General features: G+C 61.8%; 2 protein-coding genes and 1 long non-coding RNA gene across 8 annotated transcripts; 1 reads left to right on the forward strand and 2 right to left on the reverse strand.

Moving 5' to 3' along the window:
- Positions 1-3,265: 3,265 nt before the first annotated feature.
- On the forward strand, positions 3,266-43,834 carry LOC119871918. 2 transcript variants are annotated; one of them, XR_005359922.1, is made up of 3 exons: positions 3,266-3,382; positions 43,271-43,399; positions 43,671-43,834. It is a non-coding gene; the product is annotated as an uncharacterized LOC119871918 (long non-coding RNA). The 2 variants fall into 2 exon arrangements; XR_005359924.1 differs by lacking the exon at positions 3,266-3,382 and adding an exon at positions 32,672-32,783.
- Positions 31,033-100,393, reverse strand: ZFPM1 (zinc finger protein, FOG family member 1). Of its 5 annotated transcripts, none has more exons than XM_038538077.1 (10): positions 100,269-100,393; positions 73,195-73,323; positions 70,611-70,739; positions 48,853-48,986; positions 40,017-40,119; positions 37,992-38,204; positions 34,889-35,122; positions 34,508-34,603; positions 34,286-34,432; positions 31,033-34,081 (listed from the first exon to the last, which is right to left on the reverse strand). In XM_038538077.1, the coding sequence occupies exons 2-10, from the start codon at positions 73,280-73,282 to the stop codon at positions 32,229-32,231; spliced, it is 2,997 nt and encodes a 998-aa protein (XP_038394005.1). In that variant the 5' UTR covers positions 73,283-73,323; positions 100,269-100,393; the 3' UTR covers positions 31,033-32,228. The 5 variants fall into 5 exon arrangements, with proteins under 5 accessions (XP_038394005.1, XP_038394002.1, XP_038394004.1 ...); XM_038538074.1 differs by lacking the exon at positions 100,269-100,393 and adding an exon at positions 99,583-99,683; XM_038538076.1 differs by lacking the exon at positions 100,269-100,393 and adding an exon at positions 93,450-93,632.
- A 6,973-nt stretch (positions 100,394-107,366) lies between these two features.
- Positions 107,367-120,122, reverse strand: ZNF469 (zinc finger protein 469). The gene has a single exon (XM_038538072.1). The coding sequence runs from the start codon at positions 120,047-120,049 to the stop codon at positions 108,737-108,739; it is 11,313 nt and encodes a 3,770-aa protein (XP_038394000.1). The 5' UTR covers positions 120,050-120,122; the 3' UTR covers positions 107,367-108,736.
- Between the last annotated feature and the right edge of the window lie 18,131 nt (positions 120,123-138,253).

A 138,253-nucleotide genomic window follows, 5' to 3' on the forward strand; every position in this document is an offset into this window, starting at 1 on the left:
CAATTTGCAGCCTTTACCTGGGGCCAGGACTTCTTCCCACAGTGACAGAGTGGGCACAGCATCCTTGTTCCACGCTGCAATGCAGTCAGTGGCTTACCCATCCCAGCTGTCAGTGAAGCCCTTTCTGGAGACAAGGGGACTGTGGTAGGCAGTCTCCAAGATGGCCCCGGGGAGCCCTGGCTACTGGGACTCATGCTCTGGACCAGGCCCTTGATCTGTGCTGGCCCATGATGGCTTGAGCTGGCAGGGGCGGGGAAAGTCACTGTGTGCCCTTGGGGCCCTGGGCTGCTGTAGGACATCCAGCTTCTCTGCTGGCATGGCCACATGGAGAGGCGAGGCCCCCTGACTGCACAGAGGGTGGGGCTTGCCACCCTTGTCAACCCCAGCCTGCCAGTCTCCCTGTGAGGCATTCCTTGCCTTCCTGAGACTCTGCTTTCTCTCCTGAAAAACAGTGGTGTTAACAGTTGCCAGGATGCAGGGATGGTTGAGATAGCCACATAAAATACTGTGGGCCATGCCTCGCACCTGGCACCTGGCATGCTCCTGACGGTGGTTGCAAGTAGAGATGAACACATTCTCGCCTATTCCTTATGGATGCCTTTCCTCTCACTCTGTTGTGAACTCCTTTCCATGACAGTCAGTACACCGGTTTTCACAGCCAGATGTTCTGTTGTGGGGACAGAGCATCTTACTGCTCTTACCACTCTGAATGGACATTTAAGTTGTCAGTAAGGGGTCTTATTATAAACAAAAGCTGTGTAACTGCTACATAACCCTAGGAGATCCACTGGGGTTTTCTTGAGAGGCTGTTGGCTGCAGGGCCCCTGGAGAACAGACAGTGTAGTGTTCTCTGTGAAGTGTGGTCTGTTTACTGATGAGCTAGTGGCTGGGAGAACCCACTCTGTGCCCAGGTTCTAGGCAGTGGTGCCGTCTCTTTCTGATCCCCCAAGACTAAGGCCAAGGGGGGTGGAATGGGGAGGAGCCCCAAGTGAGGCTGAGGTAGGTTCTCGCCCCAGCCCTGCTGCTTCTCCTCTGTTGAGGGCATCCTGCCCTTCAGGATGGGCCAAGGTGTGGTGCACACACAGCACAGCATGTGGGGTAGTGATTGTTTCCAGAATCATACTTGTTGCCACCGCCTATCGCATTTGCTGTTGTTAACTGCACAATCAGGCGAGCCACTTCCCTCTCTGTACCTGTTTTCACTTCCACGGGCCTTGGTGGTGATGGGCTTTTAGGCCCTTCTGTGTCACCTGATTCGGTTCTCTCCCGAGGTTACCATGCCTGAGGCTCCTGGAAGGCTGCAGATAAGGCAGTAGGTGGCTTCAGCACTAGTGAGGGAGGACAGCGCCCGGAGCTGTCCATGGGCTGAATTCACGGGTGGGGGTGCCCACTGGAAGTGGGCCCCAGACGTGGGGTCCGCAGGGCCATTGCCGCAGGGATGGTGGGACACAGATACATGCCCTGCACCTGGGAGCAGGGACCCTGCTGTATGATGGTGGCTGGCAGGATCACAGCCTTCCCAGGGGTGCAGAACTGGAGTGCCACGCTCAGGGGCAGGAGGGACTGAGCCTGAGTACAGGTGTCTTCTGCACCCGTCAACACTCTCCCCTGATCTCTGTAGTCTTGAGCTCAGCCAGGTGCTGGAAATCGCAGTTTTGGGAAAAAGCTGGTGAAAATGCCACTCAGCCTGAGCTTGCGTGCAGGGAAGTTCTCACTGTGTGGTCTGTGATTCCCCCATACTGGGAACCACCCAGAAGTCCATCAACAGTCCATTGTACATGGACACATCACAGTGGGTCCTACAGCAGAGTATCACACAGCCATAGGCACGGATAAGTGACAGTCACACTCAGCAACGATGAATCTCTCAAAGTGAGGCTGAGAATAAGCAGGACACAAATCATGATGTGTGGTTCTGGTTACAGAAAGCTCCCTGGCAGGCAAGATAAAGGCTAGCATTTGGGCCTGCAGGCCAGGGAAATGGTGACCATCTGCAGAGGGTGGGCAGGGACTAGGAGACCAGGCTCAGCTTATTCATTCAACCATTAACTAATGTTTGGTGTACCTTTCTGTATGTTTGTTATACTTCAAAGTGAAAAAATAAAAGAGAGAAAGTCACTAGGGGTCATCAGACTTTATGAGGTAGAAGGTGTTAAAGCACGTATGCAAGGGCACTGTTGCTGGTCATTCGTGGTCAGGAATTCACCACTAACTGGGTCCTTTCTTGGTTCTGAGGTGCTTGCCTGTGACTCCTCGAACTCATTGATCCTGGACCCCTGAGATCAAGAGTTGCATGCTCTACCAACAGAGCCAGCCAGGTGCTCCTGAAATCTGCATTTGAAATGCCTTGGAAGAGCCAGGCCCTGGCCTTGTGGGGGAAACAGTCTGGGACTTCTGCTTCCCAGGCCATTTCAGGGGCTCTTTTGTGGTCTCTACCTAAGGGCTAGGCAAGAGAAGGTGTGCCAACCATGACCCTTTGTGGGGCACACGGCAGCGAGGGTCTGGGGGCACCGCTGCTTCTCAGAGTCCTCAGACTCGGGCTGTAGTCCTTCCTCTCAGCCTGAGCCAGTGCTACCCCCGCCAGGCCTGTGTCCCCGCTGGCTCACACTGGTGCATAGGGAGGGCATCATTCCTTCCTCCCCACAGCACTGCAAAGGGTCCTCGGTGGGTGGACTCCTCGCCAGAGTCACCTGCAGATTGTAGACACTGGAGCGCTTCCCAGTGACTCCCAGCCTGGCCTCTCAGGGTAAGAGGGCCTGTCCATGCCCTCCCCATCTCCTCCCTGGATTTCTTTTTTTTTTTTTTTTAATTTTTTAAAAATTTATTTATGATAGTCACACACAGAGAGAGAGAGAGAGAGAGAGAGAGAGAGAGAGAGAGAGAGGCAGAGGGAGAAGCAGGCTCCATGCACCGGGAGCCCGACGTGGGATTCGATCCCGGGTCTCCAGGATCGCGCCCTGGGCCAAAGGCAGGCGCTAAACCACTGTGCCACCCAGGGATCCCTCTGGGTTTCTGCCTTCTCCTGTTAGACTGCCAATGGCTCAGCTGGCTAACGGGGTCCTCCTCAGCCTGATGAACTCCCGGGGAGCCCGTCCCCTGGCCTGGGAGGGGAGGCAAGGGTGGCAGAAGGGGTCTCCTGCTGGGGAAGCCACAGCAGCAGCCTCAGGGTTGGCAGTCAGTGCTGCAGGGGGCGGGCGAGGGGTGTGGGGGAGCAGAGAGAAATTGGCAGGGCCGTGTGCATGAGTGTACACCGTGCGTTTGCGCACAGCACTGCAGCCTGCTGGATGAACAGCCTCCATCCGCGGAAAGCCTGAGGTGTCGGGGCTTATTCCCCCTCTGCCAGTCTCTGGAGGAGGAGGAAGGCGATTAGGCTCCTCATAGAGTAAGTTCTCTGAACTTCCAAGTTTCTCCTGGGGGCTGGGCTGGGAGCCAGCACTGGTGGCCTCGCACCTGCCTGAATGTTTTATGCAGAAAGGCTAGCACGCAGGTGGGGCTGGGTGATGGAGCTGGGAGGATGGGGTCCTCTGAGATGCTGGGGAGGCAGGGATGGGGCAAGCCCCAAGCTGCAGGGGGGCTGTTGTGAGGACTGTGGGTTCAGTCCTGGGGCTGCTGGCCTCCGCGGCAGGAGGCAAGTGAGGCCCTTGGGGGGTACCCACAGTTGCTGTGCTGGGATCCGGGGCTGATTGTCATTTTGGCTAAACCGAAAGGGAGGCTCATTTTCAGGATAGCAAGGGGCCTGGGGGCCTCATGTGGGTCTGGGTGTGCAGGTATCTATGAGTCCAGGTGTGGGGGTGTATTCTAGGTATTTCTGCAAGAGAGTGCATGGTGTAGCTGTAGTTAAGGTATGCACACCTGTGTGATGGGGATGTGAGTGAGCATATGTTGTGATTTACACACACGTGTGCATTTGGGTCTGTGTGTTTTAGGTATGGGGGGGGATGCTTCAAGTTTGTGTCCATGAAGAAGTGTGTGTGGCGTGTGTGTGTGTCAGGGTCTGTGTGTCTGTGTGTGCGGCCACCTGTGCTAGGTCTGCTGTGGAGGGGAGTTTGGTTCATGAATGTTTGTATGTGTATGTGTGCTTGTATGTCTGCATGTCTGCGTCTTGGTGTATGTGTGGGGGAGCCACGGGCTGCCTCTTTGTGTGAATGCCTGGAAACGTGTCTGTATGTTGTGTATGTAGGCAGGTGTGTGCCTCCTGTGTGCGCAGGTGCACTTACAGGTGTGTGTATGGCTGCATGTACAGGTGTGTGCTGCCTGTATTGTGTGTGTGCAGGTGTGTGGGCACCATCCTAGGGCCCACCACTTCTCTCCCAGCCCTGCCCTAATTCTGTGCCCTGGCCTCTGCCCCATGGGGGCTACAGTGGGGGCTTCTAACCTCTCAGGCCAGGTGGCTGTGGGCCAGGAACCTGGCCTGGCCACCGTCTCTGGGTGTGGTCTGCCTCAACCTCACCTGCTTCTCACCTGCCCCTGTTTCAGGTCCTAGCGTGGGTGGGCCTGGCTGGTGGGGAGGCAGGGTGGGGCTGCCAGTGGAGAGGAGGGATGATCCTGGGCCGTTTCCAGAAAGGGTCTGCCGTGGCCATGGCCTGGGGCTTGTGGGCAAGAGCCAGTCACTGGCTTCTGGCTCTGTTCCTGGGAGACCCAGACGGGGCATTCCGTGACCCCTAGGTGTGTTGCTCTAGCTCGCTCCCTGCAGCACCCAAGGAGGGAGCTGCTGTTGTCATCTCTGCTGACAGACAGGGATGCTGAGGCTCAGAGAGGTTGGAGCTGTAATAGTAACCAGACGCCAGGTCCACAGCTTTCTGGGCCTTGTGTTTCTTAAGAAACTCACTAAGTTCCTGCAAAGCAGGGAAATCTGGTCTCCCCATCTCACAGATGAGCTTGTTGAGACTGAGATGATGGGCGGCTTCCTCCCAGCACAGGGGAGCTGACTTCTGAGTACTCTGGGTTTGCAAGGCTGAGGGCCTGACATGCACTTCCCCGGATTACTCCCGCCCTCCGTCTTCTGTGTGAGGTATGGTTGTCACCTATATTGACACTCTGGGAAACAGGCTTGCAGAGTGGCTAACTGATGTTGCTCAGAGGAGCCATTCTGTCCCCTGGCTGGGCAAGCACCTGGTCCCTGTGTGTTCCTGGAGGCCTGGCTTGTAGGGCTCTGCAGGTGCAAAAGGCCTGACCCCACCACTGTGAGCCCCTCCTGGAGCTCCTTCTTCCTGCCCCCTCCAGCAGCTGGTCAGCCAGCATGGACAGCGGGAGCAAGCTGGACAGCAACATGTCACTGGCATGCAGAGAGGCTTTCCTAGGCCTGGCCAGGTACAAGATGGTCTCAGCTTCCCTGGTGCTCCTGTTGTGCGTGATGGGCATCTTGGCCAATGCACACCCCCACCAACTGCTACCTGGTCAGCCTGGCCCTGGCTGACCTCACTGTGTTAGTGGCCACGGGGCTGTCCAATGTCTCTGACAGCTTGCCTGGGTAGTGGGCCTATGGGCATGCCGGCTGCCTGGGCATCACCTACTTGCAGTACCTGGGCATCAACATCTTCTCCTGCTCCATCCTGGCATTCACTGTGGAGAAATGGGTGCTCCCTGGCCCTGCCCTGCCCTGCATGAATCTCCCTCAACACAAAGCAATGCAGCCAGGACTTCCTGGCTGGGATCCATAGAAAAAGCCTCAGCTGAGCTGAGGTTCTAGTCCCCCTCTCCAGAGAGGGGAGCTGGGGTGGGACCCTGGAAGACCAGGCCCAGATAGCAGGGGTCGGAAGGGCTCGTCTCTCAACTGTGCTGCTAACTTGCCTTGAGATGCCAAGGCAATCTTACATTTTCCAGCCTGGGAAGTGGACATTTGGATTGGATATTCTCTGGGGTTTCCTGCGTGCTCTGATCTTAGCCCCAAGAGGCAGTGTAGCCCAGGGTTAGGCATGTGGACTCTGAAGCCTGCTGGCTGGATTCAAAGCCACCTCTGCCCCTTCCTAGCTGTATGGTCTTGGGGAGGCTGGCCCATGGGCTAGGCAGCTTGTCCAGAGCCACACAGAATTGAGATACAATTGAGGCTTTCTGACATCCAAATACTGGCCCGTCCTGGTTCTTGTGGGCTGTGGCTCTCTGGGCTCCAGTGGCTGCCATCTCCTGCCCATGCTGGGTGACCCCATGGCCATGGCTGTGTGGGGACATAGGTCTAAGCCTGGCCATTAGGGTCATGTGATGTCACTGGCTGCCTCATTTGATGACCTTCGGAAGTGGGTAATTAAAAAACCTCTGGGGTTCTCACAGAGGCCAAAAGTCTTTGAAAGGGCCCTGGGGTCCCTGGCCCTGCAGCAGATATGGGTGAGCCTGGGGGCCTCCAGGGATGGAGTCCCCTAGTGGCAGCACATTCCATGCCCTCAACACGGCCACCCGGCCCCCTGAACCTTCACGGCCATTGAGTCCTTCCATGAAAGGACCACATGGGGAACCTGATAGGCCAAGTGGGGCCATGAGCTGGTAGCCATAGTCCTCTACAGGCTCATTGGGAGAATCTTGTTCCAGAGTGTGCTGCCCCACTTACCCCACTTGGGGCCAGCGTGGCGAGGCCTGGTAGGAGTCAGGAACCCCAGAGAGGCAGCTGTGGGGGCCAGTGGAGGCCCCACATCTTCCAAGAAGCAGGTGGGTGAGGTCTCAGGTGGAGATAGGTTGGGGTGGCTGGAGGGGAGCTGGAGGGCAGGAGAGGAGGGGCTGGTGGGAAGAGAGGCCCAGAGATGTGGCTTGGAGGAGCAGGGTAGAGAGGGGATGCAGGCGCTCGTCCCTACCTGGTTCTGGGTGTTGGGACTGAGGGCCATGGTGCAGGCTCACACATGGCCTTTGAGGGGTTGGGGGACCAGAGGATGCGGGACAGGGCTTAGGGAGAGGTAGAGAGGCCTCGTGGAGGTGACAGTTGAATACAGGTCTGAGGCTGGCCAGGAGGCAGCCAAGCATGTGCCTGGAAGCCCAGGGGGAGGGGGAGCAGTGCCAGGCCTGGAGACAGACACAGGCCTTGTGCACTGGGCTGGAAACAGCATGAATGGCCGGGGGCTTGTGGCTTTGACCTCAGGGAAGCAGGGGCAGCCACGGGGCTCTGAAAGTGGGAGCCCCACACGTGGGGAGCCTGAGACAAGTGCACACATGGAGGGAAGGAGACACCTGTGACTGAGCCACGGATGGATGAGAGGAGAGAGTGACACTCAGATATATAGAGATAGAGATAGAGACAGAGACAGAAACAGAGATGGAGACAGAGAAAAAAACAGATGGAGATAGAGACAGAGATGAAGAGACAGAGAAAGAGAGACAGAGATGGAGATACAGAGAGAGCCAGAGATACAGAGATGGAGAGAGAGAGATAGAGGCAGAGACAGAAACACAGAGAGAGACAGAGCTAGAGACAGAGACAGAGAGAGGCAGAGTCAGGCGCACAGAGTGTCAAAGGCTTCAAGGTGTGACCTTACGACCTCCTACCCGTCATCACTGTGTTAAGCATCTTTTCCAGGGGAAAGCCCTGAGGGCATTAAAGCACCAAGCTTCAAGTCCTTGTCAACATTATCCTCAGCTGTGTGTGGAGCCTGCCTGGGGAAGGCGTATTCCAATGCAGATTGACACTACCTGGGGCCACGTTGAAAGGATACCCAGCTTCCACCGCTGACACCCAGCGATACATCATAGGGCAGGGGAGCCCTGAACCCAGGTCACCCTGATGCCCTGGTGCCCCAGCTTGAAAAACATTTCCCCTCGAGGGGTCAGCAGGGTGGCCCCTTCCCTGCTCCACTGCCATGCCACTGTCACTGTCAATGTGCTAAGCAGGAGCTGGGGAGACCGGGGTGAGCAGGGAGCCATGGAGGAGGCAGGACCACCTCCCTCTGGTGGTACTTGATGATGGGAGGCTCTGGGTACTAGGCCCAGCCTGCTGCTCTCACCCCAGCAACAGCCTGAGTGGGACTCCCATTGTCCCTGACGTGTGCATGAGGCCTGGATGCCTCCAGGCAGGCAGCCCCTGGCCTCCTGTGGGTGAGCCGCTGCACCCCCCACCCTATCCCTACTCCTTTCGAGATTGCTTTCCTCCTGGCCTCTGTGGTGTCCATTAAAAGCAGCTTTTCCATGGAGTTGATTGTGAGGAGATGTGTCTCTAGCTGGACTAAACCCAGAGGTCGGAAGGGGAGGAGGGGATAGGATGGTGAGGCCTTGACAGACAACAGGCACCCATACCTGTGACCTTGTGACCCAACTCAGAGGGCAAAGGCATCTGGATGTTAGCACCTCCTCCAGCTTGTCAAGGTTGAGGAACGTCCTAAATGCTCTGAGGCCAGTCCTGAGTCAGTTTTTTCCATGGGAACATCTTACTGATAGGGAGGCTGTGCCAGTGTCCCTTACCCAGGACATAGGAAATAATTCATGCAGCCCGCCTACCACCCCTCTGCCAACGAAAAGTGATGCCCAGGAGTGAGTCCCCTGCTCCTGCCTTTATTTTGCACACAGCTCTCAGGGGTCTCTGGAGCTCATGCGCACCAGCCCCTCCTCGTTCCTGTTGCTACTTCTCTCAAGTGGAGGCCCTCACTCATCCCGGCTTCTGTTTGCTGGTTCTCATGCGTGGACCAGGACAGCAATCGCCAGGGGTCTCCTGGGGACTGTGTCGGAAACAGAGTGTAGCCGGGGCTTCCAGTCCTGGGTGTCTGTGACAGATGGATGAGGAGCTGCTCCGTGGCAGCTGTGATAAGCCACAGCTTCCATGAAGCAGAAAACTGGGACAACCAACTCTGCGTTAAGAAGCACGCAGGAAGGGGGTGATGGGGTGGGCTGGCGGCTGGGCCCCCCACCCCTGAAGCTGTGCCAGCACCCACTAATAGACAAGGCCCCATTCGAGCAACTGGACTGTTGTGCAACCGGACTGTGTGCGATGCCCGGGGTCAGTTCCCCACCCCAAGTGGCTAAAACAGTGGAAAAGCTTTGATGTGTGAAGGCGTGACCAGTGGTCACAGCTGGCTGCGAAATCCGCAGATGTGTATGGAGTTCTGATTTCTGCATGAAATTCATTCTGCTGCAGCTCGGATGCACACTGTCCTGGTGACGACCGCCAGAGGAGGGTGAGCGCAGCAGTCAGCTCCCCCCTCAGAGGGTGAGCGTGTGTTGGGAACAGGCCCAGAGGCCCACTCTGCACCCAGAGGGTCCGTGATGAGGAGTCACAGGGCGGGGGGTGAAGCCAGGGGAGGCCTGGGGCACGGTGCTTCTGCTCTCTGGTGGGTGTGGCCTGTGTGGGGAGGGGACAGGGCCCGGGGCATGCAGGCAGACCACATGACCACATGACCCTGGCAGAGGCTGCATTGGCCTCCTCCCCCCCCCCCCGCCCCCCGCTCTAAGAACAGAGGGTGTGCGAGGGGCTGTGTGGTCTCTGGCACAGTGTAGGCCTTGGGCAGCAGTGGGCTTCCCTCGCGGAAATGGCTGGCCCAGCTGGGCCCCCTCTGTGCCTTCCTAGGATGATGGGGAGCTTCGCCTGTGCTGGAGCATCCAGAAAACAGGGACGGTCAAGCCTTCACCAACCTCTTGTTTTCCAAAGTACCCCAGGGGCTAGTTTACTGCAGAGAACTTCTTCCCCTGGTGACTTACAGGACACTCCAGTCTGCTCTTCCTTGTGGCTCTGTGAGGCCCACAGGTGAACCCCTGGGTCACCTGGCACCAGGCCAGGCGAGACCCAGCTTCCCTCCCTAGACGAGGAGACCATTTCCTGGTTAGCTGACCCAGATTCCCCTGACTGCAAGACAAGCCCAGCTGTAGACTAACCCCCTCACCTGTACACCACCCCTGTCATCTGTGCACCACCCTTGTCACCTGTATACCACCCATCTGTCACCTGTACATCACCCCATCACCTGTACACCACCCATCTATCACCAACATACCATCCCATCACCTGTACACCACCCCATCACCTGTACACCACCCATCTGTCACCAATATACCACCCCATTACCTTTACACTACCCTATCACCTGTACACCACCCATATGTCACCTGCATACCACCCCATCACCTGTACACCACCCTCATCGACTATACACCACTCACCTGTCACCTGTACACCACCCCCATCACCTGTACATCACCCCCGTCACCTGTACACCACCCATCTGTCACCAACATAACACCCTATCACCTGTACACCACCCCATTACCTGTACACCACCCCTGTCACCTGTACATCACCCCCTGTCACCTGTACTCTCCCCCCACATTACCTGTCTGCTCCTCCCCACATGAGCCCCAGGCAAAACCACCTGCCAGGACGGGAGGTCTTCAGCCCCACGGAGCCTTCCCTATTGTAATGGCCTGAGTGGAATCAAGGTTCTTCTGGTTCTGTGTCTGGCATCATCTAGCTGAAGACGTTCTTGGCCTGTCTCACCTTTGCAACCAGCCTCTACCCCGTCTGCACCGCAGCCTCTGTTGGAGGCAGGCGGCATTCAGGGGGTCAGTGCGGGGGGACCCATGTGGCCCTTTCTCTCACCCCTCCTCCTGGTCAGTGGGGCTGGCAGGTGGGCCTCATGTGTCCACTCAGTAGCCCAGGCCCCCAGCAGGCACCGCAGCCCTTTCCTCTCAAGCTCCATTGTCCGCCTGCCCCCGCATCTTGGGCGTTTTCAGGACAGTGTTTGGTGGTCCTGGGATGTGCGGAGCCGTTGGCGTTTAGAGCAGCCTGAAGTCCCCGAGGAGCACAGTGGGGCCCTAGTGGAGGTAAGACGCCAGTCTGCCATTCCATGTCCCTTGTGCAGATGCTCAGCGCTTTTCGCAGGAGGTCTAGGAGAGCAGGCACTGTGTGGTGGTGGTGGGGGCTGACCATCCTCTGCTTTGAGGAATCACAAGCAGCCCTTGGAGGAGGGGGTTGCTCCACAGGGTGGTGCCTGTGCCGCCTTTGCCAGGAACCTCCTCTAGGAAGGCCTGGGGGCAGCTCCCAGCCTAATGTGGCGTCTCCTCCCAGCCCTTCTGAGGCCCCGGGACTTTTCACCTGTGCTCGGTTGTGGGCTTTTGTGGCGGCTCTCTCGTTGGAGACTGAAACTGCCCGGGGGTAGTGACCAGTTTGCTCGTGCCTTTGAATCCTTGTCTCTAGTGCTGGTGGCACGGATGTCCCCTAACGCTGGGTCTGGGTCTCACCCTGGGCAGCGTGTGTGGTTGGGTGAGCACGGGGAGGCCCCTTTCCTTGGGGGCTCTGGTGAGGGGTGGAGACAGGCTCACTGCTCCAGGTGGGGTCGGGTCAGCGGCCTGGGTCAGAGCCCTCAAGGTGGGGCCCTGCCCTCAGCAAGGCCTTGGGGTCTTTGCACTGCCCTGCATTGTGAACAGAGCTGGTCCTGGAGGGCCTGAGATTCCACGAATTAAATCACAGAGGAGAACACAGCATAGAACCTTCCTCCAGGAGACTGATTAATGACATGCAAACACATGTACATAGCACCTGATTTGCTTCTAAATCTGCTCACCTGTAGATCCCCCCATGCTGTCCTAGAAGCCAGGTAACCACCGCAGGGGTGGGCTGGGAGTAGGCAGGACACAGGCTTCCCCGCTGGGTTCTGGAATATTGTCAGGCCAACTGCACCTGCCCACAGCACCCTCCCCACCTCCCACGGGGGAACACATTGACTCTGTCTCCTGCCGAGCCCAAATAGCTTCAGAATACTCTGCTACCCAGTGTGCCCTGGTGCGTGCCGCTGCTCATTGGAGGCGGTGCATTTTCTGAAGGCTCCTGTCACCCTGTACCCACTGTCTGCTTTGTTATGAGCGGAGGTGACCTTTCCTTCCTCCTCCCTGCAAGTACTAGGTGCTGACTCTGGTCCAGACCACACCAGTGGGCTGCGGGAGCGGCTGGGCAGGGATGAGTGATGGAGCGCTAGGAGGAGGGGTTGGCTCTAGGCAGGTGCACTCCACCCAGCCTGGGCATGGAGTTCCCTGTGCTTTATCAGAAGAGCAAGGTTGCCTCCATGAGGCCTCTGACTCCGTCTGGCTTACACAGAGAGATTTGGTGAGTCCACAGGAATTGTCTGGGGGGTGGGAAGTTGCCTTAGTCGTCTGTGGAGGAGGGCCTGGGGACTTGGCCAGACTTCAACTTGTCCTGTGGTTGAGCAGCACGTGCTGCTAAGGGACTCTGGAGCCTGGGGTTGATGTGCCACTCTTAGCCCAAGAAGGACTGGTGCCTGTGGTGATGTGAACCCCCAGCCCTCTTTTGATCCCTCCCACTGGTGGCTCCCCAAAGTAGAGCCTGGGGGGACAGAGGCTGGGGAGAAGTGGGGGAAGTGGGGTTAGAGTCACTCTAGGGGCTGGAGTGGCTGGGTAGCCAGAGCACCTATCTGAGCCCCATCCCTCATTTTCTACTTGGACGGCCCTCTTGGCAGTCTGAGGATGAGAGAAGGCAGTCCAGGACTCACATTGGTGGGGAGGGGGTCATTGGGACCTGGCTCAGTGGCCTGGGCCAGTGGAGGCCACTTCCTACATGGGGGACCCCAGCCCTAAAGAGGTGACCTGGAAGGGAGGCCCTAGTAGAGGTGTGGGTCAGGATGAAGGACTGGACTCGTGTGACTGGGGGCTGCAGAGATGCCCCTTGCCTGGCCCTGTGCAAGGTGGGTAGTCTTCCCAGATTCCTGTCGCAGAGACGGGAAGGGCAGGACTCCAGGATCCCCTGGGCATGTGAGACATGAGGCTCAGGCTCTGCACATACCGCATTAACATCACTCAGCGTCCAGTTCCTTTTTTGGTAGAACAGGGCTCATCCTATGACCTGGGGGTCAGGGGTGGGGGCCAGGAAGTGTTTAATCTAGCAGTTCTCAAAGTGTGGCCCACAGAACCCTCAAGGTCTGTGACATTGGGAACAGCCGCCTTGTCTTTTCCACAAGCTGACCTTTGTCCTGTGGGGGCAAAGTGGCTGCAACCCAGGCTGCGTTCAGGGCTCCGAGTGCACGGGGAAGGAAACGCGGCTTCCCCTGAGACCGGCCTACACGGGGCAGTGACAAATACCAGTGGTTTCCAGTCTTAAGTTCTTTTTGTTGTTGTTGTTTTTAAGATTTTATCTATGCATTTGAGAGAGAGAGAGAGAGAGAGAGAGCACAGCAAGTATGAGCGACAATAGGGGCAGAGGGAAGTAGAGAAGCGGATGCCCCACGGAGCAGAGCCCGATGTGGGTTGGATCCCAGGACCCCGGAATCATGACCTGAGCTGAAGGCAGATGCTCCACCCTGGTGCCCCTCGAATTTTTAAAAAATGTTTTTGTAGTGACAAAATGGGAAGTCACCCAGAGTGTACAGCATTTACCATTGGTTGCAAAGCAGGAGGACGAGGTGCTGAGTGTCATGCCTGGGGCCGCCCCAGGAGTGACCCTGCGACTTCCTCGTCTCCTTTCCTGTGAGCCGTGCGCTTGTTTGCTTGAGTGAAACGTGCAGTACAAGTGAGTACAGACTTCCTGGGAAAGTGAAACAGAACTGCCCCGTGACCCCGCCACTCCCCTCCTGGCTGGCCCCCCCAGAGACCCGAAAGCCAGTATCACAAAGAGGTGCTTGTGCCCAGGTGTTCATGTGCACCGTCCGTAGGCGTCAGAATGGGACTCAGCCCCAGCGTCCGTCCGCAGACAGTAGATGCAGAACGCGGAGCGAGCTCTGCCACACGGCGGAATGCTGCAGAGCTGAAAAGAGGAACGAAGCACGGACACACGTGATCACACGGGGCGAATGACATGCTGGCGAATGACATGTGAAGCCATCAAGAAGGGCCACGTGGCACATGATGCCATCTATAGGAAATGTCCAGAAAAGACACCCAGAGACGCCAAGCAGGCTGGCAGTTGTGGGAAGGGAACGGGAGTGAGGGTTAATGGGCATAGGGTCTCCTTGTGGGGAGCTGAGAATGTTCTGGACTCACTAGAGGTGGCGGTTGCACGGCACCGTTCACTTTGTGATAGGCAATCTTGTATGAGTTTCAGTCTGAAAGAGGAAGAGCAGAGGGCCATTATGCATGAAGTCCTGCTGTGGCAGCCCCTCCCGTACTAGGTGTGGTCACCTACGGCTCCGAGCCCTGCAGAAGTCAGCTTGGTGGGTCCTTCTGACCTCAGCTCTGGGTGCACAGCACTACCTCATCAGGGGGTTAGTGTCTCCCAGCATAAACCCGGTCCAGCCAATGAGCTTGTGTGTCCCTCCCAGTGACCTGGAGGCAGGGAGGCCGCTGCTTTGCCGATGGCAGGAGTAGAAGGTCACAGAGCAACATGGCCAAATCAACTTCCCCAGCAGGGCCTGCAGCTCTGAATTCTCCAACCTCCTGGGTCCTCCGCACATCCTAGCTTTCCTGGCCTTCTCCACTCTTCAGATTCTGAATCTTTGAAAGGTCAACTGTGAGTACCTCCCCACATGGTTGCTGAACAAGAATGTCCGTGAGGCATAAGGAGAGCTGCCCTGGGCTCGAAATACTCATCAGGTGTCTCTTGAACACAGCCCAGCTGCATCTGCGGCCACCACGCCAGTAGGACTCACGGCCAGCAGCCCAGGGCCCTCGTCCCTGCCTGCCGGCTAAGAAGAACAGAGCTCTCGTCTCACAGCTGGGAAGCTGGGGTCCCAGGCGAGGAGGGGACTGGCCCAGGTTGTACACAGGTCATGGTCCAGGCCTGGCTGTCCTGATGCTCATGGATGGCATTCTTCACAGCAAGGCCGCACTGAGTCCAGGATGCTTCCCAGGGGTCCCCCTCGGCTTGCTGGCAGTGTTGTGTGTCCACAGCAATGGGGAGGCATCCGCTGTGGGTTCTGTAACCCTGGACGGTAGACAGGGTTCCTGGTCCTGCTGGAGCCCATAAAGGGCAGCCACCCCTGCCTGCCTCTCAGCTGCCTGGCCCTGAAGTGTCCCTGAAGCTGGACTCTGAGGCCAGGGCAGGGAGGGGATGGGGGCTCAGCTACAGCCCCGTCCACAGCAGGGCAGCTCCAATTCTAAGTGTTAACATAGCCAGAGTCCAAACTGGCCCTGTGAGCTGCTCGTCCTTTCTGCCGACTTGATGCGATATGTGTGGAGTCTCCTCTGCCCTCCCTCCTATGACATGGAATGGAGTTGGGCCGTCCCAGAGTCCAGGATAATCGCCTTGTCTCAAGACCTCTTTTGTAGTCACATCTGCAGAGACCCCTTTTCCAAATAAGATCACATTTGTAGATTCTGGGGATGAGGCTCTGTTTTAGGGGCCACTACTACACTGACCACAGCATGTGTGAACATTAAGACCAGCATCTGATCGGGGCCACCCCATGGTCTATGTGGTTAGCAGGAGGAATAAGAACAGCGGCCCCTTAGTGGGTGCTCATGTGGCTCTGGGTGTGTCTGTGCCTTGCTTTCTCTCCCTGCAGTGCCGTGGTTAGCTCAGGCTGGGGCCGACATGTGAATCACCCCCTGTCCTGGCTCTCCACTAATGAGCCAGGTGACAAGTTACCTGAGCCACGTGAGTTTTGCTGCTTTTCCTGTAAATAGGGCTATAGGCAGAGCCTCACCAATGTGCCCTGGAACAAGATGCTGCAGGCAGAGAGCTTGGTAGCAGCCTGGTGGCTATGAGCTCCAAAAAATGGGGAGCTTAGGCATAAAACAGGGATGAGAATGAAGGCCTGGCCTCCTTGTGAGGTCAGAGGAGCAGATTTCGGTGGAAGTGCTTTGTCAACCACGGTGCGTGTGTTGGTAGGGCTGGGGGCCTTGAGGTGGGGTCTGATGGCACACTTTGGTAGCCACCTCATGTCCAGGAGGCCTGCTTGTCCGAGCGAGCCCCTTGGTCTGCCTATGCTCAGATGCCTGGTGGGCCCAGCAGGTGTGTCTGCTCAGGTCCAGGGGGAGCTGTCCAGGATGTGGTCCGCAGAAAGGGAGAAAACCACGGGGGGCTAATTGGAGATCAACACCCAGAATACAGACAAAACCCAATAGCAAAACTGGATATCCGACACAGATATGGGCGAAGGCCTTGAGTAAACGGTTCTCTGAAGATGATGTCCAAGTGGCCAGTGAGCACACAAGATGTTCTATGTTGCCCATCGTTGGGGCATCACAACCATTAGCACAGCCACTGTCCAAAACACCAGTGTGGTGAGGGTGTGGAGAAACTGAGAATTCCTTGCCCTGCCATGGAAAACAGTGTGGCATTTCCTAAAAAACATAAATACGGAAAACCAGAATTACCACATGACCTGGCAGTTCCGCGGCTGCGTGCATGCCCATGAGACTTGGAAGCAGAGTCCTGGAGAACTCTTTGCACCCCTTGTTCACAGCAGTATTACAACAGTCATAGTGGAAGCAACCCCAGCACCCATGTTTGGATGAACCCAAAAGCAAAGCATGGCCCATCCACACATTGGAATATGACTCAACCTTGAGAAGGAAGGACACCATGATGCCTGCCACAGCATGCCATGGGTGGGCCTGGGGGGAACCATGCTTTATGAGGTCAACCCGTCACGGGGGACTGACCCTGCAGGATCCCATGTACATGGGTTCCCTGGGGAGTCAGACCCACGGAGCCAGGAATAGATGGGGGATCTGGGGCTGGGGAGTCAGTGTTTCATGGGATGGAGTTTGGGAAGATGGAAAGGTTTTATGGATGGACAGACGGACAGACGGACGGACGGAGGTGACAGGCACAGGAGAAGGAGCTGGAGACAGAGCAGAGGGGAGAGGCCCAGCCGAGAGTGGGAGTCCTTCACTCACTCACTGACTCCCACACGTGAACCCTGCCATGAGGGGAAACACACACACCTGTCCTAGTGGAGCCTGTCTGGTGGCAGGAGAGGGATGCTGGGTACCGTGTCAGTCAGGCCAAGGCCTGACCTGGATGGGGTGGGGCGGGGGCGAGGCCACAGGAAACTCCCACAGGGACATCGTCTGGTCTAGCCAGGGGCCCCCGGTGACCCACTTGGATCCTGGTTCATCTCCTTGCTGGAGGGTTGTCAACATTGTATCTGTGCTGAGGCCGCCAGCAAGGGATGGAGAACTTTGTCCCTCAGCGGGCGAGTGTCCAGACCATCCTGAGCAGAGGCCCCTGGAGACAGCTTCTCATTGAGCAGAACTGCCTGTCACCTCTTCAGATGGGCCCAAGAAGCCCTCCCAGCCCATCCACCCCAGGGAGGGACAGGGGGAGAGAGCGCTCTGAGTGCAGTGGAGGTCTGCCCCTTTCCGGATGGGCTTCCCATCCCGGTGGCTCTGGCTCCACATGGCAAGTGTCCATCCAGACGGGCTCCAGACTCTGCCCGTCTGACCCAACCCGGAGCCTCCTTCCTCCCTGGGTCCCCCAGACACAGGGATGGGTCCTCTACCCTGCACAACCTTTCCTTCCACGTAAATTATCCTTTAGCTGGAAGCGTGCAAGCTCCTGACTCTTGCGAACTGCGGCTGGCACGATGTCTGTGCATGTGGCTTTCTTGGATGGCGAAGGCCGCGGCCTCCATGTGCCTGTTTGGCCAGCGTTCTGTAGCAGCATTGAGGGCAAAAGTGTCTCTTCACTAGTAGTGCTGAAAAAGCGTGGCTTTGAGGACAGGTGTAGGAGAACCATAACTTTTGGGACTGTGAGCCTCCTAGCGTCGGTCCTTGGGTGTGGTGCTAGATCCGTGGAGTGAGCCGCCCCCACCGCCCTGCAGCTGTGCACTGTGCCAGTTGCCCGTGTAATGATTGGAAATGCAGGTTTTGTCTTCGAGGAGCCTGTGTCTGTTGTAGGAGGTAAAATCTGCACATAAAGAGCAGTCACTCCTGGTACGAGGTGATGGGCCCCCCGAGTGTTTCCTGCAGCTGCCGTAAGAAAGGGACACACAGTCAGGCAGAGAGATGCCACAGGACCATGTTTTCTCCTCTCCTGGGTTGTGGTGGCGGCTGCAAGGCCGCGAGCCAGGTGTGGGCAGGCTGCTGTCAGGGAGGCCGCGGCTTTCCTTTCCTGGTGCCCGTGGGGAGGGCTGTCCTCAGCATCCCTTGGCTCAAGGCCGCTGGCCCTGCCTCTGTTGTCCCACGGAGTGCAGTGTGTCTGTCCTTTTCTGAGGACACCTCTACTCCAGCATGACCTCCTCTTGACCTGATCATCTCTGGAAAGATCCTCTTTGCAGATTGAGTTACAGTCAATGGGTACTGGGGGTTAGGATGTGGACATACCAACCACCTTGGCCCCCAAACGAGGCTTCAGAGGAATGGGTGGGAGTTTGGTGTGGAGAAGATATGGAAGGGTGCCTGGATAGGGGGGACAGCAGGTAGAAAGGCATGGGGGGCTTTGTGGGGGCAGCGAGGGCTCGCAGGCTGGGTCTTGTGATCAGGTGTCCTGAGTCACAGAGGAGCTAGACCAGCTGGGCGTCACACAACAGAAGCCCTGCACGAGTTCACTGCTTCCTGGAGAGACAGCCTGGCTGTGTACATCGTCCCTAGAGAAAAGGACAGGGAGCCAGGAGAGCCAGGGTTCGGGTGGGTGACACCTAGGCATGACTGATCTCATGACTCAGAGCTGTCCCTGCCAACTGCCTACGAGCACATTTAAAACAGGACAGATGCCTGTCCACGCATGGGCTCCAGCAAAATGTGGCTTGTCCACACGATGGAATAGTGCTCAGTCTTAAAATGGAACAAAGCTCTGGCGCTCTGCAGCCTCACGGACCTGGGAGCATGGCAGCGAGGGAACCAGGCGCCGGGGCCCTGGGCGCTTGATTTCACGTGCACGGAGCGTCCAGAGCGGGAAAGCTGTGTGGCCGGGAAGTGGATGACCGGTGACTGGGGGTAGGGCGCGGGGACAAGACAGTGACGCCAGTGGGAACAGGGTTTCTTTGGGGGTGTGATGGAATTCAAGGTGGTGTCGCTCGTCACTGCTGATTTGCTGAATGCCGCTGAATCATGCACATGAAGAGAGTGGATGTTACAAGAGGAGGCTGGGGTGTGTCCCTGGGTGACCTGTGCCCTGCTGGGGTCTGTTGGAGCTGGCCCGACTGTCCATGGGCACCAGCCCCAGGTGGGAGGGGATAGAACAGTCGTCACCCCTGAGGCTCTCATGGTCCTGGGGGTGGGAGATGCTTCATGACAGGAGACACGGAGGAAGGTCCCTTCCTTTGAGCCTTTGACGGGGAGGTGCAGAAGGATGCAGAGCTGGCTTTGAGGAAGTGAGCTGGGGTGGGGGGTTCTCAGGAAGGTAGCACATGGACAGGTGTCTCTGGGGAGAGGGAAGAGCGTGGTAGGGGCTGTGTCTTCCCAGACAGTGGGGTTCTGATCAGGGCCCCGGAGGGGACTGCAGGCTCAGGACAGGACCGAGGCGGCCCCAGGAGTGCGGCACAGAGTGCCCAGCTCTGCTCTGGTCTCCACAGCCCCGCGGCACCCAAGCTGGACCAGCTCACCCCTCCCCAGACCTCAGACCACCCCAGAAGTGTGAGCTGCTATTTAAATGAGTGTTCCCCAGACACTACATTACTGACCATCTAACGTGGGGTGGACACAGAGCCACTTGCCTCTGTTGCTTCGAGTGAGCACTTTAGAATCAGAGCTGAAGCATTTTAGATGCTACAGTTAGAATGAGACAGCATGATGACTCCTTTTGTGCAGTTGACTCTAACATGGGACCTATTTTTAGACAGAGAAACTGACTTTATTCTGCTTTGGTATTTTTAGCGTATTTTGAAACCCAAGCCTCTTCTCCGTCATGGGAGTTTTCGTGGTTTCTTAAGCAGAAAGATTTGACTGCCCACTTGCGATGCATTAGAGCAGCACTGGGGCTCCTGCCTGTGCCTTTAACCACTAGGACCCTCTGTCTCCTCTTCTGTGAAACAAAGTGGGCTGAAAGCATTTGGATGGGAGCAGATGTTCCCAAAACCCGGTCTGTGGACCTGTGCTTCTGTGTGAACATTTTTTTTTCTGTGTGAACATTTATATCAATCTGTCTCGAAATGAGAAAAAGAAAGGTTGAGGATTTCATGAAATTGAATTAGTTTCTTATTAAAAAACTGTCCTTTGGAGTATGTCTTCCTAACATTTGTGATTTAAAATGCATTATTAGGAAACACCAAGGTGATTAACCTGTAGTTTAAAGAGTCAGTATCTGGAAAAACAGGAACAGGTCAGGCCCACGTAACCCCAGAGTAGTTGCTGACAGTTCTCTGGTCTCTGAATTTTTTTTTTTAAGATTTTATTTATTCATGAGAGACAGAGAGAAAGAGAGAGAGAGAGAGAGAGAGAGAGAGAGGCAGAGACATAGGCAGAGGGAGAAGCAGGCTCCATGCAGGGAGCCTGATGTGGGACTTGATCCCAGGACCCCAGAATCACACCCTGAGCCAAAGGCAGAGGCTCAAATGCTGAGCCACCCAGGCGTCCCTGGCCTGTGAATTTCTAAAGTCTGAAGATCCGCTGTAGGGAAAGGAAAGATCCTTTCCAGCGTCCAGCTCCAAGAGCTAGTGCTGATCTACTCAGATGAACCGGGTGCCAGAGGAGCTGGGGGCCTGGCTGCCAGTGCGGCTGGATCATAGGGGCAATGGGCAGTCAGGCCCCCCCAGATGGGACCGCTCAGTTCAGGTGTGCCCCCAGCGCAGCTCCCGTCCCCATGGGAAAAGGCGTTGTTTCTGCCACGGAGCAATCTGTACCTGCTGGCTTTGGGTGCCCCACTCGCCTGGTGCTTACAGACCTGGACAGGGTCATGTCTTCATTACCTGTTGGACTGGTGAGGGCACCAGGGGTCCAGGAGGTGAACGGTCCAAGTCAGGTGCCAGGGTGGGAAGGAGCGGAATCTGTGGCCAGAGGTCATTCCTATAATTTCTAGACTCAGATGATCTTTAGCTCCTGTCTTCTCACCTCCAAAATGAATGTAATAGTTGTAGGGATGGTTAAAGTGTCAGCACAGACATTTCTCCAAAGCTACATGGGTGGCAAAGAGGTGGCTGAGCCAGGGAAACACATCTCAAAACTACAACTAGACCCCACCACCCACAAGCATGGGGTGGGGACCCTCGCACACGGCTGCTGGCGATGTGGACTGGAGCAGCCGCCACCTAGGACCATCTGCGGGTCCTGTGAAGGTGAACCCTTGCGTCCCCACCTGACCCAGCAGCCCCACGGCCGCAAGTCCCCCCATGGCGAAGCCAGAGCCATGTCCACAGGAACCTGCATATGGACATCTGTGACAACCTCATTCATAACCGCAAAACCGTGTGAAAGGCCCAAGCATCTGTTACCTACTGAATGAGCGAGAAGTGGTCCAGCAGCGTCCAGCCCCACACCAGTGAAACTCTGACCCTCTCTACGGTGTGGGGAGCCAGATACAGGGGCCGGGGGCTGTGGAACCTGCGTGTGCGAGGTGCCTGCGACAGGCAGGTCCACAGGGTCAGAGGCAGGTGGCCCAGGGCAGGGGAGGGGACTGGTGGGGGCCATGGCTGAGGGCACGGGCCATGGCCACTCAGTTGTCCACTTATGTGGGTGGATGATACAGCGGTTAAGTGACATCTCAGTAAAGCTGCTAGAAAGACCTGTTGCCTCAGCCTCTGGGGATCATTCTGAGAAACTGAGGGTCAGTATGATGGATCCCTGAGATGCCGGAGGGTCCAGGGCACAGCCAGCCAAGGCTTGGGTGCTCAGCCGTCCCTTGGGAGCTGAGGGAAGTGAGCCTCTGGCTCTGGAGGGTGGATGGCTGCCCCCAGGGCCCTAGGATGATCCTGCAGCCCCATGCAGCGCACCATGTTTCTGTGCCCCTTACCCTGTCACCTCTAGTAGTGGGGGTGGGAGGGACCCCATGTTCTTTTGAGACCTCCCTCCTCCCTCTCCCCTTCACTCTTCCCTGCTTCCTCCTCCCTCCCTCCTCCCTCTTCTCTCCCTCTCCTTCCTCCCCTCCTTCCTCTCTCCCTCCTCCCCTTCCACCTCTCCCTTCTCCCATTCCTTCTCTCCTTCCTCCCCTCCCTCCCTCTCCACTTCTCTCCCTCATTCCCCTCTCCTCCCTCCCAGTGGCGCTGGCTGGCAGTAGACTCAGAACTCACTTAGGTACAGGCTGGAGGAAGAGGGAGGCCACCCTCTGTGCCGCACGGTGGGGGCAGATTTCATTTTCCTGTGGGCGACAGGGCTGCGGTAGAGCCCTGGATGATGGCTGTCAGGAGTGCAGAGAGCTCGAGCATGGCCAAGGTTGCACAGAGATGGCTGACTATGACACCAGGACACCCAGACACACGCACAGGGACCGCAGCTGCGGCCATTCGCTTGTGGCGACTTGGCGCCGATGGGACCCATGCTGAAGTGCTGCTGGGACAATAGGTGGAGGTCCAGATTGTGAACGGCCTCACAGAAGGTAGTGCACCTGACGTTGGCTAGCGAGTGTCCTGCCTGGTTCTCCTCTGCATTAGCTGTGAAGCCACGTGCAGCCCATTGTGGGCAATGGGATCACTGGGGCTCTTCCTCTCCCTGATGGTGGGCTGCCTCCTTGTCCCTTTCCAGAGCACCCAAGGGACCCCATGGGAGCAGAGTCTGGAAACCACTGGTGTGGTCGAAAGCCAAGGGACCTCCTCCCAAGTTCCTCCCATTATAACGGGGCTGTGTCCACAAGTGTTGAGGGTGAGGGGTTGTCAGCACCTGTGTGGCCTGGTGAGCACTGTCCACCTTCCAGCAGGTGTCTGAGGACTGTCCTGCTCACAACCTGGATATGCCATGGGGTCAGGACAGGCTGGAGGCCGTCCATTGACAAAGGACTCCTGCAGGTTCAAAAGCTCCTTGGGGAGCAGGGAAGCTCTGTCCCCCTCACGGCCTCAGGGAGTAGCAGGGTGAGCTGTGGCTCCCCAAATTCATGGGCACCTGGAACCTCAGATGTGTCCTCGTTTGGATGTAAGTAAGGATGGAGCTGAGGTCCAGTGAGCGTGTCTACAGGGGAGACTTGGAGGGACCAGAGGGGATACCACCTGAAGACACAGAGGCAGAGAGCAGAGTGACAGGTCTATGTGCCACAGGACATGACAGCCATGGGCAGCATCAGGAGGGGAGGCCTGGAGCAGACCCGGCCCTGGAGGCTTCCCAGAGGAGGTGGCCCTGCTTGCCCTGTGATGCTGGACTCTGGCTTCAAACTGGGAGACAGTACGTCTCTTGTTTTGGCCCAGGATACGCATCAGGGAAGGGGGCTACACAGGGAGGGGCTCGGAGGCAGGTGAGGCACAGCCCTGTGGTCCAGGCTGACTCCTGGTCTTGTGTCCTCTCCCCACGGCATCCGCAGAGGGGTGTGGCTCCGGCAGATGCCTGGTTACTGGGCTGTGCAGGGCATGGAGTTGGAGCCTTCTAGAATCTTCCTGAGGCTCCAGACCCCAAGGCCCTTTGCCCACACACCCCTTGCAGCCAGATGGTCCCTCCTGCATCCACTGCTTTTCTCAACTGCCTGCCAGCACCTTGGGGATCCCCCAATTTGGTGACTCGGGCAGTCATGACAACACTCTGGTTTTCTCTTTCATGGAGTGACCAGCTGAGTGTTGAACGTGCTGATCCTTTGCTTCTGGAGGGCAGCTGGTCTGCTACTGGTCAGGCCCTTCCCCAGAACTGCCCCCAGGCACTGTCACCCTCATCTTCCTTTGGGTGTGAAGGACATGTGTTTTTTTCCGGGGTGAGGGCCGCAGCGTCCAGAGGACCACGTGCCGCATAGTCGTATGTGTGCCTCATCACCTCCTCGAGCCCCAGGCTCCTGCCTACGACGACGGTGGAGTCACCTGGGAAGGGCGCTGATGTTCGCTCGCAGCCCCAGGGACGGGAAGGAAAGGCAGCCTCTGCGGACAGCAGTGTCCCCCATGTTCACTGCGGGGTCCTGCGGTGGGCTCACTGGCTCCCAGAATTGGGGCACTTCACACAGGAGAAGTGTAGCTTCGCCTCTGTATATGCTACGCACCCTGAGATGTCGCTGTCACTTGTGATTTCAGCATTTGGCCTTTAGGAAGTGTAAGGTTTTATTTCCGTCTGCCTCCTTTCATCCTGTGGAGCCCGGTCCCTACTGGTCTCATGTCCCTGCCACAGGGAGAACTTCATGGGTCCACCTTCTGCTCTCACATATCACAGAATGACCGTCGGGCTCCTGTTCTGGAAGGACGTTCTGTGAGTCTAGAATCCCGGGTGGACACTGATGGTTTCCTTCCCTTCTTTAAAGACCTGACAGTTTTGTCTTCTGGACTCATCCAGGTCCTCATCCGAGGACAAGCCAGCCGTGGTCTTCTGCATCACCCTAGACTGGCTGGTCCGTTCCCTCCTTGTGGTATGTCTCCCACCCCCACATTGTTCGGACACCCTACATCTGTTGTGGGGAAGACGAGGGCTCTGCGTCACCCAGCACATCCCAAGAGGAGCACCTTCATCTCACAACGTAAGAAAAGGAAAAATTTGGTATCTCTACCTGCCTCATCAGGAAAGTCTTTAAATATTGAGAAGCTGTTCAGTGATGGGTGGCTGCATCCCCAAATTCTCATCTTCATCTGAAAGCTCCAATCTCAACGTGCAGCAAATACCACCAACGTTTCCCTCGAAGCAACAGGTGGGTGGTCAGGTTTCGAAAATATCTTGCTGCCCCCTCAGCCCCCGAGTCAGCTCTGTCTTCTGTCCCTCTGTCAGGTCCCCAGGGATGTCAGGGACTCGATGCTCAGCCAAGTCTCCCGGGGGCTTTTCCTGAGCTTTGCAGGTCATCACACAAATAGTAAATACAATGTGCTCAACATTGAGATTTAACATCATTCATCATTTTTACTGCTTCATCAAAGACCTCCTTAGCCCAAACCGGGTTTTGTTGTTTTACCATGAGCGCGGGGCGGAGAGAAGCGGCCACCTCCACGGTCTGGGTGGCAGCCTCGATCTGTGCAGAGGTCCATTTGTTAGGCCTACTAGGTCTGTGCAGAAATGGGTCAGGATGGGATCCCGCAGACCCTCCAAGGTGGCTCTGGGTCTCCCTCGGGGTGTAAAGACACGCTCTGGTGTAAAGACACGGCAGGGGTGTGTTTTCTTTCTCCTTCCCGCTGTGGTCTCTGTTGGGCGGCTGGATCGTCCGTCTGCTCTGCGGTGCGGAATTGCTTTGGCTGTGGGTTGCAGGCCCTCAGAGCTCCAGATCCAAGCGCAGAGCATCTGGGGCCATGTCTCTCCACCTCTGAAGGGGAGATGCCCTTGTCCTTAGCAGCGGAAGTGGACCGGAATTGGGTGGTAGCCCTGCTCCCTTTGCCTGGGGCTGCAGACATCTGGAAGGCGAGCTCATACCACTGCACTCTGCAGGGGCCTAGGACACATCTGTCCACTGCAGGATTTCAGTCTGGCTGCAAGCTCAGGGAGCCCTTGGGGTGGGAGGGGCTGTTGAATCTGGGAGCATTCAGGCTCAGATATGTTATGATGGCCCATGGCTGGTGGCAAGTGTGGCTGGTTTCTTCCCATCCCAGCTAAGCCTGGGTCAGCAGGGGCTCACTGCTTTGCCTGACTGGCCAGTCTGCCTGGGCCTTGCTAGGCCTTGCTCACTGCACATGCTTGTCCCTCTGGGATTGACCTCCCACCTGACTAGCAACCTTGATTCCAGTTTTCTGTGTAGGCAACATACTTGTGGGTTCTGGGGAGTAGGATGCGGATAGCTCTGCAGAGAGTGTTCGACCCATTGCACCCTGCTCCTTGCAGTTTTTCACAGCCTGGCAGCCTGCACTTGAGTCCCTAGCTATGTAGGCAACTCTGCACCCCTAAAAGGCACTTCCATTTTAGCATCGCTGCTGAGATTGCCCGTGCTGACTCACAGAGCCAGCCCCATCACACCCTGGAGCATAGAGATGTGATGTCTCTGGAGTCAAAAGTTGCCTCTGTTTTCACAGGACCTAATGAAGTGGCTGGTCTGGCTTGGCTCGTGCCTCAACATGATAAATGGCTTTCATGTCAGCTGCAGAGAGCCTGCGGAGGCTGCAGGACCTCTGAGATCTTTCCACTTTCTCATCGTTAAGTGTTAGAAACCTGCCTGCAAGCAATGTCACTGCAAGGGCCCCTGGGGGAGTGGAAGGGGACATTCAGGAAGCCCAGGAAAACCCACAGAGGTGCGTGCAGACCCAGTCACAGCTACAGGGAGCTCTGGTGCTCCTTCAAGGAGGTAATCCAGCTGGCTGTGCCCTTCGTAGTCACAGGCAGGGTGTATATGTGCTGTGTCCCTGCTGACAGGCTCAGAAACCGTGTGGCTTGCGTTGGCAGAGGACAAGGCATGGGCAGAGGATGGGGCGTGGGCAGACCCCCACCACCTGCAAGTGGACTGGGTGCCACGCTGGCTTTTTCTTCTTTTTACCCGCCATGCTGCATTTTCTGCTGGCTGAGAGCAGGCCGCTGGAGGGTGCGCAGTGTGGGGATGTTGGCTGGCTGTGGGTGCCTCGCGGGCTTGCTGCTGGGCTGAGGAGCATGTCCTCTCCATGGAGCACACTCTGTGCATGGCCTGTGCTCAGGCTGGGCGGTAGCCATGGTGGGTTCTGAGCATCTGTGGACAGGTTGGGATGTCAGATGCCTTTCTTGCCATGGGTCTGACCAGAGAGCATTTAATGATGGAATTCTAAGTGTTGGACCAGGGACTGCTGAGAATTCTTTGGATTTGCTGTTGGTGGGGCCTCTGTGCGCTGGGGACGAAATCGGGGCGGCCTGGTTGCTATGGTCAAAGAAGTGACAGATCTATGGGACCACCATAGATCTGACGGAGGGGCTGGGCTTCATCCTGTGTCTTCCATTGGCTTTGAGTCCCTGCCTTAGTCACTCAGAGGAGATGGGGCAGGTTTGACCATACAGGTCCTTGTAATCAGGGGAAGGGGTTTGCCCTGTGTCTTGAGGTGCCTGGGGCATGCATGGCTCTCCCTAATCATGCAGCCTCTCTCTGCTTTGATTCTGATTGACACAGTGACCTGGGACCTGGGCAGCCCCCCCCCGGGGGCAGGGGGATGGTCATGTCACCTGTGTCTTTAAAAACTGTGGTCCTCAGATTCTGGGGTTGTACATGGTTATGCATTTGGGGTCTTTGGAAATACAGTGCATTGTTGTACTTCTGTGGCGTGAGAAGCAGCACACAGCCAGCCAGGTGCTTGTAAAATATTTTGGGTCTGGATATGCATACGGTTTGGAGTTTGTTTCTAGTTCTCTATTATCCCCACTGATCGGACCTCTGACCTTGGGAAGGTGTGCAGCAGCCATCCCTGATGGCCAGACTCTACATGGCCACTTCCCTCTCCAGACTGTGCTGGTCAGCCTCGTTGGGACCAGGGTCGGTGGCCTCCAGCGTGGGGACAACGGGGTCACTGGGGCTGGCCCCTGCAGACCTGAGAGCACACAACCAGCGCTCTGGTGCACTGGTAAACTGGGCCCATCCACGTTCTGTGGATGTTCCACGCTTAGTGAGGAGCTGGCAGGCCTCCCTGGGCAAGTGAGGTGGTACAGGCACTGGCTTGTCAGGCCAATAGGTCTGTGCCCCCATGTAGAGGGGTGGGACCCACCATGCCCTGTGTGGTCAGGGGGTGAGTGTGACAGCCCCAAGGCTGGCAGTGACGGACCATGGGCCATGGCCACCCTTGGGTTTGTGGGAGCCACGCCTTCCGGAGAGAGCTTGCCCCTGTCTACCTCCAATGAGTCCCGATGCTGCCCGCAAACACAGCTGTCGGAAGGGGCTTCTTGTCTTCCCCGTGGGAGTGCCTCTCTCCCCAGGCCCCTCTTGGGTGGAGTTGCCACTAGCGGAGCTCGTGTAGGTGCCTGACAGAGTCAGATACGTGCAGGGGGATCTTACCCACGGGGTGTTAACAGGCTGAAAACACAGGCTGGCACCTTACAGGGCTCCCATGAGCAACGCTTAGGGCTATGGGAGGACTCCAGTTTTTTCAGAGGTTGTGTTTTGGGGATGGGAGGGGTGGTAGCTGGGTGCTGAGGGAGGGTGTCCTTCCAGCTTTGTGGGCGGAGCTGCTGCCCCCTAGCCCTTCTGTTCCCCGGAAGAGGCTGGACTTCTGAAGGCTCAGCTGCAGGATGGATGAACAGCAGAGTGGTAGTGGGATGGGGCGCTGGAAGGGGGCAGGGTTCAAGCACAGGCTTTGCGGGCTTGTCATTCCCCCTCCCACCACCTCTCCCTTTCCAAGAGCTGACACCTGGGCCCCCTTCCCTTCCCTCTCCTCCCCCCTCTGCTTCCTCCCACCTCCCCCTCTTCTCCTAGCCTCCTTCTCCCTCCCCTCCCCTCCCTCCCCTCCCCTCCCCTCCCCTCCCCTCCCCTCCCCTCCCCTCCCCTCCCCTCCCCTCCCCATCTCCTGATATAGGCTCCTGTTATGCTGATTAGAAAGATGCTAACTTGGGACACCTGGGTGGCTCAGTGGTTTAGCGCCTGCCTTTAGCCCAGTCCTGGGATCCAGTCCCACATCAGGCTCCCTGCATGGAGCCTGCTTCTCCCTCTCCCTCTGCCTATGTCTCTGCCTCTGTGTGTCTCTCATGAATAAATAAATAAAAAAAATTTTTAAAGGGAAGTGTTTCCTCCTCTTCTATTAAAAAAAAAAAAAAAGAACGATGCTAACAAGCTCGGAGCAACTGCTGTGTGGGCATTTCTCAAATTTGCAGGAAAGGAATCTGCTGGGAGGTGATGAAGTGCACAATGCCAGGCGCTGGCTTCTGCAGCCCAGCAGGAAGGGCTGGAACCTGTATTCTCCTGGATCAGGGACACTCTCCCTAGGCAGTAAGGAAGGGTGGCTGTCAGATGAAGGAGGAGGCTGTTTCTGGTAGGACAGGAAAAGAAGTATAGGGAAACCCAATGAGAGCATGTGAGGGGCAGGCCTGCTGCGCAAGGCCGGGTCCTGGGTTCAGAGGAGACTCTGGTGGCAGATGGGGGGTTGGCTGGTGGAGGGTCTGGTGTGCCAGGACTGGGGCTGCGTGTGCTCCAGGGGTCACTCATGTGATGGCAAGTCCTGTCCCCACACTCTCCTCCTGCCGCCCCTTCCATCAGAGGTTGACCTCTAGGGACTCTGTGGAAGCATTTATGACTGCCTGGCCTTCCCTTTCCAGTGCTTCTTTGACCAGGGCCCAAGCCCAGCTTGGACCCTCCTGTGCTGGCCGCTGCTGCCTCCCCCCTATGTTCCCCCGTGTCCATCCCAGCTGGGACCACACTGCCTCCCACCCTATGGCGGGAGAACAAGGGGCAGGATACTTGGAGTGCATGATAGGGCAGGAGGCTCCTGCCACCCAGCCCGCTGGCCTGTAGAAATGAGTCGCTGCTGACCCCTGGCGTCGGGAATGTCCACTTGCAGCAATTGCTAGAGCTGTTGAGCCGGGCTGTTGCCTGCACACGGGGTGAGGAGGTGAGCAGGCAGCGTGGGCAGTGGATGGCGGTGACGGGGCCCCGGGGTTGCACGTCTGACTCTAGGAGGAGATGGGGTCAGGTGGTGACTGTGAATGTGGACTCTGTGCTGTGCGTGCCAGGCAGCTGTGTCAGGACATGTCTGGTCAAAGCTGGCTCTAGGGGATGCAGTCGGCGCAGCATGAGGGGCAGCCAAAGGCAGGAGGCCGGTGGAAGAACAGGATTGGGATCAGGAAGGGGTCCTGGGTGTGCACAGGCGGGGCTGGCTTCCGGATGTGGGGGAAGCACGTGCTCACTTGATTGCCTCTCAGTCCCTCATCACATAAGTGATCCAAATGCCCCTCCTGGTGCCGGGCCAGATGCCAGGTGCCCAGGAGCCACCAGTCAGGGCAGGCAAGGACAGTGGGGAAGGGGTGAGGGGTGGGGCAACGAGTGTGACTATTACCGTCAGGATGGAGGAGCAGGGAAGGTCCCTAAGCTGAGTCACGTGATGTGAAGTGCAGCCCTTCCTGGGGAGCAGACCCTGGTGGCGTAGGTGATGTGGAGGGGCGCAGTGGGTGAGCGGGGCTTGGACACCACCTCTGTATGGCAGGAACTCCTGAGAGCCTGAAGCCGGGTGGGAGGCCATGGGATTCCCCACAGTGGGAAGAGCAGCAGCTGCTGGGGCAGTGGCCCATCCACTGGGCGGGATGCAGCTGGGCGCACAGAAGAAGCGGCAGCTGTCCCGGGAGCTAGAAACCTATCAGACTCATGGATATGTTTGCAAGCTGAGGGAGGATCAAGGCCTAGTTGCAGATGCGGGAGCCAGATGCAGGTGGTGGACAGAGGAAGGCGCGCCTGGGGAAATCTAGAGCTGCTTTTGAAAGGGAGGTGTGAGTGGGTGAGGGTGGTGACATCACTGGCTTAAGGAGCAAAGGTTGCTGGCAATGGCTGTGTTTGGGCAGCAGGAGGGGAAGGAGTGGGGCTCTGGAGGGACTGGTAGGTCTGGGGCTCAGAGGAGGCTGGGCTAGAGAGGGATTCAGGGGCACCGCAATCCATGCGTCCTCCCGGGGACAGTGGGCAGGGAAGGGCCGGGATGGGTACGGAGAGCCTCACATCCTCCTCGTTAGAGAAGCAGCAGGTCTGGGGGCAGGAGGCCTCCCATTTCCTGGAGAGGGCTCTCTGAAGCCCTGGGCAGCAGCTGGGACAGCGTGGGGGCAAGGGAGGTGGAGGGGGCTCAAGCAGGAGGCATGGCCACTGGTGGTGTCTGCAGGGGTGGGAAACCTGGAGTCTGGGGCAGGGAGGGTGTGGGAGGGGGCACTGAGCTGGGTGAGGGGAGTGGGTGTGCCCAGTCCTCTGCTGGGGGAGCGCCAGGGGGTGATGTGGCCCAGGACCCCTGTGCAGAGACCTCCAGGAGGCTGTGGCGCTGCCTCATGGCTCCAAGACCAGCCTTTTTGGTGGGAGGGGGGCTCCTGAGACCCGGGTGGGGGCATGGGCTGCAGGGCCCAAGAGCTCCCTGGGGACAGAGGTCAGTCTGGCCCCTGTCCAGTCCTGCAATGGGAGTCACAGGGTCTGCCTCCTGAACCCGGAGAAGAGGCTTCCGGATGATGGAGCCCCATCCCCTCACCTACAGGCACGACCCCGAGGCCCTCTCCAGGTGGGGCCCTCCCATTCACTCTGCACCTGCCTCCCTCAAGCCACCCCATCTTCCCCTTTCAGCATCTGTTGTTCCTTGGGAGCCGTGTCCCTGATGTTTCCCAGCACCCTTTAAAAATTTTTTATTTTACAATTTATACACAGTGAAATCGATTCTGTATTAATTTTTTTTTAATAACAGTACGCGTGGACATCGGTCACATCTGCTTCCATCTGGTGGTCTGACTCAGAAGCTGAGCCTCTTGAACCGTCCATGCAAATTCATGCGGAACAATGCAAATGCAGAGCCAGGCCCAGGGTCCCTGGGCTTCCTCGCCCCAGGCCCTAACCCCCAACCCTGGCAGAGCCCTGGGAATCCTGGAGGGAGACGGCTTGGCTCCCCCAGGACCCTCCCTTACTGACTTCCCTAGAGCAGACCCTAGGAGGGTGTGGGTGCCCTGGCTACTGGGCCCTGGTCCTCAGGGCCAGCGTGGGACGTCTGTCAGTGGGCAGGGTCCTGTGCGTGATGCCGGCGACTGATCCTGTCCAAACAGCTGTGAAGCTCTGAAGCCCCACAGGGACTGGGCAGGAAAGTGGGCCTGGTGGCGGGGTGGGGGTGGGGGATGGCAGGAAGCACCTCTGTTATTTCAAAACAGAGGAGGAAGGTTTAAGAGTTCACGTCATCCACCAGAGGCTGCTGGGTAAAACTGGAAGAAATGCTCTGCTCCTTCAAAGTTGGAAAGGGACTGATGGGTGTTTTCTAGCGGGGACACCAGGCTGAGGGTGCCCACAGTACCCAGTTGCACAGGGGCAAGGCCATGGCCGGACTCTGCTTGGGTGCTGCCCAGCACCGCTCGGGCCAGCCCTGGTCCGCACACCCCCCACGGCGCCAGCTTGGCCACCTGGGGTGGGGTGCCCCCATCCCTCACACGCACGGTAGCCAGCACAGGTGTCCTGCTAGCTCCAGTGGAGGATTTGCTTTCCCTGGTCGCGGGGAGCCCTGGTGTCCCTCCCCTGCCCATGGTGTCCCCCCTGGCCCCACTAGCTTTGGCAAGCACAAGGCTGGGTCGTCCTCTGCCGGCTGGCCAGTGTGGAGTCCTTCCCTTTGGTATGTGGTGGTCAAAGTCGAGCTGGCAGCATCCTGGAGGGCGGCCGGGGGGCAGCGCTTACCACGCTGTGCCGCAGCCTCAGGCTGACCTGGGGCTCGGCCCGGTCTCGCTCCCCCAAACCCCGACGGGTGGCGGCGGGCGCGCATGCTCCGGGGCGGCCCCGCGCTCCTCCGCTCCTCCTCCTTACGAGGTGCGGCGGTCCACGGTCCGCCGCGGCGCCCCCCGCGGGCCTCGGTCCGGCCGGGGCGGGCCGCAGCTCACTTGACGTGCTCGGCCGCGTGGGAGGAGCAGTAATACTTCTTGTGGGCGATGAAGGTGGACAGGCTGCTGAACCTGATGTTGCACAGGCGGCAGTAGCGGTGGCTGCCGGGGGCCGCGGGCGCGGGCGCGGGCGCGGGCGGCCCCTTGCCGGGGGTCTGCACGCCCTTGTCCGAGTGGGAGGGGGGCGGCGGCACGGGCTCGGGGCTCGGGGCGGGCGGGGGTCCGGGCCGGGGGCTGCCGCCGTCCGACGCGCCGGGGGCGGGCTCCCGGGGCTCGCGGCCGTTGAGGCCGTCGCTGGGGTTGGCGGGCGAGGGCGTCCGGGCGCCGGGGCCGGGGCCGGGGCCGGGGCCGGGGCCGGGGCCGGGGCCGGGGCCGGCGGGGGGCGGGCCGAGCAGCAGGCCGTGCGCCCGGCGGAAGTGCTCCACGAGGTCGCCGCGCACCAGCCCGTTGGGCGGGCAGTAGGGGCAGAGCGCGGCGCCGGCCGGCGCGTCCTCGGGGGCGGCGCGCAGGTGGCGCGGGGCGGCGGGGCACGAGAACTTCTTGTGCGCCAGGTAGGCCTCGAGGCTGTGGAAGCTGACGCGGCAGGCCGTGCACTCGTGGTAGTCGGCCAGCGCGGGCAGGCCGGCGGCGCAAACGGGCGCCTGGCGCCGCGGCTTCTTGCTCAGGTCGATGGGGCCGTCGGCGGCGTCAGGCCCCCCGGCCCCGCCCCCGCTCCCGGGCCGCGGCGACGGCGACGGCGACGGCGAGGCGGGCGCGGGGGCGGGGCCGCCGGCGGGGGGCGGGGCGGGGGGCGGGGCGGGGCCGGCCGCGTGCAGCTCGTACAGCTTGCGGCGTCTGCGCGTGCGCACGGGCGGCGCGGCGGGCGGGGCGGGGGCGGGCGCGGGCGCGGGCGCGGCGGTGCCGGGGGCGCCCGGGGTCCCGGCGGGCGCGGGCCGGCGCGGCGGCGGGTCGTGGCGCGAGGCGCAGTAGTAGCGCTTGTGCACCGTGTAGGTCTCGTGGCGGCTGAAGCGGATGTTGCAGGCCTCGCACAGCGTCCGGCGGGGGTCGTCGTCCTCGTCCGCCCCGCTGCCCGGGCTCGGGCTGCCCGGGCTGCCCTCCCGACCCCGGCCGCCGCCCCCCTCGGCCTCCGCCTCGGCCTCGGGGGTGGCCGCGCCCGCCGCCTCGTCCTCGCGCGCCCCGCATCCCGGCGATGCGCGCCCCCCGTCGGCCTCGGGGGGCGGGGGCGCACGGGCGGGGCCGGGGGGCACCTTGGCCCTGCGCGGGGCCACGTCGTCGGGGGGCCGGCGGCCCGAGCAGTAGAGGCGCTTGTGCACGTAGAAGTTGTTGACGTTGTTGAAGGTGATGTCGCACTCGAAGCACGTGGCGCCCTTGGGGGCCCCCGCAAAGAGGCCGGCCTGCGTCCCCGCCTGCGCCCCGGGGCCCGCCTGCAGCCGGCTGTGCACCAGCTCGGACATCTTGGCCAGGATCTCGGAGGCCGGCGGCGCGGCGGGGAATTGCGGCAGGAAGAGTGCGCCGGGGCCCGGGCTGGAGCCGGGCGTGGGGCTGGACAGCTCGGCCTTCACCCGGGCCGGGCCGGGGCCGGGGCTGGGCGGCGAGGGTGTGCGCGCCGCGGCCGGGGCTCGTGGCTCCGCATCCGCCTCCTCCGTCGACGCCTCCGTCTTGATGGCCCGCGGTGCTGCCGAGGGCTCGCTGCTGCCCCCGTTCTGGGGGGTGGCCCTGGCCTCTCCGTTGGTGGCCTCGGTCAGCGCCTTTCTGTCCAGTCCTGGCGACGGGGTGGGCGCTAGGCCCAGGTCGGCAGAAGCCAGGGGGCCGTGCAGGGCCGTGTGCTGCTGGAAGCTGGCCAGGCTGTCTGCGGGGAGACCCCAGGAGCCACACTTAAGGGTGGGGGAGGGAGCAGGACCTACTTGGGCCAGACCTGAGCGGGGTTGGGGGGAGGGGGGGAGAGCTGGCCTGGGCAGAGGTGGTGGAGGGCCAACACTGAAATCTAACCCCTGGTTGCCCTTTGGACAAACCCCATCCCTTCCCGGTCCTCAGGGGAAGCCCAGGGCCTCACCTGGGGGGAGCTTGGCAGTGGGGTGCCCAGCCCCGGGCGAGTAGATCTCCGCCTTGGAGCCCGGCTGGCAGACCATGTGGTTGGTCACCAGGTGGCTGTAGAGGATGTCCCTTGTGGTGGAGATGAAGCCACAGCTGTGGCAGACACCTGCGGGCAGGCTGTGGTATCAGGGCCCTGGGGTGGGGTGCCCCCTCCACCAGCCCCTTCCCAGCCCTCACCTACCGCTCAGGGTGTCTGTGTGCACCTTGAGGTGCCGTTCACAGTTGGCCTTGGTGGTAAAGGCCGACAGGCAGATGAGACATACGAAGGGGCGTTCTCCTGGAACACAGGGCTGAGTGAGGGGTGGGCTCCTGGAGCCCAGCTGGCCAACGACCTGTGACGGGTGGGGGTGGGGGGGGCTGTTTAAACCCTGCCTCCTCCTTGACTCCTGGGACTATGGCCAGGGCCTGGTCCTGAGCTGACCATTCTGACGCACTGTGAGGTGCGACGGGAAGATCACACAGGGGCATCTGTGGCAGGGCGGGCACCCCGGGCAGATGCAGCATCATGCGCTGCTTGAGTGGGCACCAGTGGGCATCCTGGGGAGGGGGCATAGGGCCTCACCACTGTGGCTGCGCATGTGGATCTCCAGGGAGCTGGCGCTGGGGCAGCTTTTGCGGCACTGCGGAAAGGGGCAGACCCGCTCGTTGGGGTAGGTCTCCTTGGGCTTCTCGTCTGCGGCGGTGGTCGCTGGGGAGCCGGTGCCCTGGCGGCTGGCGCAGTAGTAGAGGAGGTGGGCTTGTAGGTTTCTCTCACTCCGGTACCAGATGCCACAGTCTTTGCAGGGGAAGACATCTTCTGTGGGGGTGAGGGGGGCACAGGCTGGGGGGGGCACCCAGGCGGCAGAGAGGCGGCTGCCTCCGAAAATGGAGGACTTGGCCCTACCTGCCCCTGCCATGCTGAGGACTGAGGTTTGTGATCGGGGCCTCCCCTCCTGGTCACAGCTCTTTACTCTCACTGGTTCCCTCGTAAACCTGGCTTCTCTCTGTGTAGCTCTCTAGGATGCCACAGGACTGCATGGATGGGGTCTTGGCATAACCCCCCAGGCTGGGCCCTACACCACCTCACAACAGTGAGCCCCAAAAAGAGATGCTATCGCCTCATTGGATCCCGGCAGAAGAGGTGTGGTCATGCTCACAGACACCGGGGTGGGGGGGTGGGGTGGGAGGGGGCTGGCGCCCGTGGTGTGTATACGAGTTGGCAGGGGGCAGGGGCACACGTGTAGGTGTGCGCAGGTAGGTACATGTGGGTGAACGTGTGCTGTGAGGGAGCGTGAGGGATGGCATGGACCTGGGTCCCCGTGGAAGAGGAAACGTGTGTTTCCCTGAGCAGGTATGCGTGGCAGGTGCACAGGGAACCCCTGTGCCGGAGTCTCGAAGCCTGCTCTGGGTGGCCTCCGGGGTGGGGATGAGGCTAGGGGCTGCAGAGGAGGAAGAGCCCTTGCTGTCTTCCCCTCACTCCTCCCCCAGTGGTTTCACATCTGTTACCGATACGTCAGAATTGCTTAATTCACCCCGTCTGTCGCAGAGAGGTGGCTGTGACTTAGCTCGCACTGCGGCTGGTGAAGGTTTCCCTGGTTTCTCTAAGGGGTGGTCCTCAGTGTCTAGGGCAGAACTTAAAGGAATGCTGTTTGTCTCCATGGCCTGTTCCAGGCTTGACTGCATGTTAGCATGTGCTTCTCACCCTGGCCTTTCTGATGTTTATTCTGGGTCCACAGTTAAGGTAGAGGGGGTTCCCTTCCTCCCTTTAAAGTTTGCTTTTATTTGGGGGCTTCAAGCCAGCTCTGTCCTGTTCACTGAGGCCCTGAGCTGGGAACAGGATCTGAAAGGCCACTGGTGGGCTTGTTTCTGTACCTGGGGGCCAGGGCTGGGAACAGTACCTTGGGCCATAGGTAGGGAGAAGGGTGAGGGCCTCAGGCCCATCCAGGCCCTGGCCATAGGCCTGAGGTTTAGTGAGGATTATTAGGGTCCCACAGCCCCAGGGCTGACCTTGGGCCAAGTTCTGGTTGTGCCAGGTAACCTGGTGCTACCACTGCCCCCATCTCATGGGTGAGAAAACAGAGGCCCAGAGTGGTTGTGTTTCAAAAATGAAACGAGGTATGATGGACTCTGTATTAAGGCTTCTCTAGGCCCAGAGGCAGACAGGCCCATGCTTGGGTGGGGGTGGGGTGGGGGGGTGGATCGTGAACAAGGTGTGTAGCCCACGACAGCAGCATTCTTGCTGCTTCCCAGTGAGGCGTGGACACCAAAGCCTCAGACCAAAGGGAGAAAGCCCTCCTGGTGCCTCGGACTCCCTTGATGTCCTTGGAGCAGCCTGGACAGAGAAGACAGGGGCCCATGCCTCAGCCCTGGGGACCCGACTGAGCCTGTTGTGCCACTATGGGCTTTAGATGCACACGTGTCTGTGCTGATGAGGCGGCCGTCCTGGCCCCTGAGAGCCCCTTCCCATCTCCCTTCTCCCCTGCCACCCCAGTGTCTGAATGGGGTCCTGCTTGCTCCCGAGGGAACCCCCTTGGGCCTGCACCCAGTCCTCCTGGGGACCCATGTTCCCACAAGGGTGTGTGTGTGTGGGTGAATCTCACAGCTGCAGCTGATCCCTGTGAACTCTGGTGTCCCTGAGTCATTTCTGCCAACCCACAACCTCACACCTGAGTTCCAGCAATGCAAGCTATGTCCCCTCTGCACACTTCTTTCCTCCTGCTCACTTAGCTCTGTCAGGTTTGCCCAGTGGTCATGCTGCTGCCCTTGGTCTGTCCGTGGCCAGGATGCAGGCACCCCACTGCCCTCAGCTGCTTCTGCCTGTCCCCTGGCTGCCTCCAAGCCTCCCCTTCAGTGTCCCATAGGCATCTGGGGGTCAGGATGCTCACAGTGGGGATACTAAGGGGACAGGGCAGGTCCCTGTGGGCTCCGGTGCCCCATTGGGCCTGGGCCTCAGCTGCTTCCATGTGCTTCAAGCCATCTTCCTGTCTGACTTCCCCAAAAGCCCACTTTTCCCCAAGTTTGCAGCTTTACAGTTGTCACCTAGCAGCCAGGGTGATATTAAAGCACTTGGATCTAAACCCTTGTTGTGTTCTGTTTTTCTGAGAAGCAATCCTTGCCTGAAAGCGCTTGGGGAGATGTGCCGTGCTGGAGGCCACCGCCCCCTCCTAGTGAGGCTGCCTTGTGCTGCTCAGGGTGGTGGTGCCCTGGGGGCAGGCCGGCACCCCCACCGTGGTGACTTTGGGTCCTGGACCACTGGGTTCAGTGTGGTTGTGGAGGGTGCAGAATAAAACCTTAATGTGCATTGTGGCAGGGAGCTAGTGGCAGTCCTTCCACCCCAGCTATTCTCATGGGGCAGTTCTGTCCTGAGGTGGGGGCGGGTGTGGATGTGGCCGCAGCATCTGTGGGGCGGGAACCAGGCTGCTGCTCAGCATCCCACCCTGGGCATGTCCATGCTGCTGCAGCTAAGAAGCCTGCTCTGCTCCGCAGCTGGGCCTGGCTGCCTGTCCAGCTGGTGGGGACCCTGCCAGGGTAGCCTGGCACCTGCCCCGTCCCCCCATGCTCAGCTGTTGCAGCACACCCCTCCACCCTGCTCAGACCCCAGTGGTCACCTATCTTTGTGTACCCTGAGGTCCCGGGGGTGGTCCTGGCACTGTCATGGAGCCCAGGTGGCACGATAGCGTACTCACTGTTGATGACTGCTGTGGCCAGGATGGATGCCATGCCGGCCTGCTGGGGCAGGAGCTGGATGTCGGCGTGTGCGGGGGTCAGGCACTCGGGCTCTGCTGGTTCCTTCTTCACAGGGTGGCTGGGGGTGCCACGGGGCTCGGCCGCCGTGAGGAGCACGCTCAGCAGCCCGCCTGCCGGCACCGGCTTGGTGACTCTGCACCAGAGGGCTTCATCTGCAGGGGCAGAATCCTGGGTGACGGGAGGGCCTTGGCCGTTGGGGGCTCACCACTGCCCCTCTAAGGTGCTGCCCACCCCCTGCTGTCCTGAGCCCCACTGTACTGCCCCCTCCTGGAGGCCAGGGTTTTGAGGTCCGATGTGGGAGATAGAGCCAGGGTCCTGGTCAGGGGGCGTGTCAGGCCTGTCTCTATAATAAGCCACCCTGCTTCACCCGACCGGTGGCTTCTCGGGTCTGCTTGCTCCTGCCTAGTAGGAGGGCCCTAAAGACGGCAGTGCCGGCCCTTTTGTCCAGGAGAGGGGTGGCTTGAGGGCCAGGCACAGCAGGGCCCAGGGGCAGGGGTCAGGGCAGGCAGCTGCTAAGCAGGTGTTCTCCTCACAGCTCCCCTAGGAGCGGCTGTTCCCACAGGAGCCGGCAGGGGGCAGCCTCCGCCAGCCACCAGGCACCTGCCTGCCCACCTTTGCGTCCACCTCCAGGCTGCCAGGAACACGGCCCTGCCCTCTACCTCCCAGGCCAGCCTCGCCCCGTCAGCTCCGTGAGGACCTTGTCCTGCCTGGCACACTGTGGCTGGAGCCCTGCTGACCGGGGCGGGAGGATGGGCCAGGCAGCACTAATGGCCCGTGTCCTGGCTGGGCAGACAGACACGTGTCTGGCCACTCACTGCCAACACTGGGGCCTTCAGTCCCTTCTGGCTGCTGTCCGGGTCCTTTGAGCACCACCTCGATGGGAGGAGGGCGGGGGGAGCAGGTACAGAGGACAAAGCGCAGGCCAGGTTCCTAGATGCTGGGCTCAGCACCTGTGCTGTACCTCCGTCATGCTGGGGAGGCCCCAGGTGGGCATGGGCTGGAGTGAGAGGATGCCATGACCTCGTGTCCCCTGCCCTGGCCCCGAAGGCCTCTGGCTCCTCCTGAAATGAGAGCTGCCCTCAGGACAAAGCTATGCCTCTGCTGGGATTACTCAGCTGAACATGCTGCATGCTGGGAGGCAATGTGGCTGTGCCCCCCACCCTGAACATTCCGGCAAAGCGCAGGCCCCCACAGGAGAATGAGGGCATCTCCTATGGGTGGTGGGCATACACCTTCCTGATGGCTGCGCTGGGGCGGACAGACCTGGCCTGGTTGGAGAAATTGTCACAATTTTGTGCTTACATCATCCCCTTGGGCCTGAGCCTTCCTGTCTGTGATGGGGTGGTCGGGGGTCCCCACTGCCCTGACATACACTGGGAAGACTGTGTCACACTTCGCTTCAGGGTCAAACCTCCCAGGCAGGCAGGACCTTGGCTCTGGAAATGGAAGCTCCTGAGCCCTCTGAACTGGCTGCGTGTAGGCAGGGGGGATGCTCCTTCTAGATGGTGCAGGGAGGTAGGCGCAGAAGCCCCTGGGTCTGGATGAGCTCTCAGTCTCTTAAAGAAACAGATGTCCAAGAAGGCCAGGGGATGTGGCCCAGGCCCCATGTGGCTAGGTCTGAACGTGGCCCTCCTGCTCTTCCCCGGAATGGGCTGTGGTCTAGTCGGCACCTCAGCCCACCTGGTCTGGGACTGTCTGCTGACCCTGGTGGTCTCCAAATCCTGGGATTCCCTCTGGACCCTGGTGATCTCCAAGAGGCCCTGGGAGCAGTCGAGCAGCAGCATCCTGGCCCTGAAACCCCAGGGCCGCTCCTTTCATCAGGACTTGGGCGTCGGCTGCCTCCTGGCCCTAGTGTGCCAGCGGCTCAGCCCAAGCAGGCTGCTTTCCTTTTAAGGGCCAGCCCAGGGACAGCTAAGTGACCCCCACCTGCCGGAAGGCCGCGAGGGAAGCGCCATGATACCAACCCTTCCTGTAGATCTCCGCGTTGGCTTCAGCCTCGGTCAGGGCCTGGGGCAGCGTCCTCAGCCAGCAGGGCTCGTCCCCCAGCAGCAGGGTCAGGGCCGGGCCCTGGGGGTGGGGAAGCAAGGGGGCTTGTCAGGGACACAGCACAGGAAGAGCCTGGCCAGGGGTCCCGCGTGGTGCAGAGGGAAGAGCCTGAGAGGCCCCGGCGGGGTGGCCGGGCTGCAGCCCGCTGCTCCCCCTTCAGCACCGCGGAGCCGGCAGCGGCAGCAGGGAGCTGATCTTCCTTGCACGGGGCACCGGGTGCTCTTCCAAGAGAGGTCACTGAGCCCCAGAGGTCAAACTACTCACTCAGGGTCACACAGCCAGGGGGCTGCAGAGCAGGGATTCTCTCCCTGCCTCCTTCCTCTGGTGGTCCACGGGGTGCATGGGCCACCCCGCACACAGGTTGTCCTGCACAGGCTCCCAAAGCGAGCTCCGTGAACAGAGGCTGAGATTGGCCTTGGGGAGACACCGTCTCCCCAGAGAGGGGCTTCTGTGTCCTCCCCAAGGTGTGTGTGTGGTGGGTCCCTGCCTGCTGCAGGGCATGGCAGGCCCACCTCTGTGCCCTCTAGCCCAAGGCCAGCACACAGCAGACACCAGAACATCCTCTGAGTTCCCCAGGCCAAGGCGGGCTCAGCACCTGGTCACCTCCCCGGGGCTCCCTGAGGCTGCCGTCACTGGGGTTAGCCCTTCCCCCGCCTCGAGGAGGGGAAGTGGGCTGGGGGAGGGGGAAGTGGGCGCGTGGGGTGAGTACCACCTTACCCAGCCACGTTGTCTCCCCTGTTCCCTGCAAGCTGGGCCCTCATAGTGCCCACAGGGCAAGAGTACTCTGGGCTCTGCCCATGAGGCTGCTGCTGTGGGCCTGCAGAGTGGGGGGGGGGGTCTGATTTCTGACACCCAGGGCCACCCCAGCAGGGGAGGAAACAGCCTGGTGCTGGGGAGGGCGAGGCTGCCTGTGGCCCCACTCCGTGGCCCGGCCCTGGTCAGACGTGGAGAGAGCGGTACAGGGCTGTGAAGGGCTGGCAGCGGGGCAAAACCCAGACCTTGCTTTGCACTAGGAAGTTGGGGTGATGGCTGCCACACCCAGGCCCACGTCCCCAGGCTGCTCCGACCAGGGGTGCCCAAGCTCAGCCACCAGGTACCATGTGCAAAGGCACAGTACGTATCCACTTTGGGTACTTCTGTTTTATGCAAATAAGCACCTTTTATTCAGAAATGGTGCATCAGGACCTTGATCTGGAGAACCAGTATCACCTGCTGTCACCTGGAAATGCTGCCACCTAGACCAGGGGCACACACAGCAGCCGGCCGGGACACCACCCTGGTGGTACAGCCAGTCAAATGATGGTGTGTGAGGTGTCCTCTGACAGATTCTGGGCACCTCCTCGCCAGGTCCAAGGCCAGGGGCTTTCCTGGGCTTTGCCTACTGTTCAGGGATGACATGGGCTCCAGAGCTGGGCACTGGGGTCCAGGCTGGGCTTGGCCTCCCTCACTGTGACCTTGAGCCAAGTACCACCCTGCAACCCTAGGCGGTCCCTCTCTGCACTCTGGCTGCTTGTCCCCACCCTGCAGCCGACTCAAGGACCCATCAAGATCAGGCCTACAAGCCCAGCACTCCTGGGGACAGCTCCCAACGAGGTTGGCACATCGTGGCCAGTGGAGCCGCTATGTGGCTTGGCCATGGGAGGGGCAAGTGGAGACTAGTGGTCAGAGGGGAGAGCCCTGGCCCTGGGAGCAAAACCAGCCTGCACCCATGCTGGTCCTCTCTGCAAACGGGTGATGCCCCTCCTGCTTGGAGCTGTGAGCCAACCCACATGCTTGTTCCAGACCTGCCATCGTCCTGCCACCTGCTCTCGGGGTAGGGCTGGGGGGCTCAGTCTCTCTCTCTCTGCAGCTCAGCCCCTCCTAGGGCACTGGGAAGTACCCATCTGTGTGAAGAAGCCCTCCCTTCCAGTGGTGCCCACCTGGCACACAACCAGCACATCGCAAACAGGAGCCTGCCCCCCGCCCCCTGCTCTTGCCTTCCCTTTGGCCAGCAGGACCCAGCCAGCAGGAACTGTGCATTTGGGCCAAGAAGGGTGGGGTCCACTGGGGCCCCAGGCCAGCTGCTGCCACTTGTCAGCTTGGGGAGAATGTCCCCATCAAGGAGCCTGCTCAGGGCAGGCTGGCAACAGGCAACACCCTGCTTTTTGTTGTGCCCACAGCGGCAGAACAGGACGTCGGCTGGGGGTCCCCACCGGCTCAGGAGGCTTCCAGTGGGTCACAGCCATGGGTGGGGGGGGGGCACAGTGGCTGGCAGGGCTGCCATTGTGGCAGGTGACTGGTGGCCCCTGTGTCCTGGCTGGGCCGACCTGGCCAGCAGCCTGCAGCAAGGCGGGGCTGGGCCTCCTGAGTCTCTAATGAATATTAATGAGCAGAGGAGGGTGAAAAAAATTAATCTGCCTGATTCTCCGATTGGCGCTGTGGTAACGATATGAAATCTAATTATTCGTCCCAATATTTCTAACCCTCAAACTGAGACTGACAGCCTCCCGGTAGGTTTAATGCTTATCACTCGCAGGAGCAGCGTGCTCCTGGCATGATAAAAACGCGCACGGCTTTGCTGACACTGCAGAACCCTAGTTCTCCGTGTACTTCCCCCGAGCGAAGGCGGCGGCGCCACGGTCCCGCCCGGGCCCAGCGCCTGCGTGGCGGCAGCTGCCCGGGGAGGGGGCGCAGGGGGGCACGGCAGGCCAGGAGCAGAGGGGCCGGGAGATCTGGGGCCGCCACCCGCCCGGCTGCCCGCCTGTCGGTTTTCCCCTCCTCTAGTTGGAGTGGCCCGGGAACAGGAGTCCCTTCCTCTGCTGGTTGCAGGCGTTGGGCAGATGCAGGCCCCGTCCTAGCCGACCCCATGCTGCCCGTGGGCACTGACGAGGGGTGTAAGCCTGGGAGGGGCTGGCACCCCCCCACTGCCCAGCCCTTCTGCCCCAACTCCCAGAGACGTGCGTGCTGCCAGCCACCCTCCCTCTCCGCCCCTTTGCCCGTGTGGGTCCAGCTCACCCTGGACAGGTTGTGTCGGGGTCAAAAGAAGCCCCTCCACCCACCCTGCCTGCAGCCCTTTGGGGTGCTGTCTGTTCCTGCCAGCTGCAGGATGGCCCCACCCAGCCCTGAGATAACGGGCGTCCACTTCAAGTTCTCCGGGTGCATCTGAGACCACTCCTTGTTTCCCCCAACAAAGAGGTCAGTGTCTGGATTCTGTGCCTGCTGATAACCATCGGAAACTCTATCTCGGCCCCATCCGCTGCGACTTTATCTGAGGCTGTTCCCAAACCTTGCTAGCCATCTCACGGAGCGGCATTAAGGGGAGGTAGGAGCCCCATTCTGGCAGGGGAAGGGGGTGGCCCAGCTGAGCAAGCCAGACGGCCCTGCAGAAGGGCAGTGGGGGCTGCCCAGGCCTCCCCCGGGGCCACTGTGGGGAGGTTCACGGGAGGTCAGGGCTGGGGCAGACCCAGTCTGGGCTCTGATGGGGGCCCCCACCCACTTCCCTCCTTCAGCTTATCCTGAGATGTCCTGTCCCTGTCCTGCTCACCCTCCCAGAGGCAACTGCCTTTCTGTCCTTGGCTCCTTGTCTCCCCCAGACCCTGAGAAGAAAGTATTTCACAGATGAGAACCGAGGCTCACAGAGCTGAGTGATGCCCAGGTCACAGGAAGTGGCTGTGTGCACACAGGACTAGAACCTGGGTCTGCATGATCTCAGCTTCCTTACATCCATCCACCTTCCCTCCCTCCATCCACCTACCATCCATTAGGCCCTCCATTCACCTATCCATCTATCTACCCACCCACTCCTCCACCACCTACCTATCCACCCACCCACTCCTCCATCTACCATCCATTTACCCTTCCACCCACCTACCCAATTCACACATCCATCCACTCACCTAACCATCTACTCTTCCCTCCCTCCCTCCATCATCCATTTACCCCTCCATCCACCTGCCCATTCACACATCCATCTAACTCATCTACCCATCTACCCACCTACCCACCCATCCACTCTTCCCTCCTTCCATCCACCATCTATTCACCCCTCCACTACCTACCTATCCACCCACCCACCCACCCACCCATCCATCTACCATCTGTTCACCCCTCCACGCACCTATCCTTCCCTTTCTGCCTCCACTCATCCGTCTGCTCATTTGTTGAACAGTCAGAGCCTGGCGTGTGCCTGGCGTGGGTGCCATAAACAGAACATGCCATCCTGGTCTCCCAGTGTGGATGCTGGAGTGGGGAGGCCGTTAAGAAACCACCAATGGAAGGCTGGAGGCAGAACGAGCTAGAGACAAGCTGAGAACAACATGAGGTATGGTGGGAGTGAGCTGCTTGGACAGCTCCCATATGGCCCCCAGCCCTCTTCTTTGGGTGGCCCTTGGGCCCAGGGAGGGAGCCAGCTGTAAGGGTGGGTCTGGTGCAGATGGCTCTCCTGGTCCTAGGAGGAGAGGCCTCTCCCACTCCTTAGAGTTCTGGTCTTTCCAGTGTGGTGGGAGGGGTCCCAGGGTCTCTGAGACCAGGTTGTTGCTCCTTCTAGGCCTCCAGGAGGCTGGTATGAGTCAGCCCTTTGCACCCACAGCATTTCCCAGACCCTGATCCTACAACTCCCGGCGGAGGGGCTGAGGCGTGGGGAGGAAGGGAGTCAGGGACCCCAGAAGGCCAGTGGCAGGCCTCCTTTCTGGGGCTTGTCCCAGAGAATGTCCACCTCAGGGCACTACCTCCTCACTACCTGGTGCTCCAGCAGAGCCCCAACCTGACCATCCCCTCAGGGGCTACCCCATGGAGGGTCAGGGGCCAACATGGGCTGGACCCTGGTTCTGTAGCTTGCTAGCTTTCTGGAGCTGGCTGTATGATCCCCAAATATATGTCCACCTGTGGACATGGCCTTATTTGGAAAAAGGTCTTGGCAGATGTGATTAAAGACAACAAAAGAACATCCTCTTAGATTATCCAGGTGTGTCCTAAATCCAGTGACAAATGTCCTTACAAGAGCAGAGAGGCAGAGCTGGGTGGCCCTGATGGGAGGCTGGGCTCTGTCAGGCAATGACCCTATTGCCAGCCTCAGGGCTTCTTGCACTAGGGTTGCTTAGAGCCCATGGGCCCAAGGGCCCCAGCCCCACCCTATCTCTAGCTAAAGGATGGAGGAGACTCACCTAAGGTCCCTCTATGCTGATGCCTGCATGAAGATGCAAGGCAAGGTGGGGCCCAGCTGGTCTCATTCTAACTGCTCTGGAAGGGGCTTCTCCCCAGCCAACCTGCTGCCTTCCTGGTCTCACTGATGTCATGGTGGCCTCTAGCTACAGTGGGTAAGCCCTGGGGGGATGACTGGACAGACAGATGGGCCGAACCACTGGGGACCACGCTGGGCATGAGAATTCACTCACTCTTCATGAGCTCATCTACTCATTCATTCGTCCACCTGCCCATCTGCCATCCATTTATCCATCTGTCCGTCCACTCATCCATCCACCTACCCATCCATTCATCCATCTACTCATCCATCCATCCGTCCACTCGCCCATCTGCCATCCATTTATCCATCTGTCTGTCCATTCATCCATCCACACACCCATCCATTCATCCACTCCATCTGTCCATCTACCCACCTGCCCATCTGCCATCCATTTATCTGTCCATTCATCCATCCACCTACCTACCCACCCATCCATCTATCCACCCACCCACTCATCCATCTATCAGCTATCCATCCATCCATTCATCCATTGTCCACCTACCCACCCACCCAGTCATCTATCCACCCAACCATTCTGAACATTTTTTTTTTGTATCTGATTGCAAATTTTAGAGTTGGCTGGGTTTCCAAACCCTGGGAAGTAGAAGCCACAGCTGGATCAGGGAGGGACCAGCCCAAGGTCACACTGAAAGTTGGTGCAGGAACCACTCTTGACTCCTGCCAGACTATGTGCACTTGCTCTGCATACTTCCTGGGGTTCCCATCCCCAAAGTCTCATGGGAGGAGCCACCCCCATCCCCTGCAAGTAGCTCTTGGCCTAAGGAAACCAGCAGGGAAGGGTTGCCATACTCCATCAGGGCCCCTTCTCCCTTCCAAACAGCTGAGAAACCGTCTGGCGGCTGATAGGACCATCTGGGGCGGGAGGTGCATGGGGGAGAGAACTGGGACCCATCAGCTGAGCTCGATAAGGGGCTCGCTGAAATGTTAGCAAAAATATTTAGACAATAAATGAAGTATCGGAAAAGCGCGCTATCTTTAAGAAATCAATCATCGTGTACGGTGTGTCTGGACACTCGGCGCCAAAGCGCAGATAGCGCCTGCTGGGGAGATAAGGGTTAATCAAGGATTTAATTCTGTAGGAGATAAAGCTGCAGGGAAGAGCAGGCGAGGCTCCTTCCTCCCTCAGCTCCTCGGCAAGAGCCTCAAAGGCCACTGGCTTCCCTGGCGCTGGTCCCTCGCTCCCTGTGGACATTATCTCTCCGCCTGGAGAGCGTCTCCAACCTCGTGCCAAGTCTCCCCAGGCTGACCTGCGCCCTGGGCCCAAGGAGGACAAAACCCTCAGAGAGAAGGGCGGGGCACAGACCCTGGGGCCGGCTCCACCCTGTCCTTACAGAGCCTGCAGGGGTCTTGGCTTGGGCAGACGGTTGCAATTCTACTTCTGCTATTTGATCCTGGTGAGTATACCAAGTCACTTAACCTGCCGGAGACTCAGTTTCCTCATCTGTAAAATGGGGAGCATGCCTCACAGGGTGCGGGCAGGGAAGACCAGGGCCCATGCGTAAGAATGGGTGCTCCTTAGTGTGTGCAGTGAGTGACACCTGTCTGTCCTGGAAGGGGCTGACTGCCCCACAGGAGGGAGCTGACGAGAGGGGTGTGGCCACACACAGTGGCACACTTTTATCTTGTCACTGCTTATGAGAATTCAGAGCCAGGGAGCTCCAGCCCAGCCAGCCACTCCTCCTCCCAGCCCTGAACTACCCCCCAACAGCCCACCCTCTGAAAAGTTAACTGCTGCTTGCATGCCTCCAGGGATGGGGAGCTCACTGCCTCAAGGAACTGCTCTGAACATCATAGTCTCCATCCCCTCCTTGGGGCCAAATCCTGCCTTGCAGTTGATTTCCACTATTTTCTTTCTGCTTGGGCCACAGGACAAGAGCAAGCTGAGCAAGCCCTGCCCTGTGGTAACCAGCTTGCAGGCACCACCTCATTTACCTGCCCAGCTGCCCTGGGAGGTGGGCGTGCCACCAGCTGCCCCACTTTGCAGTTAAGCTGCAGTTTTGCCCGCCTACCCTCTCCTCTGCAGGGACGTTGGAGGGTCTGCAGGCTTGGGCCCCAGGGACCCTTCAGGGGGCTCCCTGTGTCCCCTTGAGGCCCCATGGGCTCAGGAAGCAGAAGCTCAAGTAGCTCAGGAGCCTGCTGGGGAAGGAAACAGCCATGAGGGAAGTGTTGGGATCTGGACCCTGTGCCACAGGGATGACCTGGTCATGGGGGTGGGTGCCCTTGGTCCTGGGCCAGCCTCTTGCTGAGCAGCTGAGGCCGGCATGTACCCCTCTGAGCCTGGGCACTTGGCTGTGATGGGCTGTGTGGATGGCCCGGGTAGGGGGGCGCAGCTGGGCTGCACGTTTAGACCCTGGGAGACTGCCCCATCTCCGGAGGCCCAGGCTCCAGCCCAGATTCTGATGCGGTGGGCACTGTGAACGGCAGACTGAGTGCCTGCAACTGCCCACCAGCCCTGGGATGCTGCTGTAGGCCGGGTTCCTGGGCCCTGGTTTCTGTGGCTGAGACATGGGGCTCGGAGCGCCAGGCTGGAGCTGGATGTCACTGTCAGGGCAGCATCTGGCCTCTAGATGTGGGGAGACCCCTCCCTGCAGTCCTGCCACTGCCTGCTGACCAGAGGCCAGCACCACAGGGTGCACCTGGATGCCACATCGGGACTCAGGGAGGGCCTGGGCCATGGCTATGCCTGCATGTCTGGGTGCCTGAGCCTGGACTTAGGGGACCCACCTAGGGTGCCTCCTGGCCTTTCGAGTGGCCGGCGTCAGGGCTGGGAGGGGCCTCCTGGTTCTTGTCTCACCGTGTGCTGCCCACTCGGTTGCCTGACGTGCTGACCCATTTCCGGTGCATCGGTGCCCTTTCTTCACTGAAACGTATGTTAAAAGGAGCCTTTGCGCCCCTGTGAGAGGATGCAGAGCCACCCTGCTGTCCAGAGGCAGCCTAGGAGTAACCCCGACACGAGTGACTGCTTGGTGATGGCAGGGCCTAGCGGGAGGTCACTGCCCAGGCGGGCTTCATAGTTACAGGGGGAGGTAACATCCCCCCCCCGTCATCAGAAAGACCCACAGGGACAGAATAGACTTCAGCCTCTGTGGACCTCAGCCTCTGCTGCAGCTCCTGGAAAACCTCATCGCTTGCCCTGCCCACAAAGGCCACATCCAGCCGCCACGTGGCACCTTGCTGCCTCTTTACTTCAAACACCTGCTTCTTTCTCTGTCTTGCCAACTTCTACTCCTCTGTTAAGGGCCCACTTAAAGAATCCTCCTCCAGGAAGCCCTCTTTGTGCCACCTCCTCCAGGAAGCCTTCCTTGTACTCCCAGTCAACTGCTTCCTGCTGCCCTGGTCCCAAGGCCTTAGGCGCCCATCTCCTGATGCACTCAGAGGGACAGGCACTTCTGGGCTGGAGTATAACTGGGGCTTGGCTCCAGGGGCGGCAGGGCTCTGTGCCCTGGGCCAGACTCTGCCCTGGCTGCTGTCCTGCAGCTGGTGGGTGGGCTGCTGGGGTCAGGGCTCCTTACCGGTTCCACCTGCCCAGGGGACGAGGCTCTGCTCTGGATGTTCCCACGGAAGGGGCCCCAGGACAGGCCCTCGGAGAGGCTGTGTCGAGCTCGCACGCACCTCTGCCCGTCCTGCAGCACCAGCTCCAGCTCGTCTGTGGGTAGAAGTATCGGGTGTGAGGCATGCCCAGCTGAGGGGACCATCCCGCCCTGCCACCTGCCCAGGTGTGGTCCAGCTGTGCAGTCCCCGGCCCCCCAGGAGCAGCTGCCCAGGTGGTGGGGGGCGCCCTGTGGCCTGGGCCTGTGGTATGGGGACAGCAGCCAGTGCCTGGATGCTGGGAGCCCAGTCAGCGCCTGCAGCAAGCCCCTGTTGGGGAGGGACAGCAGGTGGCAGGATGGGGTGCCTGAAGCTGGACTGAGCAGGTGGACCATGCTGCCCCGTTAGGACACATGTCTCATGTAGCACAGGGTGGCGGCCACGAGGCCGCCTGGAACGTGCGCATAGAGCCGGCTTATCCCTGCGGCTTATGTCATGGAAGGCACATGGTGGACGGCAGCGTTGATGAGGCTTGCCTCCTGCCCCTCCCCATCGGCTGGAGCCCCCAGATCCATAGAGCAAGCCTGTGAGGTGGCCGTGGAAATGCTGGACCTTGATTTCCACATCTCTAAGGTGGGGACCCCAGCACTCCCTGCCTCCTCAGGCTGCACAGGGCTTGTTCACCCACCACTATGCTCAACACAGAGCTCACAGAAAGGAAACCAAGTCAAAGAGCCATGCTCCACCCCAAGGCCCTCGGCAAAGCCAGAATTTGCACCTGGGTGGCCCTGACATAGGCTCCGTTCTCTCCCTGCGAATCAGTAGGGTCGGGGACCATCAGGGACCCCAGTGTGGCTGCCCATCCCAGGACCTCCTCTCACTTTCTGGAAAGGTTGGGGTCCTGTGTTGTGCTGCCTCTCTGCCCAGCCTCTCCTAGGGGTGTAAGAGGCTCCGGGTGGGGGTGGGGGTGGGGCTGCAGCTGCCTGTGCCACGTGGGGGCAGCAGACTCTCTGGGCTCTGATGGCACCTGTGGCCCAGGCGGCGGCTCCCATGGTGCCTGTTGCAGGGCCACCCCAAGGTGTAGTTACATTAAAACAGACAGATGGGCCTCTGTGTGAGCCCCGGAGGCAGTCAATCTCCCTAGGGTGGGACTTGGGGTCCAAGAGGGTCTGCAGTCAGGCTCCTGGTTCAGCCCAGCCTCACCATGTGACCCACATGAATGTGAGCGCCCCAAAGATACAACCACCTTGAAATTGTGAACGAGCCCTTATTTGGAAAAAGGGTTTTGCAGATGCAATTACATTAGGAGCTCGAGAGGAGACCATGCCAGATTACCTGGTGGGACCCTAAATCCCAAGACACATGTCCTTATAAACAACACACAGAAGAGACATGGGGGGAAGGCTGCATGCAGACAGGCAGGGACTATGTGACGGGCAAGGAGGAAGCTGCCGAGGAGCCCCCGGAGCCCTGAGAGCCAGGAAGGACCATCCCCCAGAGCTGCCAGAGGGCACATAGTCCTGGCACACCTCCATCGGGGATGTCTGGCCCAGATTTCTCAGAGTTTAAGGCCCCAGGGTCCTGCGAATTTGTCAGGGCTGCCCTGGGAGCTTCACACCTGGCACATTACCTGCCCTGCCTGAGCCTCTGCATCCTCATGGGACAAGGGGACCGAGGTGGTCATGCCCTCAACTGGGGGACCCTTTCTAGATCCCACACCCTCTGCCTAGGAAGGCCCGGCAACCTCGTGCATCGGGTGCCATCTGGGCTGCCTGGGCCCATGGAGGCCTCACGTGGCCTGGCCTGGTCCCCAAGCGAGGCTGTGGCGGCGGCCCCACTTCCTGGAGCCCCGATCGGGCAGGCTGTGGCCTTAATGGGCCCGATTATCAGATAACTGCCGGCCTAATGGCAGAGATAACGTGTAAATACGCCAGGAGGCCCAGCTAAAACGTTCTAACTGGGTCCTTGTCTTCCCTGGGGCAGATAAGATGGCAGGGGACCAGGACGAGGCCGAGGAGACCGGCGCCCCTTTATCAGCCCCCCAGAGAGGGGGGCAGAGGCAGGCTCTGTCACTTTGCAGCTTGCCCACGAGGGGCCACATCCCTTGCCAGCCTGCCAGGACACTGGGGCCCCAGCCCAGGGCTCTGCCCATGGGCCACCCCCTCCCTGGCCCTGCAGGGCCCATCCTCAGGGATGAGAGTATGTCTAGCTACCACAAGGTCACCCACCCCCGCTCAAATGGTCCCACGAAGTTGGTCCTCTCTTCACATCCCCGATCCAGATGAGGACACTGAGGTCCCGAGAGGCCACGCAGCAGGAGGTCAGGATCTGAACCCAGGCCACCCCACTGTAGCGCTGACCCAGGGCCCTGGGTGTATGTGGGTCCCTGGTTCCCTGCCCGGCTGGCCCTCAGGGGGCTGGCATGTGTGAGGGACGGAGGGAGGAGCATAAAGCTATCTAAAGGCAAGCTGGCTGGGGATGCATGGTCTGTCCACCCGGCCGGCCGTCAAGCCAACTGATGCGTGGGAGCCCACGATGGACTGAGCCTGGCTGGGCACCACACTCCCGGCTCCCAGCTCATGGCGGTAGGTCAGGGGGGCATCGTCCAGTGTCCTCATGCTGCGGCCTGCCCCTCTGCAGGCGACCAGAAGCCTCTAAGAACCCGGGGGTCCGCCTGCACGTGGGCATCAGAACAGGGAAGCCCGCGCGCCTCTCTGGACTGCATCTCTCCTGCTGGGACCACAGACACCACACGGATGGTGACCCGGAGCCCCTCCGTTTCCACCGAGCTCCCTGCCAGTGTCCAGAACATGTGGAAGGACTCGTGGGACAGGGAGGCCCCATCAGGAGAGGGCACCTTCCACTGAGGCTGGAGGCCCACCATCCCTCAGCACGTGGGGGGCTGGCCCGGGGGGTCCCCAAGAGGTGAGGGGGATGTGGGCAGCCCCAGGCTTCCCAGACTGTGCTGTCCTGAGCTTTCTGTCTCAGGGCCTGGCCCTCCTGGTGATGCAGGGAAGGAGCGAGCCAGGGTGCCTCCCCGCCCCGCCCACGCGGGCACCCACAGGCAAACAGCCACGCTGCCTAATCGGAGCCCCAGGGCCGGCGGGCCGAGCCTCCCAGATAACAGCGTGGCTGGTGTTTCCCACGGCAGCCACTCCATCTTCTGGGTATCATGCACTGCCAGAGGGAGGGCTGGCTCCCGATAAAGGCTGCCATTCTGCAGGCCTCAGGGCAGAACCCACCACTCAGGGCTTGCTGGGGGCTGGTTAAGGCCTGGGAGAGGTGAGGAGGCCAGGGAGCCCAGGAACTTGGGCTGGGAATAGCGCAATGGTCCCTGTGAAAACCCACTTCCTGCTTCGGGGAGGCCGGTTCCCAGGTGCTGTGTATTAGGAAGGGCACCCCCTGTGGGGACATGCAGGGCTATGGCAGATACCAGGCTGGGTGAAGGGAACATGTCTGGATCTCAGCCCCAGCTCACCAAGAGCCCTTGTTATAGTGCACAACCTGTGCAACTGTACGTGGTGGCCCTGGCGACACTCAACATCCAGCTACTGACAACTTATTTCCAGCAAACAGTTCCTGTCCAATCCCTTGCATAGCACAAATAGGGTCAAGCTGTATTAGAGCCCAGTTAGCACCTACCAGAGACCCTCTCTCAACCAGAAGCAAAATTGCATCAGAAAAGTGGGGGTGGTTGGGGCCACCCAATCCTGGCAGGCGGGGAACCTCATGAGGTGAATTCAGCTCAAGGGCAAGAAGGAATAAAAGTGTAGATGAGTGAGGGCAAGGGGCTTAGGGGTGGGGGACGCGGGGCTGGGGGTGGGAGCTGGCAGGGGCTGGGGGTGGGGGGACCGACAGGCAGGGAGACATGGTTATTTTTAAACAGCTTCGAGAAGAGCCAGAGGACCTGTGGCAGCCATAGCTCCCGAGCCACACGGCAGGCTGCGTCTCTGGACTCTGGCTCAGTGCTCGCTCACTCACAAAACCCCGGGGGGCACCTGGCAGGGGGATAAGGGAGGCAGAGCCTCTCTGCCCCGCGTCTCCCAGGAAACCTGGGCGGCGGCAGCTGCGATGGTGGGCCAGTTGGGGTGGGCTTCCCGGTGGCGGTGTCCTCCTCCCAGGCAGCCTCCTTCCATCCCTAGGTTCTCTTCCTGCACCAGCCAGGTCCTCCCGGGCCCCCCACGTCCCCCCACGTCCTCCACAGCCCTCCTCATCCCCCCACGTCCTCCACATCCCCCCACATCCTCTCACGTCCCCCCTCAGCCCTCCACATCCTCCTCCTTCCCCCACATCCTCCCACGCCCTCCCACGGGCCCCCCCGTCCCCCCACGGCCTCCACATCCTACCTCCATATCCCCCCACATCCTCCCACAGCCTCCACATCCCATGTCCCCCCACGGCCTCCACGACCCCCTCATCCCCCCAGGTCCTCCCACATCCCTCCACATCCTCCCATGGCCCTCCATGTCCTCCCACAGCCTCCACATCCCCCCATGTCCTCCCACGGCCTCCATGGCCCCCCTCATCCCTCCAGATCCTCCCACGTCCCCCCACGGCCTCCATGACCCCCTCATCCCCCAGGTCCTCCCACATCCTTCCACATCTTCCCATGGCCCTCCATGTCCTCCCACAGCCTCCACATCCCCTCATGTCCTCCCATAGCCTCCACAGCCCCCCTCGTCCCTCTAGGTCCTCCCACGTCCCCCCACGTACCGCCACGGCCTCCATGACCCACTCGTCCCCCCAGGTCCTCCCACGTGCCCCCACATCCTCCCACAGCCTCCATGACCCCCTTGTCCCCCCAGGTCCTCACACATCCCTCCACATCCTCCCATGGCCTCCATAACCCCCTCGTCCCCCCAGGTCCTCCCACATCCCCCCACATCCTCCCATGGCCTCCATGACCCCTTCGTCCCCTCAGGTCCCCCCTTGGCCCTCCACATCTTCCCATGGCCTCCACATCCCCCCATGTCCTCCCACGGCCTCCACAACCCCCTTGTCTCTCCAGGTCCCCCCATGTCCTCCCATGTCCTCCACGACCCCCTCATCCCCCCAGATCCCCCCTTGGCCCTCCACAGCCTCCCAGTCCCCCCACGTCCTCCCATGGCCTCTGCCTGCTCAGTCAGACATGGGGTGACACCATCTGCCCCGAGAACGTGTGATCCCAACCCGATCCCTGGTCCCCCTTTATTGAGCCTTAGCCTTGCACCTGGTACCATCTGCAGGAGTCCTCCCCGTCACACTCAAGCTCTCCCCCAGGCGCAGAGGGGGAAATCGAGGCGTAGTGCGGCTACGCTGCTGGCTCAAGACCCGCAACAGGGAGAGGAGTTGGGGGCCAGAGCCCCAGCCACACTCACGGTCAGGTCCTGACCCCCTTCCCTGTGCTGATGCAGGTGGTGACTGGGAGACATCGCTGGGGGTGGAGAAGACAGGGACTCTGCTGTGGGGGGAGGCGGAGTCACTGCTTGGGAGGAGAAGATGGGGACACTGCTGGGGGGGAGAAGACGGGGACTCTGCTGTGGGGGGAGGCGGAGTCACTGCTGGGGGGGAGATGGGGACACTGCTGGGGGGGAGATGGGGACACGGCTGGGGGGAAGTGGGGACACAGCTGGGAGGGATGTGGGGACACTGCTTGGGGGGAGGTGGGGACACAGCTGGGGGGAGGTGGGGACACAGCTGCAGGGGGGAGGCAGGGACACTGCTGGGCAGGAGTCAGGAGTGCAGCCGACGGCCCCTACCTGCCCTTTCCCTGTCCTCGGTTCCCCTCTGCAGGGGCCTCCTTGGGGAGGGGGTTGCCCCACAGGGGTCAGGCTATCACTACAGACGCAGCATCAGGACGAAAACTAATTTATGCCGGCAAACAACCCCACGCACGTTATTTCCAGAACAAACACGCTGCACGGGGATTCAATTTCGCCCCCCAAGCATCTGTGAGGAAGCAGATGACAGATCCAGCCCTTGCATATTTATACGATTTAATGTCTGTTTGGGTCCCAAAGCTCTCAGACGGCGTCCTGAGAGGACAAAGGAGGCCGGGCTGAGCGTTGCCGGCCACCCCAGGCCGGCTCCAGGCCCACCTCTGGGGTCCTGACAGAGCCGGTGTCGTGGGAGAGAACGAGGGTCTGGAATCAGCAGGCCGGGGCCAGGTCCTGCCTCTGCCCTGTGCCCGCCGGCCTCAGTTTACCTGCTGGGCTGGTAGCTCTGGGTAAAGCGAGCATGTCAGTCTGAGGCCAGCACTGCTCTTCCTCCCTGGGCTGTCCCGGGTGGTGTGGCGCAGCCCGGGGTGGCCACTGAGCCCCAGCCCCCCGCCCCGCCTCACAGCCTGCAGAGCCCTTGGGCGCCACAACGTGCAGGGTGAGCCAGTGAGGACGCTCTGGTCTGCAGAATCCTGCCCAGCCCTGACCAGATCTTGCTGATGGACGGGCCGGGGCTCCGACCCAGACCACCAGGCTCCAGAGCCCGCCAGGCCTCAGCCCCCACCCCCAGCCGCCAGCCTAGCTTGTGGCTCTGACAGGGGGAGCCCAGTGGTCTGTGGGAGTGTCTGAGCTCGGGGGCTGCCTCTGCACCCTGCCGGCTGCGCTTGTGCTAAGGGCCAGTGGCCCCCAGAGCAGAGCACAGAGTCCAGCTGCCCTGCAGCCCCAGCCCTCACAGTGGACTCGGGTCACCGCCAGCAGTCACTGATCTAACCGGCCCATCGCCTGGCCCCACCCTGTGGCTCCCATGGGCCAGCTGGCCCCAGCCTTGTCAGGAGTGGCCCTATCTCGGAGATCACGCTGTTTGCCTTTGATAAAAGTAACCAAAAGGGAGAGAAAAAGAGGGAGAAGGAAAGGAAGAAAGCCCCAGGAGCGAGCTGGCCCCACCCTGTGGGGTTCCAGAACTATCTGTGGGTGTGGCCCAGAGCGGGGCAGGCTAGGAAGCCATGTGTGGTACCAAACGTCCTGTGCCAACATGGAAACCAGGCCCAGAGAGGGTGAACAGCTCTCCAAGGTCACAGGGCAGACGCAGGGCGGTCTGGGGTCAGCTGGCACACGCTGTCCCAGGACGAGGAGCCGGGAAGACCCCTCACTCGCTCAGCCCCTCCCGCTGCAGATGCTGCTCCCTGGACCCTGGTGACCTGGAGCACCAGCCTTGGGGCCTGCGGGTGGGGTGACCTGCCCAGGTTCCTGGCTGAAAGTCCTTTCCCCGGCCCTCAGCATAACCCTCCTGAGACAGCCGAGCTCGGTGGCAGGTGGGGTCCTAGGAGGACAGGGAGAGGCCGGGGAGCTCCTCCTCCTGCCCCATGTGGCCACTGTCCAGGGGCTGACCATCCTACTGGAACGGCGCTGTTTTGAGGTGGGCGTGGTGAAGCCTCTGCCAGCCCCAAGAGCTCTAGAACCCGGGTCTGTGTCCCACCAAGGCCATCTCCCTGCTGGACGGTCACTTCCTCCCAGCCCTGGCTTCTGCCGCTGTGAGATGAGCCCAGGACAGGCCGGACAGCAAGCGCTCTGTGAGCACTGCAGGGAGCACGGCCCCCCAGCAGTCAGGGCTCTCAGCCTTTTGGGCCATGGAGTGACCCACTCTTAAAACAGACGACACCAGAGCCCGCTCTGGGTGGTGAGGGGGCTTCCTATGGGCTCAGGTACAGCACCACATGGCCCCCACTCCCGCCTCTGAGCCACCACCAGCCCACCTGGGTACCCCTGGCTCAGCACATTGGGAGACCTGGACCTGCACATGAGGGGCGTGGGCAGAGCCTGGTCACGTGCATGCCCCAATCAGGGGCCATGGGCAGGCATGGAGGGCCGCCTCCTGGATGGTCATCTTGAGATGAGCTGAGAGCCCAGCCAGGTAGGTGGGCACCAGCTGAAGCTCAGGAGCCCCAGGCTTGCGGCCACGGAGCCTGCTAGCCGGGATGGGGGTGGTGGTGCCACAGTGTGTGCAGCCCTTCCCTGATCTGGTTGGAGGGGGCAAGTTCCCATCAGTTCCTGGGAACATCCTGACCTGCTGGGCCTACCCCATTGGCTGCTATTTTGCTTCCTAATTACAGATGCGGTAATGAGGCCAGAGGAGGGGGCTGGGGGCAGGCTGAGCAGGAGGCCCCTGTCTGGGGGCACAAGGAAGGTGTGGGGCATGTTCAGGGGGGTCAGCAATGTCTCTGTGCATGGTGGGCTGCCAGCTGCTGCATAGGAGCCTGTCCTGCTGCTGCCTCTCCCCTGGGCTGGCCTCGTTAGGCCTGGGGCAATGGCAACCCCTTGCCCCAGGGTGCTGACAGGCTTGGGGCTGTCTTTAGTGCTACCCCACCTTGCAGGGCATGGAGAGTACAGATAGGCCACAGTCTGGGCCCCCAGGACCAGGAGACTCAGAGCTACGGGCACCAGCCAGCCAGCATGTCCCCTGGATCAAGCCACACCTGAATGCCACAGGAAGAAAGGGGTGGAGCCTGATTCCAGCCCTCCCTGTCATGGGGATAGGGGGCATAGTACCTTTGGGAAGACCTCACGCCACTTCAGGCCCCAGGCTCCCACACCTGAACAACGGGGATAAAGTGCTGGGGTCCATCTCCCTTGCTCTCTGCCAGCTGAGAAAAGCAAGGCTTGGAAAAGTTGAGGGATTGTCTGAGGCCACAGAGCCCAGTGACCCCAACTCAGGCAGCATGTCCTCACTCACAGTGAACCTGGCACACCAAGTGGTGGCGTGCCCCAGACCAGGAGCACAGCCCTGTCCCCATTTCACAGGTAGGAGCAATGAGATGGAGTGGGGCAGATGGGAGAGGATCCTGATGCCCAGGCCCCAGGGCATCTGATGTGCGCCGCTGCCGGCCAGATCAGACCAGGTAGGGGCCACAGATGCACACCAGATCACCAGCTCAAGTCACCTAAAGTCTCAGAGTTTTAGTGGCTCCCAGGGGCCCAGGGTGAGGCTGTCCACCCAGGCTGCCCCACAGAGCATGCCTGGGAGCGCCAGACCCCGGTGGGAGGGCCAGGACCTGTGACCTGAGAACACGTATACAAACAAGGACCCTGGCTGTCATCATTCAAAAATCAGGTTTCCCCTATGATCTGGGACTTCTGGGCTCACGCGTGGCAGAGCCAGGCTCACATTCCCGCAGGGCTGTGGCTGCTCAGAGAGTGAACGCCTTTCCCGGGGACAACGGCCCACCCCCTGCACCTATTCTGGGTGCTGCCACAGGGCCAGTCCTCAGCCATCTTTGTGTTAGCTTCCGTACGGAGTGCTGGGCACTGGGGATGTGACCCAGACCAAGGCCAGTGCCCATGTCCTGGATGGGGAGTCAGAGAGATCATTCCCGGGGAGCATCCTGACCCGCTGCGCAGGGCCTCCTGGCTTCTCGGCCCTGGCCCCTGGTGCCCTCTGCCCTCAGAGGCCCCCCACTGGCCTCTAGGCCTGGTTGTAGGTGTCTAGCCTCACCTGGTCCCCAGGCACCCCAAGTGTCCAGGCTGGGTGGGGTGTGCAGAGCCTGAGTCCTCCCTGGAGGAGGCTTTCTTTCTCATCCAGGCCTGAGGTTTTCAAAGGGTTTCAAGCCCAGAACCTTCCTTCCTAAGCAGCGGGGTGAGGCTGGAGCCGGTGGGTCCCAGCCCTCAGACCCTGAGGCCTCATCAGGAGCTCCTCCCTGGGGCGGGGGCCTGTCTGCCAGGAGCCCCCAGCGGCCTGCCTGGCCCACTGCACCTGCCTGGGGGTACTTTCCACTGGATGTGGCCCTATATCCCATATGCCCGCCCACTGGGCGTGGTGCCACGTGTCCTAACCCTCCTTCTGCCACCCTGTGAGGCTCGCCCAGCCCAGCGTGTCTCTGGCTGCATCACGTGGGGCGGGCCTGAGCCTGGGGGTGGAGCTGGCAGGCAGGCGACATTCCTGGGCACCAGCTGTGGGGGGCGCTGGCCGGGGCACACAGAGGTCGGCTCTGCTGTGGGCCAGCGGGTGCCGGGCACAGTGCCACCACAGGACATGGCTATTGACACCCTCCCTGGCTGGGACCTCTGTACGCCCGTCCCCTGATTTGGCAGTGGGGGCGATGTCATTGGCATCCTGCTCTGCTGCACCCCCGAGTCCCACCCTCTGACCTAAGGCTGGGGCGGGGTGGGGGGGACGCTCTGTTCCATTCACTCAGCCTCTCCTGTGGGCCGTTGGACCTTCAGGCCGGGGTAATGGACGGCTGTGTCTGGGAGGCCCTTGCAGAGCTTGGGACCCAGTGGCAGCTGGGTTGGAGGGTGGTGGCATGAAGCAGAGCCAGTGCCAGACACCCCAGAGCAGCCGACGAGCCATAGGCCCAGAACCTCCCCATAATACCCTGCCCGGCCCCGGGGTAGCAAGGGCGGGAGGCTGGGCACTGAGGTCCCCTCTGTGGGTCTACAGCAGCCCCGACCAGGGGGCAGGATGGGCAGGGAGGGCAGCCCGGGGCGCTGCAGCCCCCAGCTCTGCCCCCGCCCCACCCACCAGCTGGTGCCTGGGAACTTCTCTTCCTATCGCTGGAACATCGCTGGAAAGTATTGATTTTTTGACACAGAACAACAGCCCATCTTTATCGGGCTGAACCCTGGCCCCAGCTAATGGCGGAGCTGGGGCCTCTAGGGATCCTCGGGCAGTGCAGGGTGGGGCCTGTGGGGATCCTGCTCCATGGGGTGACGGCCCTAAGGGAAGGGGGTCTGCAGGGCTGGGACAGGGCGAGCCTCGGAAGGGGCCCTGCAGGAAGCTCAGAGGCAGGTCTGGGGGACGTTATGGCAGGGCTGCCTCAAGCTCTGGTCACCCCATCTGGACCTCCAACCCAGGGTTTCTGGGGGAGGGCTGTGCTCCCAGATACTATGCCTTCCCCCCCGCCCCCCCACAAAGCCAAGAGCAGCTCAATGGGCAGGAGACAGGGGGTGGTCTGCATGCTGGGCTCTGGCTGCTGCCCTGCATCACCCCAAGGTTTCTGAAGAGTCCTGAGATGCCACCTTCCTGGCACCTCACTGTTTGAGAACTCACAGTCCCTCCGGCCTTCATGAAGAGCCAACTGCCCTGGGTCTCCCGGCCTCAGTCTTCCCAGCAAGGAAGTGGGCAGAAGGAGTCCCATCAGCCCCCAGGCCTGGCTACTCTGGCCTTGGGAGACCCTGAGGCCTGGGAGCCAGGGTGGGGGTCCCCGGCCCTCCCAGCCCTGTTCTGTCCTGGCAGCAGGCTGGAAGCAGGATGTGTGATAAGGCAAAGAAATGCCTCCTGTGCAAACAGCTCCTCTGGCTCCTATCGGTGTCCTGGCCCCCAGGGGCCAATGCCACTGAGGGCCCTTCCTTCCCAACTGGCCTCCAGCTCACCAGCTCCTGGCCTCCAGCCTGGCCAGCCCACCCTGCTCCCTGCCTGGGCTGGGACGTGGCCAGGGGTCCAGGCCCAGACTCTCCTATGTAAGTGGACGGGTAGGTGGGTGGGCAGGGAGAGGTCTGGGCAGAAGCAGATGGGTGCAAGGGTGAAGGGACAGCCCTCCTCCTGCTGCCACTGCCAGGGGCCAGGGGTGGGGCCTGGGTAACAGCAAGCACTGAGGTTAGCCGCTGTCATGGAGAATGGGACAGAGCCCCCGCCTATGGCCCAGTGAACCCCTTGGGGTTATGGAGATCCTCCCAGAAAAGGCAATAATCCCGGAGCACCTGCAGATCCTTTACAAGTCCTGCATCTCTCACTGGTCCCACCCAACGAAGGACGACCCTGCACATGGGAGGGAAGCTGGGTCCCAGGGAGAGGCCTGCACTGTGTGGAAGCTGCAGACACCTGCTTTCAGGGCCCCCTCCCTCTCCCACCATGCCATAGTGGGGGTGGTTCTCCCCCTTCACAGGCGAGACCGAGGGTCAGAGAGGACCTGGCCACATGGAAAGGTGGGTGGCTGAGTTCAAGGGGTCCAGCCCTATCCAGTGCTCTGTCCCTCAGGTCCTTGGATGGGGAGGCAGGGCACAGGGCTGGGCTGGGGCCTGGGAAAGGGGGGGCGAGAGGCCTGGACACAGAAAGCCCTGCCCTCCACATGAAGCACATACAGCTCCTTTCCACCTCACCTCTTCACCCCAGAAGGCCCCAAATCGGGGCTCTGCACCTTCTCGCTGAGCCCATGGCTGACACCCCGAGGGTGTCTCTGCTTCAGCAGTGCGGGGCTCCCTCCCACCTCCACCCCTGCCTGTTGCTCATGTGCCACCGGCAAGGTGCCCAGGCCATCAGGGGAGGGCGGGGCAAGGGGAATTCAGCAGAACCAGTAAAGGCTGGGAGAGTGGGGACCAAGGCGGCGGTAGCGCGGCCACCCGACGTCAGCCCCAGCCCCGCTGTTACTGCCTGCAGCCTTCAGTGTGCATATGGCCAACCCATGCGAGCGTGTGCGGGGAGGTGCGCACAAGGGCAAAACGTCTAGGGATTCGTGGGGAATTTGCTTCTTTTAGAATCATTTCTCCCTCTTCTCACAGAGATTTCGTAGGTCAGCAAAAAATAAATAATGGCTTCCTATCATCAAGATGGCCATGAGGGCGCTCCTCGCCACCCTCGGCCTGTCCATGGGGAGGGGACTCTTCCGGGATAGACTCCTAGAAGCTGGAGCTCCAGCCGGAGCACTCGGGTGTCTGTGAGCGCTGGCGGCGGGGGTACGGCCCAGGCTCAGGGAAGCCGAGGGCCCGCAGCCCGCCCCGAGCAGGGCCTGACCTACAAGCACCTGCCTGGCCACGGCCTGGTCCTCTGGGGGGGGCGGCGAGGAGGGGCATCTGCCTCTGTCTGTGGGGGTGAAGGCGGGTCGGGGGCAGGGGGGTGGGCGGGCGAGGGGCCCCCTCCCCACGACGACACACAAAAGCCCCAGTGATAGCATCACGCCACATCTCGGGCCCAGCCCGGCCCTTTCGGGCAGGATATGACCAGCCCTCGAGCCAATGGCGGCCCCTTTGTCCCATCTCCGGGGACCGATCTTATCGGCCGCGTCCACCGCCGCCGTAATGGAAAAACACGGTGAGGAAATCAGAAGTTACGTACAAAGATAGAGGAATAATAAATAAATAAATACAGAGCGAGCCCTGGCTGGCAGCAGGGGAGGGGGTCTCGGAGAACGGCGTGTCAAAGCCCGAGGGGCGGGCAGGAGGGCTGCAGGCAGGGCCCGGCTCCCGTCCTGGCTCTGAGAGGGCCGCTGCATGTCCCCCAGCCTCAGTTTCCCTATCTGTCAGATGGGCACGACTGACACCCACTTCTTGGGCTGGGGTGGATCCTGTGACAGCCGGTGGCCGGCACCAGGGCGGCGCTGCCTTGGTCTCCGTCCCGGGGCAGGGGGGACAGCTTGATGGAGATGCTGGCCCACCCCAGCAGAGGCTGCACGGCCACAGGGAGGGCCCACACCATGCCCAGGGGCTGCTGCGCCCTGCCCGTGCGGCCCTCCTGCTGCCCGCCAACCCCAGCCCAGCCCCAGCCCTCCTCATGCCTCCAGGCAGCCCAGATACCCTGTCCCTGTCCCCGAGGAGCAGCCCAAGCCCATGGACGGGCACAGTAGGCCTAGGAGCCCAGTGAGGGGGGATAGGTGGAGGCTCATGGTGGGGACCCCACTGGCCAGGGCTAACATGATAGGGACAGTACCACCGTTAGTGTCGCCAATAGTGACACCAAGCAGAGTCCAAGTGGTAGGACCAGTGCTGGTCTCAGGGCGGGAGCCCTGCTGGTTGGTGCGTAGGTGACAGCAAGGCTGTGGCAGAGGGCCTGTGTCAGATGCCACCCTGTTGTCCCCTGGGTGTCTCCCAGGCCCGTGTCTGTGGCCCACTCACTGTGGAGGCCACAGGCTGAGCACACTGAGCTGATGCAGCCCAGCCACATGGCCTGGCTGGGGAGAGTCTGGGTTTGGGTCTAGGAGGAGGACAGGGAAGGAAAGTTCTGGAAGGGGCCCCTCAGGTGCAGCCAGGCAGACCCAGACTGGCAGCGCCCTGACATCTGGGAGGCGCTGGCAGGGCCCAGGCGGCAGCACAGACACAGCCTGGGGCCAGGGGGCGGTCTGGCTGGGGCAGGAAGCCGGGTGGGAGGGCGGAGGAGGAAGCTGGGCTCGATTAGCGCCTGCGGCCGAGATAGGCCACCCTGGCCACAGATAGCCGCTCCCGGAAGGCCGGTGAGGTCAGCGGGCAGTACAGGGCAGGCGGCCAGGCTGGGCCTCCACGCGCTGTGGATGGCGGAGGACTTGGGCCCTGACCATGCTCCCTGTCGGCCACTGTGCTGCCCGTCTGCCCTCCATCAGGCAGTGTCTACACCAGGGGAGGGGCTGGGAGAGTCCCTGAGGACTACGTGTGATAGGGCTAGGAGAGGGCCACTTCCCAGGAGGCGGCTCAGTCCCCCCATGGGGGTCTAGCACCTCCAGTGCTAGCGTCCAGCGGTAGCACTGGGGCAGCCTCAGTGTCCACATCTGTAGAACAGAGTGCAGCATCTCATAGGGGTCGCAAGTCCACCCTTGAACCCATCCAGTCCAGCCCCGACAGTGGTCAGCCCCAGCCCCCAGCCCTCCCTCCACCCTGCAGACCCAATGCAGGGCATTTGCTGGGCTGAACCCCATGGGGTGGCTCCCCCGTTGTGTGCGGTCGCCGTGTGTGGTCTGCGCACATCCCCATGGGTGCCACCCCCTTCCCTCTGCTCTCCTTGGTCAATATTCCTGGCGTTAGTGTCTAGTCCTTGTCTCTCTGCCATGGGCTGTGGCTCCGGGAGGGCAGTGGCCAGGCTGTTTTATTCATGCTGTGACCCCATTGTCTAGTCCAGGGCCTAGATAGTAGGTGACAGTAGGTGGTCTAGTAGTAGGTGCTCAATGAACCAAAGCACAAGCAAGTGAGCAAATGGGGATGAGTTCTGGCAGGAGGGTGGTCTGAGTCTTGCTGAAGAGCTGCTCACTGGCCATCTGCCCCCTCATAGGTCCCCTGGGGGACCTGGGACCCGGGCGTCTTTGCTGGGGATGGAAGACAGAACTAGCCAAGGGCCCATCTGGATGCCAGGTGGATGGCACCTCCGTGGTAAGGAGCCACTAATCGTAGTGAGGAGCTGCCCGAGGTCAAGGGGTCAGCAGCCCAGCCCCGGGGGCAACTGGGGCCAGTTCCATGCCTCAAGGGCCCCCACCAGAGGGAGACAAGGAGGTCTTGCTGCAGACCCCCCTCTGCACCTGGCCTTCCCGGGGTGCTGTGTGTAACCTGGTGCCTGGCCCCCAGTGCCCACCAGGCATGCGTGTGGGCCCGGCCAGCCACAGAGCACAGGCCCCCGGCTCATGCATGGCCCCCCCGTCAGCCCTGGTCTGGGGGCCCTGTCTACGGAGCTCTGCTCAGAGAGGTGGTCAGGCGGAGGGTTCAGGCCCCTCCCCTGGCCCAGGGACTAAAGCTCTGGCTCAGGGCCAGGGGCGGTGGGCAGCCAAGGTGGCCATCGATCAGTCAGCCACCCTGGGCCTCTGCTGGCGGAACCTGTGACAGCTGAACTCCGTTTCCAAGACAACCACCTCTGTGATGCAGCCCCCTTGCTCTGAGGTTGCCTCCTCCCTCCTCACCCCTGCACTCACCCTGGACTTAGTGGGGCATGCTCCAGCCTTGGGGCTCTCGCCTTGACCATGCCCTCTGCCTGGTGCACCAGCCCCAGAGCAGTGGCTCTTGCCTCTTGGTCTGGGTGCAGGGTGGGCTTGGTGGGGCATGGCTCCCCCTCACGTGACATCACTGCCCCCATTCCAGGCAGTCTGTCTCCCCAGCCACCTGATTGCTGGCTCCAGGCCGGTGTTTAACACACGTACAAGTGTTTGTGGAGTGAATAAATGGCCTCCTCTTGCCTACTGCTGGGCCGTAGGTACCGTGCTCTTCTGGATCCATGGCCAGTGTCACCCCCACGACACACCCCTAAGGGGGAACCACCCCCACTGTCACCAGCAACTGCGGCGTGCCCGACCCAGGGGTGCACAACACTCCCCCTCAGGACTGTCCCCCATCTTTTGGAGTCAGTCTGCTCAGCTGTGAAGCAGGGAGGCTCAGGACACGGGGAGGGCCTGCTGCGTGGGTCTCAGGCATACGTCCCCCAGGGGCCCCATGGTGTGGACGCCCTTCCCTGGGACACCCAGAGCTGGCTCCTGACCCAGCCCCTGAGTCTGGTCATGGAGCTGACCCCAGGCTGACCCTTGCCATCCGCCGTTGCCCTCTCCCTCACCCCTCCTCCACTCGTTAATCTAAGACAAATAGGCCTATCGGGCTGCAGTGCCAGGCCCCACGATAACGCCAAATAGCTGAAATGATTTTTCCCACCCACACATGCCGAGCTGGTGGGAGGGGATGTGCGGCCAGGCCCTATCGGTCCATCTCCCGGGCTGTCCATCAGGACAGCCTGTCCTGCCTCGGCAGCCCGACCGCCCGCTGCCCGATAACAAACCTTGAGGTTTGCCTAGAAACTCCAGTAGTGAGATTAGTCAGCCGAGCACGGCCCAGATAGCCAGCCCAACGCCCTTGCTTACACTCCAGGGGTGGAGAGTCCAGCAGGCTCCCCAGGACCCCAGGGGTCGGTGGGGACAGACTCCAGAGCTCCAGCAGGAAGCAGCTGCCTCCTCTGGCCCCTCACAGCACTGTGCCCCCGGCAAGGCAGCAAACCAAACAGCTCACTTAAAACCTTCCAGTCCCTCATTTTATAGGCAAGACAGCAACGGCATCTCCCTATGCTCCATGGCACTGAGCCCAAACCTTGACCCATCTGCACCCATCCTGTCTAATGCGCCAGCCACACCCACGCTGCTCAAACCTCAGGGCCTTTGCACATGTCAGCTCACTGCCTGGACACCGGCACACCACTCCTGTTGGTCCTTTAGGCCTCAGCGTGGGGAAGCTTCTGCTGACCTGCAGGGCTCTGAGGACATGGCCAGCCTCCCCATCTCTGCCTCCAGGGCCTCAGATGAGGACAAAAGAAGTAACACCTAATGCTGGCCAATCAGATTTTGTTTCATAAACAGTGGTCATCAGGAAAGAGTTCCAGACTCCAAGGCACTTGTGGGTGAATGAAACCCCACTCCTGGGGCTCTGATCACAAAGCTGGCCACCGTGTGTGCCCCTCACCACCGCCTGCCTTCTTCCTTCCCCAGAGCTGGTGGGGAGCCCCTGTGGGCCTTACAGGTTCACTGTCGGCTCCCTGCCTGGCATGGCACCTGTAGCAGACAGCCCTGCACTCAGCAGCTGGTGATGCTGCTCCCCATCCAGGGCATCTGGACCTTGCCTCCCAGGGGGGCAGATGGAGAGCGGTTCTTGGCTGCCCTGTGCCAGGCACAGCAGGCAGGGACGGAGGGAGGGAGGGAGGCCAGAGGAGACCGCCCCGCCCCAGGGAGCCAGGGAATGTCCCCCTCCCTCTGCTGGCTGAGGGTCTGCTCAGGCCAGAGGGGACCCCACGAGGCTGGTTGCAGAGGAAGCTCCAGGACGCCCCTGGAACCCCCCACCCCACAACACACAGCTGTTTCCTTCATCTAGTTCCCTGGGACCTGGGACCTGGGACCTAGTTCCCTTGGACCTGTCCCAGGCAGGCCAAGGGCACACTAACTGCCACTGGACAGAGGCTCAGATGGGGACCAGGAGATAGGTGATGGGCCTGGGACTCTCGCTCAGGATGGGATCCTGGAGGCTCTCAGTCCAACAGGCTCTCTGCCTGCCTGCTTGCCTTCCTGCTCTTTCTAGATGTTGGGTGGGGAGACAGGGAGCAGGGAATGGGATGGTGGCAGGGGGGCCGACCCCTCACAGGCAGAGAGCTCCTGGCCAGCTGCCCTCCAGACATGCTTTGGGGATTACAGATTACAGCTCTCAGGCATTTGCATATCAGAATTTTAAACAGCCAGCCCCTCCAGCGCACAAGGTCATTTCAAAGATAAAAATACTGAGCTCGCCCCCTTCCTGCCTCCAATTCCTTTTCTCTTCAAAGCCCCCAGCCCAGCACCCCCTCCCCGAGCCCTTGGGGGTACCTTTGCCACCTTGGGCTGTAACCCCTTCCCTGCCCTCCCTGCACTTCGCTCAGGCCCGGGGCCTCCCTCGCACCCCTGAGGCCCTATACAGGCTCTCCACTTGTACCATAGGTTCTCCTTGCCCTATAGGGCTGTGCAGGGGGGGCCTCCCTCCCACCGGGATCGCCTCCCTCCTCGCATACTTCCGAGTTCACTGGCTGGCTGGTCTGAGCTCACGGTGTGGACGACATCCTAGCACACCAACCCGTTTCACTGCAGAGGGCATTCATCTAGCAGTGGGTGTAGGCCCTCACCCCCCACCAGTAGCTGGTGGCAGCTACTGTCCACTGCTCAGAAGACAGAGGGGACACCCCTGAGACTACACAGTAGCACTGAGCTGGGTCTCCAGCCTAGCCTGGCCCCAGGCTCCTGAGTGGCAGGAGAGCTGGCTCTGGGTGCAGTGGGGGACTCCTGTGTCCAGGGCAGGGGACAGTGTCCGGGGGGACGAGACCACACTGCGAACAGAGGCCTTCCCCTGCCTTGGGGCCACGTGGCTGGGCTGGCTGCCTTTTGCCCTGAGTGCCTCCTTCCTGGGGCTCCTGCCTATACCTCAGCTCCCAGAGGAACCCAGGCTACCCGGGCAGGAGGAGGATGCTGGGGCTTGCCCTCTGTGTGCTGTGGGGATGACCTCTTCACAGGCTGCCCTGAAGCTACTGCTCTTCTTAGAGGCCCTGAGAGGTCAGCAACCAGCCCACAGTTGCTCAGCAAAGCTGGGCCTGGTCCAGGGCACACCCTGCCTCTCAGCACAGCCAGGGGTTCCCAGGTGACCAGCAACTCCTGAGAACTAAGCCACCAGCTGCCAACACAGCTCACAACTTTTTAAAATGAAGGCACATCCCTGAGCACCTCCCTAGACTGTTTTTGGGGCTCTGGGGTCACCAGGTATCAGGTGGGGGCAGGAACAGATCAAGGAGACAGTGAATTCCCTCTTGAGTCCCAGATCCACACTCCAGTGTTTGTGACGCCCTTGCACATCTAGGACCGCCCCTGTGTTTGTGTTGTGTCCTGCCTGGTGCCCTGGGGGTGCCTCCTGAGGACGCTCGTGGCCATCTGCTCTGGGCCTTGACCTCAGGCAGGGCGGCCCCACTGGACCCGCTGTGCTGGGGCAGAGAGGCCCTGAGGCCCGGTCACTCTGCTGGGTTGCAGTCACCTGCTCCTGGGGCTCCCTGGGTGATGGGTCCCACAGAGGGGGAAGGGATGGGGTCCCCGAAAGCCCCGTGAACCCTGACCCTGGCCAGCAGATGACAGCCATAGAGGAGAGGTGTAGGTAAGCAGTGCGCGTTGTGCCAGATGTGTGCTGAGCCCTAGGCTCTGGGAGGTGACCGAGTCCTGCCTCACGCAGGCCAAATGGGAGATGCTAGGGGCCCAGTCACTGCTCTACAGCCAGACAATGCAAGGTGCACTGGGGCTCAAGCTGGCTGATGTCCCCCAGGCTGCCTTCATAAGCCAGGTCCCCAAGCTGGGTGGTGGGGACAGAGCAGTGGCTGCAAGCCAGGGACAAGACACAGACCCTGAGACACAGGGAGTGGAGGTGCTCTCCCAGGATGGGCGGAGCGGTTCAGGCTCAGAGAAGGGGGGTGGGCAGGCCAGGACTGTGGGCAGAGGCCGCGATTGCCCTCTCCACGCCCATAGCAGGTCACTGGGGTGGGCATTGTCTTTGGGGACAGCGGCCTGGCCAGGCCCTGGCAAAGCCCCACTGTCCCATCGCTGGCACGGGCGGCCCCCTGAGATAAGGACCCGCTGGGCCTCTCTGGCTTCCCTGGCGGACGATAAGTGTGGCCTGTCTGGGGTCTGATAGGGGGCAGGCACCACGGCGGTTGGCCAGCGGCAGCTTATCGGCCCATCGCTGCCCACTGCACAGAAATTTCTATCTGCGGAGGATGATAGGGAGCCCCCTGGCCCCAGAGGATGCACTCCAGCCCTCAACCATGGCCAACCTTGGCCAACCTTGCCCTGGGGTCAGCTTCCAGTCTCTAGAGGCCTCTGTGGCTCCATCTATAAAAACGGGGGTGGTGATTCTAATCCCGTAGGGTGAGGGGGGCCCTGCTCTGGAGCCGGGTGCTGGGTCTGTCCCTTACTCTGCTGCTTCCCAGCTGGGTGAGGATAGATAAGCCCCTTGGTCACATTGTGCCCAAGTGTCCTCCATAAACTGGGAGAGGTTACCCCCATGCCCACCTCAGGCTGGTGTGGGGTCTCCTGTGCTCTCCTCCCCACGGCCACTCTCCTCCACGGCTGTGGCCTCAGCCTGTCACCTGCCCAGCGGCCAGTCAGGGCCTCTCAGGCCAGTAGATGGTACCTACTTCCCCCCCATCTTAGCACAAAGTTTCCTGATAAAGACTGGAATGTGACAGGCCACTGGACCCGGGGCAGGGCTGACCTAGCTTCTGTGGGGCCCTTGCTATTCCCTCATCTGCAACTGGGGAAACTGAGGCAGCCTGACCACAGGGTCCCTGCCCAGCCTCACAGCACTGCCCTGTGTGCAGAAAGGCCCCAGGGTGGACCCCAGCACCCACAGGTGTCAGGTTTAGTGGTGCCTGACTAGGCACTGAGGGCCTTAAGGACACATAGTCCCATGTCCTGCCCCTGGCCAGCTGCTCCTCGGTGGAGACAGGACACACTGCTGCCATGTTCTCTGCCAGGGCACGGGCCCCTCCTCTGCCATCAGTGGGACCCCAAGATGGGGGGTGTGGGGGCTGAGGGACACGGAGCCACATCTCTTTTGAGGGGCAGCAGTGTTGCTTCCTTGCTGGGGGCAGAAGAGGGGATCCCCCCAGGATTGTCTTACTCAGGATGCTCTGCTCCTGGGAAACACCAGGCCATCCAGGTGAGAGAGGCTGAGAGCAGAGGTGGGGGTGCTTTCCGCATGAGGTGGGGGTCACTATGCTGGTTGTGACTGCCAGGCCAACCTGTCCCTCCCATGGCCTGAAAGGAGGAATGAGGGTCCCTTGACCCTACAGCAAGACAAGGCCCTACCGTGGGCTCTTCCCCACTGTCCCTGAGCCTCACTCTTATTATACCTGCCTGCATACTCCCTGAGGACCACCTGCTCACGCTGTGTGTCTGGTACACAATGAATGCTTCCTGCGTCTGCACACGCCTGGCCCGAGTACACGGCCTCCACTCCCCAAAGACCCTGCCCCACTCCCCAAAGACCCTGCCCCAAGCCCTTGAGGACCAGCCATACAGGTGCCCAAAGATGGAACATGCAGCCCCACATTCCCCAGAGTTATGCAGAATGGAAACACATGGCACGCCCAGGATCCCCCTCCTCACAATAGGTAGGAGGGAGGCCATGTCTCCCACAACTGCCACAGTCAGAATTTTGGCTGCAAACTGGTGGTCAGGGTGACAATGGTGGCACAAAACCACCCTCAAGACGCTCCCTGCGCTGCAGCCTTGGGCAGGTGGAGCCAAGGCCTGCACCCTGCACTGCCAAACTCCCCTCCACACCCTGGGATGGCTTTCCAGGCACACCACCTCCCTGGCGTTGGCTGTCCCCAGTTCCATTCGTGCTTTTCCCCGCCCTCTTTTCCAATCTGATGGGAATGCCTCCCCAGAACCCTCAGGACATGTGGGCACGGGGTGTAGCTTGGCGTACTGGTATGGCCCCCAGCGGTGTCACTGGCCCCACAGGCTGGCTGGACTTTGGAATGAGTACAGGTCCTGGCCCAGAGGGTCGCCAGTAACCTCCTCAGCCAGAAGGCGAAGGAGGCCCGTCCCACCCATGCCGTCAGGACTCCCAGAAGCCTGGGTCTTGGGGCTGCCAGACCCCGACCCCTGACCACAGGTGTGGTTTACCTGGTCCACTCCAGGAGACACCGGACTCCTCTTCCAGCGTGGTCTCTGGCTCCTCCTGCCCCTCCATCTCCTCAGGGCCTCCTGGGGGTGTGGGGGGTGGTGGCGATGGTGGGTGTGGGGGGTTAGCGTCTGCAGACATAGAACACCGTCAGGCCCTGCCATCCCTGGGCGTCGACTCTCCCAACCTGCCCACCTCACCCTGTGGCCAGGAGAGACACAGAGGCCCAAGTGGGTGGGTGCATGCCCAAGGTCACCCCGTACCCAGGTTAGCTCTAAAGGGGGGAGAGACCCCTCAATTTTGTCTTCAGCCTTTAGAACCCCTCATCCCCTCATTAATTGAAGCTATGGTTGCTATTCCGGCTGCAGTTAATAATTAGAGGGCAGGGTGGCCTCAAAGGCACACCCAGGCCAGCGGGCACACGTGCAGGTTCTGGCTCCCTGGTCTCCTCCATCGGCAGCTGGGGGCCCCTCAAGCCAGGCCCTGCACCCAATTCCAGCCCAAAGGGCATATTTGCCTTCCCTGCTGAGCCAGATAACTCCCGCAGCCCCCAATCGATGAGCTCCCATAAAAGCCCCCCCTTGGTGACGTCACACGCCCGGCAGATTATTAATACCCGAGATAAGGGCTGTGATTAACATCAAATAAATCAATCACACAGTATAAAAGTCCTATTATTTTTGGCTATAAATCAACGTGGCTGGTATTTGAGCTCCAGCCATCGCGCGGGAGCCGCGCAGGGCCCGCCCGAGAGGCAGATATTGCTCCCGCCGCCTTATCTCCCCCATCGCTCGCTGCGTTATCACCACGGCCTGTGCCAGGTGCAACCCCGGCTGTTTTTTCCAGCTCCTTCCCGGGCCCCGCCCCCATCCTGCACAGCCCTGGCTAGCTGATCAGATAAGGGGCCTGGCTCCCCTGGAAAGCCACCGGGTCAAAGTCCACCAGTAAGAGCCACTTGCCCTTTGGCAGATCGGGGCGCCCCCGTTAGTGCACAGCACCTCACAGCAGCAATGATGGCAGTGGTGATAAGGGGCCCCTTGTGCACTCCTGCAGCCACCCAGACATGGACACAGACAGCGAGGCTCGGGTCCTGGGGAAAAGCTGGGGGCACACGGGCTGCATCACCAGCCTGGATGATGAGGCAGGTGGCAGAGGGCATAGTCATGAATGACAAGGACACCTCGGCCACTGTACCTGGGAGCACTGGGGGATGGGAGCCTCAGTCCTCACTCCTAATGAGCCTGCCACTGTGGAAAGGGGCACAGGGGCCAGCAGATCTCAGAGGATGGGGTTTGTTGGGCGCCTGGCCTGTGGCCATCCTGGGGTGGGGGGGCAGATGCTTCGAGACAGGGAAATGCTGGGGGTGGGGTGTCCGGAGTGAGCACAGACTGCCTGAGATCTCTGCACCCCAGCCCCACCAGCAGAGCTCTCCCACCCACTCGCCAGGGCAAAGGTCCCGAGGGGACTGGCAGGGGTCGGCTGCCACCTGGTACACCTTCTCTGGGCATCTTTCCAGTCTCTGCTCAGTGTCACCACCCTCTACTCCCTCTCTCCCGCACTCCTGGTCGTGCCACCCACCATGGCCTTCCGAGACAGCCCACTTCAGGGCTACATCTCCCGGCCACACTACGGCCTGGGGGTCAACTCAGCCTCCGTGAGCAAAGAGCATCCCAGCACTGAGTGGGGGGTAAGATGCCCCGGCCGTGGCCAACAGCAGGCAGGCAGGGAGAGAGGTCGGGCTCAGCAGGCAGACTGGATCCCCCATGCCAAACTTCCTCCTCAGGAAAACAGGGGTGAGGGTGCTGACCACCCCCACACCACCTCCACCTTGGGAGCTCTCTCCTCCCAGGGGCGTCTGGGATACGGCTGGCTACAGAAGCTGCCCTCCCTTTGAGGTCCGCTGGGGACCTGTCCAGAGCAGGCTTCCTGGTGTCAGATTGATTCACCCCCAGTGTCTCCCCAGTACCACCCCCCACCCCTGAAACTGCCACCAAGGAGGCCCAAGGAAAGGTTTTGGTGCCAGGGGTGGGGGCGGGGGAAGCAGACATGATATGGAGGGAAATCAACCTAAACCCAGACCTGGGGCCGGATCGCTGCACTGTTGCTTTCCAGGCTGTGTGACCATGGGCAAGTCACTTAACCTCTCTGGGTCTCATTCCCTCGTCTGTAAAACAGCAGGAGAGCCTGCTATGCTCTGAGACCATGTGTGCTGAAGCCCACTGCCCGCTCCCACAGTGGGTAAATGGAGGCTAGCAGAGGGTGTGGCTTTCTTGAGGTCACTCTGTGGCCATGGCTAGACCTTCTCCATCAGGGCCTGTGTCTCCCCATCTGTACCAGAGCCCCTTGTGGTGTGGGTGTACACATCTCTTGCCCCTGGCCCCCCAGGCCCCCAAGGGTCAGGCCCCTGGCCACCCGCTGCCCAGCAGCCAGCGCCAGACATCAGCAGGCTTCACGCACACGCACAGAGGAGGAAACAGTTTCCCCAGAAGGACCCAGCTCCCGTGAAGGCACAGGTGAGGACATGGGAAGGCGTGGGGCAGCGCAGGCTATCAGGCTTGGCCTGCCGTGTACCCACCACCGACTCACCTGGACTGGAAGGGCTCAGGGGCTCGGGCTCTCTCACGGCCTCGGGCTCTGGTGCTCCTGCCTCTTGCTCTGGGAGGCTGGTGTCCATGGCCTGGGCCTCTTCTGAAGCCTCCACGTCTCCAAGGGAACCTGCAGACACAGCCCGGAGGGCATCCATGAGGCTCTGAGGGGCAATGGCACCTGGGCTCCTGACCCCGTCCTGGGCACAGATGGGCACACAGACTTTCCCACCCCACAGGGCCAGAGGCTGTGAGGGGGCACCCCCAGATTGTCTTCACACCCCACCTGTGTATCAACCCCAATATTTGCCACGGTTCCAGCGCCTGGGGTCACCCTAGCTGCCTGCCCCCACAGCTCTGTATCTCTGCTGGCCCACTGACCCCCTCCTGCCAGGGTGGTAGTCCTGGCCCCTCCTGGGGTCTCGCTAGAACCAGGGTATGGCACGCTATCCCTTCCACTCTGTTCTAAGCTGTGAGACCAGCAATGGTGCCTCTGCTGGTATGGGGGCTTCTGAGGGCTGCAAGAACCACAGCCTTTCCCTGACCCATAGGTACACATTTCTGGGGTGCACAGAGCTCCAAAGCACATCCATAGGCCCTGAGACATGAGGGTAAGCCCCCCAGCCCGGGCCCAGAACAGGTCCTCTGAGAAGCCCCGCACTTAGGTGCTGAGGTCTGGGAGTTTCCAGAGGGCAGGCCCCATGTCCAGCACACAGGAAGTACTCAGAAAAACTGACAGGAGGAAGAAATGGCTGATGGGGCACAGGCCTGGCCACCTCATCCCAGCCCTCACCTTCCCTGGGGGGCTCCTGCAGGGGGTGCTCGCAGAGCCTGCCTTACAGCTAGCTGAGAGGCCAGCCCCACCAGGGCACCCCCACTGCTGGTCAGGACAGCAGCCTCCATCGCTGAGGTCAGAGCCGTGTGTCCAGGGGGCGAGCAGAGGGAACAGTGGTGAGCAGGTGCCCTTCCTCATCCCACACTCTCAGCCTGGGCCTGTGGCCCAGAGCTGCCTCCTGCCCTAACTACCTTCCCAAATTGCTCCTCTAGCCACCTGTCCTGCCCCTACTCTGCCCCCCAGTCGTCTGGGAGATGATGCTGTCATCTGGGTGTGGCCCTGGGGAAGGGTCCTTCTGGGGCCTGGATGCCAACCCCATAGCAGCCAGGCCCCCCAGCTCTGAGGAAAGAGCAAGAAGAAACATTAGGAAGCCATGACAACACCTGCAAACCACTCGTCAGGAGTGCCCGAGGGACGGAACGGGGCTTGCTCTCCATGGCACCCGAGACACATGGAACAGAAGGGCCACCTCTCAGAGGCTGAGCTCCCCGTCCCTGGAGGCAAGCAAGCAGTGGTCAATGGAGATCCGACAGGACTCATGCCTCTGTGACCTCTTATGCATCATGACCTGTGTGGGGATCTGGTGAAGGCCTGTGCCTTCTCCCCAGAAAACACCGAGAGAGACTAGAATTCGTCCAGTTTCAGAGGCTTCTCACCAAACCCCTAGTCTTCTTCCTGGAGCCCTGTCTCACTCCCCTCCTTTGCTGCATTTACCCAGGGATGAAGCCTGCTGCTGCCAGCCAGCATCCACCACGGGCCACGGGAGCTGGCTCGTGGCAGTGGTCCAGGGAGACTCTGATGGAATGAGCAATATTGTGAGAAATGAGGCTCCAGCCTGACTCTCCCAGTCTAGCAATTTCCATGGAGCAGGGAGGTGGGCAAGCTCGTTTTGTTTGCCTTTCAGCTCAAATCCCTGGTCCCAGGCAGACGTGACCGGCCTCAGCAAGGAAAACCAAGTGTCCACAGTGGGGTGGACGCCCTTCCTACCTCCCGCTGACATCCGGGGGCAGGGGTACCCGGGACACCTGGACTCTGCAGGGTACTCCCAGGCCCCCCTGGGAAGACCATCAAGAACCAGAGACAGGCTTCAAACAGGAAGTGCTGTTGAGTGAGGAATGGGAGTAAATGAAGGAGGAGAGCACAGGGGAGATGCCACCGCAGGGCTCAGAGGGGCAGACAGTGGGAAGAGGGCTCTGGGCCGAGGCCCTGGGGATGGACTGAGCTAGGCTTTGAGGCTGGAGAGAGGCCGGGGGAGGAGCAGGTCCTAGTCCCAGAGGCACTGGGGAGCCATAGAGAGTCCTAGGCAGGGTGTCTCCCAGCTGCAGCCGTCTGGATTCCAGTTCCCGACCAGAGTCACACCCCCCGGGACACTCCAGAGCCGTAATTACAGGAGATGGGCAGGTGCTCTCCACCCAGTGGCCGGGCTGAGACTGCCCAGCTCCAGCCCCAGGTCAAGTCTCCTGCTTTCTTGTCAACGCGCTCACATGGACCGAGGAGGCTCTGAGGAGGACTGGGCACACCCCAGACCGGTCCACCTTGTGCCCCTGGGGCAGGTGGGAGGCCTGACCTGCTGTGACCTCCTTTGGCGTGATCTGGGCAGGGAAGCAGAGGCTGGGGTGGAGGCTGGCCTCCAGCTGGGGTTGGCCCTGAGCTGGTCACAGTGGCCAGCAGGCTTGCAGCCACCCCGGCCTCTGGGGTCAGCCCTCCGGCTGGACCCTCCAAGACCTTCCCGTACCTCCTGTGGCCCGTGTAGAGCTGCAAGCGGATGGGCCTGAGCTGCGGTCCCTCATGCTGAATGGCCATAGGACCTGGCCGCCTGCTCTGTTGGACCGGTACGAAGCCCCCCGCTCTCAGGGCCGGCGGGGACCAGGGCACGGGGGCAGATGCCGGGGCACAGCCCGCCACCCCCTCCCCACCCGGGCCTGACACTGGGGACACAGCCCCGACTCCCGGAGCCTCGCTCAGGTGGGCCTCCGCCACCCAGGGAGGCCCCAAGCTCGTGGCGGGTCCGTTTATGAGAGAACAAAGGCCCCCGCTCCGCACAAAGGCGTGACGACGAGCGTGAAGAAAGAGGCTGCCGGGCTGCTGCAATTTATTCTAATGCCGCTAATTCAGTTCCAGCACAATTAAAGCCGCTCTGATAATGCCAGAGACAGCCGCCAAGCAGCAAATCGCTCCGAGCCCACGAGCGGGATGTGCCATGGCAAAGGCTGCGCTATGCCTGCCTCGGCACCCGAGAGCATGCCACCTCGCCCCCGGGACACCCTGGGGTCCCACTCCACCCACGGCTCAGGGAGGAAGGTCCCTCCACTGGCCACGCATCAGGGGACATTGCTGCTTCCCTGGCTGCCCTGTGCCAGGAATGACCCCCGACTGGCCCCTGGGGGCACTCTCTGACCAAAGACCTCAAGAGCTAGGCCAGTCCACACATGGCAAGTGTCCTTGCTGTGTGACCTCAGGCTAGGCACTCTACCTCTCGGTGCTCGGAAACCACAACAGCTCCTACCTCACAGGGTGAAGCGTCTGAGCTCAGGACCTGGCACATAGTAAGTGAGCACTAAACATCATTAGCTGTCACCGCCTGCTGTGCAGCAGGGCCTGGGGGATGGGGTCGGGGCCTGGGGGTGGCACGTGCTCTTACAAAGCACCCTGTCACACACCAGCCCTGTGCTCAGCGTTTACAGTGTTCTCCCCTAATCACCCCTGCCCGGTGGTCCAGAGTGTAGGGGTGGTGGGGAAAGTGTGTGTGGACGGCAGGCAGGGCCCTGAGCCAGTCCCCATGGGCGGATCTCCTCCGAGGCCCCTCAACACTGCCCAGAGGTCACGCCCACTTTGCAAACGAGTAAACTGAGGTCCAGCAAGCGAGGTGACTTGTCCACAGCGCCCTTGAGGAAGCAGTGGTGGGGATAGGCAGGCCAGGACCCTCTGCAAATACGGACGGCCCCCTTGCAGACGCTGGCTCAGGCAAAGCCCTCTGCTGCACAGGGGTGGCCCCCTGCCTCCCTTCTCCCTCTGGGCACCTGGATCGAGGGTGACACCGACCACATGGCCCAGCAGGGCAGAGAGGCCAGTGCCCAAGGCTGGACCCTGTCTGGGGGCATCGGCGGTAATGATGGCAGTCGCAGCGCTGCCCCTGCTGCCCGGAGCCCCTCAGTTATCATGGCGAGCAGACGCCCCGCGCCGATCCGTCTCCTGCTCATTAAGCCGGACGTGGAAATGGAAATGAAAACATAATAGCTATTTGATTGGGGGCGAGATAGTTTGCATATTGGCTGGGCGCTGATAGCAGAATTTCATCAACTCCCGTTCTTCATGCTTTAAGACTGAATTACGGAGACAGGCTCTGTGCAGTGGGATGATCCCCGCTCCCTTCCGAGTCCCCGAGCTGCACAGCTAATGGCCCCTCCTGGCTTTGATGGCGAGGCAGCTGGTGGGGGGGCCCTTTGAATGACCGCCTCTAAGGAAGCCGGAGTTGGTCTCTGTGGAGGGAGCAAAATCCCCTCAGATGCTGGGCCCTGGGTGGACCTGTCAGGCAGGGAGTTGGTGAGGGTGTCTCCGAGCACTGGGCGGGGAGTCCAGAGGCCCCGGGCCTCCCGCTGGTCCTGGCTGATCCACACACTATACCCATATCCAGTGGAGGTGACTGTACGTGCACTCCATGACCACAGCAATCCCCTGGAGCCCCCCACCCAACTCGGGGCCTGACCACAGACTTGAGTCTACCTGCAGCCCTGACCTGTGCCCCCCTAGCACTGGGGTTGTTTATGCCCCTCTGGGGAGGTGCTTCTTATATCCCATTTACAGAGAAGACAGAGGGGCACACAACTGCCCCAGAGGCCCAGAGGGGCACACAACTGCCCCAGAGGCCCTCCTGCATCAGGGCTGGCTTTTGAAGGCAGGCCCCTTGGCCTGGGGGTGGGTGGACACTGATGGGCCATGGAGCCCTGCCCCTCTTGCTGGAGTGCCTGCGGCCCTCACCCTGGGCCTCATCCTCAACCACTGCTTTCTCATTCACCCCTCCTTGACTCCCTCATTCATTAACCCAGCCAACCTTTCCTGGGTCCACCGAGGGCCGCACTCTGTCCCAGGCCTTGGAGACCCCAGGGTAACCAGAACATGCTCTCCAAGAAAGCAAATTTAAAAATGCAAGTGCGGCCACTGCCATGAAGGAGAGGTGTAGGTGCCAGTCAGGGAAGGCTTCCTGGAGGAGGCAACAAGTGATAGAGATCTAGAAGGGGATAGGGAGTGGCCTGGAACTGGGCCAGAGAAAAGCATTCCAGGCAGAAGGTAGAGCAGGACATGGAGGCAGGTGGCCCTGTGCAGGCCACACCTCCCTGGGCCTGGTTTCCACATGGAAAGCAGGGCTGGGGTCAGGGTTCAGCACGGTGGTGCCCTGGTACTGAGCACAGACAGGTTATTATTACAACTGCTGTTACTGTTTCAACTCTCGGGGGGGGGGGGGTGTGCCACACCTGCCCTCTGGGGGTGGGGGCTGGAGGGCAGGGCCGAGGCCTGGAAGGGGGCAGTGCTGGCAGGCCTTGGCCTCCTGTCTCATTGGCCCTGGGCAGTTGGTGGGCGGGTGGGGGCTCAGTGCTGCCAGGAGAGAGACCCTGGCCTCTGGGTGGCACATGGTGGCCAGATAAGGCCCCGATAACACAGGGAAAATTGCAACAGATTCAGCCTTTCCCACCGGGGGCAGGGGTGCAGCTCAGGCCATGGCGGGGACACCCTGCTCCCCCGAGGGGGCCTTGCTCCTGGAGCTCTGGGTGGCTGGGGGCCGTGGCTGGCCATCTCAGGGGCCCAGGACCCCTAAGCACACAGGGTTGGGTTGAAAGCTCGACCTTCTGGCAGGAGACAGGGTGACCTCTGGTGAAGTGCTCCCTTCCCTGGGCCTGGTGAGCTGGATGGGACACTCCTAAGTCCCCTCCCAGGAAGGAGGGTCTCTAATGCAGCTGGTCTCTGATGGACAGGGACACTGAGGCACAGACCACAGGGGCAGCTGCTGTGCTGGCCTGGCACCCTTGGCCCTCGGGGCCCAGGGACTTGTGCTTCACACACAATCCTGACAAGCAGCTGAGCTGATTCCCAGGCCGAGGTGGAGAGAGAGAAGCAAGGTGGAAGCAGGGTATTTGGAGCAGGGCTGGGGGTGAGGCCAGCCCAGGAGGAGCAGTGGGAGCTGGTAATATGAGGTGCCGCTGAAGGCAAAGGTGTCTCCACACCCAAGCCCCAGAGCCCAGCGCAGAGCAGCCCCAGACAGCTTGGGTCCCATGAGGTCGGGCTTGTGCTGCTGGTGGGTGGCAGGGGCATGGTGGGCAATGGGTGGGCACAAGTGACAGGGGCAGACAAGGGGCAGGTCTAGGCCCCCAGTGAAAGCTACAGAGGCCAGGGAGGGGGGAGGAGTCCATTTCACGGAGAACTTAAGAAGCTTCTCTAAGGTTTAGATCAGAGGCAGGTTCCTGGCTCACTGCCTCCTAGGAGCTTATAGCTCCAAAGGGGTAGGGTCCGCCCAGGAGAGGTGCAGGCACCCAGGAGAGGGAGCTGGAGCTCTGGGGAGGCCCAGCACAGACCCTGCATGGAGCCTGGCTCTCCCTGGCCGGGGTGGGGGGACGGGGAGGTGGTGAAGCCACCCCCGCCTGCCCCCGGGCCATGAGGTTGACAGTGGCCCGCCAGCGGCTTCTTCAACCCAGGGTCAGTCCCCGCTGACAGCTCAGGGCAACCACAAGAGGATGTTGGCGAGATAATCTTGGCTTATTCGAGCAGGCACCTTGGCTCAGAGTGGGGACCAGGCGTCTGCACCTCCGCATGTGCTGGGGGTTACCCTTCCACACCAGTTCTGCTCCCAACTCTGAGTGGGCCGCCTGCAGCGGTCAGGGGTGGGCAGCTGGGCTCTCTACTTTCCCACTAAGGGTCAGTTTGATGGTGCTCACATGTGCCCTGCAACGGGAAGCTCACTACTCCTCTTCCAGACATCTGAGTCCCAGACCCTCTGCTTCTCAGGCCTTGCCCTAGCCAACCCCACCTTGCGGGGGGTGGGGGGGGGGTAGCGGGGGCAGGGGCGGGTCAGGCCATCCTGATCGAGGCTGTGCATAAACGATCATTTGCCTTGCTCCGGGTCTGTGCGCCAGACCCCAACACGTAGCCACTGGGCCAGCAAGCCCTCAGGTCACGCTGGGGAGTGAGTGGGGGGCTGGTGCTGTCCAAGGTGAGCCAGGCCATGGGCGGCCGGCGGGCTGCTGTCCCCACAAGCTGGGCCGTTGGAGGGCGAGGAAATGCCCTCAGCGTCAAGAAAGAACTTGCGGTGCTCCCAATGGTGCCGCGGCCCCACACTCTCCGGGAACCCAGGAGCAAGAGTGGTATGACCTACTTCAGCGTTGAGTGGATTGGAAGTCTTTTATTGAGACATCCTTCACATACAGAGAGATGAATCCTTTGCAGGGTGGTTCAGCTTGCAAAGGAGCGCTGATGAAAGACAGGTGGGGTTCCATGCAGCCAGGGCCTGCCAGCAGTGGGGGCGTCGTCCACCGCCCCCCACTTTCCAGGAGCCAGGTAGAACTGGGGGCCCTTCACAGCACCCGCCCCCTGCCACCATCCACGCCCTCAGTCCTCGCGCCCTCCCAGGGCTCCTGCCCGCAGCCTCTCTGACCCTCCCTCACAGGAGGGCGCAATGACCAAAACTCACTGCACGGTGCCCAGGACACAAAAGAACCTTCCCCGGGCAGACGGCAGGCGGGGGAAGGCCAACAAGCGCTCATGTGGCTGTCTTGTCCCATGTCTCCGTGTCTTCGTGTGGCCTGGGGTGTTGTAACCAAGAGCGCTGGGAAGACCACGTCCCGGGGCCTCAGGCACCCCTCACCCTGCAGCCACCCCTCCCCGCACACACCAGTCAGCTTCCCCAGCCCCTTCCTGGGGCTGTCAGCATGGATTCTAACACCACACCCACCTCCTGACTCACATTTGCCAAGCCACGCCTCCACCTGCCCACCTCTGCTCATTCACCTCCCCAGCTCCCGGTTTCTCCTGGAGTGAAAGCCAAACTCTTACGGGGCTGTGGCCCACTGCAGCCCACACCAGCACCCATCTTATCCTGGCCTGAGCTTCCACCCCTGCCTGGCTCTGCTGACGCCACTGCACCCACCGTGTCCACAGAGTGTTCGCTTCACCCCACTCTGGGTGGCACGTGGCATACAGTAGGTGCCCGGGGAGCACTGCTGCCCATAGGCTTGGGGGAGGTGCAGAAGCCTGCCACTGGTCCCCAGGGGCAGCACACAAGCCAGGATGGCCCTCCCTGGGGTCTCTAGGGCCTGGGTAGGTGTGGGGACTCCAGGCTGGGGACATGAGACAAAGGGAGATAGGGTGCTGACACCCGGGGGGGTCCTCATCCATATCCCAGCCCCAGCCACCACCACTTCCTCCTGTGGCCAGCCTCGTAACCGACAGGCGGAACCTGGGGGGGCTCAACTGCCCCAGCCCCATGGCCACGCCCCACGGGGGCCCAGGGTGAGCCCGGCACTCCCTGCAGACATTGCCCCTGGAGGCCTCTCAGGGCAGAAAGGCCTACGGGCAGCTGGGCAGGAGAAACAGGCCTGCTTCTGGGGACACAGCCACACAGATGGGGACGTGCCCAAGGTCTCCCAGTTGGGCAGCGGACAAGTGGCCTGTCTGCCCCTCGTCCTGAGCCCTGCCCTACACGTGGTGTTTCCTGCCTGGGCCTCACCCATCCTCCTCTGCTGGGGGAGGCGGTCAGGACCCAGATCTCTTGTGGCTCCCCTCACTGGGACTCAGTTTCCTTTCCTGGCTCTGCAACACTGTGGCTCACAGAGCCCTCCCTGCCTTCCTCATTCTCAACTCCCTGCCTGGTTGCTGCGTGACCACTGCCTGGCTCCCTCTGACGTCTGTTCCCTGAGGAGGACCCAGGCTCTACCAGCTATGCACTGCATGACCCAGGCCAGCGCACCCCTCCCTGCCACTTGGGCATGGCCATCCGCCTCTCTGCTGTGGGGGAGGGGCATTGGCAGGGGCGGCACCTGGGGCCCTCTCCTGGCAGGAGCTATGGACTCGTGTGCACAGCCCTCGACAGTTTACAAAGCTCCACCAGGACTCTCAGTAGCACCAGCCTGTAGGGAAACAGCCTCCACTGAGCAGAGGAAACGGGCAGAGAACAGCCACCGCAGACCCCACCTGGCCCAACAGAGGTCTGCGGCCATTGCAGGGCAGGGCACAATGGAGGCCCCTCAGGCTGCCAGCCTAGGGGACCCACCCAGGCCTTGGTTTACATATGTGACACACAGGGACTGACCCACCAACCTTGCAGAGGTGCTGGTGGGAGGGAGGGAGAGAGCTTTGTGGGAGGTAAAGATGCCTCCCACCACTGCTCCCCCAAAAGGCACACTGGGATTTCTTCCACCAGGGCTCCTCTGTGCTGTGTCGGGTCAGCGGTGAGCACATGGGGCCCACCAGGGCGGGACACCCATCCCAGATACCATGATGTGCAAGGACGGGTGCAAGATGCAGAACGGTGGGGAGGACGGGCCAGGGGGTGGGGGGTGGGCAGCAAGGGCTTCTCAGGGGAGGTGCTGCTTATGCTGCGATCATTAATGCCCCGGGGCAGAGGGAACTGCCAGGACCAAGTCCCAGAACTAAGAGTGCCAGAGGGTCCTGCGTGGTGGCTAAGGATGGGTGGGGAAGAGGCAGGGGGATCTCATTCCCCAGGGTTTTATTCTCACATCCAGGGAAGCAAGGCCAGCCACCACCTCCAGGCAGCCCCCAGCTGGGTGCCACCTCCATGGCCTTGCTCGGGATCCTTCCCCTGTGGGAAGCAAGGTGAGCGCTGGGCTTTGGGAGACCCAGGCCAGCCACCGCCCCCAGGCAGCCCTCGGCCAGGCTCAGGCTCAGGATGGATCCTCGCTCTGGCCAGGGCCAGTGGGCCAGCCCCCGCCCCCTCCCCAGGGACAGGGGCCGGGCCAGGCGACGCAGAGAGAAGGGGAGCGGGCCTGGGAAAGCCCGGCCTGCCTGATAGGGAGAGATTGGTTTCAGCCGGAGCTGCGGGCTGCCAAGTCCACATCCTATCCGCGGCCTGCACTCACTCGGCATTCATCACCGCTGAACTCGGAGACTTTATCACCGCGAGGGGTTGGCGCCATCTCTGCGCCCGGCCGCTCCCGGCCCTCCGATGGGCCCGATAGCCGCTGATAGATTACCCGAGATTGTCGCAGCCCCAGCCGATCGCGGACACTCCTGGGCGGGGCGCGGACCACGTGGCCGGGCAGAGACCACGGCGCGCCCGGGAGGCCCGGGGAGGAGGCGGGCGCGGCCGCCCTGGGGCGGGGACAGGGAAGTAGCGCCCGCGAGGCCGCCGCGGGCTGCGCACTGATTCTGCAGATGGCCGGATAAGGCTGATGGATGTGAGCGGGCCGGGCTAATGGAGCCGGCGGCGCGGCCCACGCGTCAGCTGGATGTTGGCAGATGGCTTCCCGGAAGGGGCCAGGGCTCCAGGGTGACGGGACCCTGCCGTGGGGGGGCGGGGGATGCGGGGGTGGGGGTGGGGACGGGGCCTCCTAGGCACCTCCTCAGCTGCTGCACAGTGGAGCGGACTCTGGGCCCTGCTGCCCCACGTCCAGGACTGCGTTCCCGCCGGGGCACCGCAGCCCCTCTTCCAGGCCGGCCGCGATGCCCTGGGGGTCAGGGGCGGGATGCACACCCAGGCCGGGCAGACCAGTGTCCAGACTGGTGACCATTATCCCGAGCTGTGTCTCCAGCCCCTGGGGATGCCATGCAGGGAGGCAGAAGTGGGGTCCTCTGGGCTAGCCCTTTCTGCGGTGTGGACAGGTCCCAAGCAGCGACTCTACCCTGTTCCCACTGCACAGATAGGGAAACTGAGGCACCCACGGGGGCCAGGACAGCCACAGGATCTGGTCCACCTGGGCTCAAACCCTACCAGGCAGGCCCCTTGCCTCAAATGAAAACTAAGGGTTGAAAATCAGCCTCACATTTCTGGAAAGAGTAGAACAGAGGCTGCCAGGGGCCAAGGAAGGAAGGAGAGACAGTGAGACAGCATAGGGGATATAGTGCTCGTTGGGGACAGTTTCTGTTGGGATCTTTGACCACAGCGAAAAAACCCGAAAACCAAAAAAGTCTTAGCCCAGTGCCCAGGAGTACACAGCAGGCACTCCCTAAGTGCCTGGTCCTGTCCTAGGGGATGCAGAGACACACATCCCTATCCGTGTGCACAGCCCTCCACAGTGACATGGCCTTCCCCACCAGCTCTCTGCCTCAGGACACTTGCTGGCCATGGAGACTGAGGCCAGGGCTTGCAGGGGGCCTGGCCCTGCACTGCTGGTGGGCTGGGGGACGCCAGGGGCTGTATCAAGGCTAGGAGGGAGGCCGAAGCACTGGCTTATGCTATGGATGGTCCTGGGCAAGCCTCTGCTGCTAGTCAGGGCCTGGCCCTGTTGGTCTCTCATGAAGGGGGCTGAGGCTTGGGGGTCTTAGTGACCTGCCCCAGGGGACCCGCTGAGCAGTGGGGCTGGGATTTGCAGCCCGCTGTGTGGCTCCACAGTCCATGGCCTTGACCCCTTTAGGCTGAATGAGAGCCATGGTGATGGTGGTCATCTCAGGGCCTGGACATTATAGCTTTTGAGCCAAGTCTGGCTACTGGCCTGAGGATGAGCCTGGGTTGGTCAAGAACCCTCCTTGCATCTGGATTCCTCAAGCCCAGCTGGCTGGGACAGAGTAAGTGGAGAGGAAAAGTCTGGTCCATGAGGAGGAGGAGGGAGAGGAGGAGCCTCGAAGTTCCTGGGTCCTACCTCACATCTTGGGCCTGCCTGTGATGTGGCTGCCAAGGGCACACAGGAAGGGAAGGCCTGTCCTGGGGCAGCGCTGGGATGGGAGCCGAGCCCTGCTTGAGCTGGTCAGCGTGGCAGGGGCTCTTACTTCTCCCCACCGTGCTAGCTCATTGCTTCTCAGAGCCTTTGCCTTTGCTGTTCTCTCTGCCGGGATGGCTCTTTCCTACACACAACACCAGTCAGCTCCAGAGGCTGCCAGGCTTTCGATACCCTAGACCCCAGCTACAGGGGGTCCCTCTGTCCTTAAAGTTCATTTCGGGTGCTCCCTCTCTATTCTCCAGCAGCCAGGGGCTCTGTGACAGCAGGGACAGAGCACACACAGACACCCAGAAGTCAGCCCGCGGTCCCTATTCCAGGCACACAGGCTCACAGGAAGTGAGCCTCAGCCCTGCTGCAAGGCGGGGGTCCTCCCTGGTGGCTGGTGAGGACCTTGACTCCCTGGCCTCTACAGCTCTGCCCATAGCAGTGCTGGCTGGAAGGCAATGACTTTTCTCCACTTTCCTCTTTCCCAGGGGTTTGCTTTGCTATCCTGGCACAGAGGCTGGGGTGGGGAGATTTTGAAATCAACTGAGGGAATATTTATCGAGCACCTAACTGTATGCTCTGCACTGTCCTGGGAGAGACAGAGCTGCTCTAGAATGGGGGCCCTCCTGGAGAGACTCTGAGGCAGGTGCTGGAGGGACCCCTCCCCAGGTGCTGTCCTTCCACTCCTGAGTGCTGGGCCCCTCTTGCTCCATGCCCTGGGACACAGATCACCCCATCGTGTCGGGGGTGAAGGCACTTAGCTGAGGTCACACAGCAGCAGTCTGGTTCTGGTCCAATAGCTCCCACCCTGTTTCCTCCCCTTAGATCTCAGCCAACATGTCCTCTCCTTGCCCCTCTACTATTTTCCACTTATGCATTTTTGTGAAACGCCCACGCCTGTGGCTGGTTTTCAGGTCACGGAGCCTGGCAGGTGCTGTGGAACTGGGGGAGCCTCTAGCCAGGCCCTGGGGCAGTTGGGCCTACCTATACCCCATCTCACCGACCAATCTGTGGGGTGCAAAGTGACCTTGAACACATGAGAATCCCCCAAAGTTTCTTGAGCACTTCCTGCAGACATGGTCTCTGGTCATGTAAATTTCTGAAAATGGAAAATCCGAAAGACCCCAGGTTTCTAGAATACACCACAGCCACGGATAGACTAAGGAACTCCCTGAGATATTCCTGTTTCCATCCTCATTGTGTGGTCGGGGAAACTGAGGCCCAGGGAGCAGCCAGTGCTTGTCGGAGAGTGCAGACCCTGCCCTGGGAGGCAGCCAGAGCAGATCCTCCCATTTCACTGGGAGGAAGGTAGGTTTGGCAAATGGATCGGGGGCCATCCCAGCCTGGAGCCACAGTGAGCCTGGCAGTGTGAGGTCCTGGATAAAGGTCGCAGTGGGGGGAGGGTTGGGGGTCCGGGGGCGGGGGGGGGGGGGGGAGGTTGGTGGTGGTGGGCAGAGATGGTGGTCAGCATGCACAGTCTGGAGGTGCCTCAGACTGGGGGAGGGGGGGCTGGCTGGCCTTGAGCTGCCCCACCCCATTTTTGAACTCAGTGTTCCCATCTGGGAGTCAGAGTTGGCAGGGCTGATCTCGGGAACGACCAAGTCCTGGCCCCCCAATTCAGGCTGTGGGGTCTGGGCTCTGAAGGTCAGCAGGAGGTCATCCAAAGGCCCAACTGTCCATCCCCATGCGCCTGGGCAAACGGATGGCCTCAGCAGCAAGGCCACGGAAAGGCTGGCCCTTCCAGAACTGGGGGGGGATTTCCATCAGGAGATCAAGGTCTGGGCAAGACACTGCCCCCCCCCCCGCCCCCCGCCCCCCGCCTCCCGCCTCCCGCCTCCATAAATTAAGGGCTGCTCCTAGAGGAGCCCCGCCCCCTCCAGAGACGCCCCGCCTCACACATGGAGCTCAGCCAATCCGCAGGCCTCACTCCCACTCATTTGCATGTCTATTTTCATTGGCTGCAGGCATAGAGATTAGGACATTCCCAGGCCGCGGGGGCGGGGCCTGGGGAGAGTTGTGGGGCTGGGCTCCGGGGGAGCTGGTCGAGGGGTGCTGGGCTGGGCGCCAGGGGCGGGGGAGTGTGGACTGGGGGAGCCGGGCTGGGCGCTGGGGGGCATGTGGGCTGGGGGGTACTCTGGGCTCTGGGGGGCCAGGCTAGGGGTTCTGGAGAGGGCTGAGCTGGGCACTGAGGGGGGGCCGGACTAGGGGCGCTGGTGGGGGCTGGGGGTACGCTGGGCTCTGGGGGGCCGGGGCTAGGGGCTCTGGAGAGGGCTGAGCTGCGCGCTGGGCTCTGGGGTGGCTGGTCGAGGGGTGCTGGAGGGGGCTGGGCTGGGCGCTGGGGAGCCGGGCTCTGGCCGCTGAGGCAGCAGATTCTGGGAGTACCAAGCTCTGGATGACCTGCCCCGGACCCAGGTCTGGGACACAAAATGGCCACCTGCACACGGGGAGGACTTTGGTTATAGTACAGGCTCTTCCTTTTCCTCTAAAGCTCGGTTAAATCCTCAAACTCCCCCCAACCCCGCCCATTGTGAATGACTCAGAGGGGGAAAGATACTGACCCAAGGTCACAGAGCCAGGACGTGGTGGCGGCGCAGCTGGGACCTCGCCCCTCATCCCAAGACTGGGCTCCTTCCCTCCAGGGAAGGCCGATCAGGGCAACTTCTCATTTACAGCTGCCTCTTCTCAGGGAGGGCTATTTTTTAGTTTCCTTTGCAAAATAATGATGAGGATCACGAGGATTTTAAGAAGACCAGCACCTCCCCCCCCCCCTCCCCCAGCAGATCTAGTGGCATCATTTTCTTGGGGCTCCGGGAACTGCAGGGTGGTGGGCTCGCGAGTGTGAGTGTGAGTGCATGGGCTTTTGTTCCTGGCATTTTGGTGGGGTGAGATAAGGGGAACAACAGACCGGCTCAGAGAGAGCAGGCAGATAGATAAGGCGATAGGGTTCCTCCACCACACAGGCCTATCGCCTTTTATCAGAGTTCCCTTTTCTTTCTTTCTTGTTGGGGGGTGGGTGGGTAGGGTGGAACACATCCCACCCCCCAGCCCCCAAGCTGGAGAACTGGGGTGGGGGCCTCCCTTGCTCACATCCCTGCTGCTGTGTCCAGCACATCCACAACCCTGGCCCAGAGCTCCCGACCGGAAGGGTGGGGGTCCCAAGGGCTGTGGTCACAGTGGGGAAGGCAGCGGCATGGTGCTTCTGCCCTCATGGCTTCACGGAGGGCCCTAGGGGGAATGATGAGGGCAGGGAGGCCCAGAGAGGTGATGGGCAAGGGAGGGGTGTGCCTGGGGGCTAGTGGCTGAGAGACTGGGAGGCTGGGCCCCTCTCTCTGGGAAGCCCTGTGAGCCCTCTTGGGACCGGTGGGACAGGACAGAGAGACCCCCCCCCCCCAGCCCCAGGCCTCTAGGGCAGGACTGAGCATCTTCAGCCCCATTTTACAGATGTAGAAACTGAGCTGCAAAACAGGAATATGGCTGTGAGCCAGAGGTGCAGGGGCAAGCTGGACCCCCACATTCCCTCTGTATTCCTCTGGCTCCCAAGGCCACAGGACACGTGTTCCAGAACCACCCACAGCGCTGTGTGACACGGGCCCCACACCTCTGTACCCTAGAGCTATTTCCAAAATCAGGCCAGGAAGAAGGCTGCCAGGGGGGTTCACAGAGGGAGTGCAGCTGGCAGGGAGGGCTTGGGGAGGCAGTCCCAGCCCTGGAGACCCCAACCCCTGCCAAGTCCCTGGAGAACACAGCCCCTAAAACACACGAGCCCAGGACGCTTTCCCCCTTTTCTCCTGCCTTTGTCTCTGGTCAGAATTATGATTGTGCCCAGAGCACAGGTGAAGGAGCTGGGGTCCGGAGACATTAAGTCTCTAGCCCAGGCTACCCACCCCAAGGGGCAGGCTTTGAACCCTGGTCACCCCATACTACGCTTGTCCTCCTCCCCCACACATGCACCCATTTTACTGGAAATAGCTGACTTCCTTTAGAATATTGAAACAAAACAAAACCCAAAAGACAGAAAGAAACCAGTTTTATCACCAAAGGGACCTATTTTCTGGGGACAGATGAAATGACCCCCAGAGAGAAGCAGTAGAGGCACCCCATCATCTCCTGATCTTAGACAGGGCTGTGTGCTCCCAGGTACTTACTCACCCTCTCTGTGCTTGGGCCTTTCTCCCCTAAATGGAGGGAGCAGACCTCTTAGGGGAGGGGAGGGGCAATGGCTACAAACACCCCAGAACCACCAGCTCTGATGGAGACCTAGACCTTGACTAGGCCTTTAGGTCAGTCTTTACTGCTCCCTTCTGTGCTGTGTGACCTTGGATGAGTTGCTCAACCTCTCTGAGCCTCAAGTCCTCTTCTGAGAAGAAATGAAGGCAGAGGCAGTCTTTCTAGCGCTGCTGGGACTCTACAGGGTCACACAGTTTAAGCCCAAGCCTGGCATACAGAAAGTGCTCAGGGAAGGGAGCTACCGGCTAACAATGGCCACCAGTAGGATTGTTAGGACTGTGCAGTCCTAGAACATCTCAGAAATGTTGCTCACTGCCCACTCAGGCCTCCTGTCTCCGGGGATCACAGAGAAATCTCCTTTCTTGAGAGTCGTTTAAAAAATTTAACACAGAAAGGGGGAACAATGGCCATGGGTGCTGTGCCTGCTGGGAGCCCCAGGCAGTCCCTCCGAGGGGCCCCAGGCACTGCCCAGGGGGTGTGATGACCCCCGAGGCCCCAGTGTCCCCTCTGGCACTGCTGGGGGTGGGCGTAGCCCTGTGGGAGCCTGGCGCCCACAGGCCGCTGTACCTGTCCCTCAGCAGGAGGATTAGCCACACGCATGGCCCTAATCGCTGCTAATCGCACCACCATCACCGCAGGATCTCGGATCAGCTGAAGGAGGCGGCTTTATCCAGACAGACGTGGAGATGGCACCGTAGTCCCATCTGGGTGTCGACCGTCACAAGTGGCAGCCAGGCTGGCGGGCCGGGGAAGGCAGGGAGCGGGAGCCCACCCCACTGCTCAACATTTCCAGGCACGTACTGTGTGCCCAGGTACTGCTCTAGGTGCCAGCAGACAGTGGGGATCCTGGCCTTGGGGTGCCGCATCTTCTGGACAGCTGGGGCCAATCTGAGGGCTGGAAGTGCGGCAGACGTGCCCAGGGTCACGGCACGCTACAGACGGCTGGTACGGACGCCCAGCTGTAGTGCGGTGCCTTGAATCCTCCCTTCCACCCAGAGCCTCACCCCTTAGGCCAGAGGCACTGTTCCCCCCAACACGCATCCTCCTCCTGCTGCTGCGTTTCTAGGGGAGGCCCGAGCTGTCCCCTCCTTGCTGGGCCCCCAGTTGCTGCCTCGGTGTGGAGGCCTGGGAGGTGCAGGCGGGGCGCGCAGAGGTTCATGGCTGGCCCCGGGGGCCAGGACAGGCTGGCAGAGACGGCCAAGGGCTCCCCTCCAGGGCCCCCACCATCCCCACCCTCCTCCCTACCTTCTTTTTCAAAAACATAATTTATCTGTGTATTATCAAGAAATCCAGACACTTTAATCAGTGAGCTATGAAGTCAGAATTTCCATTCTTATCTGCGGGAGGAGTGGAAACGGAGGAGATAGGCCGCAGGAACGGATCGCTGGTAGGGAATGTTAATGGGTGGAGAGGCTGGGCTATTGGCCACGGAGACACCGTATCTCCCCCATTATCAAGGCCGTATCTCGCCAACCATCTCAGCGCAGTAATGGGGCCAGTTCAACTTTCCGAGTTATCACAGGAGCTGAAACCTGCGCCCGCCAGAGGCCCCGGCCGGCAGACAGTTCCGGGCGGACTGGGCTTCAGCTGGCAAAGCCGAGGGAGGGGGACAGCTGGCCTGGGTGGGGCCCCTGAGGGCCTGGGTGCCCCCTGACCAGCAAGACTACCACAGTGAACATCAAGAATCCCTCTTTTCCGGGAACATGTTTGGATTTGGCAGAGCTGGACATGGGCGTGTTGCACAGGAGGGGAAACTGAGGCAGGAAGTCAGCTCAGGGTCCCAGGTGTCCCAGGCCCTCCCAAGCTGTGCCAGGCCCATGAATTGAAGAGTGTGGTATGAGGGCACGGCAGGTGGGGATGGGATGGGAACACCATGACTCCTACCTGTGGCTCCGTCCTGAGGCCTCTTCCAGGCCCTAAGCCCAGGAGCAGGAAATGTCAGTAACAAACAGAGTAGGGTGGGGACATCCTGGTGGGCTCTGCCCTGCAGGCCCTGACCTGAGGCTGGCTTCATAGCCCCTTGGCAGCCTGGGGTACACTCAATGCACCCCTCAAAGGTTAAAGGGCTTCCCACCACCTTGGGGCTGCCTGCATGGGACACCCCGGGGGAGGGCACCCACGGCCTATAAAGAACATTTCTGTTCATTCAAAGAAAGGGACCCCAATCCACGCATTCCAGCCCCCTGAGGATTTTGTGGCCAAGTGTCTGAGTGCGGAGCAAGAGTCTCCCCCACAGGCTGCCCACCGATGTGAGTCCCCCCTCAGACTCTGAGGGCTCCAGGCACTGTCCCGGTATGGACCCCATCTGCTGGGGCTCTGGTCTCTCTCTTGCAGCTGGAGGGCAGGGCAGCAGACACCGGAGCCCGGAGCAGGGAAGGGACTTGCCCAAGGTCATATAGCCAGTGAGAAATAGCCTGGTGACCACAGCAGGACACTGCCTGGAACCACAGGAAGGCCTCGGTTTCCTGGACTTGAGCATGGATGTTACCAGGCCAGCAGGGAGCCAGGAGAGCTCTACCCCTGGAAACCAGCCCTGTGGCCATCCCCCTCCCCTCCCCAGGGTGGGGAGCCAGGGCTATAGACCTGCATCTGACCTTTAAACCAACCAAACCTCAGTCTCCCCCCCCCCCCCCCCCCCCCCCCCCCGTGCACTGGACTAATCACTGAGCATCCCTCAAAGTGGCTGGAGCAAGTGTCTGCAGGTCCCGGGTACACAGCAGGCACATAGTAAGTGTTCAGGTGGTGCTTATGGATGACAGTGCCTGGCAAGCCCAAGGTTGACAGCTGGGGTTGATGGCTGGGTGAGCCAGGGCCCCAGACAAGCTGGGTCAGGATTGGCGGAGCCATATGAAGTCCCGCGGCCGCCTGAGGCCCTGAGCAGACACCTTCTCTTTGGTCTCAAGCGTCCAAGCACCTGATGCCCAAGTGGTCCCCCAAGCCCACCATGGGGCTGAGGATCCAGCAGAGCCCCGGACTGAACTGCCACAGCCTGTGAGGCCCTGTCCCCAGCAGAAGGCCCACTGCAGGATGGAGCTGTGACCCCCTGGTCCTGGCCCTCCTCCCCTCCTGCTCCCTGGGTCTAATTTGCAGGGTGGAGCTTGAAAGAGAAAAGGGAAACTGAGGCAGGATGCTGTGATAGGGGCAAGCAGGGCAGACCGGGACAGCTGGACAGCTTGAGTCATACGCCAGGGAAAAGTGGCAGGAAGGAGGCCCAAGGACTGAGGAGCAGAGAAATGACCCTCTGTCCACTTTAATCCTGCCAGGCAACCCCGATGGCACCCCAACCCCGGGGCCAGGCTGCACCTCCTACACCAGGTCTTATCCGCCTCCCTACTCTGCACCATCAGCACCAATGTTCCACTTGTGGGGGAAACTGAAGCTCAGCGACTTACAGGAGGCGTAGGCACCCTCAGAGCCCAGCTGGGCATCCCCACAACATCCCCGTCTTGCAAAGGTGAAGCCTGAGTCTTGGGGAGGCAGGTGACATTTTACCCTGAACCCCATGATTCTGGCCCATCCTTGGCTGTGGCCACCCACAGGGAAGGTCCTAGAGGCACCCACGTGCAGAGCCCACACTGTGGCCATCCTGTCCTGCCCAGGAAGCAGCGTGCCTGCCAGTTCTGGGGGGCCTTGGACACAGGACCCCCGGCCTGGAAACTGTGGCAGACCTTCTGCTGACCACCTCCTTAAACCTATTAATATTCTGCTCATGTGCTGTGTGACCCTGGTGGAGTCACCCATCCTCTTTGGTTCTCCGTTTCTCTGTGAGTAACAGGTTGAGAAGCCCAGCCTTCGAGGGCCTCCTGGAGAATCACCGGGGTGGGGGTTGAGGGGTAGGGGTGGATGCCTGCAAAACGCTTAGCAGTGGGAAGCTATCAGCTGTGGGTGGCTGGGTTTCTGCAGCTCCTGGGCCAGGGGAAAGCAGGGCTGCTCTGAGCTCTGACTGTGCTTGGGCTCCTGGAAGCAGTACACCGGCACCCTGTCCCCTCTTTTGCAGCTGGGGAAAGCCAGGCCCTGGGAGTCCACAGCCTCTAGTCCAGGGGAGGCAGACAGGAGGGACAGGGGGTGGAGGGGAGGGGCTAGCTTATCTGCCTAACCCAGCTCTGGCCCAAGGTCAGCTGTCACATTCCTGACCCAGCGGGGACACTGCCTTCTCCCAAACATGGGGCCTTGGAAGAGGGAGAAGGAGGAGGGGTGGAGGGGGCTGGTGAGGCCCTGGGACAGGTGGCCTGGGGGGCTGAGAGGCCCTGCCCACCACTGGGGTCCACAGACCCAGCTCCCCTGTGGCCTTGAGCACATCACAAGCCCCTAGGGCCTCGGATGTCTTACCTGGAAGATGGGTGAGCCAGTAATGCCGATGAGCTAAGGGCAGGTAAGATCCTTGGGCAGGAAGAGGACCGAGGGGGGTGTGCGTCCGGCCTGGTCCAGCCTGGGGTGTGGTACAGTCAGGGCACCCGCCCACAAGGTCCTTCAAAAACTAACACCCGAAGGCAGGAGGAGGGGGAAGGCCAGAGACAGGACTCTGTGTGAAGTGTCCAGCCCTCTGGGCTTCTGGCAAAATCTTAGTAATGCAACCAGCAGCTCCCAGGGCTGCCACATCCAAGGACATGACCTTGGGACAGCACTTTATAGTTCGCATTTGGGATCTCACAGACCTCATATAAAGACCCTGGGAAGGAGGTGCCGTTATTAAGCTCTTGTTTCCGAAGTAAGAACTGAGATGAGAGAAGTCATTTGTCCACAGGGTCGTGGCAGGGCCAGGGCCAAGGCCAAGCAGTGGCCCCCACTGTGGTGGCCTCCCACTCTGGATATGAGGGCAGCCTCAGCCTCTGCTCCCTGTGTGGGGACATGGGGGGATGGAAGCTCTGGGGTCCCAGGGGGAAGAGTCTCTGTCCCCAACCCGCCCACTGGCCCCCGGTCAGCAGGGGTGGGTGGAAGCAACATGTCCTCCAGCAACAAACAGCCTAGGCTCTGGACCCGAGCTGGGACCCTGGGTGTGCTCCAAATACTGCTGTTTATTGAGTACCACAGCACCCATTCTACTGATGAGAAAACCAGGACTGGGAAGGACAGAGATGCTCGCCAAGGTCACTCAGCTGGGAAGTTGAGGGGAGTGGAGGTGGGATGTGAATTTCCCTTGGATTCTCATGATTGTGCTCAAGGGCCAGCAGTGCCATCATCCCTATTTTGCAGATGGGTAAACCAAGGCTCACTTGGGTGGACCTTGCCCATAGTCCCACGTCCATTTCACACTGCATATCCATTAGGTTATTTATGTGACAGAGTTCTGGAAAGCCCACTATGTGGGGACAGAACAGACCTAGTCCCCACTCCCAGATAGCAGAGATCTAAGCTGCCTGTGCAAAGGCCCTGGGGCGAGAGGAACTAAAACAAGCCAGTGAGAAATCCTCCCCTCTCAGCTGGAACACAGGCCCTGGTAAGGGGCTCCTGCCTGATGGGAGCTGTCTCCCCCTGGCCCCTTAGCCCCCTAACCCCCTAGCCCCATGCTCCTTTTCTCATAGGAACACAACAAGAATAGATGGACAGCAGCCGAGCCCTCACCCACAGGCCATCTGCCTCCTCCTGCCACAGCTGAGGGTTCCAGGAAGTACACATGGAGGCCGACTCCCTCTGCAGGTGTTGCTGTGCCCACTTCTAGAACCCCCTTCCATCCCAGGCCTCCTGTGGCTTGGGAAGCAGTGGAATAAACATGGGCTGTGGCCTCAGGTTCCCCTTCTGTGCAATGGGAACAGGGACCCTGCAGCAGCTCTAGGGGTGCGGTTGGCCAGGAGGGCAGGAGCCTAGCCAGGGTCCCCAGGTTTGGCGATACCAATCAGCGGGCAGCAGCTGCCCCCAGGAGGAGGCCCGTCGATGGCAGATAGGCCGCAGAGAGTATTATTCACGGGCCGTCCAGCCCCGGGAACGTCTGGTTGGCATAGAAACAGGAGATAAGGGGTACAATTAATGGCATCACATTCCCTCCTCCTTTCTTCCCCAAGTGACCCATTTAAATCCCTGGCGGGGCTGGTGCCATGCTGGGCTCCCAGTGACCTCCAGGGAGGGGCTGGCTGGGCAGGCAGGGCTCGGCCAGGGCTCAGGCCCCTGGGCAGGGCTGGCAGGAGGCTCCCCAAGGAGCACCCCTGTGCAGCAGCCTCTCAGGAAGGAGGCCCTTGGGAAACGTGGCCAGGGCTGCACTGGACCCCAGAGTGGCTCCGCTCCCAAAGACCCATTTCACAGATGTGGAGACTGAAGCCAGAGAAGCCTGGGGGCAGATGGACAAGAGGACGGTAGATGATGCCCACAGGCAGGCTGCTTCGGAGCTCGGGGCTGGGCTACCTGCGGTCCTACTCTGCTTTCCCACTTCTCTGGGGGAGAAACTGAAGCAACCTGTGCTCAGTTTCCTCAGACGTAAAGGTGATAAGAACAGGACCTATTTTAAATTGATATGTGAAGGCCCAGAGTAATGTCTATGTTAGTTATTGTTAATATTATTACTGTCCAGTGCATCAGTGAACTGCTCATCTTTCCTGAGGCCCAGGAGTGCAGGAAAACCAACGACTATCTAGAGCCAGGGTGGAAGCCAGCCTCAGGGGGCGCAGCTGGGCTCTGGTGTCCACCTGGCCCACGTAGGCCCGGGGGCAGGCTGCGGCCCTGTGAGCAAGGTCCTCCTAGACTCTCAGCCCTTTGTCCCCTTGGCTCACCAGAGGAGGGTCCCCATGCTCCCATGACTCTGAAGAGGGGGCCAAGGTCAGCGGAGGACTCATGTCCCTGCTGACCCCTGGATGGCAGGTGGTCACACCTATCTTTCACAGAGGGTAAACTGAGGCCGTGGAAGGCAAGTGAATTGCCCATGGTGGCTCTGCATCAGGACCGGCCAGGTGGCCAATTTCCCTCTTTCCTCACTCCTCTGCCATCCTGGCGAGATGCAGGCACTGCCAAGTGGCCCGGGGGCTTCCGTACTTGGGAGGAGAATGTGCTTGGCTCTGTGCAGAGTTCCCAAAAACTCAAGGACGGACCACCCCTTCTCCCTCCTGGGCCTCACCCGCTCTCTGGAACTGGCCTCACTACCAGAAGGTACCGCCAGCCCCACAGGCAGGTGCTGAGCGGCTCGACAGTGCAGGCTGAGTCTGAAGCATGGAGTGAATTAGTCATCCTGTGGCCACCAATAATTCGTTTAATCAAACTCCGAGAATGTGTGAACAACGCCCTCCAGGAGATCGGGTGGCTGCTGGAGGGGGATGGGCAGGGCATGCAGAGAAGCCCCCTCCTACCTGGCGGGCCTGGGTTTCCACTTGGCATCCAGGCCCATGTCCCTGAAGGGCCCCTCCTGCCAAGTGGGCCCCACGGCATCACCAGTTTGACCTGGCGGCTGACTCCTGTCAGCATGTTTCAGAGGGGGAACCTGAGGCCTGGACCACCCTCCTCACCTCCTCACATAGGCATCTGTCTCTTCCCTAGCGTCCGGTGCCTCTGAGCCCTTCACACCCCTGACAATAGCTGGGAATCATCATCCTATTTTTCAGAGGGGGAACTTGAGGCCAGCCCATTGACCCTGGAGGCACCTCCATGGCAGGCCTACTACTGAGCTCGCTGGAGGTACCCTCTTCTGGAACATGCCCCCAACTGGACTTCTACTTAGAATCCTCCACCTAAGCCAGGGCTGGGACCCAGGGCATGCATACAGCAAGTGCTCAATAAAGACCCGCTGAGCGAAAGGAGGCAGGTCTCGGGGACCTGCTTGGAAAGACCATCAGCACCCTGGCTCCCCCCTGCAACCCCCCCCAACCCCCCCAGCCTGGGAAACGGAAACCACCTTGATTTTTTTCAGCTGAACTCCAAGCAGGGACACCTCCCACTTGCCAGAACACACACCACCCCCAACGCCATTCAAGGGGAAACACGCTCCCTCCTGGAGGTGACAAGCCCCACCTCTGGCTATCTCACACCATCGACTAGGAATCCGGAGGGTGTCCCCTCCCCTGGCCATGAGCTCGGGGCCAGCAGAGCCACTTTCCTTTCATTTTGACGGACTGTACCACCCGCAGGGGAGGATCAACTTCTTGGCAATTAAGTATGTTTGGGAAGAAAACTCGTGGAGACGACCGGGCGCAGACCCGCCCCCCCCCACCCCGCCCTGGCCCAGGTCCGAGCCCCACTCTCCCCGCCCTGACTCCCCCGTGCTGTTGTTGCCTCGAACCCGGCCGGGCCTGGTGGCCACAGATAAGGCCTCTTATCGCTCCTGGCGATCGCCATCCGGCCGACCGGCCCCGCGCTTATCTGAGCTCCCATCGACCCGGGAGGGAGGCAAGCTCGGCGGGCCGGGGGTCCCCGGGCAGGGCTCTGCCCCGCGCTCCCCGCCAGCCCGCCGGGCCTATCGTCTCGGCCATCTGGCCGGCCAAGGCCGCGCTCCTGCCTCGCCCTCCCCCGCTCCCACGTTTGAAGTTAATAAATGGAAGCGCCTATCGCCTCCGCCATCGGTTGCGCGCCTTATCGCACGGCACATCTATCTCCGCGCGGAACAAAAGGCGCACGGAGGCGCGGGCAGCTGCGCCCTGGCTTCGTGAGGGCGCGGGGGGCGGTGGCCCCAAACGCCCGGCCCCCTCCCTTCCACACCCGCGCGGCCTGGTCGCAGGTGAGGCCGGCGCGGCGGGCGCGCAGCTGCCAGGGCCGCACGCACCGCCGCGGGCAGAGGGCGGGCGGGCGGGCGGGCGGGTGCCGCCGCCGCTTGGTGACAATCAGCGCTCGCATCTTAACGCGCCGAGATCTGCCAGAGGGAGGAGGCGCCGGGGGGGGGGGGGGGGGGGCGCAGGGAGGGTGCCCGGCCCGCCTGCCGCGTCCCTGCCCCTGGCTGGATCCTGGCCGCGCAGAGGGTCAGCAGCGGGGACTGGCCCGCGGGCCCCATGCGGTCCATGTCCCCAAGGCGCAGCGCTCCACCGACCCGGCCCGGCCGGCGCTCGCCCTGCTCGAGGCCTTATCGGCGCTGTCGATCGGTTCCCAGCCTGAGATCTCCCTGCCCGCGCTATCTGTATCTCTCATCACGCTGAAACACATACACACGCACAGAGAACAGACCGAGCAGAGGCGCACCGGGGAGGAGGGGAAAGAGAAACCAGAGACCCGGCGCGGATCGGGACCTGTGGGTGGTTCGAATACTTAAGTTGACTTGATAGAAGGCGACTTTCGGAAAACAGGTCCTGCGTGCACATTGGGGGAGTGGGTTACGGAAATCCAGATTCATGCTTGCATCCCCCGAGCTAGGACCGGGGGTAGACACTCCCCCCAGGCGCGCGCACATGGTATCCCGGTGGCCTTGATGGTGTGGACAGATGAGGCAGTGCCCGGGTGCCTGGGGCTGGTCAGAGGGCTGGAGGCACCCTCTCACCTCCCAGCGGGCCTGGGAGATGCGACCCCCGGAGGAGGAAACCTCGACCTCCGCCGTGGCCCAGAGGCGCGAAGTTACTGGTGTGGGGTGGGGAGCGGCGCTTCCTGTGTGCTCGCTCTCTCGCTCGTCGCGCAGCCGAGTGGCCCAAAGTGAGCGGCGCTTTTATCATGGGGCACTGGCAGCTTGAACTCCGCTGCTGCGCAGTCCCCTGGGGAGTGACCCGCAGGCCGGAATAGGCGAGAAACTTGAGAAAAGCGCAGAGGCAATCATGACCTGGGGCTGGGTCCCCAGAAGCCCCCTTTTCCTGGTTTGGAGAAACCCCTGGGATAAGGGGGGTGGGGGCTACCTGCCTGCAGCACGTGCGGCCTTGGCCGGGGCAGGGAGTAAGGTCGGACCTCCAGGGGGCTGTCCCTAGGCGGGCAAGGCTCGAGTGTGAGACCCGGGCGGCGGGGCGCGGGGTCGGAGCCGAGCGCAGGGGCTGCGGGGGCCGCCCCCGCCCCCGCCCCCACCCCAGCCACGCGGGTTCTGGGGCCAGCCGGAGAGGCGGTGGGCACGGGCCGGCTCCGCCACTTGGGCACGCATTTCCACGCGGCCCGGGTGCCCCCGCTCCCTCCCGGTCTCTGTTTCTCCCTCTAGATACAAAGCCTGGGAGAGTCAACCGCGCTGCGAGATAAGATCACAATTTCAGCCCGTCCCGACAGAGCGATCTTATCAGGATGGGACTTGCAGAATGGAATATTTTAAACTTTATCTGAGCCCAGATCGGGGCCGCCTTATCGCCGCACCATCTCGGGGATGCGGGGGAGGGGCAGGACGCGAGGTGGCCGCACCCCCAGCCGCCCCGCTCCGGCCCCCCGCCCCGGGCGGGCCCCCCTGCGGGCCGGACCCCCGTTGCGAGCGCCGAGACGCGGGGCCGGGCCGGCGGAGGTTAGATGCCCGCGCGCTCGGCGCACAGCGCGGGGGCGGGGGGCGCGCGGCGCGGGGTGAAGGTCGCGGGCGCCGGAGCCCAGCGGGTGAGCGTGCGGGGGCGGGCCGGCGGGGGCACCGGGGGTCGCGGCCGGCGGGCAAAGTTTGACTCACGCTTGATCTGCCGGGGGTTGCTCTGTTTCCTCCTGGACATGTCTCCGGCGCCGCGCGCCCTCCCGGCGGCCGCCTCTAGCCCCTGGCGGGCGGCGGCGGGCGGCGGGGGCGCGGCGGGGCCGCGGGGCGGCTCATGCCCCCGGCCCCCGGGCTCCGCGGCGCCCCGGCCCGCGCCCCAGCCCGCCGCGCCCGGCCCGGAGCCGCTGCGGAGGCCGGAGGCCAGGCCCTGCGCTGCGGGCGCGCCGACCGCCGGGGGCGGCGGGCTGCTGCCGGCTCCTCGGCTCCCGCGCAGACGCCGCCGCCGCACCCGCTCGGCTTTTCTCAATGGAACCTGCGGGCAGCGCGCGGAGAACCGGGCTGCCTCGGCCGGGGCGCTCCCCGCGGGAGGGCGGGCGGGCCGGCGCGGAGGGGGCGGGGCCTGCGCGTCCCCGGCGCCGCGCCTCCGGCCCCGCCCCCGCGCTGGCCCCGCCCCCGCGCTGGCCCCGCCCCGCAGGATCCTGGTTCCCTACCGTACGGCCCCGCCCCCGCGCTGGCCCCGCCCCGCGCTGGCCCCGCCCCCGGAGGATCCTGGTTCCCTACAGTACGGCCCCGCCCCCGCGCTGGCCCCGCCCCGCGCCGGCCCCGCCCCCCGGACCGCTCGGCGCCGGCCCCGCCCCTCTGGGCCCCTCCCCCGGCCCTGGCTAGACCTCGGGCTTCCTCGGCTCCTCCTTGGGTCCCGCAGCTTTGTCTTCAGGCCCAGCTCTGATTCAACCACCTACTCTGTCCCGCCGCCCGCGGCACCGCGTCGGGCCGCGCTTCGGGCCGCCCTGGCTCCGCCCCTCGGCGCTAGCTCCGCCCCGAAGTCTGACCCCGCCTGGCTCTGCTCACCCCTGCGCCCCGCCCCTGACCTCCGTGGCTCCGCCCCCAGGCCCTCGGCCCCGCCCAGGACCCCAGCGCTCCAGACAGCCCTCTCCAGCTGCAGGACCAGCGCGGTGGGGCCGGGTCAGGAAGCCTGGGGCCTCGACTCCCCACAGTGCCTTGGGCCAGATTTCAGGTGTGCAGTTGTCTGTGGCCGAGTGGGGATCTGTCCGAGACAGGTGGAAGCAGCATCCCCGGGTGCGATCCCCACATGGAGAATGGGCACCTCGGGCCTTCCTCCCTTGGGCTCTGGTCTGGCTGGAAGTCGGGAAGCCTGCAGAAGCCAGCAGCCTTTCCCTGCTGCCCCTGCAGCACTCCTCCCCCACCCAGCCCCGCACTGTCCCCAGCAGGCTGTGACTTCCCAGGGAGTCCTTGCTGGACCCCAAGGAGGAGGCCCCGCCACGGGGCTGAGCCGACACCTGCGTCCCCTCCCAGCCTGGAACAGGCTCAGTATCGTCTGTTCCAATCCTGGAAGTGGTCACTGACCCTCCTGTCTTTGGGGACATATTCACGGTCTCCCAGAGGCCCCCATTTTCTATTGAAGCTCACGTCACACTGCATTAGGAACTGTGCCCCCAGGTTGAATAGTGTTCTTTTATTTTCATATTCTTGACTTGCATTTGGTACCTGCTCCCTCTGCCTCGTATTCAGAAGAAATAGGGGGTGAGCGAGGCCTAGGGGCTAAGCAGAAGACTTTTGTAAAGAAGACAGCCTTGCTGTCATTCCCAAAGTAGGGCCTTACTACAGAACGAGGACCTGGGAGGTGGAAGGAGTCCCAGAGGAGGGGCTGTGGGCTGGCACCAGGGCTGGGCGTGAGGCTCCATGCACAGTATGTGGCACTCAGGCTGGCGCTGCCGCAAAGGCTGGGGATCTGCGCTGAGTGGGATGCAGAGGGTGCGCAAAAGAGAGACAGCCATGCTTTCTCAGTGGTGCCTGTCTAGGCCACAGGGAAAGATGGCTGTCACTTTGGCTACTTGTTTCCCAAGGACACATCCACCTCTCCCAGTGCCGCAGAGGCAGGGGTGGTCCAGAAGCAGAAACTGCTGACTAGGACCCACTACTATTTTGGGGTCTTAGTGCAGAAGGAAAACATGGGGCTTCTTGCTTAAAAACTAAGAATTTCAGGGCAGCCAAATTAGAGCGTTAAACCAAGCACAGGACCCCACATGCCTGCACGGGTCATATCTCCCTGAGGCGCCAAAAGGTCCTGACCCAGGACAGAGCTGTTTCTGGAGCTGTTTCCTTCTGTACTTTGCCCCTTCTGTCCGCCCCGTGGGGGGATATTATTACCCCATGGCCCAGAAGAAGAAACTGCAGCCTGTTTAGGACTAATGGCAATGCCATAGGACCTTGCTGGCACAGGCTGCCACACATCGGGGGAAGTCTGTTGATACTCAGGAACAAGGAGCAGGAAACACTGCTGAAAGGACAGGCTATGTGAGCCCAGAGTAGGAGCCACCACCTCTGCCTGAGGAATTCAAGGTAGGCTGCCTGGAGAAGGTGACGTCTGAGTGCAGCTTTGAAGGGGCCCCTGATCAGGTGGGAGAGGAGATGCAGGGTGTGGAGTTGCTGAGAGTGTGCAGGTTAAGCCGACTGTGAGCCCATTCCCTCTGGCTCCTGCATGTCTGCAAGGAGTGCTAGGGTTCACATCCCAAAGCCACTGGTGAAGAACATAGTATTGCGTGCAGGCCGTGTGCACAGTTGGCAGTGCCTGATGTGGAGCTGGGTTGCCCAACCACACCCTGGCTGTTCCTTGCTCACTGGATCTGAGCTTTTGGCAGCTGCCTCCTGGCTGGGGTTGCAAAGCTTCCCGGAGGCCACCTGGGGAGGCGCCCAGGGTATCTGGGCCCAGGCCTCTCCTGGCATGGCTTTGACTGGGGCGCCGGCTCTCAGGGTGGTCATCATCCCCATGCGCCCCACCTTTGTGAGCCCATCCTTCGGGCTGGTTCATATCTTCTCACGATGTCCTTTTGCTGTGCTCTGGTGGTTAGGACCGGCAGAAAGTGGTTGAGCTGGAACTGGGACCCAGTGGGCTGTGATGGGGGTGATGAAGACGCGGAGGCTCAGGCAGGGTGATGCTGGGATGTGACCCCAGGCCGCTGAACTCCAGAGCCTGAGTGCTGAAGCCTGACCTAGGACCAGGAAAAAGTGGGTCCAAATCCCGGTTCTGCCGCTTTGGAGGGTATGACCCTCTCCGGGGCCCTTGGTTTCCTCGTATGTAAGTGGGGGTGGGGGTGAGACCCCTCAGGGTTCCTCTGGCCTGGATGCCTCTGCAGTTCTGGGCTCTTGTCCTGGTCCACCTCTGTCCTCTGGCCTGTGGGCTGGCTGCCTGAGGGTGTGCTCTGTGCTGCCCCAGACCCTGGGAGGGCTGCCCCAGGTTGGGCAGTTGCTGGGGTGGGGAAGGGGCTCCCACTAGCCAGGCCCTGCACTGGTTTTCAGGCTGTGACAAGGGAACCACAGCATGTTCTAGAAACCTAAGTTGGCCCTTGAAGGAGGAAGAGGATGATCACGGAAGAGTGGTGCCAAGGGCATCCTCTGCTAAGGGAAGAGCAGGTGCAGAGGCTGGGGGGAGCCTGGGGCCGGAGCAGACCGCGGAGCGTTTACGGAGGCCAGGATGGATGAGGGGCCTTCTTTCTGAGACACTGCCCTCCCCGCGAGCAGGGCTTTACCTCCTTATAGCTGTGAGACGCACCCTGATACAGTGCCACCACCCCACCCTGCTCCAAGCCCCTGTCCTCATCACCCCACTCCTAGCACCACCACTGCTGCCCACTCTGCTGGACCCCACGAGGTCAGTGCTGTCCTCGCTGCAGACTGAAGCCAGTGGGATCTTCCCAGAAGCCATTTATAATGGTCTTGGGCTCAGCCCTGCCCATCTCTACCTCCTCCTCTGAACTTCCTCGCCTATGGGTCCAGGGGTTTGGTGGCCAGGGGCCCTTGCACAAGCTGTTCCTGCTGCCAGGAAGCCCTTCCTCTGGGAAGCCCACAACTGCTCCAGACAAGATCAAGCTCTCGTCTCTGCTCCAGCTTGTGGGGCCTGGCGTCTCTTCTGGGGCACCTGGAGCTCCATCACTTTATACCAGTGGCGGGGTGTGGGTGTCCTTGGCGCCTGGCACACATGTGACGAGCACTAACAGGTCAATGCGTTGCCTGCGCATAATGGCCTTCTGAAGAAAGGACTGTTAGAATTCCCATTTGCTGGAAGAGTAAATTGAGGCTCAAAGAAGTGAAATAAGTCGCTTGCCCAGAGCCCACAACAGGTGAGTGGCAGAGCCTGGGCCTCCATAGGGCCAGGGAGTGTGCACACTCTGTTCCAGAACAGACGCCGGCGGTGGTGGGCGCCTTGGCGGAGAGGGGACCCTGCGCTGCTGGCCGTGCTCCGCCCCGCCTTGCCCCGGTCGCTGCAGGCCCTGGAGCAGCCGGCAGCCGGCTGGCCTGTCCTGACATTCATCAACACTGGCTCTGTGAAGGGTTTAATTAACTTCCTGTTGCAATGGGGGGATAATGAGTTTTAAGCGCCACGTGACTCTGTAAGGAGGTCAAACAGCAGCGAGGATGTCAAAATAAATTAAGTTAGGAATCAGGAGGCCGCCTGCCGGAGGGGCAGGGGAGGAGCCCAGACAGCTTTGGTGACAGTGAGGTGTCAACCGGGCCACCCTCGGCAGGCGGGTGTGGGGGGGCGCTGCCGCCTCCGTCGCCTCTTTGGCAGGGTGGTGGGTGGCTCAGGCGTCTGCCCACAGCTGGGGACCCTGTCTGACCTCCAGGATGTCTGAGGGACAGGGAGAGCGGGGCCGGGACCCCACTGGACTGGCCTTTCCTGCCCTGGGGCCTGTGGTCCTCTGTGAGTCCAGCGTCTCAGATATCCTGAGACACGAGGGCTCTGGGCTGCGGTTGGGGCTCAGGGGTTTGTGAGAGGCCCCCTTTCATGCAGCTGCCCACGTGTGGCCATTCATGCCGCCAAGCAAGGCCGTGTTGGGCGCAGACAGGAAATATTATCTGGATATTTCCCAATCCCTGAGAGTTGGGGTCATGTGACATCACCAGATAGGAAACGCTCAAGTCCCCACTGGCCTCCTGCCTTTCCTTCTCCTTCTCTCCGCACTGCTTCCTGCCTCCCCTCCTGCCCTACGCCCTTCCTCCCTTCTCCCCACTGCAGAGTCCAGGCAACATGGGGATGACCCTGAACAACACGTACACGGTGCGCTGCGTGGCTCAGGGCAGCAGGAGGAGGGCACCCTGGGGCTCCTGGCAGGGGGAAATGGGCTATAAATAAAGCAGGGAGGGGGAGGGAGCACTGTGGGAGGCTACTGTGATCCACAGGGGGTTCTGGAGCCCACGCCTTGGGCAGAGGCCTGAGGGAGGGGAAGGTGACATGGGGATGGCTGTGGCGGGAGGGTCCAACAGGCCCTGGCTCTTAGTCCTCAGAGGGAGCCCCTGGATGTCAGGGCTGGAAGAGCTGTTGGTGATTCTTGTGCCCACTGATGGCTGAGAGCGCTGAGGTCTAGAAGGGATGGTTTAGGTCCACCCTCTGCCTCCCGGCCCTGCTGCCTCTTGGTACTCACTGTGGCACTGCACACGGGCCCAGGGATGAGCTGGGTGTCTCTCAGCAGCAAACGAAGGCCTGGGCCCAGCAAACCCTAGGCCTCGGGAAGGCCCTGCCTGCCCCCTCCCTGCCAGGGGGCTCCAGGTGGGAAGGGGGCTGTGGCCTCAGGTGCCCAGGCAGGGAGCTGCTCAGCCTGTCACTCCTATGGTGGTGGGACCCTGGCCCAGGGGCCAGGCTTCCTGCTCCCCAGGACGTGAGCTGCCTGCTGCCCACCCACTGGATGGGGAGAAATGAGGTGCAGGGACATGGCCTCAGGGCTGGATCCCTGGGGCCCCCACACAGCACAGTCACAGGGGACGGGGCAATACCCAGGGGTCCCCCAATCCCATCCCCTTGTGGGGGGTGCTTCCAGGAGCTCCAGCCCTGGGGAGTGCCCCAGACTGCAAGGTTCCATCTTTCACTGGAGGCTCTTTGCTTCTCTGTCTCTGTGGGGTCCTTTCAGACCCGTGTCTTCCCACCACGTGAGTGTGGCTGTCCACACACTCTCCTGGGAGACAGGATTCTCTGTGGCCCCGAAGTTTAGGAAGCCCGCCGTGTTCTCCAGGGGTGCTGTGGGAAGCCTGTGGTTGTGTGGGAAGCCTCCCCTTGTATGGGACTGGGGCAGGAGGCCACAGCCTGCTTCTACCAGCAGCTTCCCTCCCTCTGGTGGCCAGTCCACAGGCAGCTGCCCCAACCCCCTCTGGCTCTGGCGAGTCCAGGTGCTCACCCATCCAGTCCCTGCACCTGCATGCCCTCACCTGGTCCCAGGAACCATCTCTCCAACCTGCCTCTGGGCTGGTGGGGCCGAGGGGACCCTAGGGTCAGCTTTGGGCCTAGTATTTATGCAACTGAACAGTACGGTCATTTATGTGACCTTGCAGCTAACACATGGTCTCCCCCTGCCCACCCTGCCTGCCTGAGGCAGCCCCTGGAGGGACCCTGCTGGGAAGGGGTGAGCGGGCACATGCTGGCTTCCTAGAGCCCCAGGGCAGAAGCGGCTACCTCCTGGGAGCCTCAGGGAGCCATGTCCCTGTCTGGGGTCTGTTCCCGGCTGCTCCTGACCCAACCCTCCCCTGTCTTTGTCCAGAAGGATCAGATGGGGTGCTCTGGGAGGCGTGCATAGGCCCTCTGGAAGGCACCCCTGATGCACCACATCACCTGCCTCGCAGGGAGTCGGGGTGAGGTGGGTGTGGGGGGAGCTGTGCAGTCAGCCTGGGTCTCTGAGCCTGGCGATGAGGCTGGGGTGCCCGCACGCCTGGGGTTGGCCTGTGGTGGCTGGTGGCACCCTGCCTGAGGCGACCGCGGCTGAGCCGCCTTAGCGACCGCGCCGGGCCAATGCTGCCACCTGCTGGCCAGGCGGGCGCCGGCCGCATCTGTTGGCGATCTGGGCTGTTCCCTGGGACTGGGCTGCCGCAGGTCCCCGGCTGCCCCAGGTCTGCGAGCTCAGGGGCGCGCAGGAGGACCCTGCCGGGCCCCAGGGGTCTGCATCCCCAAGTCACCAGATGGCCGTTGTCAAACACAGCCCAGGCTCACTCCACCCCAACCCCAGACTCCAGTCCTGTGCCCTATTGTGCCCACATCTGAGGCCCTGCTACAGAGAACTCCCAAGAAGACCAAAGCCCCCCCGCCCCCCCGAATCTGTCTGGAAGCCCCCAAGGGCAGAGATGGCATCTGCCTCATTTCCCAGCACACAGTAGGTGCAAATGCCAGAGGGATGACCTGGGCCCCCAGGGCTGGGGGTGCACAGAGGGGAGGGGCGGGAGCACCTGGGAGGGGTGTTCCTGGCTGAGGAAGGGGCACAGGAGTGGGTGGGGGCCCTGTGGGCTGGGGCAGAAGTGTGGATACCCCACTTACGGCTTCACCTGTGGACCCCTCCTTCCCCGCACACAATCCCCCTCTGAGAGTCTCCTTGTGCCCTGGGCTGCCAAGGGCATGGCAGGGGATTGGTGCTTGACTCTGGACAGCCCTGCTTGCTCTGCAGGCACTTGTCCTGGACACTGGAGTCTTTGGGGGTTATCTTCAGGACATGGGGACCTCAGGGTCTGAGCCTGCAGTAGGGTGGTGTCTCCTGCCTTGACCTTTCATACTGCCCTTACTGCCTTCCCAGGTCCCCTAGACTGAGCCATGCTTACGATTTCCTGACATCCCCGGGGTCCCCAGCTGGGGGGGGGGCGGTGACTGCAGGACCATGCGGCCCTGGTGACAGCTGAGGCTGGCACTTTACGACTAGGCCCTGGGCTCACATGGGGTTGGCAGGATGGGCCGGCGGGAGGACAGATGCCACAGCTGGAGACTTTCTGTGAAAATAGTGAGGATATATTTGACAGGTTGAGTTCACTATGATTTGCACAGTACAACCTCAGAGTCCCCGTGTTTTATTCATCAGCACTAAAGGCATTCTGAGTGGCACACAGCACCTTCTAGAAAGGCAATTTGGGCCCAATTTGGTCTCTTTCAAAATATCAAAATAAAAACTTTGACACACACATTGCACCCAAGGTAAAAAAGAAAATAAAACAACAACAGAACGACACAAACCACGAACCTCAGAGATACCTAAGAACAGAAGGAAGCCTTTTCTACCCTCCTGCCCCCTTTGAAGACACGATTCCATAAACAGGACATGCGCGCCGACCCCTGGGTCATGTCAGTGCACGAGATGCCTCCCTGACTGGGCGGCAGCGCCATGCCCCGGCCGCAGTGTCCCACTTGGCAGCTCTGACCGTGGTGGATCGAGACCGCGACCAGACCATGGGACTGGAGCCTGCCAGCAGCCGGGGAGCCAGTGAAAGACTTGTTGGGCCGCCCGCGTTGGTGGGCCCGTGGTGCGGCGCCTCCCCGGCCGGTCTCCCCGCCCAATCCCCCAGGTAAAACACACCAAGGAAGCCTGAATTCACATTACAACATGAAATAGCACCAGAAATTCAGAGTAAAATTGCTGATACTTGCAGCGGAGAGCTCCTTGTGGGAAGAAGGCTCTAGAAAGGGCTTCGGCAGAGGCAGGGGGCTGGGGAGGGAGAGCCGGAGGGAGCTGGCTGGCGAGCAGCTTTCTCTACATCCCCAGGGGTCGAGGTGCATGAGCGTTTCCATCAGCAGCACAGACAGTGGCCACCGCCAGGCCTGGTGCGCTTTGGGGCCACGGGGGGGGCTCACAATCAACTCTTCCAGGGTATAGCCCTGCCCCCACATGCGGTGTCAATGGGATTCCAGCACAGCAGCAACAACACTCAGGGCCACCAGCCAGCACCTGACTGGAAGCGGTGACTGGTGGCCTGGGCTCCCTTCCCTGCTAGGTGACTTGGGGAGGGGGGAGGGTGACCCCGTGCAAACCCTCAGGTGGAGCGTCCGTGGCGTACTGCACCTGGGCAATGGGGCACATGGGGTGGGTGGCTCCCTCTTCCAGTTCTTGGCCTCGAGGAAAGAGCTGCGTGGTGTTGAAGGGACTCACCCTCAGCTTCCATCTAGAGAGAGACTGTTGTCCACCCTGCGCCCTACTTGAAGTGTCACAGTCTCAGCCCCAATCCCAGCCACCTGGCGCTTGCAGAAGTCAAGCGGGTTACCATGTGGCTGCCACCCAATACTCTCAGAGGACGGAGGCCCATCAGCATGGACAGGAGCCCCCTCTCACCGGGTCGTTCCAAGCCCTGCTCCCAGGCACTCACTTGCATCTACAAATTACTCAGGAGGGTCCTTCCTTAAAGGGATCTTGAAGCTGGTCAGTTTCTGCCCAAAGAGCTGGCTGAGCAGGTCACTCTGGGACGCGGCGGTCCTGCAGGCACGCGAATGGGCAGGTTCAGCACTGTGGACAGCCCTGTCCCTCTTGGAAGGCCTCTGCAGGGGTCTCCCCTGGGGGCAGACCTTGCCCTGCCCCTCCTTGCCACGTCTGCAGTCCCCGTGGGCGTGTCCGGGCCCCGAGGGCTGGGGTGGCATTGTGCCATTCTGGCTACCTGGCCTGGCCTTGGTGGGGAGCACACGGCTAGGTGTTGCCTGCTTTCGGGGGGCCCGGTGAGGCTTGTCAGGGACCAGGTGGGCTCTCCCCAAGCCCCCCACACTCTCGATCCTGCTTGACCCTGGGGCCCGGCCCTTCCTCTTCTTCTCGCTGACTTCCTCATTCTCCCTGGTGCCCAGGTTTCCTCGGGGCTCCTGGTCACCAGCTTCCTTTGGCCCCTTGGGAGAGCCCTTGGCTCGAGGGGGGTGCTTGTCTGGGGTGGAGCCCTGGCTTGGGCAGTTGAGCTTGGCTGGGGTGGTGGCTGTCTCACTCTGGAGCTGCCCGCTGGCTGGCTGGGCCTGGCTGCCACCTATCTTGGTGCTGTGCCGTGGGCCTCCACCACCCTGGGAGCTGGGGCTCGGCTTGGCTTTGAGGGTGATGGGCTTTGGCCTGTCCTCAGTGCCGTGGACTGGCTCTCTGGGTGTCGGACTGGCCACAGCCTTCTTGGGTTGCAGCGGGAACCTGGGAGCTTTGCTGGGTGTGGACAGAACTGACCCATCCTTTGACGAACTCCGGCAGCCCCAATGCTTGATGGCACTGCCCTTGTGGGAGGGGGCCCCTGGACCTCCCTCAGGCACCATGTGGCATGTGGACACCTGCTTCTCCTTCTGGAGCAAGGAGGGGGCTTCCAGGCAGCGGTCAGGGGCGCACCTGCCAGGGGCACTTGGGGTCCTGCGTTTCCCTGAGAATGGGCCAGTAGCCCTCTTTTCTTCTACATCTTGGCCTCTGGCTCCTGGCCGGGGCACAGCACCCCCCAGTGGGAGAGCCTGTTGCAGAAGAGGCCGGGGGCTGCCTGGAGAAGCTTCACCCTCAGACTTCCCCAGGGCTCCATCCGGCTTGCGGCCACCTTGGCCATCAGCGGAGGCTGCGGGGAAAGGAGACAGAGCCGGGGGCAGGAGCTCCTGGAAGTCAGAGGGCACATCGCCACCTGTGACCAGGTGGCCCACAGGATCCACAGGCTTCTCCGGGGTCCTGGGCTGCCTTTTGGTGGCGCCAGGAGCCGCCTCCGGGCAGGGCTGCAGCAGGCCCGGGAGTGACCCCTCGCTCTGGGTGGGGCTGCTGCCCCAGGACAAAAGCCCATTGGCACCAGGCCTGGGGGGGCTGCTGGGTGCGGCCACCCTGCGCCGTTTGCTGGGCAGTGTGCCCTCGCGGGTCGGGGCCTTCTGCCCGGGTGCGCCAGGCCTGCGAACGCCACGGAACGTGAAGGGCTGCTGCCCCTTCCTCAGATGCTTGTCCATGTGCCGGTCAAACTGCTCTTTCTTGGCGAAGGTGTAGTTGCAGGAGCTGCAGACGAAGGACCGCCTGCTGATGTGCGTGACGTTGGCACAGAGCTCGCAGGCATACAGCGGGGTGTGCGGCAGCTCCAGCTCCTCCCTCACCCCGTGCGCCTCCCCCAGGTGTGCTCGCAGCTCGCTGTGCTCAGAGTAGACCCGTGGGCACTGGGGGCACAGGTAGACACGCTGAGGGCTGTGCACCGCCAGGTGGCGCTGCAGTTTGAAGGGCTTGGGGAACCGCTTCCCGCAGTGGTGGCAATCACGGGAGGGGTCTTTGCAGCCCTCGTGCATGGGGATAGATTGGAGGAGCTGCTCGCTGCCAGGGCAGGGCTCCGGGGACAGGCTGGGGGGCTTCTTGGTGGAGCCGCTGGGAACAGTGGGGTTCCTGCAGGCCATCGGGCTGCTGGCGGCCAAAGCCCCGCCTGGTGTCAGGGTGCCGTCTGGGTTTGAGGTGTTGGCAGGGGCCTTGGGCTTCACCCTCTCCCTCTGGAATTCCTTCCCAGCTCCTGTCTGTTGCCCCAATGCCTCTATGGGGCCCCCATTTGACTTGCCAGTTGAGCGTTTGTCCCCACTGGGTCTGGACGCATGTCCCATGATGCTGCCCAGGAAGTGTGTGACGGTCCTGTCCCCCTCCCAGTGCCCCAGGGACCTTCGTGCCTGCCCCTTGCGGGCAAACTGCAGGGCATGCTCCCGAAGATGCTCATTGTACATCCAGACGTCGGTGACCTCCCTCAGGCACATGCCGCAAGCCCAGCGACCCGCCTTGCTCTGCACGTGCTTCTCCTGCAGGTGCTCCCGCAGCAGCTCTCGGGAGCCGAATCTGCGCTCCACGCACATGTAGCAGGTGGGCGGTGGCGAGGGGCTGTGGGCCAGCTTGTGGAGGTCCAGCTCACCCAGGCCGCGGAAGCGCTGGAAGCACACCTTGCACTTGTACGATGCCCTCCTGGCCTTGGTGTGCCGGTCCCGGCCTGGTTCCTCTCTTGCCCTAGGCGCATCCTGTGCCCTTTTGCTCTGTGGTCCCCGGGAGGTCACTGCGGCCCCAAAGTCTAAGAAGCTTGTGCTGGGAACACCCACAGGATCGTCACAGGGTCCCAAGAAGCACAGGTCTTGCATCTCCAGTTTGGCACTGAGTATCTCAAGATCCACGGCATTCCTGGGCAGTCCGCTGTCATATCGCTCCTGCTCCAGGTCGGGGGGCTCTGGGCTCACGTCTCCTAGAGAGGAGGCCATCTCTTCAGCAGGGGCCTGTAGCTCCAGGTCTCGCCATGATGCCGGGACCATGTGCAGCTCAGGAATGTTCTCTGACCGGTGGTCCTCTGTGCAGTCTGCCTCTGGGTTGGGCTCCAGGGCCCACAGGCTTGGGCTGGGGGCCCAGGGGTCAATGCCGGGCACTTTGCTGCTCAGGAAGCCCTCCAGGAGAAAGGACTCCGGCAGACCTGTGGCCTCATCACCCCACGGGTCCTTGAGAGAGAGGCAGAGTGAGCCCGAGTCGCTGAGGTCTGTGGGCAAGCGGGCAGAGGCCAGCACCATGCTGCCCTCCACCTTGCCATGGAGCTCCAGTGGTGGTGGCGCCTTTGGCTTTTTACAGCGCTTTCCGTAGACACGGGGGTTCTTCTTCCGAGTCAGGCGGTCGCCCAGAGGGAAGAGCTTCGAAAAGGAGGCTTCATCATCAAACATGCTCAGAGGGTTTCCAAGACTCGGGCCGGGGGCATCAGGACCAGTGCCCTCCTGCTCCTGGACCCCGGCCTGTGCCTCTGGGTCTTGTAATGGGCCCTGGGGGAAGCTGCTACTGGTGCCGCCAGATGTGCAGGTCTCATGAGGGCCTGGGGGGTGCGAGGGGGGCCCGTGCCCCTCCTGGGCTCCTTGCCCTGACCCGCTCTCTCCTGCTCTGCTGGCCCCTGCGGGCTCAGCCCTGGCTGTCCTCGACGGCTCTGCACAGATGTCCAACATGCTGGTCTCCCTGGGTCCGCAGCACCCCCTGGCCGAGGCTGTGTTCTGTCCCCTGGGCCCGTCCCCAGGAGGCACCCACTCCATCCCCTCAGGACAAGCCATCCAATCCCGGGGTGACCTCTGTGCTGGCGTCTCCTCTGCATCTGTGCCCCCTGTGTTCTCCATCACCCTGGGTCTGGTGGCGTCGGCGTCTAGCTCGGCTCCCGTCGAGAGGTGGCTGCCCAGAGGCCCTGGGGGACTGGCCATCGCAGTGGACGGATCCCAGTGGTTTCTGTCAGAAATCTCACCCAGACAGACTGGAGGACCACTTGCCTGCTGGAACCTTCTTGGTCTCGGTTTTCTCACCTTTTCCTGCGATTTCCCCTCCGACTTGCTGGGGACGTCCGTGGGCGCCCTGCCCCGCCTCTGGCCCCCTCCTTTCTCTGCCTGTTTGGGACCGCACTTGTCCCTCACCAACCGGCCCTGCTTCCTGGGCTCCGCAGGCCTCCTGTCCACTCCTGGCTCGCCTGGGCCTGGGAGGCGTGGATCCCCCCTGGGGGAACAGCCTTGTATGTCCCCCACACCGAGTCCTTGGGCCTTCTGAGGACCCAATGCATCCTCAGGAGCCTCTGTGGCCTGATCAGGAGGCGTCCTGAGAGCTCGTCTGGGGCCACTCGGCTCCTGCCTCAGCTTCTCCTTCCCAGGTGCCCTGCGGCGTTTCTTCCCAGGGGTGTGGCAGGCCCGGGGCCGGGGAGCCCGAGGGTCCGGTGGGCTGGGCTGGGTGGTAGCACCCTGGCGTGGCCCATGCTTCCGGGCTTTGTGGCGGCTCAGGCCCGGCCCCGAGCGGAAGGAGGCTGCACACACATCACAAGTCACGAGCCGCCTGCTGGGGGCTTGGTCCTTCTGGGGGGCATTTCCTGGGGACATGGGCTTCTGTGGGGTGCCCTGGGGACTGACGGGGTCCCTTTGAGGGGTGTGGTGAGCAGTTCTGAGGCTCTGAGGGGAGCTGGGTCTGGAGACACTGGCTGTGCTCCCGGGAGATGTGGCTCTGCCCCCGCGGAGCTCCGTGGACGGGCAGGTGGCAGCTGGGGCCCTGCTGGCAGCTCCAGTGGCCTTCATGGCACCAGAGCGGCCGGCCCCCGCCATGCCTTCTGGGCAGGCATAGGAACCTGGCCCTGGGGTCCCCCATGTGGAAGGGTCGGTGGGCACAGCGATGACACCCTGGCCTTTTCTGCTGCCTGAAAGGTCTGAGGAGGCAGAGCCCATGGGCAGCCTGTTGGGGCTGGCATTGGGTGGAGCTCCCCTGCAGCGGCGGTCTGGAGGATCGACATTGGGGCCTCTGGCTGCCCCCATGTCATCGGTGGCAGACATGTCAGGCAGGGTAGTGGCTCCCATGGTCACTCTCGGGGAGCTGGCCCTCAGTGGGGGAGAGTGGGTGGTAGATGCAGGTGATCTCCTTGGCTTCTCTTTTCTGGAACCCTCTAGAGGTCCTGATGTGCTGCCTTCAGGGTGGTCCTCCCCATGGGCAGGAGTGAAGATACTGATGAAGCCAGTCTGGCCCGAAGGAGGGTCTTCCAGGGGCCTGTGGTCCCCCAGGAGAGGGTGGTGAACCAGGCTTCCTTTGAAGCCACCGGGGCTTGTCTTTGGAGATGGGGGAGCTGCCAGAGGTCGCATAGCCCCGGCCTCTGTGGTGGCTGGGGTGCAATTAGCCCTTTGAGGAGGCTGCCAGGCAGGAGAGGGGGCTGGTGGGAGCCGCAGGCTGCTGGGGTCCCTGCAGGGTGAAGGTGCTGGGAGCAGCCCCCTCAGCTCGCCTGAAGGGTCTTCCTGGGGCAGGTGCTCTGGGCCGCAGGGGATGGGAGAGGCTGCAAAAGTGGGTGAGCGGGTCCCAATGGTTGGGCCTCTGATGGGGGGTGCAGGGCTCTCTCCGGCCAGCAGCAGCTGCTTCTCAAGGCCTGGGCTGGCTGCCCCCTCTGCAGTCTGGGCTTCAGGCCCATTTTGGACGTGGGCTACCACCAAGGCCGGTACCAAGGATTCTGCATCAGAGGAGGCAGGGCTTGGGGTGGCCCAGTCCTCTTTTTGAAGGCCCAAGACCACCCCGTTTGCCTGGAGCTGCCCCCCTAGCTGGTCTGCATCCCCGGCCAGCTTGGCCAGTGCTGCTTCAGCCTTGACACTGACCGTGACTCTGCCCTGGCCCTTGGGCATCTCAGCTTGGCCGACAGAGTCCAGGTGTCCATCAGCCTCAGGCTCCAACTGACCTCGGGCTGCTGTAGGGACATCCTGGGTGGGGCTGTAGGGTAGATCCCCACCTTCCACGCTGTCCCCTTCCAGGTCTGAGGACTCATTGTGTCGAGGGCTCTGGGTGTCAGCACCCTCCTCCCTCCCAGCTGCTCTGGCCACCAGGAGCTGGAGCTGACGCAGGGGGCTTGTGGCTGGGTCCTGGGGCTTCCTGCCAGGACTGGTGTGGGGCACACAGGCAGGACCTGGGGAGGCCCCCACTGGTACAGACTCCTCATTACCCTTGAGGCCTATGTCTCCCGCCCCAGAGTGGGGGAGGCCAGCTTTTTCTGGCTGGCCTGCTCTGCTTACAGAGTATCCTTGGGGGACATCGTTATGACTGGTACCACAAGAGGGGGTGGCAGCTGGAGGCAGAACCCCGGCACCCCGAAGTGCCAAGTCGGGTGCCAGCTGGGCAAGTGGGCTGCTGAACGCTTCCAGCTCACGGGGCTCTTGGAGGGGCCCACCTGTCCGCGTGCCGGGAAGGAGCAGGACCGTGCTTTGCCGCATCTTGGAGGCTCTGTTATTTTTGGGAAGTAAAGGCTCTCGGTTGGGGCTGCACTTTGCTAAGCTCCTCATGTCCAGTGGAGGCTTAAAGAGCTCTCTAGAGCTGGGCAGAGAGACTTCTGGGTGGACCCTGCAGTCCCCTTCAGCCTTGGGGGGGCCTGTCTCGGAGACTCTGGCTCTCGACTCTTCCTGGAAGCTGCAGTCAGCCCCACTGAGATTTACAAGGGCCCCAGATGCCCCATCTGCACGCGCATGGGCGGAGGGGGATGTCTCCCCTGGGTGGGGTGAGGGCCACTCCTCCTGGGTGCTCCTCGAAGCCCTTGCCATGGTGGCCGCTGCTGCTTCTGCCCCTTCTGGGTGTGGAGTTGACTCCCCAAGGCCGGTGAGGTCGGCCTCAGGGAATGAGTCCCTGGGAGGCGAGGCAGCCTGATGCGTGGGCAGAGGGGCGTCAGTGCCCGTGTGCGTCCTGCCTGCGTGCCCAGCCGTGCACAGCAGTTCTGGGGTGTCGTGCACACCTTTACTCTGCAGCTGACTCTCTAACTCAGCGACCAGCCTTTTGATTTCTAACTCGTCTTCGGACAGGTTGCCCATAAAAGCGATGCCACATTCGCCAACCTTGCCAGGCAGAGAGGGAGGGCTGGTGGCCCCTGCCCCTTCCCCAGGGCACCTCCTACTGAATGCCTTTTCCCCCAAGAGGTCAGGAAGATGACCCATGTGGCTGGCCAGCACTGGGGACTCCTCCAGCAGGGACCAACCCTTGTCGGGCAGAAACGGGGAGTATGGCGGCTCTAACTGGGGTTTCCTTGGGGGAGGGTTGGCACACACCAACGACGAGTGGGTGCCTTCACTTCCAGGTAGGCTGCTGTAGATTGGCGGGTCAAATCTGTCCACGGTCAGCCCCGAGAAGAGTGGCGTGGACTCCAGAGTCAGCGGTGATTCAGCTTTGCTGGGGCTTGCGTGGATCGTGTAGGGTGGATTCCTGGGTGGTTTTGGCTCAAGGGAATCGGCGCCCACACCATCTTTGAGAGGGTGCATGCTGCTGGTGGGCGGAGTGTCCAGAGCTAAGGGCTTGGAGTACAGGTCTTCTTGGAAACAGCCAGGCAGGTCTTTGGGTCCAAGGAACAATTTGCTGTGGGGGCTGCTGTAGGGCTGGGGCCCCTTTTTAGCCATTGGATCCTCCAGAGAGTCTCCGTTAAAGAGAGCAGGGCCACAACAGAGATCAGGGCTCTTCAGAAACAGGACAGCAGATTCAAGGTAGGTGGGGTCAGCAGTGGGAGGGACAGGCACCAGCAGTTCTCCTGCCGGGTAGGCAGGGGGGTCCTCTCCGTGGGGGGAGATGGCTGGCTCCGTGCATGCAGAGGCACCCAGCAGACTGTCCACCCCCGGAGCTGGCGAGCCCCCACGGGACACCTGCCGGTCGTCTCTGGCCGGTGCTGGCTGCTCCGGGGCTGGGGGGCGGGGGCTCTCACCACGGGAGGCTGGAGACGGGCCTGGAGCCCCTCTGGGAGGTTCTGTGGCATCTGGAGGGAGCTCCTCAGCAGTTTTGGGGTTCTGGGTCTCTTGGGAGGAGTCCAGTGCTGGACGGTTCTCCTCTGGGTCCGGGGAGCCCCTAACCGTTGTGGCCTCCTGCCTCACAACCTCACTGGGCCTCTGCTGCCCTCCGTCCTCCTGGGGACCCGGGGTCATATCTACCTCCTTCTGCTTGGCCCCTCGGCGCCACCGCCCGTAGCCCTGGCGGGGCCGGCCTCTGCTGCGGGAGCCCTGCGGCCGTGAGCCATCCTCCTCCTCGGACTCTGAGGCACAGGGGTGCTCTCCGAGGCTGCGGTCCTCCGCGCTGCCAGGCGGGGGCCTGGGGGGTACCAGGGAGAGGCGCCCACCCTGGCCGCACCGCACCTGCCGTTTGTGGCGCTTGTTCTTCTGCTGCACGATTTTGTGGATGAGCTCCTTGCTCCAGGTGCTGCCACGCAGCTTCCTCCTCCTGGAGTCCTTCCCCGGGGAGAGGCGGAGGCGCCGAGAGCTCCTGGTCTCCACCGGGAGGGCCTGTCGGGCGTGATCTGCGTGGCTCTTGGGGGTCTGGGCTCTGAGGTCCCGGGGACGGGGCGGGGTGGGCTCAGCCCCGTGGCCTTTCCTCCTCGGCCTCAGGCATGGGGCTTTGGGGCCTCTCTGGCTCCTGGTGGTGCTGGGTGTGTCCAGCTCTTTCTGGTACAACGTCAACCGCTTCCCTCTCCTCTGCTGGCTGGCCAGGCCAACTCCATCCGCCTGCGCGGGGGCTGGGCCCAGGGAGCGGGTTTTGGGCCTGCTGCGGGCCAGGCAGCCCCCGTTCCCTGGGCGGGGGCCCTGGGGCTCTGGCGGGGCGGCCTCGCCAGGGAGTGGGGGCTGGGCTCTGTTCTCTGGCATGGTCCCCACCCTGGTCTTGGGGGGCTGCCCGGCACCTGGACCTCTGGGGCCAGAGGGCTCCTCGTCAGCAAAGACGTCGATGAAGCTGCTGTCGATCTCAGGGTTGTCCGACTGGTACCCCAGGCCATTGAGCGCCTCGGTGATGAGGCTGTCCAGCTTGGCATCATCCTCCGGGTCCAGCTCGGTGGCCGGGAGGGGGAAGGGGGCGGTGGCCAGGCCAGGGAGGAAACTCGTCCTCAGGGGGTCATCTTTGCCTTCCGCCCGGAGGTCCCCACCTAGCAGGAAGGGGACCATCTTGGTATGGCTGAGTGGGCTTGGGTTCCCGCTGGCTGGCGCTTTGGGGGTGGTGGTGGGGCCGGGGAGCCCCGGGGGCTGTGGGTGGCCATCCTTGGTCTTGGCCAGGAGCGCGCTGCAGAACTGCCGATGCCCCAGGAAGGCGGCCAGGCTGCTGTAGTTCTGGTCGCACTGCCTGCAGGTGAGCAGCACGTCCAGCTGGTCCAGGCTGGCACTGCTGAGGGGGAAGTGGTGGGCGGGGTAGGGGGGCGGCTCCTGGGGGAAGTCCTCCAGCCCCCCGCTGTCCATCTTGGGGCCTGAGCCTGGGAATGGGGCCTGCTCTAGGCATTTGAAGGCGCCCTCGGCCCCCAGCCCCTCTGCGGGGAACTGAAAGGCTCTGACGGGCTCTGGCGGATAGTGCATGGGGATGGCGTGTGGGGGTTCAGGGGATGGGTAGGGGCTGCTGGTCTCCTGGGGGCGAGTGGCAGGGTGGAAGAAGGTGGAGGGCCCAAGGGGGCCAGGGAGCTGGCTCTCCTCTGAGCTGGGGTTGGCTGGGCTGCTGGATAGCGGGGACAGAGATGAGCAGGAGCTGCTGCTGGCCGTGTTGGTGGCAGGTGAGGGCAGTGGGGACTCGCAGGGAGAGGCACCCACCACCCTGGGAGGGGGCAGGCCGGGGGTCGCCCGGGGTGACACCTGGGACTGGGCCACCCCATAGAATAGGGGCTGGGCTCCGGGGTCCTTCAGCCCATTGTAGGCAAACAGTCCTGGGGAGCTGCCGCCTTGCTGGCCGGGGCTGTTTCTCAGCACTGCCAGCTTCTCCCCCGGCCCGGGAGTCTTGCCGGCGGTGCCCAGGGCTCCCTGGCCACCCCCCTGCCACTCTGGGGCCCCTGGGGGGAAAGGCAGCCGGCTCAGCACCTCCATTCGGTGGGGGCCGGGCCCGGTGGCTGGGAGCACCTGGGGCCAGGGCAGCGGTGGACTCCGGGGGAGGCCAAGATGTGGGTCCAGGCTGGGCTGGCCTTCAAAGAACGCACTCCTGGTGGTGGCTGGGGGGCCCAGGGAGGGTGTGGGATAAGGGGCTGCAGCAGGGTCCCATAGCTGGGGCAGTCGGGTGGCCAGGGGCCCTGGAGTGGCCAGCTCCGTGTCCAGAGACCCCGGGCTGGTACCCACTCCGCTGGCTCCAGGGCTTCCATAGGCCTGCCCGGGAAAGTGCCTCTGTGGCAGAGAGTTTGGGGGCCCCCTGGGGCTCCCCAGCATGTCGTCATGGGCCGAAGGTGGTCTCTCAGGGAGTGCTTTGGTCAGGCTCTTGTGCAAACTGTCCGGAAAGGTGGCTGTGCTCTCCGAGAAGGGGCTGGGGGCCGGGTGAGCAGCACCAGGCTGTGCGGGAGCACAACCGAGGTCACCAGGGGGGTCTAGGGTAGGCCGGCCAGGGTAGCAGGGTGAGGGCTGGGGAGCAGGTGGGGCAGGCAGGGGGTAGGCCGTGCCCGTGCCCCCCGCCTCCTCTGGCCATGCTCCCCTAGGCTGGCGGAAAGCAAACCCCAGCGCCCTCTCTGCGTCCTCAGGGAAGGGTTTTGGGCCGGCCCCATGCAGGGCCGGGAAGGGGTACTGGAAGGAGGCCACCCTGGGGCTGCCCCCTTCAGGAAAAGGCTCTGGCTTGGCAGCAGGGACCCCGAATCTAGCACCTGGGAAGCTGTTCTCAACAGTGGGAGGCCAGGCATCTGCCCTGCTGGCCTGGAATCTCGAGTAGGTGGTTGGCCTGCAGGGCCTGGCGCTGCTGCCCGGGGGGGCCCTGAGCGGCGGGAGCCCGGAGGTGGCATTCAGTGAGGTATAGTCGGTGGAGGTAAAGCTGGGGGGGGTCTCCTGGAAGCACCTTTGGAAACTGAGCTCTTCCGGGGTCGGTGGGGCCTTGGCTTCTGGGGGCCCAGGGTCCTCGACCCGTGGGCCCTCGGTAGTCTTGTCCAGCGTGGGTCTGGCCCTTGAACCGGAGATGCTCAGAGTGTAGAGCTGCTGGGGGCTGCCGTCTGCCCTGCTGGCCTGCTGTGGTAGGGCCTGTGCATGGCCCCTCCCCGGGGGGGTCCGGGGGCCCCCTCCCTTCCCTGGGAGGCTGCTCAGGGACTGGGTTCTCAGGAGCGGGGCTTTGGGCTCCACGTCCCCAGCCTGCCACGGCCGGGTTTCTGGAGGCTCCACAGCCTGGGCTCCGCTGCCTGTGGCCTTGGTGGGCCTGCTAGCCGGGGCACCGTCCTCGCCAGGGGGCTGGGAGGGGCCCCCTGTACCACCAGCTGCTTGGCAGGGCTGCAGGTCTCGGGTCATGGTTGGGGGCGGTGCTCGGCGGGGCTGCTCCCCAGGCATGGCCCCTCTGTCTGGGCGCTGGGAGGACGTGGTGGTCCAAGGGGGCCCCTGGAGAAGCCTGCTGTCATGGTCCTGAATGGAGCCTGCAAGGAAAGCACAGGGTGAGGGGGGAGCCTGGGGGCTCTGTGGCTCCCTGGAGGCTGCTTGGAGGCCCCTGCCTGGGGGTGGGGGGGCTTGGCTCCAGTGGCATCTTCACAGGTGAGGGAGAGGGTTCTTGAGAGACTGAGAGGAGGTTCCCTTTGTCGGGGAGAGGATCCTGGAAGACCCTGGCCACCTTCAAAGCACCCCTGCTAGGTGGGAGGACCCCACATGGCACACAAGCTCCTAGATCTGTGGAGGCCCCGCGGTGGGGATGATGGGCACCCGGGGGCCATCCGAGTGGGATAAACCTGGGTGGGATCAGGAGTGAACCCAGGGACGGGGAGGAGGGGCCTCACTTGGGGGGCAGAGCTGTGGGAACGAAGGAGGTGAGGCTGCGCACACCTGCATCTGGCCTCAGGCTCACATCTGGCCCTTGTGGATGGCCCTGCCCAGGGTGGCCTCAAGCCACACGCTCTGGGGACCCACTGGTCAGTACCCCAGTGTGGGGCCTGCATCAGTGTCTCTAGGGTCGCCAGGCTCTGCTTCCTCCCTGCGTTTGGAGGCCTGCTGGGGAGTGCCCCCTGGGGATGGGTGTCGGGGCATTTGGGGCATGAGCACCCCGCGGTCTCCTGGGCACGTGTGCTTCTAGTGCTGTTGGCAGAGGGTGCCTCTCCCATATCCTAGGGGCCTCCCACACCCCATCGCCCCTTCCTCCAGCCTGCTGGGGGGCTGTCCTCGACTCTCTTCTCCCTCTGGGAATGGGGAGACCTTGGGGCAAAGGCTTCTGGGTGAAGTTTGTCAATCGAATACATGATAGTAAGAGGAGCACTGTGCTCCTTCTGAGTACCTGCTGTTATTTACTTCTGTTCTCTTGCTGGCCTGGGAGGCCAGAGCTGTTCCTGCCAACCTGGTTCTTGGGTGGGGAATGGAGCCAGGGGCCTCCTGGCTGGTGGAGGGCACCGGGTCCCAGGGATGCCCACACAGCCCCGTTTCCAGGCTGGGCCATGCCGCACATGGTCCAGACATGTGCTCTGGGCCAGGACCCCTTGCAGAGCCTCCTGTGCTCTAGAGCAGTGCTGTCTGGGGGAGGGGGCAAGGCCTTTGTGATGCCGACCCCCTCCTGGACTTTCCCAGCTGTGTGACCTGGGGGCAAGGCCCTCAGCTTCCTGGCCTCTGGAACGTGGGGGTCTCGGTGGAGTCCCCCGGCTGGTGCCACTGCAGATGACATTGGTCACTGTGCCCCAGATGCAGGACAGGCCCCTCAAAGAAGGGGTGCTGCTCGAGTGGTTTGCTTAGTTCTGTGTACGTGGATCCCGGGCCCCCGGGGGCAGGGAGTCGGCACCTTGGCCCTGCCAGGGTCTGGGATTTCACACACAGTGGCACTCATGGCTGGGAAAGGTCAGCTTCCACACCCTCAACCTTGCAGGGATGGCTCATGGTGATGCCCCCACAGGGTCCTCTCTTAAGGTTCAATGGTTGATGGACTTCCAAGTGCTTCTCCTAGGCTTCCTAGGGCCCAGTGAGAGTCTGGGTCTGTTGGCCACCCCCCACCCCACCCCGGCTGTGGTACCACCCAGGAGCTGGGTTACCTGGGCATCCTTTGTGGAGTTTAAGGGGGAGCAGAAGCTTCTGGTCCCACAGCCCCACTTGCTCTCAGGGGCTCCGCAGCCACAGGGCATGCTCCTCACTCTGAGCACCAGTGTCCCCAAGCTCTGCTCTGAAGACTCCCTCTGGGGCGCTGGGGGGTAAAAGGGCCATCCCAGCCTGTTCCTCTGCCAGCAGGCTTGGCCACACGGCTCCATGTGGTCACTAGATGTGAGCAGCAGTGACTCATGCTACTGCTGAGCAGACTCCCTCCTGCTGCCTTTGTGAGGCCTGAGCTCACCAACTGTGGCTGGGCTGCTTGGCCATCTTGTGGGATCAAAAGAAGCTTCCTGGAGGAGGTGGCATTGGCTCTGCTGGTGCAGATGGCCAGCCTTAGGGTACCAGGATGGAGAGGGCACCCAGGAGTTGGGACTGTGGGCATAGGCAGGTACAGGGCAGCTTGGGGACACTTAGGAAGGGTCCTGCATCCTGGGAAGCGGCCAAGGGAGCTGGATCGGCCCCTGTAGGATGTGAAGTGGGGCCACTTGTGACAGTGTGGCCCCTGGAGGATGTGAAGTGGGGCCCACAGTGAGCAGCCAGTGAACTCAATGGGCAAGTGTGTGGCACCGTCTCTGCGCATTCTGACCCCGGCCAGGGCATCTCTTGAGGTACCCCCACCAACTGCCGTCGATGGCGGGGACACCTCACAGCCAGAGCGTGTCCCCATTTTCAGGGTGGCTGTCCAGAACCCCCAGGGGCTGGTGTCTGCCTCCATTAGGAGTGGAGAAGGGCTCTGGCCTGTGGGACCTCCCCTCCTGAGTTCCCAGACAGCCCAAGGGGGCAGGACTCAGGCTGATCCAGCACCAGCCCCAGGCCCAGGGCTTCCAGGGCGAAAGGCCTTGAGGCCCATGGGATCAGGTGTGTGGATGGGTGAGTGAGTGCCTCTGACCTCATGGGGCCTTCCTCACAGCCCTGAGCCCGCCAGCCCCTGGGACACTGGTATGGCCACTGGTGTGGCTTCCAGAGGGTGGCAGGTGAGGTTGGAGGAGCGATAGCATGAAGGCCCTGCAGACCCAGGCCCCAAGCTGTGTCCACAGGGCAGGGTGAGTGGGTGGTGAGGGGCCGACAGGGTCAGCAGCCCCTGCTCAGATCCCCCGCCCCATGATGGCATGCCATCCAGCCTCCCTTAGCCTTGGTCTCTCCCTCTGTGACCTGGTAATACCAGAACCTTTTCAGAGGGTCATGGCAGGGGGTGAGATAAGCCAATGCCTCCTCCTGAGACATCTAACAGAAAGCGTTTGGGAATCGACATATTTTCCTGATTAAAACCCTAACTGTTCCATCGCTGGCACAGGTAGATGCTGTGGAGATGTTGCAGAAGGAGGGGCCTGGCTGCTGCTGCCCTGCTGCCCACACCCCCTCCCGGGCTCAGGGCTGTGGTTCGGAGCCCCGTGGCCACCCCCGACAGCAGAATTTGGGGGAAGGTCTCTCGGGGAGGTAGGGTGGGGAGATGGAGGGAGCTGGCCAGGTGCAGGCCTGACAGTGTCCAGCTGTCCTCAGCTACATACCTGGGGAATCAGGCCCTCAGCTGGGAGGCTGCACAGGTCAGTTTCCTGAGGAATGAGGATTTCTTGGCTGCTGAGAGAACGAAAAGTGTGTCAGAATCCATGTGGTGCGTGGCTGGGGTGGAGAGCCCCAGAGGAGCTGGCTGGAGGGAGTGGCTCTGAGTAGGGTCCCCCCCAACCCCGCCCATGCGTGCAGAGTCAGCAGGGCTGCCAGGGGGGCCGCGGGGAGATGGGTGAGCTTGAGAGGCTGAGCCTGGGGGTCCCTGCAGGGCTGGGGTCAGCTGCCTGCATTTCCCCAGCTCTGGTGATGACTTTATATCTCCTTCTGTTAGGAAATGTGTGCAGAGAGGATACATCCGTGTGGTTCCCAACCCCGAGATGATGCTCAAAGGTCTGCAGAGAGAAGCCTCATGCCGGGCCCAGGCCCCGGGCGCCCTCTGCCTCGTGTCCTGCTGAGTCAGCACTGGGGGCAGGTGCGTGTGTTCCCTTCCAGAGCGTCCTGATGTAAATACCAGCAAATATGAGTAATGTTCACATTTCCCCCCTTTCTTCAACCAATGATGGTCTGCCACACTCAGCGTCCCCTTCCTTCCTATTTACCCTTGACAACATATTTTGGACACAATTGCACGGGACTCCCCAAGGAGCCTGCTGTGTATGCGTCTGCCTGCTATTCTCTCCACCCACACGCAGCTACGGGATATTCCGCAGGATGAACGGACAATGCCTGTGGCGCCCCCGCCCCCCACGGGCCCCACAAACAGCAGGGTGACAAAGAGCCTGCAGGTGATAACATTGAAGAAGAGATGGCGGTCAAAGGGTGGGGAGATGTGGAGAGAGCCTGGCAAAGCAGCCCCGTGGAGGCTACAAAATACAGCCACAAATTCTCTGCTTTTCCCTCCTATTCAACGTTGTCTGGATTCGGTGCTCGCTAATGTCCAGAATAGGGGGCAATCGAGGGTGTCCAGCTTTAGAAATCAGGTCATACGAGGCCCCGGGGCTTCCATCCTGCTTGCGGTCAGCTGCCCACTGGGGGTCCACTGGCAGCCACATTGCAGGACACTGAGCGTGCGAGGCCTCCTGCTTGCAGCTGTGTGAGCAGCCACGGGGGACGTGGCTCCCCAGCCCCACTCGGGCCTCCAGATGAGCCGGCTGCCCCAACCTGCCAGCATGACCTCCAGGGAGGCCTTGCGCCAGCCCGCCCCGCTGTGCCTCTTCTGGATTTCCAACCTCGGAAACTGAGAGAGCGGATGGTTGTTGCTTCCCACTGCCATTTGTCACACAGCAACGGCAGCTCATCTGGCTGCCTACACGCCTCAAATTCCTCCTTTGATCCCAGGCTCTGATCTGAGTCCTGCACCCGAGCAGGAAGTGTGCCTGGCCCCAGAGCTGTCAGGCTGGCCCAATGCAGAGCCATCATGACACCTTTCCGTGTGGCCACACATTTGTTCAGACATCTTTATATTTGTGCCGGATGCCATGTGAGGTGGTTCCTGTGTCTGCCTCTTGGAGTCTGTTGGGCAGTCAGACAACTACAGAAGGTGGCACGGTTTGTCCGTCACAGCACATGGTGGAGCGTGGTGACGAGAAGCAGGCCCGCTGGAGACCGTGCTCTGCACTGTGGGCTCCGTCCCAGCGACCCCTTCCCCTCTGGGGGTGCTGAGCCCGTGGGCAGAGCTGAGCCACCCAGCACCCTCTTTACTTGGCCCCAGGACAGGGGCCAGACATTCTGCCTGCAGGAGCCAAGGGCGCTCTATGCCCACGGCACCCATGGGGCTTAGGCTGTGGGCTGGGCGGGGCAGTGTGCATGCCCAGGGTCTCAGTTTCCCGCCCCTGCCCTGGGCTCTTGGCAAGGCCCCTCGGTGTGCATTGGTGTGGGTTTCAGCGGGCTTGGGCCCCTTTGAAGTCAGGAGATCCAATCTCTCACATGCAGTCTGCCCCAGGGAACCCCCAGGAGTGCGGGCACCTCCTTTTCCCTCAGAAACACTACCCGGCCCCTTGCCTGGGTAACTCAAGACCATGGTCGTGCCAGCTGGCTCTGGCCAGGGTGTGGGGCAGTGGCTCCTGGTGAGAGGTGGTCTTGCCATAGGCCTGGATCCTTACCCTCCCGGGACCCCCCCCATGACCCCTCGAGCCCTTGCAGTGTATGCGGCCTCTGCTTCTGCTCCTCCTCCCCCCCTCATTCTATTTGCCCTATTTTATCCTGGCTCCTCTGTCCACCGAGAGCTCTCCTGTCCCTTCCTCCTCTGGCCGTTCCTCCTGAGACCCCCATCCGCCCCCCAGGATGCCTTCTTCCCTTCTTTCCCATCCGCTTCCAGGGAGATTGTGCACGATGGGGTCAGTAGGGCCAGCCCACTATCCCTCGCCTGTAAACTAGGGACCGTCAGAGTCCTGACGTCAGGGGGTGGTGGACATCCCATCTTCCATGCAGACCAGTACACAGGAGGCACCTGCGAAGGTCTGCACTCCGTGGTCCTCTCCCGTCCACCTCTTCCCAGAAGCCCTCCTGATTGCAAGTGTATCCACCCGTGAGATACTGGTTAGCCCGCAGTTACTGGCGATCTCCTCAGCTGTCAGAGCTATCTGTCCTCCTGTCCCCTCGTCTGGCTGTCAGGTGCAGTGTGGTGGCCTCAGAGGGGGGTACTTTGGGAGGGACAAGGAGTAGACTGTGCTCAGGTAGCTGTGCCCAGGGGTGAGCCCCTTCCTGGGTACTCCGTGCACCCCAGCCCGCCCTCACCTGGAGTTCCAGAACCCTCAGCTAGTGGTAGGATGAGCTGGGGGGTGGGGTCAGGCGGGTCGGGACATGCATACAAGGCCGCCAACACAGGTTCCTGTGCCAGCCCTCTGCACGGCGCCCTCAGCCCCCGAGACCCCATCCTGGTGCTTTGTGCGCCTTTCCCCACGTGGTCTCCAGGCCACTCTGAGAGGCCTGTGCTATCCTGTATCCTCCCCTCACAGATGACAGATGGGAAACAGGCCTCTCGCCCGGTGGGGCAGCCGAGGGAGGCACAGGCAGGTGCGGGGGTGCTGGGGGCTGGGACAGAACACGTGGCAGCAGCTGCCGTGATGTGGCAAAAGGTGGGAGCAGGTCCAGTGAGGGCACGGGGCCCGACAGGCGGTGCAGAGCCTCTCAAGCACATCGTCAGGGACTGGGGCTCCCCTCATCCACCCCCATCACCCCCACACCACAGGCAGGGAGGCACCTGCCCTCTGGTCCCTGCTCTGCCTCTGCCCCAGCTCCTGGCCCTGCTGCCCGCCTGCCCGAGTGCGCCCCGCTCCTGGCTTGTGGCCGCTCCCCGGGGTACAGGGCAGTGGACAGGCAGGCAGGGACCCTGATGCCGGCTCTGTGGGGTGTGGCCTGTGGCTCCAGGTCCTCCATGAGCAGCAGGGCCACCCCACCCGCCCCCAGGCCCAGGCCCTGCCCGCAGAGGCCACACCACCAGTGCCCACGCCTGTCCCAGCCCCCGTCCCGAGCGGCCGAGCTGCCGGGCGCGCCCCGAGTGCTGGGGGACCGAGCGCAGTGGGCTGAGCCATGCCGGGGCTGCCCGTCACCAGCCGGGGCTCCAGGCGCTACGGCGTGGCTCCCGGTGACATTCCTTCCACAAATACTCTCCTTTCCTTTTCCTTCAAACGCCGCCGCTTCGCTTAAAAACTATCTGTTACCCGAGCGCTCAGATAAACCCGTGCAGGTGGAATTATATCTATGATACGGCCCGAGGGTACGCTTAAGAATACAGTGCAAATTATCGGCTGCATTTATCTTAATTACTTTGGGGAAAGTGGACGCAGGCGTTGCAAGGGGCCGGGAAGCGTGTTTGTCCGCCTTATCGGGGTGCATATTTGAGATCCTTTAACAGGAGGGAGATAAGAGCAGCACGTGGGGAGAAGATGAGGTCTTCGAAAATGACAGGGAGGGGGCGGGTGGGGTGGCAGGGACCCTTGCTGTGGGACAGAGCCGTCACCCACCCTGTGGCACGGATAGGCCCCCGGTCCTGGCCTTTTGTTCCGCCAAGAATACTCCTGGCAGCAGCTGTTCAGCTCCCCGACTTTAGGTGTCCGCTGGTCAGAGGAGCCCTGGCCCCTCCCAGACGGCACGCCCCCTCCTCTGGGCAGGGCAGCACACCTGGCCCCCGGGGAAGTGGGAGCCCTGGGGTCCCAGGCAGGGACTGGCAGGGTCTGACCAGCCTGTGATGGGGTTGTGCTGGCTGGGGCGGTCCCTGATGGATGCCCGCGCTGACGGGTGCCCTGTAGAACCCCAGGCACCAGCAGTCCCAGGTGGCAGGAGCCTGGCTGTCTCTCTAGGGACCTCTGAGCCCTCACCTGCAGGATGGGAGTGACCACACCATCCCCTACAGGTGGGGCAGGGAAGGGCCACAGAGGGAGGCTGGGGAATTGAAAGTCTTCTGGAGGGCAGCCTGCTGGGGACCCAGGCGCCAGGGGCTGTAGGGAATCCTGTGCCTTCGTGTCTAAGCTCCTGGTTCAGGTGCCACATGGCTGAGAGATCTGCACATCCACCACACTGCCCTGCTCTTGCTGCCCTGCTGCCCTCTGCTCTCACCCCACCCCCTCCCTGGCACCTGCTCGTGCTCTGCCACCCTCCACATCCCTGCACACCAGGCCAGCTCCCGCCTCCCGCACTGGTCATTCCCTTCCCAGGATGTGTCTCCTTTCCCTCTTCTCCTGGTGTAGCTCCAACGCCACCTCCTCCAGGAAGTCCTCCCTGACCATGGAGTTAGCACGGCCACTGCCCGAGGTCACTCTCTGGCCCTCCAGGCGTACTGCTACACTGCCCCAACCTCCACTGCAGGCAGCATGAGGTCTAGGCCCCACTCTCAGGGTCCAGCAGAGGCTGCAGAGGGCCTGGGTCTGCCTAGCCCTTGCAGTCCTCAGGCTGTCTGTCTGTGATATGGGTCAGATCCCCCTCTCAGCACACCCCCACCCCACATACGTGCACACCTCTACATATGCATGCACCCGGGTTCCCATGGGCCCTCCACAAGGCTGTGGGGGGGCCTCACACTCTCAGGCCCTGGACCCCGTTCCTCTGGGAGGCACCAGCAGGCAGGAGGCGCTGCCCTAGGAGAGGTGGTGCTCTGGGCCCTCCACCTCTGCCCTGGCACCCGAGGGCAGGAAAGTCTGGTGGCAAAGCCAATACTTGTTTTTGGGAGCGCATCCTATATCCTACATGTTAACACTGTACCTAGATCGACCTGGCTGGCCCCTGACCTATTCCTTGACCAGCTGAGAGGGACAAGGGACCGTGGGGGTGGTGGCAGCCTTTTGGGGCCCTCCCTGCTGGGGTTGGGCATGCTGGGGTCACACTGGGATGCAGTGGCCCCAGGAAGCCACCAGCCATGCCAGGGGTGTATGGAACAAGTGCCCGCTGCCCCAAAGCCGAAAGGCAGCTCCCCCAGGGCAGCGGGTCAGGATGTGGAGGCTGACGGATTGTTAGGACGCACTAACAGTCGAAAACTAAAGCCTAAAAAAAAAAAAAAAAAAAAGAAAAGAAAAGAAAACTAAAGCCTAGTGAGCGGCTTGGCCTTGTGATTCTATGATTCTAGAATGAGGACCTGTGGGGGCACCTGGTTTACTGTGCTCCCCTCATAGACGGGGAGCTGCTGCTCAGAGAGGGTGCTGGCTTGCTCGAGGCCACACAGCGGCCAGGCCTGGGCTCCTGGCAGGGGTAACATTCCAGTGAAGCTGGAAGCAGCTGTTGGCAGGAGTGGGGGCTGGGGTGGGGTCCTTGCTCCTGGCCCCCCAGAGGAGAGAAGACACACTGGGTGCTGAGCCACTGGTCTGGAGAAGGACTGGCACCAGCTAGGCCTGTCCCCCATGTGGGGGCTGCCAGCCTGATGGACCCTGTCCCTGCCACCAGGCAGGGAACAGCAGCCAGAAGGCAGAGGAGGAAGCTGGGAGGTACCTTGAGCCCTCAGTCCCCACCACGGTTGCAGACCTGAAGTCCCCCTGCACTCTGTGGGAGCGGACATCCCCTCCTGGAGACCTGGTAGCTGCCCTTCCCCACGACCCCCATCAGGGCCCCAGCAGGGGGGGGCAGGAAGCTCAGTGCCCCCCCACCAGCTGGCCTTGGCCCCCGGGGAAGGCCTCTAGGGTACAGGGTGTTCAAAATTTCCCAAGGCTCTGATTATGGGGGAAAGAGATGGTCATCATCCCTTCTTGCAGACAACTCAGCCCGCAACTGTTGGTGATAAAAGTCCATTGTTAGCTCTCACTTTCCTGGGGGCTTTAGGGCACAAGCGGTCCCCAGACTTTGTGGCCAGTGGTGGGCAGAGGACCTGGAAGGACAGTCTGGGGGTCACCCAGACCCTCTGGGCCTCGGGAAACTTGCAGGCTATCACCTGCTCTGTGTGACCCTGACTGTGGCATAGGGAGAAGCCCTGTGGGCACGGAAGTCAGGTCCCGCTGACCCTGGAATGGGTAGGCCCCGGCGCGGGGGAGCTGGCTGGCCTGGGCCTGGCTCCTGCTACCCCGGGCCGGGGGTCCGTCCTCCCTGCTTCCAGCCAGTGGGGCTGCCCGCGAGGGCCAGGTTCACAGACGAGGAAGCTGAGGCTGAGGGAGGGTCGTGAGCTGGCAGACGGCTGCGGGATTCCCACCGGCACCCCAACACCCCCAGGGAAGGCAGGGAGACCTCAGACGTTTGTGGACAGAGGGATCCGGTGCTGAGCGAGGCCTCCACAGGAGTCCTTCTCCCCTCGGTGCTGGGGACGTGGGGACGGCGGGGTTTAATGAGCTGTCTCCTGAGTGACGTGATGAATGAGCTTCCCTGGAGGCCCGGTGGCTGCGTTAATTACTCCCGTCAGGTTCAGGATCCTATCAATCTCCTTTTTCAATTAAAAGTGATTATAATTTCACTTTCCAAAGTGGAAAGGATTAGCAGCACGCTGGTGGGCAGCTGGGTTGGGGAGGGGCCCTGAGCGCTCAGGGCCTGCTGAGTCGGGGTAACTCGCCTCCACAGCTGGGACCCGTTGGGGGGATGCGGGCCCTAAGTGGGTGCAGACTGTGGGCTAGGGGAGGCATTCGCAGGCAACCCACCCAGTGAGGTGCCATTCGCACCCTGGGCCCCTTAGCCATAGCTGTGGGAAATAGGCACTGAACCCCAGTTTACAGGAGCTGAAACTGAGGTTCAGAGTATAGCGGGTGGGCTCAAGGTCATGGGGGCCATGTGGGGGGCCAGGGTTTGTGACACTTTCGAGCTCCGTCCACCGTCTTGTAGCCTCTTGCTGCCCGCTGGGACAAGCTGGGTCTGTGTTTGCAGATGGAGCTGAACAGTTGGAATTCCTGCTGGAAGAGGGTCCTGGGGGGGAGGCCAGGAGGGTCCCTGGGTGGAGGCCGGGAGGGTCCCTGGGAGGAGGTTGGGAGGGTCTTGGGGAAGCCAGGAGGCTTCCTGGGGGGGAAGCCAGAAGGGTCCCTGGGGGGAGGCTGGGAGGGTCCCTGCGTGGAGGCCAGGAGGGTTCCTGGGGGGAGGCCAGGAGGTCTTGGGGAGGAGGCCAGGTGGGTCCCTGGGAGGAGGCCTGGAGGCCTGGGGGAGGCCAGGAGGGTCTGGTTCCTCCATTCTCCCCGTTGCTCAGATGAGAGACATGGGCCCAGACAGGAAAAGTGACCCTTTCAAGGCTGCACCTGGGGTGGGGGCTCCTTGTCACAGCTCAGGGCAGTCACCTTCCTGCTTCTGTTTTCGGGGAGGCTGCCTGGGGTCCAGGACCAGCTGCCCTGCTGTCCTCCTCACGAGGTCTTGGCCAGGCTCTGGGCAGCCTCAGTTGTGTGGCCTGGCCACGCTGTCCTCGGGCCCGTCTCATCTAGCTGACCACTGCCCTCTGAGTGGTGTTCCCAAGGGTGCCTTTCCTGCGGGCAGGTGACTCTCCCACTGGGGGTGCTGAGCTGTGTGCTGGGTGAGCCTCTGGCCCTGATGAGCCCCGGGGGTGCCCTACTCCATGGGCCTCGCTCTGGATCCTCCCACCTGCCACAGAGTTTTTGCCCCTGTCACCATCCTCTTCCTGAAGCTGCCATCTGGACGCCTTTCCAGTCCCGGCTCTCATAGCCCCACAGCCTCCCTGGACTTCTGAGGCCCCAGGAATCAGCCCGAGGACAGCCCCACAGCCTCCCTGGACTTCTGAGGACCCACTACTTCCCTCGTGCTGTCCCCTGCCAGCCGTCCACTGGGCCAGGCCGTGTCCACCCTTTGCCCATACTCTTGCCTGATGTGCAGCAGATGCTCACGTGTAAGGGCAACACTCAGTGTTTCTCACAGGAAAGCCTGTGGGTAACGGGAGCTCTGGGGGCCACAGACCCAGAGGCTCCTATGGGCGGGGACTGCTGGGCCTCGACACAAGAGCCTTCTGCCCTCCTGGGGACATGCGGGCTCTCCCCCCGAGGGGGTGATAAACCCCAGGGGCCAGCCTGAGGGCCCTGCAGCTCTGCCTGCCCCCCAGGGAGCCCCTGACTCCTGACACCGAGGGGCCCAGAATTTCTCCAGCCACAACCTCCAGGGGGGTTTCAAGACCCTGGGAGCAGCTCGCCTTCCCCAGCCACCCCGGCCTCTCAATGCTTCCCCCGACGGTGCCCATCACCTGCCCTCCTAGCACACAAGGCAGAGTGGGGGCCCCCAGGACTGGGCTCCCTCCCCACTGTCCCCAGAGCCACTCGAGAGCCTGTGATCCTGCAAGCACTCCGTATGGACCCGAGCAGTGGGGTCGTCTGCGGCTCCTGCGACCCTCTGTCCCCAGCTGTGTTGGCACTGCCACTGTCCCCCCTTTCACAGAGGATGGAACAGAGGCCAAGGCCACAGAGCCCATGCCTGCCACGACCTCACCTCCAGCTCTCCTGGTCCCCTGCCGTCACAGCACCCCCCAGCTTGTGCAGAGGGGACACTGAGGCCCAGCATGCTGTGCAGTGAGCTTAGGCCCCGGGGACGGGTACTCAGGGGTGCCTCCCCTCCCCGGCCGGCGCGGGGCCTCTGCACAGCCCGGTGAGCTCTCCTTTCATAGAAAGTCAGCAGACATGTCCTCTGCGGCACAGGAGGGCCACCAGGTCTCGTGGCCGCAGCCTCCTGAAAGCCGCCCTGTCTGGGCTTTAATTTACCAGCTCTTTATGCGCTCTGCTCCGCCTGCCGGGGGCAGAGGCCAGAAGCCGCCTGCCCCGCCAAAGCCACTGGACAGTGGTGCCCTGGGTGGGGGTGGCACCAGGGGCGGAAGAGGCCCGGGGGCCCACCTGGTCCTGCCCACGGCCCCCCACCCCACCCCCAGGCATGCTGGTTCAGCCCCGGCCCTGCCCGCTCGGCCATTCATCCTGGGGCCCGAGCTGCTCCGTCCTGCACGTGCCTCAGGGTCCCCGGGGCCTGGACAGGGCTGAGATCACGTGCTTCTTCCGGGAGGGCCCTGGGGCCACCCCGCTGGCACCCGCTGCACACGCAGGGTCACGGCTGCACTGGCCCCGGGCCCGCGGCTCCCCAAGTCCCTCGGCCGTGCACCCCGTGATCTGGCCCAGCCGCAGGCCCTCTGGAGCCCCGGGAAAGGCCAGAAGCCCAGCCGTTAGGGCGCTATCTGCTCATTTTCAACCTTGGACTACAAACTCGCATAAAACTAACTACTGGGCGGGCTGAAGCCGCGGGAGCCGGGGTGGGCCTGGGCGGGTCTCCTGTGCCCTCTCTGCGGTCGGGCGGTGCCCAATCCAGGCTGTGCCCACCCACAGACGCCCTCACCCGCCGGCCCCGTGGTTCCTCCCTCACTCGCTCCGGGAATCTCAACCACGAGCCTCTGTCCGGTGCTGGGACGTGACTGCGGATGGGGACACAGATGTCACCCCACCCGGCTGACACCCCTGGGGGCCCCAGTAGGGTAGTCAGGCCCTCAGAACACAGGTCTCTTCACCTCACAGCTAACAAAAGACAGGCTGTGCCCTGGAAAGTTCTTAGGATTTCCGGAAGTCCCATGGAGCGGGAAATCCTTCCTCAAAAAGGAGCTGGTGTGTCCCCCGCAGGAGTCGGGAAGCCCACACCCACATCACACAGCTGTGGGCAGCGGACTCAGAGGGTGCACTCAGGGCTCGGGCCACAGGGGCTGCACAGATAGGAGGTGGGCTGAGTGGTGGGGGCCTCAGGCAGGAGCCAGGCCGGTTCCCTGGGGAGGGTAGGGGTGGGCTGGCCCCTCCCTGGGCTGTGGTTGCAAGGGCGGCGGGCTAAAGCCTGTGGCCTCTCGCCCTCACCAGCATGTGGACCCTGCTCCTCCCCTGCCCCGCCATCTGCTGCCCTGCCTGGTGAGGACGGAGTCCCTCCCTGGGGCAGAAGGGTCTCACTGGGTCCCCAGGACACTGAAAGGGAGGAGGGGGTTCGAGGACCATGCTGTGGCCTGTTCAGCCATGTGGCAGGAACAGAGCCCTCCGTTTGGGGCTCCATCTGCATCCTGCAAGTGAGGTGGAGGGACAGCTGAGAGGCTGCAGGCCCCCAGCATCTCCCTCCTGGATGACAGTGACACCGTGTCAGGCTTCCTATCCTCCCCACAGCAGCCAGAGGGATCTTTCTAGGTGCGGACAAGGCTGCCTTCCACCAGGTTCTGCCCTGGTCCACAGCCCCTGCACCTCAGGGTCCTGCCCCTGGGCCTTCTAGAAAGTCCAAGGCCACACGCACCTCAGGGCACTTGCACTGGCCAGTCCTCTGCCTGGAATGCTTCCCCTAAAGCTTCCCAGCCCAGCTGCTTCTGGCTCTGGAAGCCTCCGCTCGCGGGTCCTCTCCTTGCAGTGGCTCACATACAAGGGTCTGGGTCAGGCTGGCTGGCTCTCCCACCCCCAGAGTTGTCCTTGCTGGGGTGCTGTGGCAGACGGGGACAGTGGGAGTTGTGAGTGCGTGTGACCTGGGTCAGGGCGCAGGAACAGGACATAGGGATGGAACGACATGGCAGCAGCCGAGGGACCCCGGAGCCCCCAGGACCTGGAAGAGGTGGGAAGGACCCTCCCCTGGTGCCAACGAGGGTGGCACCCCTCACTTCTGCATAAATGGCCCACTCTTCCCCAGCCTGCTATGGCCCAAATCCTGGGGCTCACATCTGTCCCCTCCCCCCCATCCCCTCCACCCGCTGGCTCCCCTGCTCCTGCACCTGCTCACTCCCCATCCTGTAGGCTACCAGCCACCAGAGCCAGCCTCACAGATGCAGACCAGACAGCAGCAGCCTACCCCCCGGAGCCCTCAGCCCTTCTGTCCACCTGGAGCTCTGTGCCCAGATAGCCACGGGCTGGTCTCTGCTCATGTGACTGGCCACCCCAGTCTCAGGACCCCTCACCCCATCTGCCAGTGTCACCAAGGGATGCACACAGCTGTGACCCCCATTTCATGGGGGGCTCTCTGGGGTCCCCTTGTTTTGCAGGCGAGGAAACTGAGTCATGGTGAGATAGGGGATTTCCTTTCCCAGAACAATGACCTGAGGCCAGGGCAGCCAGGGGGGACGTCTATGGGCAGGAACCTCCAAGTCCAGCCACGCTCTGGGGGCTCTGGCTGTGCAACCCCTGCCATGGCCCCTCGCAGGCCCAGCCCAGTCCCAGGTGCCTCTGCAGAAGGGCTGCTGGGAACAGGGGCCGCCGGGGCACAGTGGAATGAAGCTGGTATTGATCCCAGACAAGCCCTGGCTCTGCTGGCATCAGAGGGGGCGTGGGCTGAGACCCTGCAGAAGGGCCGTCCCTGCCGGCCCTCTGGGCATTTCGCTGTCATCAGCTGGAGACAAAGTGGGAAGAAAGCAGTACATCTGCCAGGGGCCGAAACAGGCACCGTGACTGTGATTTTCTTTGGTAGTGTGTGGGGTGCCCTCGGCCTTTGAGGAGATGAGGCAAGAGTGAGGATCTGCAAGGGTGAGGCCCACATAGGAGCCTGAGAGGTGCAGTGGCTCCAGTCACCCAGTCTGGGTCCCTCCCTGAATGAGGCGGGGTGCCTGGGGGCTGTGGGCAGGGGGACCTGCCACAATGAGGTCCTGCTCTCCCAGGCTGCTGGGGGCTTCTCACCCCACTAGGAGGGACCGCTGGAGAGGCCCAGATTATTAGAGGCTCGTGAGTGGGGAGCACATCAGGTAGGGAAGGATGGGGCAGCACACCTTCCTGCAGCAAGGTGACCCTCCAGGTGTTTCAGCCCCAGCCCGGGTGACCCTGCCCTGGAGCCTAGCCTGCACCTCCTGCTGCTGCGGGGTGAGGGTGCCAGGGCCTGTGCTTGCTGCAGGAGACGGAGAGGAAGCAGAGGCCACATGCTTATCCACGCTCCCCGCCCCCCCATCATGTCCCCAGGATCCTTCCTCTTCCAGGGCTGCGGAGTGAACCCCACTCCATACACTAGAAAGCCACACTCTGCCCTCCCCCCACTGTTGTGTGAACCGGGTAAGGCAATGGACCCAGAGAGAGGGGTCCTGGCCCTTCTCAGGACTGGGGGCCACAGGCCAGTCAGTCCCCCACCAGGAGAGTGGGCCTGAAGGAGCAGAGAGCTGTGGTCAAAGTGCAGGCACCACCATTTCCTTGCTGTGTGACCTCAGGTAGCTGACTTAGCCTCTCTGAGCCTCATTTTCCCAGTTGTAAATGGGTCTGACGACTGCCCTTGCTCATGGGATCTGTTGGGTCACATCAGACAGTGTTTGTCAAGCATTTGGCTCGTGATATGCCTCAGTGAAAGTTATTATCACATTACTATTATTTTTATGATGATCCATCAATCACTGCCCTCAGGATGCATGGACTGACCTAGACGTAAGGTAGGAATTTAGATATTTAGAAAGTGATATTATAAAATGTCTCTGGGACCCTATTTCCCCATGAGAAGAAGTATCACCCACGCCTGCCCAGCCCTGGGACTCTGGCCAGTAGGGTGGCGCTTGGGCTGAGCCAGTTCCCAGGGGCCAGGGTCTCACCAGGTCCTTGGCCTCCCGTCCCCTTAGCTGTCCAGCAGGTGGTGCCTAATACAAGGTTCCTGCCTCAGGGCTGCTCTGAGGAAGGCAGGAGCCAGGGCGTTGTGTGTGTGAGCCTGTGTGTGAGTCCGTGTGTACATGCAGGCTGTGTGTGTGAGCCTGTGTGTGGGAGTGTGTGTGCACATCCAGGCTGTGTGTGTATGTGTGCGAGCCTGTGTGCGAGTCCGTGGGTACAGCCAGACTGTGTGTGTGTGAGCCTGTGTGTGGGAGTGTGTGTGCATGCTCAGTGTGTGTGTGTGTGTATGTGTGTGTGTGTATGTGTGTGAGCCTGTGTGTGTATTCGTGCCCAGTGTGTGGGGCCATGTGCATGTCCAGGCTCTGTGTGTGTGTGTGTGTGTGAACCTGTGTGTGTGCACGCCCAGGTTGTGTGTGCGTGTGCCTGTGTGCGTGTTCATTTGCACACACGCAGACTGTGTACACACGTGGGGTTCCCCTATTCTACTGCTAAGGTCCCAATGTGCAAAACAGTGGGCTCTGCGGCTTGGAGCCAGGGGCGTCTGCAGGGCCCAGGGCACCACTGCCTGAACTTTGGGGTTGCTGATGGGGCTGGGGTGGCTGGGAACTCTCTCCAAATGTGGAATTTTTGGTGCAAGTATGGAATCCAGCCATGTGGGTCATGATGCCTCTGTCAACACCTCAATGTCCCCCTGCAAACAATGGGGAGCACGACAGTGAGCATCAGGGCGTCTCAGAGATGGCGCAGTCGGGGATCTACTCTGGCCTGGACACCTGGTGGACCCTCAGTGAGACGGTAGTCGACTCGGACATGGAATCATGCAAAACCAGCAACACTGGGCAGCAGCAGTGCCGGGGACGGGCAGTACCGGGGACGGGGCACACCTCTTCCCAGGCTCACATGGAGCAGAGGCCATACAGGCCTCCCTCTGGGCAGGGACCCCACGCACAGCTGTGTCACCCTGCTCCTGGCTCCCCAGGATTTCCCAGATGTGGCTGCCCCATAGACCAGGTGTGAGCACACGCTGTGGACACGAGGCCCCAGGTACCTCTGGGCCAGCCAAGCCTCTGTGGTCTCCACGCCACTCCCACCTGCCAGTCACGGCCGGCAACCAGCACCGGGCTCCCGGCTCGGTTGTAGTCCTGTAGGGGTCACAGGGACAGGAGTGCACCAGCCGCTGTCAGGGTGCACCGGCCCTGGGTGTCAGGGGGGGCTCACTGGGACATGTCACCACCTCCCACGCTCTATGCACACCTTGGTGGTCCTTTCCCCTCAAATAAAACATCTACGCTGATTTTTATGTAAGGAGGAGACTGTAGGACATAAAAGCAAAGCACCCTGGCACCCCGAAATGGCATTGACAGCCTGGCCCCCGAAGCCTCATGGAGGGAGGGAGAGTGGTGGGTGCCTGCAGACGCCCACCCTGTATCAATGCAGCAGCGCACACGGCGCAGGCGGAGTTGCTAACAGGCCGAGGGCAGGAGGGTCTGCAAGTTCTCACTCAAAGGTCAGTGTCTGGCTTTCTAGCACAGAGCAGGGGAGAGCGTGTCTTCCACAGACCCCGAGAGGCCGCTGGGCTGTGGTGGGCGGGAGGGATCCCCTCTGCTGGGGCCTCCGGGAGGGGCTGAGCTCAGGGTGGGGGCAGCCACTCCAGGGGTCATGGCGAGTCACCGCCCACCTGCCCCCGCGGCGGCCACCCTGAGCCCTGGGCCCGCGCACGCTCCTGCCACACCGCCCCCCCGGACCCCGCCCTGGGCGCAGAGGGGCAGCCCCCGGCCCTGGCCCATCGCAGGCCCGGCCGGACGCGGCGGCTCTCGGCGGCGGCGGGGCGGCTCGCTCGGGCCCTGTGGAAAGTTGTCCCTGGCTCCTGCCACCTTCCATCTCTTCACATCTCAGCTGGTTTTAATTAGTTCCCTTCAAAGTCCCCCAAAGCAACGGAGCCACGTTAGCGCCCGCCAGCTGCCAAGACGCTCCAGTGTGTGTGTTTGGGGGGCGGGCGTCGGGGGCCGCAGAAGCCAGCTCGCGTTGCTGAGCCGCAGGGGCTTTGCCGCTTCTGGGCCAAGAGCACGGGGCG

This window comes from Canis lupus, chromosome 5 (assembly GCF_011100685.1).
Source record: "Canis lupus familiaris isolate Mischka breed German Shepherd chromosome 5, alternate assembly UU_Cfam_GSD_1.0, whole genome shotgun sequence".
NCBI classification, from domain to species: Eukaryota; Metazoa; Chordata; class Mammalia; order Carnivora; family Canidae; genus Canis; species Canis lupus.

Coding starts and splice junctions, on each gene's coding strand:
- ZFPM1 (XM_038538073.1), bottom strand. CDS start 74,568: ATGAGTCCTGTCGGATCTCCATTGACCACTGCTTGCTTGCCTCCAGGG. Junction 70,740..73,194: donor CCTGAGCCCTTCCAGTCCAG/GTGAGTCGGTGG, acceptor CTATGTCTGCAG/ACGCTAACCCCCCACACCCA. Junction 35,123..37,991: donor GGCCACAGCAGTCATCAACA/GTGAGTACGCTA, acceptor TCACCCCCACAG/AAGATGTCTTCCCCTGCAAA.
- ZNF469 (XM_038538072.1), bottom strand. CDS start 120,049: ATGCCTGGGGAGCAGCCCCGCCGAGCACCGCCCCCAACCATGACCCGA.